Here is a 143,276-nt window from a genome sequence, read left to right on the forward strand (position 1 = left end):
ATGCTACATCGTCAACCATGCATGCAACTTCTTACAAACTACACTACGACTTCTACTTAAAATTAATAATTATGTTGCCTAAATTCGGTATTTGTTATCAGTAGAGTGATCATCTTCGTTTGTAATCAAGAAAACCATCATTACTACTCTTGCAATTGTGCCCATACCAAATCCTTAACATACTGCTCCCATCTATAGGCCAATTAGTTTGATATGTAATTTTTGTATTCGTTGCATTGTCTGGGACAATGTATTTCCATGTAACCCTCTACTTCTTCCAGGACCATTGTCTGGGACTATAAATTTCCGCAGACAATGCAATTTTTTTGTATTATCTAGCTATAAAATTTCCGCAGCAACGCGCGGGGTATCATCTAGTTCTATCCACGTTCCTAGCCAATTCATCAATCTTAGGCAATTTTTCTTCAAGCAAAGCATTGAAATTCTTTTGGGAAATCAAAAATTCTTTGACACTAGTCTCAAAATCAGAGGGCATATTATTAAAATTTCCATAAGAGTTGTTGTAGGAATTACCATAATTATTAGAGGAATTACTAGGAAACGGCCTAGGATTAAAGTTTCCTCTATACGCGTTGTTACCAAAATTGTTCCTACCAACAAAATTCACACTCATAGATTCCTTATTATTCTCAATCAAAGTAGGCAAAGGCATATCATTAGGATCAATAGGAGCACTCTTATTAGCAAACAATTTCATAAGATCATCCATCTTTCCACTCAAAACATTAATCTCTTCTATCGCATGAACCTTTTTACTAGTAGATCTTTCGGTGTGCCATTGAGAATAATTAACCATAATATTATCTAGGAGTTTAGTAGCTTATCCTAAAGTGATTTCCATAAAAGTGCCTCCCGCGGCCGAATCTAAAAAATTTCTAGAAGCAAAATTCAATCCGGCATAAATTTTTTGTATAATCATCCATAAATTCAAACCATGTGTAGGGCAATTACGTATCATTAATTTCATCCTCTCCCAAGATTGTGCAACATGCTCATGATCAAGTTGCTTAAAATTCATTATATCATTTCTAAGAGAGATGATCTTAGCAGGAGGAAAATACTTAGGGATAAAAGCATATTTTCACTTATTCCAAGAATCAATACTATTTTTAGGCAGAGACGAAAACCAAGTTTTAGCACGATCTCTAAGCGAAAACGGAAATAGCTTCAATTTAACAACATCATTATCCACATCTTTCTTCTTTTGCATATCACACAAATCAACAAAGTTGTTTAGATGGATAGCGGCATCTTCACTAGGAAGGCCAGAGAATTGATCTTTCATGAAAAGATTCAACAAAGCAGCATTAATTTCACAAGATTCAGCATCGGTAAGAGGAGCAACCGGAGTGTTAATAAAATCATTGTTGTTGGTATTGGAAAAGTCACACAATTTAGTATTGTCTTGAGCCATCGTGACAAACAATCCAACACACAAGCACACAAGAGGCAAGCGAAGAAAAGGCGAACGGAAAAGAGGGCGAATAAAACGGCAAGGGTGAAGTGGGGGAGAGGAAAACGAGAGGCAAACGGCAAATAATGTAATGCGAGGGATAAGAGTTGTGATGGGTACTAGGTATGTCTTGACTTAAATTGACTTGGCGTAGATCTCCCCGGCAACGGCGCTAGAAATCGCACGTTGGCGGGAGATCAAATCTTGACTTGACTTGGTGTAAGCCTCCCCGGCAACGGCGCCAGAAATCCTTCTTGCTACCTCTTGAGCTTGCGTTGGTTTTTCCCTTGAAGAGGAAAGGGTGATGCAGCAAAGTAGCGTAAGTATTTCCCTCAGTTTTTTCGAACCAAGGTATCAATCCAGTAGGAGACTACACACAAGTCGCCTCGTACCTGTTGGGGAATGTAGTAATTTCAAAAAAATTCCTACGCACACGCAAGATCATGGTGATGCATAGCCACGAGAGGGGAGAGTGTTGTCCACGTACCCTCGTAGACCGACAGCGGAAGCGTTATCACAACGCGGTTGATGTAGTCGTACGTCTTCACGATCCGACCGATCAAGTACCGAACGTACGGCACCTCCGAGTTCTACACACGTTCAGCTCGATGACGTCCCTCGAACTCCGATCCAGCCGAGTGTTGAGGGAGAGTTTCGTCAGCACGACGGCGTGGTGACGATGATGATGTTCCACCGACGCAGGGCTTCGCCTAAGCTCCGCAACGGTATTATCGAGGTGTAATATGGTGGAGGGGGGCACCGCACACGGCTAAGAGATCTCAAAGATCAATTGTTGTGTCTCTGGGGTGCCCCCCCTGCCCCTGTATATAAAGGAGCAAGGGGGAGGCAGCCGGCCAAGGGGAGAGGCGCGCCATAGGGGGAGTCCTACTCCCACCGGGAGTAGGACTCCTCCTTTCCTTGTGGGAGTAGGAGAAGGGAAGGGGGAAGGAGAAAGAAGGAAGGGTGCGCCCCCCTTCCCTGGTCCAATTCGGACTAGACCATGGGGAGGGGTGCGGCCACCTTTTGAGGCCTTTCTCTCCTTTCCCGTATGGCCCATTAAGGCCCAATACGAATTCCCGTAACTCCCCGGTACTCTGAAAAATACCCGAATCACTCGGAACCTTTCCGAAGTCCGAATATAGTCGTCCAATATATCGATCTTTACATCTCGACCATTTCGAGACTCCTCGTCATATCCTCGATCTTATACGGGACTCCGAACTTCTTCGGTACATCAAAACTCAATAAAACTGTCATCGTAACGTTAAGCGTGCGGACCCTACGGGTTCGAGAACTATGTAGACATGACCGAGACACGTCTCCGGTCAATAACCAATAGCGGGACCTGGATGCCCATATTGGCTCCCACATATTCTACGAAGATCTTTATCGGTCAGACCGCATAACAACATACGTTGTTCCCTTTGTCACTGGTATGTTACTTGCCCGAGATTTGATCGTCGGTATCTCGATACCTAGTTCAATCTCGTTACCAGCAAGTCTCTTTACTCGTTCCGTAACACATCATCCCGCAACTAACTCATTAGTCACAATGCTTGCAAGGCTTATAGTGATGTGCATTACCGAGTGGGCCCAGAGATACCTCTCCGACAATTGGAGTGACAAATCCTAATCTCGAAATACGCCAACCCAACAAGTACCTTTGGAGACACCTGTAGAGCACCTTTATAATCACCCATTTACGTTGTGACGTTTGGTAGCACACAAAGTGTTCCTCCGGTAAACGGGAGTTGCATAGTCTCATAGTCATAGGAACATGTATAAGTCATGAAGAAAGCAATAGCAACATACTAAACGATCGAGTGCTAAGCTAACGGAATGGGTCAAGTCAATCACGTCATTCTCCTAATGAGGTGATCTCGTTATTCAAATGACAACTTATGTCTATGGCTAGGAAACATAACCATCTTTGATTAACGAGCTAGTCAAGTAGAGGCATACTAGTGACACTCTGTTTGTCTATATATTCACACATGTATTATGTTTCCGGTTAATACAATTCTAGCATGAATAATAAACATTTATCATGATACAAGGAAATAAATAATACTTTATTATTGCCTCTAGGGCATATTTCCTTCAGTATCTACACAAACAAATAAGAACCTTGCAACCAACGCGATAAAGGGGTTGTCAATCCCTTCACGTCCACTTGCAAAAGCGAGATCTGAAAGAGATAATAAGATAAATATTTTTGGTATTTTTATGATATAGATTGAAAGTAAAGATTGCAAAGTAAAAATAGATTGGAAACTTATATGACGGAAAATAGACCCGGGGGCCATAGGTTTCACTAGTGGCTTCTCTCAAAATAGCATAAGTATTACGGTGGGTGAATAAATTACTGTCGAGCAATTGATAGAAAAGTGCATAATTATGAGAATATCTAGGCATGATCATGTATATAGGCATCACATCCGCGATAAGTAGACCGAAACGATTCTGCATCTACTACTATTACTCCACACATCGACCGCTATCCAGCATGCATCTAGAGTATTAAGTTCATAAGAACAGAGTAACACATTAGGCAAGATGACATGATGTAGAGGAATAAACTCAAGCAATATGATATAAACCCCATCTTTTTATCTTCGATGGCAACAATACAATATGTGCCTTGCTGCCCCTGCTGTCACTGGAAAAGGACACCGCAAGATTGAACCCAAAGCTAAGCACATCTCCCATTGCAAGAAAGATCAATCTGAAGGAAATATGCCCTAGAGGCAATAATAAAGTTATTATTTATTTCTTTATATCATGATAAATGTTTATTATTCATGCTAGAATTGTATTAACCGAAAACATAATACATGTGTGAATACATAGACAAACAGAGTGTCACTAGTATGCCTCTACTTGACTAGCTCGTTAATTAAAGATGGTTATGTTTCCTAACCATAGACATGAGTTGTCATTTGATTAACGGGATCACATCATTAGGAGAATGATGTGATTGACTTGACCCATTCCGTTAGCTTAGCACTTGATTGTTTAGTATGTTGCTATTGCTTTCATCATGACTTATACATGTTCCTATCACTATGAGATTATGCAACTCCCGTTTACCGGAGGAACACTTTGTGTGTTACCAAACGTCACAACGTAAATGGGTGATTATAAAGGTGCTCTACAGGTGTCTCCGAAGGTACTTGTTGGGTTGGCGTATTTCGATATTAGGATTTGTCACTCCGAATTGTCGGAGAGGTATCTCTAGGCCCACTCGGTAATGCACATCACTTAAGCCTTGCAAGCATTGCAACTAATGAGTTAGTTGCGGGATGATGTATTACGAAACGAGTAAAGAGACTTGCCGGTAACGAGATTGAACTAGGTATTGAGATACCGACGATCGAATCTCGGGCAAGTAACATACCGATGACAAAGGGAACAACGTATGTTGTTATGCGGTCTGACCGATAAAGATCTTCGTAGAATATGTGGGAGCCAATATGAGCATCCAGGTTCCGCTATTGGTTATTGACCGGAGACATGTCTCGGTCATGTCTACATAGTTCTCGAACCCGTAGGGTCCGCACGCTTAAAGTTCGATGACGATTTGTATTATGAGTTATGTGATTTGATGTACCGAAGGTAGTTCGGAGTCCCGGATGAGATCAGGGACATGACGAGGAGTCTCGAAATGGTCGAGACGTAAAGATCGATATATTGGACGACTATATTCGGACATCGGAAAGGTTCCGAGTGATTCGGGTATTTTCGGAGTATCGGGGAGTTACGGGAATTCACCGAGAGAAGTATTGGGCCTTATTGGGCCATACGGGAATAGAGGAGAGAGGCCAAAAGGAAGGAGGCGCGCGCCCCCCCTCTGGTCCGAATTGGACAAGGGGTGCAGCCCCCTTTTCCTTCTCCCTCTCCCCCTCTTTCCTTCTCTCCTACTCCGGAAAGGAAAGGGGAATCCTACTAGGACTTGGGAGTCCTAATAGGACTCCCCACACTTGGCGCGCCCCCTCTAGGGCCGGCCTCTCCCTTGCTCCTTTATATACGGGGGCGGGGGGCACCCCATAAAAACAACAATTGATCGTTTGATCTTTTAGCCGTGTGCGGTGCCCCCCTCCACCATAGTCCACCTCGATAATACTGTAGCGGTGCTTAGGCGAAGCCCTGCGTCGGTAGAACATCATCATCGTCACCACGCCGTCGTGCTGACGAAACTCTCCCTCAACACTCGGCTGGATCGGAGTTCGAGGGACGTCATCGGGTTGAACGTGTGCTGAACTCGGAGGTGCCGTGCGTTCGGTACTTGATCGGTCGGATCATGAAGACGTACGACTACATCAACCACGTTGTGCTAACGCTTCCGCTTTCGGTCTACGAGGGTACGTGGACAACACTCTCCCCTCTCGTTTCTATGCATCACCATGATCTTGCGTGTGCGTAGGAATTTTTTTGAAATTACTATGTTCCCCAACAGTGGCATCCGAGCCAGGTTTTATGCGTTGATGTTATATGCACGAGTAGAACACAAGTGAGTTGTGGGCGATACAAGTCATACTACTTACCAGCATGTCATACTTTGGTTCGGCGGTATTGTTGGATGAAGCGGCCCGAACCGACGTTATGCGTACGCTTACGCGAGACTGGTTTTACCGTCGTGCTTTGCACACAAGTGACTAGCGGGTGTCAGTCTCTCCAACTTCAGTTGAACCGAGTGTGGCTACGCCCGGTCCTTGTGAAGGTTAAAACAACACTAACTTGACGAACTATCGTTGTAGTTTTGATGCGTAGGTAAGAACGGTTCTTGCTCAGCCCGTAGCAGCCACGTAAAACTTGCAACGACAAAGTACAGGACGTCTAACTTATTTTTGCAGGGCATGTTGTGATGTGATATGGTCAAGACGTGATGAGATATAAGTTGTTGTATAAGATGATCGTGTTTTGTTGAAGTTATCGGCAACTGGCAGAAGCCTTATGGTTGTCTCTTTATTGCATAAGATGCAAGCGCCAAATAATTGCTTTACTTTATCGCTATGCGATAGCAATAGTTGCAAGAGCAATAGTTGGCGAGACGACCATGTGACGACACATTGATATAGATCAAGATGATGGAGATCATGGTGTCATGCCGGTGACGATGGAAATCATGACGATGCTTTGAAGATGGAGATCAAAGGCACAAGATGATGATGGCCATATCATGTCACATATTTTGATTGCATGTGATGTTTATCTTTTATACATCTTATTTTGCTTAGTTCGACGGTAGCTTTATAAGATGATCTCTCACTAATTATCAAGGTACAAGTGTTCTCCCTGAGTATGCACCGTTGCGAAAGTTCTTCGTGCTGAGACACCACGTGATGATCGGGTGTGATAGGCTCTACATTCAAATACAACGGGTGCAAAACAGTTGCACACACGGAATACTCAGGTTAAACTTGACGAGCCTAGCATATAACAGATATGGCCTCGGAACACTGAGACCGAAAGGTCGAGCGTGAATCATATAGTAGATATGATCAACATAGTGATGTTCACCATTGAAACTACTCCATCTCACGTGATGATCGGACATGGTTTAGTTGATTTGGATCACGTAATCACTTAGATGATTAGAGGGATGTCTATCTAAGTGGGAGTTCTTAAGTAATATGATTAATTGAACTTGAATTTATCATGAACTTAGTACCTGATAGTATCTTGCTTGTCTATGTTAATTGTAGATAAATGGCCCGTGCTGTTGTTCCGTTGAATTTTAATGCGTTCCTTGAGAAAGCAAAGTTGAAAGATGATGGTAGCAATTACACGGGCTGGGTCCGTAACTTGAGGATTATCCTCATTGCTGCACAGAAGAATTACGTCCTGGAAGCACCGCTAGGTGCCAGGCCTCCTGCAAGAGCAACACCAGAAGTTATGAACGTCTGGCAGAGCAAAACTGATGACTACTCGATAGTTCAGTGTGCCATGCTTTACGGCTTAGAACCGGGTCTTCAACGACGTTTTGAACGTCATGGAGCATATGAGATGTTCCAGGAGTTGAAGTTAATATTTCAAGCAAATGCCCGGATTGAGAGATATGAAGTCTCCAATAAGTTCTACAGCTGCAAGATGGAAGAGAATAGTTCTGTCAGTGAGCATCTACTCAAAATGTCTGGGTATAATAATCACTTGATTCAACTGGGAGTTAATCTTCCGGATGATAGCGTCATTGACAGAATTCTTCAATCACTGCCACCAAGCTACAAGAGCTTCGTGATGAACTATAACATGCAAGGGATGGATAAGACAATTCCCGAGCTCTTCGCAATGCTAAAGGCAGCGGAGGTAGAAATCAAAAAGGAGCATCAAGTGTTGATGGTCAGTAAAACCACTAGTTTCAAGAAAAAGGGCAAAGGGAAGAAGAAGGGGAACTTCAAGAAGAACAACAAGCAAGTTGCTGTTCAAGAGAAGAAATCCAAGTCTGGACCTAAGCCTGAAACTGAGTGCTTCTACTGCAAGCAGACTGGTCACTGGAAGCGGAACTGCCCCAAGTATTTGGCGGATAAGAAGGATGGCAAGGTTAACAAAGGTATATGTGATATACATGTTATTGATGTGTACCTTACTAATGCTCGCAGTAGCACCTGGGTATTTGATACTGGTTCTGTTGCTAATATTTGCAACTCGAAACAGGGGCTACGGATTAAGTGAAGATTGGCTAAGGACGAGGTGACGATGCGCGTGGGAAATGGTTCCAAAGTCGATGTGATCGCCGTCGGCACGCTACCTCTACATCTACCATCGGGATTAGTATTAGACCTAAATAATTGTTATTTGGTGCCAGCGTTGAGCATGAACATTATATCTGGATCTTGTTTGATGCGAGACGGTTATTCATTTAAATCAGAGAATAATGGTTGTTCTATTTATATGAATAATATCTTTTATGGTCATGCACCCTTGAAGAGTGGTCTATTTTTATTGAATCTCGATAGTAGTGACACACATATTCATAATGTCGAAGCCAAAAGATGCAGAGTTGATAATGACAGTGCAACTTATTTGTGGCACTGCCGTTTAGGTCATATCGGTGTAAAGCGCATGAAGAAACTCCATACTGATGGACTATTGGAATCACTTGATTATGAATCACTTGGTACTTGCGAACCGTGCCTCATGGGCAAGATGACTAAAACACCGTTCTCCGAAACTATGGAGAGAGCAACAGATTTATTGGAAATCATACATACAGATGTATGTGGTCCGATGAATATTGAGGCTCGTGGCGGATATCGTTATTTTCTCACCTTCACAGATGATTTGAGCAGATATGGGTATATCTACTTAATGAAACATAAGTCTGAAACATTTGAAAAGTTCAAAGAATTTCAGAGTGACGTTGAAAATCATCGTAACAAGAAAATAAAGTTTCTACGATCAGATCGTGGAGGAGAATATTTGAGTTACGAGTTTGGCCTACATTTGAAACAATGCGGAATAGTTTCGCAACTCACGCCACCCGGAACACCACAGCGTAATGGTGTGTCCGAACGTCGTAATCGTACTTTACTAGATATGGTGTGATCTATGATGTCTCTTACTGATTTACCGCTATCGTTTTGGGGTTATGCTTTAGAGACGGCTGCATTCACTCTAAATAGGACACCATTGAAATCTGTTGAGACGACGCCTTATGAACTATGGTTTGGCAAGAAACCAAAGTTGTCGTATCTTAAAGTTTGGAGTTGCGATGCTTATGTGAAGAAACTTCAACCTGATAAGCTCGAACCAAAATCGGAGAAATGTGTCTTCATAGGATACCCAAAGTAGACTGTTGGGTACACCTTCTATCACAGATCCGAAGGCAAGATATTCGTTGCTAAGAATGGATCCTTTCTAGAGAAGGAGTTTCTCTCGAAAGAAGTGAGTGGGAGGAAAGTAGAACTTGATGAGGTAATTGTACCTGCTCCCTTATTGGAAAGTAGATCATCACAGAAATCAGTTTCTACGACACCTACACCAATTAGTGAGGAAGTTAATGATAATGATCATGAAACTTCAGATCAAGTTATTACTGAACCTTGTAGGTCAACTAGATCAAGATCCGCACCAGAGTGGTACGGTAATCCTGTTCTGGAGGTTATGTTACTAGACCATGACGAACCTACGAACTATGAAGAAGCGATGGTGAGCCCAGATTCCGCAAAATGGCTTGAAGCCATGATATCCGAGATGGGATCCATGTATGAGAACAAAGTATGGACTTTGGTTGACTTGCCCGATGGTCGGCAAGCCATTGAAAATAAATGGATCTTCAAGAAGAAGACTGACGCTGATGGTAATGTTACTGTCTATAAAGCTCGACTTGTTGCGAAAGGTTTTCGACAAGTTCAAGGGATTGACTACGATGAGACCTTCTCACCCGTAGCGATGCTTAAGTCTGTCCGAATCATGTTAGCAATTGCCCCATTTTATGATTATGAAATTTGGCAAATGGATGTCAAAACTGCATTCCTGAATGGATTTCTGGAAGAAGAGTTGTATATGATGCAACCGGAAGGTTTTGTCGATCCAAAGGGAGCTAACAAAGTGTGCAAGCTCCAGCGATCCATTTATGGACTGGTGCAAGCCTCTCGGAGTTGGAATAAACGCTTTGATAGTGTGATCAAAGCATTTGGTTTTATACAGACTTTTGGAGAAGCCTGTATTTACAAGAAAGTGAGTGGGAGCTCAGTAGCATTTCTGATATTATATGTGGATGACATATTGCTGATTGGAAATGATATAGAATTTCTGGATAGCATAAAGGGATACTTGAATAAGAGTTTTTCAATGAAAGACCTCGGTGAAGCTGCATATATATTAGGCATTAAGATCTATAGAGATAGATCAAGATGCTTAATTGGACTTTCACAAAGCACATACCTTGACAAAGTTTTGAAGAAGTTCAAAATGGATCAAGCAAAGAAAGGGTTCTTGCCTGTACTACAAGGTGTGAGATTGAGTAAGACTCAATGCCCGACCACTGCAGAAGATAGAGAGAAGATGAAAGATGTTCCCTATGCTTCAGCCATAGGCTCTATCATGTATGCAATGCTGTGTACCAGACCTGATGTGTGCCTTGCTATAAGTTTAGCAGGGAGGTACCAAAGTAATCCAGGAGTGGATCACTGGACAGCGGTCAAGAACATCCTGAAATACCTGAAAAGGACTAAGGATATGTTTCTCGTTTATGGAGGTGACAAAGAGCTCATCGTAAGTGGTTACGTTGATGCAAGCTTTGACACTGATCCGGACGATTCTAAATCGCAAACCGGATACGTATTTACATTGAACGGTGGAGCTGTCAGTTGGTGCAGTTCTAAGCAAAGTGTCGTGGCGGGATCTACGTGTGAAGCGGAGTACATAGCTGCTTCGGAAGCAGCAAATGAAGGAGTCTGGATGAAGGAGTTCATATCCGATCTAGGTGTCATACCTAGTGCATCGGGACCAATGAAAATCTTTTGTGACAATACTGGTGCAATTGCCTTAGCAAAGGAATCCAGATTTCACAAGAGAACCAAGCACATCAAAAGACGCTTCAATTCCATCAGGGATTTAGTCCAGGTGGGAGACATAGAAATTTGCAAGATACATACGGATCTGAATGTTGCAGACCCGTTGACTAGGCCTCTTCCACGAGCAAAACATGATCAGCATCAAGACTCCATGGGTGTAAGAATCATTATTGTGTAATATAGATTATTGACTCTAGTGCAAGTGGGAGACTGAAGGAAATATGCCCTAGAGGCAATAATAAAGTATTATTTATTTCCTTATATCATGATAAATGTTTATTATTCATGCTAGAATTGTATTAACCGGAAACATAATACATGTGTGAATACATGGACAAACAGTGTGTCACTAGTATGCCTCTACTTGACTAGCTCGTTAATCAAAGATGGTTATGTTTCCTAGCCATAGACATGAGTTGTCATTTGATTAACGGGATCACCTCATTAGGAGAATGACGTGATTGACTTGACCCATTCCGTTAGCTTAGCACTCGATCGTTTAGTATGTTGCTATTGCTTTCTTCATGACTTATACATGTTCCTATGACTATGAGATTATGCAACTCCCGTTTACCGGAGGAACACTTTGTGTGCTACCAAACGTCACAACGTAACTGAGTGATTATAAACGTGCTCTACAGGTGCTTCCAAAGGTACTTGTTGGGTTGGCGTATTTCGAGATTAGGATTTGTCACTCCGATTGTCGGAGAGGTATCTCTGGGCCCACTCGGTAATGCACATCACTATAAGCCTTGCAAGCATTGTGACTAATGAGTTAGTTGCGGGATGATGTATTACGGAACGAGTAAAGAGACTTGCCGGTAACGAGATTGAACTAGGTATCGAGATACCGACGATCGAATCTCGGGCAAGTAACATACCGATGACAAAGGGAACAACGTATGTTGTTATGCGGTATGACCGATAAAGATCTTCGTAGAATATGTAGGAACCAATATGAGCATCCAGGTTCCGCTATTGGTTATTGACCGGAGAGGTGTCTCGGTCATGTCTACATAGTTCTCGAACCCGTAGGGTCCGCACGCTTAACGTTACGATGACAGTTATATTATGAGTTTATATGTTTTGATGTACCGAAGGTTGTTCGGAGTCCCGGATGTGATCACGGACATGACGAGGAGTCTCGAAATGGTCGAGACATAAAGATTGATATATTGGACGACTATATTCGGACACCGGAAGTGTTCCGGAGAAGTTTCGGATAAAACCGGAGTGCCGGAGGGGTTACCGGAACCCCCCGGGGAAGTATTGGGCCTTAGTGGGCCTGAGGGGAGAGAGAGGGCAGCAGCCCAGGAGGTGGCGTGCCCCCTCCCATGGGGAGTCCGAATTGGACTAGGGGAGGGGGGCGCAGCCCCTCTTTCCCTCTCCCTCTCCCTCTCTTTCCTTCCCCCTTCTCTCTTCCTAGTTGGACTAGAGGAGGGGAGTCCTACTCCTACTAGGAGGAGGACTCCCCCCCTCTTTGGCGCGCCCCAAGGGCCGGCCGGCCTCCCCCCTTGCTCCTTTATATACGGGGGCAGGGGGGCACCTCTGGATACAATTGATCTACGATCTTTTAGCCGTGTGCGGTGCCCCCCTCCACCATATTACACCTCGATAATATCGTTGCGGAGCTTAGGCGAAGCCCTGCGTCGGTAGAACATCATCATCGTCACCACGCCGTCGTCCTGACGAAACTCTCCCTCAACACTCGGCTGGATCGGAGTTCGAGGGACGTCATCGAGCTGAACGTGTGCTGAACTCGGAGGTGCCGTGCGTCCGGTACTTGATCGGTCGGATCGTGAAGACGTACGACTACATCAACCGCGTTGTGATAACGCTTCCGCTTTCGGTCTACGAGGGTACGTGGACAACACTCTCCCCTCTCGTTGCTATGCATCACCATGATCTTGCGTGTGCGTAGGAAATTTTTTGAAATTACTACGTTCCCCAACAATAGGATCAAGAACTCACATATATTCATGAAAACATAATAGGTTCAGATCTGAAATCATGGCACTCGGGCCCTAGTGACAAGCATTAAGCATAGCAAAGTCATAGCAACATCAATCTCAGAACATAGTGGATACTAGGGATCAAACCCTAACAAAACTAACTCGATTACATGATAAATCTCATCCAACCCATCACCGTCCAGCAAGCCTACGATGGAATTACTCACGCACGGCAGTGAGCATCATGAAATTGGTGATGGAGGAAGGTTGATGATGACGATGGCGACGGTTTCCCCTACCTGGAGCCCCGAACGGACTACAGACCAGCCCTCCCGAGAGAGATTAGGGCTTGGCAGCGGCTCCGTATCATAAAACGTGATGAATCCTTCTCTCTGATTTTTTCCCCGAACGTGAATATATAGAGTTGGAGTTGAGGTCGGTGGAGCCTCAGGGGGCCCACGAGGCAGGGGGGCACGCCCCAGGGGGGTGGGCGCGCCCTCCACCCTCGTGGATAGGGTGTGGGCCCCCTGGTGTTGATTCTTTTGCCAGTATTTTTATATATTCCAAAAATATTCTCCGTGAAGTTTCAGGTCATTCCGAGAATTTTTGTTTCTGCACAAAAATAACACCATGGCAATTCTGCTGAAAACAGCGTCAGACCGGGTTAGTTCCATTCAAGTCATGCAAGTTAGAGTCTAAAACAAGGGAAAAAGTGTTTGAAAAAGTAGATACGATGGAGGCATATCAATCTCCACAACTTAATTGGAGGCTCCCAACGATACCACGAAGCTTCACCACAATGGAATATGGCTTCGCGGTGACCTCAACTGTCTAGGGTGCTCAAACACCCAAGAGTAACAAGATCCGCAAGGGATTAGAGGCGGGAATCAAATTTCTCTTGGTGGAAGTGTAGATCGGGGCCTTCTCAACCAATCCCTAGAGAATCAACAAGTTTGATTGGTTAGGGAGAGAGATCGGGCGAAAATGGAGTTTAGAGCAACAATGGAGCTTAGGGATGGAAGAGGTAATCAACTCGGAGAAGAAGACTCCCCTTATATAGTGATAGGACAAATCCAACCGTTATCCACTTACTCAGCCAGCGACGAGCGGTACTACCGCACCAGACAAGCGGTACTACCGTGGGGCTCTACGGTACTACCGCTGGCGCGGCAGGAGCTAGACTAGCCCTGTTGCATTGAGGCAGAGAGTGGTAGAACTGCCGGAGCGGTACTACTGCTCGCCCTTGCGGTACTACCGCAAGGCAGGGTTTGTCTAGGCTGGGAAGGCACGGACATATAAAAATACATCCGTGGCTACTTCCGCTGAGTTTTGATCTGTGCAAAAATCCGACGCGGTACTACCGCAAACCTGGAGCGATACTACCGCGTAGGGCGCGGATGTAAAAATTTACATCCACCCCTACTTCCGCTCGAGCTGTTGTGCCTGGCCTGAGGCCACGGTACTACCGCGCCCTGGGAGCGGTACTACAACAAGGGACTGCGGTACTACCGCATGCCCCAGCACAACCAACACTAACACTAGGAGTCCTTCATTTTGCAGAGACACGAATAAACGGAGGATGCTCCAAAGAGCCAAAGAAAAGGTGGTGCAAAAGGAACAGACATGTACGTGATGATTCTACCCAAACCTTTCCAAAGCGGACCCCCTCTTAATAGTACGACTTTCCTACGACTCAAATCCACCGGAAAGAAATGTAGGGAAAACTCCGTCTTCACTAGACTCCGAGGGGCAACGAATCGTCTTGTGCCTAAACATGAGATATCTGAAATGCTCAATGCACACGTCCGCAAATGCATTGTCATCAATCACCAAAACAACTATCAAACTACTGTGCTACTAAACACTTTGTTGCAGAGAAACAACTTTTTAGGTGTGGTTGAATTGACAACTCAACTGCTAAGGCTTATAAATATTCTTTGGCTCTCCTTGTGTCAAATCAATAAATTGGGGTGAAATAATACCCTCGAAGACTGTCGCGATCCGTTATACTTGTGGTTATCACTAACCAACGGCAAACTCGCATGTCGCAATTGGCATAGAAGCAAGAAGTGCATCTTTTTAATCATGATGAGGCAATCAAGCACATCTTCTTTCAGTGCAAGTTTATGCATTCTAAGTGGTTAGTCATTCAAATAGTGCCTATTTCATTTCCGCACACAGGTGTTGCCAATATATATGGTCGCTCGGTTGACGGAATATCAAATAGATTTAGCACACTATAAGGATGGGAGTGTTTGTCTTAGTATGGTCGCTTTGACTAAGTAGAGATGATATACCATTTTCACCATTGCAGGTTATTTTTTGTTGTACGCATCAGCTTCATACGTGGTCTATGTTACATCGAACGAAGTACTGGCCGTTGTTCAAGGTTGTGTGTGTGCGGTTGGAGTGGATGGCGAGAGAGATCTTACCCAACATGGGTGACAACATAAATTTTCAGATCGGTCTCCTTCTTCGACATAGGCTGAGTGTTGGTCTCATACGACTTCACCGTTGCAATATGTTATTTTCATTATTCTGCTCAGACTTGTTATGATTGGATGTGTGTGTCTTGGCTATGAGTATACAAAGACTGATGGTCATTCTTAATGTTCTATATCCGTTTGATGCTATATTTTGAGTAAATATAGTGTCCATCATAGAAAACAAAAGTTGTTTCTGCTGCTGCCTATGCCTCAGTGCGCCGTGCGTGGCCCCCGGCCACGGTGATATGATCGGTCGTCCCTTGCTTGCCGAAATCCGCTTTTTACCATGCTTATATTATTAAAATGCTTGCTTCAACTCCATGCGACCCTTGGCACCACGCTCAGCTCAGAGGACAAATTTCGTGTTTTGACCCTTTTTTTAAACCTATTCGACATCTGGCCCTCGTTTGAATTTTTTTTTTTTTTAGATCTGACCTTTTGCTATCGCCAGGGTCCATGACGGTAGGGTATAACAGCCTACCGCCAAGGTCCCTGGTGGTAGGGTTGCATGCCTTACCGCAAAACCCTCCTAAGTATTGAACACAGTGTCGTAGGTTTGTACAGGCTATCGCCCGTCTGTTTGACGGTAGGGATGTTTCCTACCACCAAGGTCCCTGGCGGTAAACTGTTACACCTTACCGTCATGGACCTTGGCGGTAGCAAAAGGGTTAGATCTTGAATTTTTTTTAAACTAGAGTCAGATCTCGAATAGGTTTTAGAAAAAGATCAAAACACGAAAATTTGCCCAGCTCGGACGACCCCGTCCCTGCAAACGAGGCGCGCGGGCACTCCGCGCACGCTCGTTCTTCTTCCTTCTCCACGCCCTCCGGCCCGGCCGGAGCCCACCGGGCAAAACGCCAAACCCAAACGCGCACCACCCAAACAAAAACGGGATCCCACTGACGGTTGACCTGCCGGTCTCGACACCATGACACGGCCCCCATGCACGGCGATGAGGTGGCGTCCACGCACACGGTCGCTCAGCACCATCGTCACCGCTCACCACCCCCACCCTGCGCAGTGCTCCCTCCAATGATTCCCGTGGCGTCCCCGTTCGTCAAAAGGAAACGGAAAGTATTGCAGCTGTGACAGGGAGGCCTTGCCCCGGCTCCCGGCGTCCTCTGTTCACACAGGCACGTCCCAAGCATGGTCACAGGAGATACGTACTATCGCCTTGTTTTTAATTAGGAGCTGAGATAAGATAATGCGTCGGGTGCCCTGATTGCAGATTGCCCCCCTTGGTCGCGCCGATTTGCGTGCGTGCCGACGTGTGGAAAAGCTTTTTCCGCGTGGTTTCAAGTGGAAGGGACACTTTGTAGTAGTTTTAACATCATCATGGATGTGTGGATGGATTGGTTTCACATAGTAAAAGTGTGCATGGTTAGGTCATACAGCTGGATCATCTGTGTAAAAACGATCTGTTGGAGATTATTTAGAGAGCAATGGAAAAGAGCAAAAGACTCCAGGGCATCATGGCGATAGAACGCCTCGCGTAGAATGTGAGGATGGCGAACAAGAAATTTTTGTTATTTATCTTTTTTTGTAAGTAGTCAACATGTTGTATAATCAGTAATGAAACAAACAGAGCTCCCGCTAGCCTCCGGAAAAAATGAGCAAAAAGTGTGAACAGCATTTTTTTAACTGGTCTATAATCCCCTTTCCTGTATATTCACAACTGAATACAATGGAACGGGAGAGAAAGAGCGACTTCGACATCATCAGCATCAGGAAACTCAATGTATGCATCCGCAATCGAAGAGCTGGTTCAACATCATCATCACCATCAGTAAACCACTGTATGCACCCGCGATCGGATCACATAGCATGGCGCTCTATTAACACCATTGCACCAGCTCAGCAAAAGTGTGTATCATTTGCCGCCCAACGTTAAAATAACCTTAAACTCCACTCAGGAACAGAGAAAGGGGTTTCGAATGTGACAGCTCTTGCAGGGCCAAGCATTGGATTTGGCAGACCTAAAAGGACCAACACGAAACATTGGCAGGAACCCTTTGAAAAAACATCCGGTAGGCATCAACGTCCCCTCCCTCTCCTCCCCCACACCTGCGACGCTTCTCCGGGCATCCTGATGAGTGATGGCCCCCTATTCTCCTAAGCAAGCTGTACAAATATGCCCTGTACACATTTGCGCCAGCAGCAAACCAGTAGCACCAACGAATCTCGCAAGCCACGGCTGCCTCGGTGGCTAACTATACAAGTACGACTCCCCAGGACCCCAACGACCCAATAGCTAGCAAACAAGAAACGAACACCCCATACGATTCCCACGGCTCTAGGCAGAGGAAGACCGGGAAGAAGAAGAAGAACACATGGTGGAATCGCCGTACCGTCTTCGGCATCGCCGGCTGATGGACACCGCGCCCGCAACGGCGAGCGGTGATCCAGGTACGTACGTACATCCAGTTCTTGCTTTGATTATTTGGGGAGATAATATGGCAGTGCTCTTCTGCCGAGGAAGGTGATTGAAGTTTTGGGGTTGTGTGTGCTGTTGCGCCAGGACATGGCGGCTCCAATGGGATGCCGATCATGGTCTCCATCCTGGTGGTGGTCATCATCTGCACCCTCTTCTACTGCGTCTACTGCTGGAGATGGAGGAAGCGCAACGGTGAGCCCTCTCTCTAGCTGTGCAATTTTACTAGTTGGGCGTGATGTTGGTAGTACTAGCACTAGAACTGACTAGCTAAGCGAACTTTTTGGTTCTGCGTTTTGCAGCTGTGAAGAGGGCTCATCTAGAGAGGCTGAGGCCACTCTCCAACTCGGACCTGCCGGTGATGGACCTGTCCACCATCGCCGCCGCCACCAACGGTTTCTCCAAGGAGAACAAGCTCGGCGAAGGCGGCTTCGGGCCCGTCTACAGGGTACAAGCCCTACCAAATCCTAGCTATGTTCTGAGATGATACGTGCTGTTTGCCGGTGAGATCGCGTTGACGGAACTAGCTCGGCCGTCATTTATGTCGCGAAACTGGTTTTCAGGGCGTGCTGGACGGCGGCGCGGAGATCGCGGTGAAGCGGCTGTCGGCGCGGTCGCGGCAGGGCGCGGCGGAGTTCCGGAACGAGGTGGAGCTGATCGCCAAGCTGCAGCACCGGAACCTGGTGAGGCTGCTGGGGTGCTGCGTGGACAAGGACGAGAAGATGCTCGTCTACGAGTACCTCCCCAACCGGAGCCTCGACGCCTTCCTCTTCGGTTCGTCGCTTCCCTTTCCTCTTCTCTTTCTTGGTGCAAGCAACCCTCGTGTCCAATTATTTACTCGAGCGTGTATGTATAACACGCCAATGTCATTTGGTATGGGGTAGAGATTAGGTGTGGAGATTGATTGGGTTTGATTTGGTGACACATGGGGCATAGCATATGCACATGACTGAGCCAAATTAGTACAGCTCTTGGGTCGGGTTCTGCAGTCTCCATTGTTTACTGAATTTGAGTCAATTAGGTCCAATGAGGCTATCAGATCGGTGCAAAGATAGGTCAATGGAACCCTGACTAAGTAGCATGGGAATTCGTGCAGTGACCATGTGCTCCATGCGTGCAACCTTGCTCGATCGGAATTCGAAATTAGAACGGCTGTAATTTTCAAATCAAAAAATGAACCCCGTTAAAATCAACATTAATTATTAGTAACTCGGTTTGAATTTTGTGCAATTCATCAGGTACGAGAAAGACGGCGCACTTGGACTGGAAGATGAGGCAGAGCATCGTGGTGGGGATCGCGCGCGGGCTGCTGTACCTCCACGAGGACTCGTGCCTCAAGATCGTGCACAGGGACCTCAAGGCCAGCAACGTGCTCCTCGACAACAAGATGAACCCCAAGATCTCCGACTTCGGCATGGCCATGATCTTCGAGGACGAGGAGATCGAGGTTATCAACACCGGCCACGTCGTCGGAACATAGTAAGTGCGCAGTGCAGCACTCCATATCCAATATATGTTCTTCAGGCCGTGTGAATGTAGTGATCTTTGTAGGTGCTGACCTGAAATTGCTTGGAAATTGAAAATGCAGCGGGTACATGGCGCCGGAGTACGCGATGGGGGGCGTCTTCTCGGTGAAGTCGGACGTGTACAGCTTCGGGGTGCTGGTGCTGGAGATCCTCAGCGGCCAGCGCAACGGCGCAATGTACCTCCAGGAGCACCAGCACACGCTCATCCAAGACGTACGTAATTGCATGGCTCTCCATGAAAATCGCTCACGAAATGCAGAGTTTTCTCCTTCTCGTCTGAACATTTTTTTGATGGTGCGTGCGTGCAGGCATGGAGGATGTGGAGCGAGGACAAGGCGGCGGAGTTCATGGACGCGTCGCTGGCCGGGTCGTACGCCAAGGAGGAGGCGTGGCGGTGCTACCACGCGGGCCTGCTGTGCGTGCAGGAGAGCCCGGAGCTCCGGCCGACCATGTCCAGCGTGGTGCTGATGCTCATCGGCGACCAGGCGCAGCTGCCGGCGCCCGAGCAGCCGCCGCTGTTCGCGAGCCCGAAGAAGGCCCCGGCGTCGGACCAGTCCTCGCTGGCGGTGAGGTCCGATACGACGTCCAAGACGCACTCCGTCAACGACGTGTCCATCACCATGATCCAGCCACGATAGGACCTCTCCTCCCTTCTTCTTTCTGTATGTAATCGTGCGGGAGTTCTTGATAAGATTCGTGGTGATGGGCGAGATGTCCATGCACAATGATAGGGATGAGATTGGAAGAAGAACAAAAGGATGTACGACAGCATCGTCCAAAGAAATCCATGGGGATTCTGTGAGCCTGGCGAGGTTGAATTTTTTGTTCTCATTCTTTCAGCAAGAGCAACTGGGCGCCCTGTAAATATCTCATTGCTGTTTCGGTAGCATCTTGCGAGCTGTGACTGCACGGAAAAAGCAAAGGAAAATGAAAAGATAACGGGCTTTTGCGTCTGAATTTTCGCGCACCGTGACATGGACAGCATGGGGATGCTTTGAACTTGCTATGAAAAAATGAAGGAAATGATTCCACCGTGATGTCGTGGAGATAAAATCGATCTTTTTGGTAAGGGACTGGTGCCGCTGAAAGGAACGGGCGCCTGAAAAAATACGACCCGGGGGGTGAAAAGCAGAGAGGCGAGCAGCATCCGGCCGGTGCCGGCCTGGGCTTGATCTCCCACGAGGTCAAAGAAATTTCGCAAGCGTCCAAGCACGCGCATCCATCATCATCAGAGGCCACTAGACTTGTAGAGTACTGGACTAGTAGAAGACGTGTTACTACTCTGCTTTGTGTTGAGCTAACTGACATCTAATTAACGACCTCATGACGCCATGGATTCGCGTCGACGGCACAAGCCACCTACTAACTCCAACTAGCCGTCTATCCAGTACCCGCACGCGAACAAAACATATGCTAAAAAGATCGCGAGATATCAAGATCATAATGATCACTAGTAGTTTTTGTTCTTTTTTTTAAAGAAGATCACTAGTAGTATTATCTTTCAACTTTAACCAGGCGGCTGACAGCGACCCCAGTCGTGAGTGCCCTCGTTTGCTCTGACTTCCAAGGCCGTTTGGACACTTGTCTGAATGTCTCGCTGATGATGAGAAGCTTCGATCCATCGCTTGGCCTGTTGCTGGCTGTCCGGTTGGCTCCATGCAATGGACTCCCGATATTTCTCTGCGGTGACTGAACCAGATGGAACTCCGGAAATGACAGCATTCTGATCTCCGGGACTTGCATCACATTTAAAACCCGATCATGCAGCCAACGAGGATCGGAGGATCGAACGGGCGAAAAGCGGCGCGAGAAGAACAGTTGGGCTGCCCAGCCGGGCGGGAGTGAATTGCAAAAAACCACCACATTTGAAGTTGAAGCACCGATTTGCCACCACATTTCTAGCGCGTCCTCAAAATCCACCTCTTTTGTTGTTAATTTTCTTAATAAAATCAAATGACCGTTTTGCGGCAGCTAACCCGATTTCTGACATGGTTGTCCCACCGGTCAAGTGCCACGTCGGTCAACGCAGACAGCGAGTGTGTTGACAAAATCAATTGCAACCACTCACTACCACAAACACAAACCCTAGTTGGATAATACTAACATGAGGAACAACACATCCATAGAACCTCCTTCCAGTGTCCTTTCCTTCAAATGCAACATATTTCATGCATGGGGCCAAGTGCAGTCTACATTTGATGCTTGCATCTGCAGCTTTACCGCAGAAGGATGCATCTATAGTGGTGTCAGGGTCCACCTGCATTGTAGCACACTAATTAACCGCAAAACAAAGAGCAACTACTCCAAAGATGGTCTCAAATCGAAGAACACTTGAACCCTAACCTTAACCCTAGATGCAAAGCAAAGCACTTACCCACTGCTCCATGTCCATGCCGACCAGCTCCTCCTCCTCGCTGCTCTCCTCTCCATCCTTCCACGACAGCATCTTCTACTGCGGCGAGGGAACCGTGCCTCCGGCGGCGGCGAAGAGCTCCGGCGACAACAAGAGGGGACGGAGCAAGAGCTGTGAGAGTGAGCAGAGCGAGTGGTGGGAGAGTGCGGCTCTGTTATGTACGCGCGACCTAACGGCCGTCAACCCACTCGTCGTCTGCTTTGACGGACATGGCACCTGACCGGTGGGCCAGCCATGTCAGAAATCGGGTTAGCTGTTGCAAAACGGTCATTTGTGTTTATCGAGAAAATTTACAAGCAAAGTGGTGGATTTTTGGAAGGCGCTAGGAATGTGATGGCAAATCCAATCACAAACTTTAAATGTGATGTTTTTTTTGCAATTCACTCGTCGGCCGGCCGGCCGTGCGCGCACCACCGTACCATGCGTCCGGATAATTATGCGTGGCCTAGCTTGAGACCTATCGGGTTGCGTGGGTGGGACGATGAGTGTGCCGCGATTGACGGCGGCTGCTGCTACCTACTACGGGGTAGGCCGCATGCTCATTTTTCTTTCTCTATTCTTACGTGGCTCCGACGATTTTGCTTTCCCTTCCAGAAGGCGAGTATCCCGGCGTCGGCGCTTTTGCACCGCGCGCACGAGGCCGGGGAACGGCTTCTTTCGTATCCGCGGTCTGCAGAGTGAGTGCAACAGACCGCAGTGGCACCACGGTAATCCGGCGTCTGTCTACGGCGATGCTGCTAGGCCTTTTCTTAAGCAAAGTGGGCCGTTCGTATACAGCAAGGGAGGCTGAGGCTCGTCCCGTGCCATTTGGGGCAGAAAGCAGCCCATGACTTCGGCCTAGCACAGTGTTCAGTTTTTTGGTCTGAAATCCCAAATCTACATTCGGTGCCATAAATTTCTGCCAGCAAGTAAGAGCATATGTGACGGATATTGGGGCGCTCGCGTCCGCCATGTCGGACATGACAGCTCGACCCCATCGTAAATTGCACCAAATTCATTAAATTGATCTACGGATCCATTTGATCTCTCCTCTTTTCTTCCTCCTTCTCCACGTCCGTCTCGCCACTCTAACGCTGCGCGCGCCCTGCAGCCGTTCCTAGCCTTTGTGCCGGCACCTCCAGCAGAGCAGTCTTGGAGAACTAGTTTAATTCCCGGAAGATCAAGATGCAGCTCAGCTTATGAAATTTCTGCAGATGCATCAGAATCTTCGAAATCATCAGATACACGCGTAGCTACTCAATGATCTTGTGGAGCATATATGGATCCACAATGCAAACCAAAGAGCTAATGTTTGAGTTGTGCACTTAAACAAATTTTATGTAACAAGACCTATGTATTTTCGAAACCAACATTTGTTATTTACGTGTGACATTGGCGTGTAGGATCGACATGCATGTATTTAAGAGTCCGGATTTGAGATATGTGGATGCTGGGTACAAGATATGAGGGGCCGGCTAGCGTTGTATGTTGACGCGCCCGCGGACATATAGGGGGGGGGGGGGATTTGCCAAGTCCGACTGTAGATGTTCTAAGCGTCGTCCATGTTGGTGGTGCAAAATAAGAAATGAGCCCATAATTCATTGCCTAAGCTGGGAAAAGATGAGTGGATCGCTAGAAAGTTAGACAGATTTCGTGGAAGCTTAAGCCAGATTAGTATCATCACAAGATTACTAACATGACAAATCATATATGACAGACTAGGAACATCTAACACACATACACGCACATAAACCAATGGCAGGTTAAGACATACAAGGTCATCAGAAATTCCGGTGCTGCAGTGTCTTGAGCCATGCTAGTGAGAAGGTGGTCATTCGCCTAGAGGATGTTGTTGAACCTGAGCAAGTAGTCGCGCCGAGGCACTCCCCAGAAACATTTTTGCCCATCACCCGGTGCAGGTTTTGATGTGATGGGGTTTTGGAAACCTGCTCTCTTCTGGAGGGTTGTGCATGCAGTTGCCGAAAAGTGGTCGCCAAAGAAGCAACTCATCATAGAGGAACTCGGTAGATGTGTATGTAAAACATTCTTTGTATTCTGGTGTGTGCAGTCTCTGTCCTCTGTATCTCCTCTACATAGAGGAGACACATGGAGGGGGCGACAAGATGCAAGTGACACGTGGTGGAAGAACATTTTGAAAGTACAAAATATGTACACAAAGAGCTCAAGCTTCGGCACTTATACCCAGATCTAGGCAGGGCACTACCATGCAAAAAAATCTAGTTATTTCAGCAAGGCGCATAACATTAGCCACACTCGAACTCGATTCACGAAACACGACACGTGCGCCCTGTGTGGCGTGAAGCGAGTGAGTACGCGTGTGCATTATTGCTATCTTTTCTTATACTACAAGGAGTAGTATAGCATCCCGCCGTTCATATTGCTCTCTATACTTTTCTCCCACAAGTTAGCAAAGCTTGCGTATTATTCCATTGATAGGAGAAGAAAGAGTGAGTATAGGGTATGGAACAACGCATGACACGAACGCAAGAATGCATGACATGGCGCCGGAGCAGAGAGACATGGGGTGCTCAGTCCAAACATAAAAAACACGGCAAAACTCCCCTAGCCCCGAGAAGCAGCTCAAACTAGACGAAAACAACCAACTAATCCAAATCCATCGCCTGGGACGCCGCGAGCGAACAAGACAATGCCTTCATGAAGGGGAATGATGTCAAAGATGCAGTTGTCACCCGTCCCGAGTATCCGGACCTAGAGTTTCCCCTGATACTCGAAGAGGGTCAAAGATGAAGACCATGGCAGCGCCTCTAAGAAGGTGACGGCACCCGCGGGTGTCACCACTGCCAGCACTGGCAAGCCGAGCAGGAATTTCACCCTGGCCTTGTCTAAGCAATCCCAAGCCGCCAGGGTAGACCTCGGAGAGGAGGGAGTCGAGTCACAGGCTGAAACTGCCGACGCAGGGAGGGGAGCAACACCCGTCGCCGAAAGGGCGAGCTATAGATGCGACAACAGCGTGAACGAGGCGCAGAGGTGAGCAGGGGCGGCCGCTCTGGCGAAGGGGATGCGGCAACGAAGGGGATGCAACGGTGGCCGGTAACACGGGTGAGCCAGGATCCGGAGAGGACGTAGATCCAGGTCGCCGGTGCACCGACAAACCCAAAAAGCTGGAAGGGGACGCTGCTCCAGGAGCACGTCGGGTCCAGAGCCACGCCGACGTGACACGGCGGTCTCTCTATTAGGATGAGTGTTTTGGGTCGGACCAGTTTCTCGGACGCATACAAGACGGCGGTCCGGACCTTGATTTACATTCGAAAAGGGGAACGAATATAAATCCATGTTGAATGACAAAATACATCTGGACACCCCTGTCTAAATATTTGCGGGCAAGTTAAGGGTTTGGAGACGTTGGAACGACTTAAACTAGAGCGACCCTCGGAGGGAATCTCCACGACGCGAAGGACGAAGGGGGGACGTCGCGTCGAGAGGAAAGCACGAGTAAACATTTCACCCCGCTTTCATACGGCTGGTGCTCGCGCCCGTGACCCGTGGTCGCAGGCGAGGCGCGACGTGCAAAATTAAAACCGGAGCGTGCCGCCCCCGTCGGCCGTTGCCATGCTTTCAAGACGACGGCCTCGCCCGATGTCCCGCCCACGCGCGCCAGGTGAGAGGCATCTAAACGTCGTACACACTTGCTGTCAGCCCAGCCGCGCCGCTGTTTAGCCTCTACAGCGGCGGCACTGCAAGTGCGCTTCTGTTTACTGCTACCACTGAAGCTTCGGGCTTTAGAGGCTCCACGCTCTGCGCGTGTGTTTCCTCCATTTATCTTGTTGGAAAAAGGGCGCCGCCCGATTTCATTAGGCTGGTCATAGTGGGGAGTAACTTAGACTAGTAACATGCATATGTTATTAGTCTATGTTACTACATCTATAATGCATAGTATCATAGATTAGTATTATAGGTGGTCTCATTTATTGCCATGCATAACACATATTAGCACCACATTTATTATGTTACGGTATCTATCTATGTTACTATAACCATCTATCTCTTCTTTAATTGCCTGTCACATAAGCATGTTTGCAAGTCCCAAATACATGATACTACATATGTTATCTTCATTATGGCCAACCTTAACCAAAGAAGAGAGCTGCAAGAGCCAAAGTATAATGGAAGCCCAGAAAAAAAAATACTACTCCTACGTACCAGCTTAACATCAACCATGCAGCCGCGGCCTAGGGGCGGAAATCCGTTGGTGCTCCCAGGAGCGCGCCCAAAAATATTGTTTAAAATGTCAGAAAATTATATATGTTCTTTTTCAAATTCAAATGATACATATATATATTTGTAGGCAAAAAGATTAAACATTTTGGCATGTAAAAAAAAGCAAAGAAACTAGGGGTTTAATCTTTTTACAAGACATCCGCCGCTGTGTGAGTAATTATCATGCGGCGGATGTCTTGTAAAACTCTATTTCCCTCTTATTTAATAGACCATGTCATTCTTTTTCTCAAGGAATCACTCTTTCTTTTGCTCAAGGCGTCTTTGTGTCATTCTTTTTCTCAAGGCGTCATTGTTGAAGAAGCTTTCAAGTTTAGTTCTTGTGGCGCCAAAGGTAGTGGTTGGTGTTGTTGCATGTTGTGTGCTGCCGTTATTTTCGATATGGCTTCAACACGACTTTTCCTTACAAGAACCACGACGGGCTTACACGAGGCTGAATTTATATTAATAAAGGGAGAGATAACAACGTTCGGGAGTTACATAGGGGAGAATAAAATGAAGATGACAAAGGGTCAAGTCTCCAACAAAGAGTAGGTGATAGCCTAAACTATGGCAGATAAATGACGCAAACATAAAAGGGCATGCTTGAAAGCGTTTTTGCAGCAATACACCAAACAATCCTTGGCCGATCGATGGAGAGTGGCTTATAGATTCTCATTGTGACTTCATGAAGATCATGGTATTTCTCTGCTTCCAAATAGACTAAAGAATGACAATAATGTTCTTTTAGTTATTTGTCTGTGTGCATCCTTGATGCCTTTTGGGGGGAATATGTGAGTTTTATTCCATGATAATTTAACCTATAAACCCTGGAGAACCTCTACGCAGGACCGAGCCATCCACGTCGCCCTATAAACTCTCGTGCCACCGCCTGTTAATTCTGTGCCCCGCCGAGGGCATATTTGTCATTTCGCATACGGGCGTATAAAAGGCAGCCGCTCCGGTGGAGATAACCTACCCTTCTGCCCATCCCGCACTCGCGCCGCGCCCGTCTCCTCTCTCTCCCGACCGCGCCCGCCTCCCTGCCCCGCCGCCGTCGTCTCCTCCACCCGGCCAGCCGCCGCCGCACCTCCTCCACCCGACCAACCGCCGCCACTCGCGCCCGTCTCCTCCGGCCAGCCTCCGCCCGCAAATCGTGCTAGCGAGACGAGCAGAGACCCCGCCTCCCCCCCCCCCCCGCCTCCTCTCCTGCCGCCGCCACCTCCTCCCCGCGACCCCGCCTCCTCCCCTGCCGCCGCCGCCTCCTGGGCCTCGCCCTCCCGGCTCCCCGCGACTCCCGCCTCCTCCCCTGCCGCCGCCTCCAGCCCAATCCCCTCACAGGCGGCGCCCCGACCTCCTCTTTCCCTCAACTCCCCCGACGCCGCCACTTGTGCTTGGCAGAAGGAGTGGCTGCGGTGATGTCAGATGTGTGAGGAGGACGAGGAGGAGGCCGTGGTCATGGCGGCGCGATGGATATCGTGTTCAGGCGGCACGGTTGGTCGAGGCGGAAGTGCCAGCGCGCGGGGTCGCAGTCGAGCTGGTCGTGAGGAGAGGGAGGAGAGGGATGGGAAGAGTGGGAGGCGCAAGGACAGCGGCGCTCGCCATCTCATTCCCCATCTCTTCTCGTTGCACGTCCCCCGTGAGTTCCTCTTTCTAATCCCCTTCCTCTCCACAAGTTATCGTTTTATTTTCTGAAATATGTATGTTCGCTCATTGGGCGGCCATGGATGCTAGAGATGGTGTCTGACGATCTAGATGGTTTAACCTTTTCTATTGGCAGGATAGGTCTGCCTATATGTTCCTGCTGTTTCCATCCACTCTCCTCTTACTGAGATGGTGGGTGTGGGATGGGTGCCTTCCAGCATTGACAGTTCAGGTGTACCAGGTATTTGTTGAGTACTTTCACATACCCTGAGTATATTTCCTCTTCTCATCACTTCATTGTCCGATAGAATTGATCAAAAGACTATGTTTCCACATTGCAGGCTTGGTTATTATTCCTCTACACAAGTTTTGCTTTGTAGGAGAATGTGTTGCTTGTAAATGGAAGAGATATCCGTCCTTGGTAAGGATCAAAACTTTCATCACTTGATATATAAAATTGTAGACTGCAACATTCACGCAATTCTTTTTTTGAAACTTGTCCAGTCAAGTGTGCTCAAATTTTAATAAATGTCTTTATTTGGCTCTCAAATCTGGCATCGACGCATCTGTTTGTTTTGTTCCGGCAAGGCCATGTTTAGTTTGTTCTCTAGCTCTGGCAAAATCAATTTCTTCTCCAAAGCATGCCCATCTGATCATAATGTGCTGCTATATTCTCAAGTGGATATACCATCACTATTTAGCAATGCTAATGGCTCTTGTTAGCCTTACTTGGGAGATAAAGGGATAGCCTGATTGCTCGAGTAAGCAGGTATATGATATTTTTATAGAAGTTGGTATGTTGCTTTGCTGTTAATCCCAAATTTTAAAGACTATAAACTCACAGTCTGGCATTTTTACAGAGTGGGGTACAACTTTTCTTGCGTTGGGCAATCATGCAAGGAATTGCAATGCATCTACATAATAGGTACCAGCGTCAAAGATTACGCACCCAAATTGCTCTGGGAAAGGTGAGGCCTTCCTTTGATTTAACAAGTTCAGGTTGCTTTTCATCCTGTGAAGATTTGTCCTTCCCTGACATTCTTCAGTTTCCGGTGTTTATAGTTGTTGAGGAAAATTTTGTTACTCACTTTTTCAGGTATGATCTTTTGATAGTAGATTTCATTTAGGGTTATACCATAATCAATTTGTTGAAGGACAGAAATAACCTATATTTCCACAGAGATTGTGTGGTAGCTTAAATTGAACCATTGTTTTCTGTTTTCGTTCACTCATGCAATATTACAATTTTTTCGATGTGTCGTATTGACCAATGTGGAAAATCTGTGACTTTGCAATGCCGTATGATTCTTCTCTTGCCTTGTGGTTACTTCTTTGCCGAGTAGGCAGTTAAGTCGCCGAAAGAAATTCTTGGTGAGCTTTCCCACCACTTGTTTGTTGTAATGTCTTGCTCAAAGTAGAATTCCTTACTAATTTGTAGATTTCCCTCAAATGATTAAATGATTCTCCCCTAACATAAATGTGCCGACAAAAAATGTTCTTTTCCACTTCACTACTTTGTAGATGTTGAGGTATGGCCTTGGAAGGTAGGGAGAGGCTTAAAAGATGTAACGACAATTGAGCTGTCCGTTTAGTGAATTCGGTACTGCTGTTCCATGGAATGTCCAGTGGGATGTTTGAATTTTATGGTTATTTTTTTGCCATGTTGAATAGCCGATGCAGTGCATCGGTATTTTCCATCTACTAAAATTTTGCTTTATCGTTATGCATGCTTGTTGATGTTCTGCTCGATTTTGTGTTTGGATTATAAATGTGACGTTTCTAAGCTGTTAAGGTAAAGTTGCCTTGATTTAAGTTTGTGTCCAGAATACATGGTTGCTTTACTGAAGATGCATCACATATGCTACATATTACTGTGTCCAGTACAGTTTTCCTGTAGCAAAGCTTGTTAGGCAATTCCAAAAATGACTTCCAATACAGGATTTATTTTGTCTTTTCTTGAGGTCAGTGCATATTGCACACTTCTATGTAGTGTCTCCGAGAAAGGTGTGGAAACATGCATTGACCATTTTCTGGACATAATATTCCTGTCAGATGCTTCATATACAGAATATGCTTCATGCTGAGATGATTTTTCATACAGGTGCACGCTTAAAAATTCAGAGTTGTTACATGCTTGAACCATCCAGGGCATCGAAGTTCAGTCAAACCATCAAGGTACCAAAATGAATCTTCTGTTGGAAATATGCCCTAGAGGCAATAATAAATGGTTATTATTATATTTCTTTGTTCATGATAATTGTCTATTGTTCATGCTATAATTGTGTTATCCGGAAATCGTAATACATGTGTGAATACATAGACCACAACGTGTCCCTAGTAAGCCTCTAATTGACTAGCTCGTTGATCAACAGATAGTCATGGTTTCCTGACTATGGACATTGGATGTCATTGATAATGGGATCACATCATTAGGAGAATGATGTGATGGACAAGACCCAATCCTAAGCATAGCATAAAAGATCGTGTAGTTCGTTTGCTAGAGCTTTTCCAATGTCAAGTATCTTTTCCTTAGACCATGAGATCGTGTAACTCCCGGATACCGTAGGAGTGCTTGGGTGTGCCAAACGTCACAACGTAACTGGGTGACTATAAAGGTACACTACGGGTATCTCTGAAAGTGTCTGTTGGGTTGACACGGATCGAGACTGGAATTTGTCACTCCGTATGGCGGAGAGGTATCTCTGGGCCCACTCGGTAATGCATCATCATAATGAGCTCAATGTGACTAAGGAGTTAGCCACGGGATCATGCATTACGGTACGAGTAAAGAGACTTGCCGGTAACGAGATTGAACAAGGTATTGGGATACCGACGATCGAATCTCGGGCAAGTAACATACCGATTGACAAAGGGAATTGTATACGGGATTGATTGAATCCTCGACATCGTGGTTCATCCGATGAGATCATCGTGGAACATGTGGGAGCCAACATGGGTATCCAGATCCCACTGTTGGTTATTGACCGGAGAGGTGTCTCGGTCATGTCTGCATGTCCCCCGAACCCGTAGGGTCTACACACTTAAGGTTCGGTGATGCTAGGGTTGTAGAGATATGAGTATGCGGAAACCTGAAAGTTGTTCGGAGTCCCGGATGAGATCCCAGACGTCACGAGGAGTTCCGGAATGGTCCGGAGGTGAAGAATTATATATGGGAAGTCCAGTTTCGGCCACCGGGAAAGTTTCGGGGGTTATCGGTATTGTACCGGGACCACCGGAAGGGTCCCGGGGGTCCACCGGGTGGGGCCACCTATCCCGGAGGGCCCCATGGGCTGAAGTGGGAAGGGAACCAGCCCTTAGTGGGCTGGGGCGCCCCCCCTTGGGCCTCCCCCTGCGCCTAGGGTTAGAAACCCTAGGGGTGGGGGGCGCCCCACTTGGCTTGGGGGGAAGCCACCACCCCTTCCCCCTTGCCCCCCCCATGTAGATGGGTTCTAGGCCGGCGCCCCCCTCCCAGGGGGCCTATATATAGTGGGGGGAAGGGAGGGCAGCAACAGAACAGCCCCTGGCGCCTCCCTCTCCCCCTGCAACACCTCTCCCTCTCGCAGAAGCTTGGCGAAGCCCTGCCGAGATCCCGCTACTTCCACCACCACGCCGTCGTGCTGCAGGATCTCCATCAACTTCTCCTTCCCCCTTGCTGGATCAAGAAGGAGGAGACGTCACTGCTCCGTACGTGTGTTGAACGTGGAGGTGCCGTCCGTTCGGCACTCGGTCATCGGTGATTTGGATCACGACGAGTACGACTCCATCAACCCCGTTCATTGGAACGCTTCCGCTCGCGATCTACAAGGGTATGTAGATGCACTCCTTTCCCCTCGTTGCTAGTATACTCCATAGATGGATCTTGGTGATGCGTAGGAAATTTTAAAATTCTGCTACGATCCCCAACAGTGGCATCATGAGCCAGGCCTATGCGTAGTTACTATGCACGAGTAGAACACAAAGCAGTTGTGGGCGTAGATGTTGCCAATTATTCTTGCCGCTACTAGTCTTATCTTGTTTCGGCGGTATTGTGGGATCAAGCGGCCCGGACCGACCTTACACGTACGCTTACGTGAGACAGGTTCCACCGACTGACATGCACTAGTTGCATAAGGTGGCTAGCGGGTGTCTGTCTCTCCCACTTTAGTCGGAACGGATTCGATGAAAAGGGTCCTTATGAAGGGTAAATAGAAATTGGCATATCACGTTGTGGTTTTACGTAGGTAAAAAACGTTCTTGCTAGAAACCTATACAAGCCACGTAAAAACTTGCAACAACAATTAGAGGACGTCTAACTTGTTTTTGCAGCATGTGCTATGTGATGTGATATGGCCAGAAGATGTGATGAATGATATATGTGATGTATGAGATTGATCATATTCTTGTAATAGGAATCACGACTTGCATGTCGATGAGTATGACAACCGGCAGGAGCCATAGGAGTTGTCTTTATTATTTTGCATGACCCGCGTGTCATTGAATAACGCCATGTAAATTACTTTACTTTATTGCTAAACGCGTTAGCCATAGAAGTAGAAGTAATCGTTGGCGTGACAGCTTCATGAAGACACAATGATGGAGATCATGATGATGGAGATCATGGTGTCATGCCGGTGACGAAGATGATCATGGTGCCCCGAAGATGGAGATCAAAGGAGCAAGATGATATTGGCCATATCATGTCACTATTTGATTGCATGTGATGTTTATCATGTTTTGCATCTTATTTGCTTAGAACGACGGTAGTAAGATGATCCCTTATAATAATTTCAAGAAAGTGTTCCCCCTAACTGTGCACCGTTGCGAAGGTTCGTTGTTTCGAAGCACCACGTGATGATCGGGTGTGATAGATTCTAACGTTCGCATACAACGGGTGTTGACGAGCCTAGCATGTACAGACATGGCCTCGGAACACACGCAATACACTTAGGTTGACTTGACGAGCCTAGCATGTACAGACATGGCCTTGGAACACGGAAGACCGAAAGGTCAAGCATGAGTCGTATAGAAGATACGATCAACATGGAGATGTTCACCGATCTTGACTAGTCCGTCTCACGTGATGATCGGACACGGCCTAGTTAACTCGGATCATGTTTCACTTAGATGACTAGAGGGATGTCTGTCTGAGTGGGAGTTCATTGAATAATTTGATTATATGAACTTAATTATCATGAACTTAGTCTAAAATCTTTACAATATGTCTTGTAGATCAAATGGCCCACGTTGTCCTCAACTTCAACGCGTTCCTAGAGAAAACCAAGCTGAAAGATGATGGCAGCAACTATACGGACTAGGTCCGGAACCTGAGGATCATCCTCATAGCTGCCAAGAAAGATTATGTCCTAGAAGCACCGCTAGGTGAAGCACCAATCCCAGAGAACCAAGACGTTATGAACGCTTGGCAATCACGTGCTGATGATTACTCCCTCGTTCAGTGCGGCATGCTTTACAGCTTAGAACCGGGTCTCCAAAAGCGTTTTGAGAAACATGGAGCATACGAGATGTTCGAGGAGCTGAAACTGGTTTTTCAAGCTCATGCCCGGGTCGAGAGATATGATGTCTCCGACAAGTTCTTCAGCTGTAAAATGGAGGAGAACAGTTCTGTTAGTGAGCACATACTCAGAATGTGTGGGTTGCATAACCGCTTGTCTCAGCTGGGAGTCAATCTCCCGGATGACGCGGTCATTGACAGAATCCTCCAGTCGCTTCCACCAAGCTACAAGAGCTTTGTGATGAACTTCAATATGCAGGGGATGGAAAAGACCATTCCTGAGGTATATTCAATGCTGAAATCAGCTGAGGTGGAGATCAGAAAAGAACATCAAGTGTTGATGGTGAATAAAACCACTAAGTTCAAGAAGGGCAAGGGTAAGAAGAACTTCAAGAAGGACGGCAAGGGAGTTGCCGCGCCCGGTAAGCCAGTTGCCGGGAAGAAGTCAAAGAATGGACCAAAGCCTGAGACTGAGTGCTTTTATTGCAAGGGAAGTTGTCACTGGAAGCGGAACTGCCCCAAATATTTAGCGGACAAGAAGGCCGGCAACACCAAAGGTATATGTGATATACATGTAATTGATGTGTACCTTACCAGTACTCGTAGTAGCTCCTGGGTATTTGATACCGGTGCGGTTGCTCATATTTGTAACTCAAAACAGGAGCTGCGGAATAAACGGAGACTGGCGAAGGACGAGGTGACGATGCGCGTCGGGAATGGTTCCAAGGTCGATGTGATCGCCGTCGGCACGCTACCTCTACATTTACCTACGGGGTTAGTTTTAAACCTTAATAATTGTTGTTTAGTGCCAGCTTTGAGCATGAACATTGTATCTGGATCTCGTTTAATTCGAGATGGCTACTCATTTAAATCCGAGAATAATGGTTGTTCTATTTATATGAGAGATATGTTTTATGGTCATGCCCCGCTGGTCAATGGTTTATTCTTGATAAATCTCGAACGTGATGTAACACATATTCATAGTGTTAATACCAAAAGATGTAAAGTTGATAACGATAGTCCCACATACTTGTGGCACTGCCGCCTTGGTCACATTGGTGTCAAACGCATGAAGAAGCTCCATGCAAATGGACTTTTGGAGTCTCTTGATTACGAATCATTTGACACGTGTGAACCATGCCTCATGGGTAAGATGACCAAGACTCCGTTCTCCGGAACAATGGAGCGAGCAACCAACTTATTGGAAATCATACATACCGATGTGTGCGGTCCAATGAGTGTTGAGGCTCGCGGAGGATATCGTTATGTTCTCACTCTCACTGATGACTTAAGTAGATATGGGTATGTCTACCTAATGAAATACAAGTCTGAAACCTTTGAAAAGTTCAAGGAATTTCAGAGTGAGGTTGAGAATCAACGTGACGGGAAAATAAAGTTCTTACGATCAGATCGTGGTGGAGAATATTTAAGTCACGAATTTGGTACGCACTTAAAGAAATGTGGAATCGTTTCACAACTCACGCCGCCTGGAACACCTCAACGAAACGGTGTGTCCGAACGTCGTAATCGCACTCTATTGGATATGATGCGATCTATGATGTCTCTTACCGATCTACCGCTCTCATTTTGGGGCTATGCTTTAGAGACTGCCGCATTCACTTTAAATAGGGCACCGTCGAAATCCGTTGAGACGACACCGTATGAATTATGGTTTGGGAAGAAACCTAAGCTGTCGTTTCTAAAAGTTTGGGGATGCGATGCTTATGTCAAGAAACTTCAACCTGAAAAGCTCGAACCCAAGTCGGAAAAATGTGTCTTCATAGGATACCCTAAGGAAACCATTGGGTATACCTTCTACCTCAGATCCGAAGGCAAGATCTTTGTTGCCAAAAATGGGTCCTTTCTGGAGAAAGAGTTTCTCTCGAAAGAATTGAGTGGGAGGAAAGTGGAACTTGATGAGGAGATAGTCACTCCTTCCGAACCAGAAAGTAGCGCAACGCGGGAAGATGTTCCTGTGGTGCCTACACCGACCGGGGAGGAAGTTAATGATGATGATCATGAAGCTTCAGATCAAGTTACTGCTGAACTTCGTAGGTCCACAAGGACACGTTCCGCACCAGAGTGGTACGGCAACCCTGTCCTGGAAATCATGTTGTTAGACAACGGTGAACCTTCGAACTATGAAGAAGCGATGGCGGGCCCGGATTCCGATAAATGGCTAGAAGCCATGAAATCCGAGATAGGATCCATGTATGAAAACGAAGTATGGACTTTGACGGACTTGCCCGATGATCGGCGAGCCATAGAAAATAAATGGATCTTTAAGAAGAAGACAGACGTGGATGGTAATGTGACCATCTATAAGGCTCGACTTGTCGCTAAGGGTTATCGACAAGTTCAAGGGGTTGACTACGATGAGACTTTCTCACCCGTAGCGAAGCTGAAGTCCGTCCGAATCATGCTAGCAATTGCCGCATTCTATGATTATGAGATATGGCAAATGGACGTCAAAACGGCATTCCTTAACGGCTTCCTTAAGGAAGAATTGTATATGATGCAGCCGGAAGGTTTTGTTGATCCTAAGAATGCTAACAAAGTATGCAAGCTCCAGCGCTCAATCTATGGGCTGGTGCAAGCATCTCGGAGTTGGAACATTCGCTTTGATGAGATGATCAAAGCGTTTGGGTTTACACAGACTTATGGAGAAGCCTGTGTTTACAAGAAAGTGAGTGGGAGCTCTGTAGCATTTCTCATATTATATGTGGATGACATACTATTGATGGGAAATGATATAGAATTCTTGGAAAGTATAAAGGCCTATTTGAATAAGTGTTTTTCAATGAAGGACCTTGGAGAAGCTGCTTATATATTAGGCATCAAAATCTATAGAGATAGATCAAGACGCCTCATTGGTCTTTCACAGAGTACGTACCTTGACAAGATATTGAAGAAGTTCAATATGGATCAGCCCAAGAAGGGGTTCTTGACTGTATTGCAAGGTGTGCAATTGAGCATGGCTCAATGCCCGACCACGGCAGAAGATATAGAAAAGATGAGTGTCATCCCCTATGCCTCGGCCATAGGGTCTATTATGTATGCCATGCTGTGTACCAGACCTGATGTAAACCTTGCCGTAAGTTTGGTAGGAAGGCACCAAAGTAATCCCGGCATGGAACACTGGACAGCGGTCAAGAATATCCTGAAGTACCTGAAGAGGACTAAGGATATGTTTCTCGTATATGGAGGTGACGAAGAGCTCGTCGTAAAGGGTTACGTCGACGCTAGCTTCGACACAGATCTGGATGACTCGAAGTCACAAACCGGATACGTGTATATTTTGAATGGAGGGGCAGTAAGCTGGTGCAGTTGCAAGCAAAGCGTCGTGGCGGGATCTACATGTGAAGCGGAGTACATGGCAGCCTCAGAGGCAGCACAGGAAGCAATCTGGATAAAGGAGTTCATCACCGACCTAGGGGTGATTCCCAATGCGTCGGGCCCGATGACTCTCTTCTGTGACAACACTGGAGCTATTGCCCTTGCCAAGGAGCCCAGGTTTCACAGGAAGACCAGGCATATCAAGCGTCGCTTCAACTCCATTCATGAAAGTGTTCAAAATGGAGACATAGATATTTGTAAAGTACATACGGACCTGAATGTAGCAGATCCGTTGACTAAATCTCTCCCTAGAGCAAAACATGATCAACACCAGAACGCTATGGGTGTTCGGTTCATCACAATGTAACTAGATTATTGACTCTAGTGCAAGTGGGAGACTGTTGGAAATATGCCCTAGAGGCAATAATAAATGGTTATTATTATATTTCTTTGTTCATGATAATTGTCTATTGTTCATGCTATAATTGTGTTATCCGGAAATCGTAATACATGTGTGAATACATAGACCACAACGTGTCCCTAGTAAGCCTCTAGTTGACTAGCTCGTTGATCAACAGATAGTCATGGTTTCCTGACTATGGACATTGGATGTCATTGATAACGGGATCACATCATTAGGAGAATGATGTGATGGACAAGACCCAATCCTAAGCATAGCATAAAAGATCGTGTAGTTCGTTTGCTAGAGCTTTTCCAATGTCAAGTATCTTTTCCTTAGACCATGAGATCGTGTAACTCCCGGATACCATAGGAGTGCTTTGGGTGTGCCAAACGTCACAACGTAACTGGGTGACTATAAAGGTACACTACGGGTATCTCTGAAAGTGTCTGTTGGGTTGACACGGATCGAGACTGGGATTTGTCACTCCGTATGGCGGAGAGGTATCTCTGGGCCCACTCGGTAATGCATCATCATAATGAGCTCAATGTGACTAAGGAGTTAGCCACGGGATCATGCATTACAGTACGAGTAAAGAGACTTGCCGGTAACGAGATTGAACAAGGTATTGGGATACCGACGATCGAATCTCGGGCAAGTAACATACCGATTGACAAAGGGAATTGTATACGGGATTGATTGAATCCTCGACATCGTGGTTCATCCGATGAGATCATCGTGGAACATGTGGGAGCCAACATGGGTATCCAGATCCTGCTGTTGGTTATTGACCGGAGAGGTGTCTCAGTCATGTCTGCATGTCTCCCGAACCCGTAGGGTCTACACACTTAAGGTTCGGTGACGCTAGGGTTGTAGAGTATGAGTATGCGGAAACCCGAAAGTTGTTCGGAGTCCCGGATGAGATCCCGGACGTCACGAGGAGTTCCGGAATGGTCCGGAGGTGAAGAATTATATATGGGAAGTCCAGTTTCGGCCGCCAGGAAAGTTTTCGGGGGTTATCGGTATTGTACCGGGACCACCGGAAGGGTCCCGGGGGTCCACCGGGTGGGGCCACCTATCCCGGAGGGCCCCATGGGCTGAAGTGGGAAGGGAACCAGCCCTTAGTGGGCTGGGGCGCCCCCCCTTGGGCCTAGGGTTAGAAACCCTAGGGGTGGGGGCGCCCCACTTGGCTTGGGGGGGAAGCCACCACCCCTTCCCCCTTGGCCGCCCCCCCCATGTAGATGGGTTCTAGGCCGGCACCCCCCTCCCAGGGGGCCTATATATAGTGGGGGGAAGGGAGGGCAGCAACAGAACAGCCCCTGGCGCCTCCCTCTCCCCCTGCAACACCTCTCCCTCTCGCAGAAGCTTGGCGAAGCCCTGCCGAGATCCCGCTACTTCCACCACCACGCTGTCGTGCTGCAGGATCTCCATCAACTTCTCCTTCCCCCTTGCTGGATCAAGAAGGAGGAGACGTCGCTGCTCCGTACGTGTGTTGAACGCGGAGGTGCCGTCCGTTCGGCACTCGGTCATCGGTGATTTGGATCACGGCGAGTACGACTCCATCAACCCCGTTCATTGGAACGCTTCCGCTCGCGATCTACAAGGGTATGTAGATGCACTCCTTTCCCCTCGTTGCTAGTATACTCCATAGATGGATCTTGGTGATGCGTAGGAAATTTTAAAATTCTGCTACGATCCCCAACATCTTCAGCTATCATTTTTGTTATTCCTAAACCTGTAGTTACGGAGATCCATGAGTTTCATAGAACATATAAACACTGGTGGGCAACCCGCCGTTCTGGGGGCCTTCCCGCGCGCACGATCGCTGGCCGTTCGATCAGCTTCTTCGATCGTTTTCACCCTTGATTTTTACTATTCACTTCTATATTTTGTTACAACTTTGACTGCTTTACCGGGTGGCTGCCATTGGGCCCATAAAATCATTGGTCCACGCGGCAGCGGAGTGCTTGTCAACTCGGTCTGTGACAAGCAGCAGCAGCAGCAGCAGCATCATGGTCTACCCCCTTCCACCCTCTCTCAATTTCCTCTCTTCGCTTCCCTGACCACGTCTCATCTCTGTTGGGTCAAGGTTGGGTTGGAGCTACAGCGGCCAGCCACCAGGACGACGCTGTCAGCCAAAGAAAGCTCCTTCCCCACCGTTGACAGCCAAAACCGCTCTTGTGCTCATCAAGGTCCCTTTCACCTCTCTAACCTCTGTGTTAAGTCCGTCTGGTTCTAGGCCGATTAAGGTTTTTTGTTTTGTTTTTGCTTCCACTCTGTTTGATTTGAGCGTGGTGGTCAGATCCTCTTCGGATGTCCAGTTGAGACACCTACCCATTTCTTCTCTTTTTTCTCTTGAGAGGAGAGGAGAGGATGCTAACTAGCGAAGTACTATACTACTACATTTCAAACCATAATAAGGTCCTTCGGTAAAAACAAAATAAGATTTGCAGCGTCGCAGTAGCAAAATTCCAGCATCCACTAGCCACACAAAAAAGTATGTGTCCAGTGATAATATAACGAGAGAGGAATTCAAGGATTAGTTTATTATTAACCTATGTAGTGTATGCACTGGTAGTTGATGGAGTTTCAAGCAACAAGCATGGAGCACCTTCTTCTTTCTATCATGTCAATTACCTGATAATTTGGTAATTCTCTTTGTAATGTCATTCATATACCTGATAAAGCCAATTTCTTTGGGGCTCTTTGTCATTCATATGTTCAGTGATGCAATATGAATTATTATGTAGAGGTTACTCCAGTCCTCACTATTCTTCTATTTGTCTCGGTTTAGTGTTTTACTTTTTTTATCAGCGGCATAATAGATAACCATATCTACATTTGTCTCTGTTTTCTGTCAGGTTAGTCAATGTATAGGACTGCGCTTTTGTGTGTCATTTTCTTCAAGCTGTCATTCAAGAGAAGAGAGGAGCGAGGCCTTGATCCAGACTCAGGAGGAGGAGGAGACGAGGAGCAACACCTATTTTTATTGTCCGTCAAGCCCCATTATACTTTGCGGTTCCAGCCACCTGATCACTAACCTGAATGAGTAAGTAGACCATTATATATGATGGTCTTGCTTCCTTTTGTGATCATGTATCTATGTTAGATCCGGTGAGAAAAGGCGGCTTCCAAGCAAAGGATGCGGCAGTGTTGGCCACGTTTGGTTTTCATAAGCTAATAATGTATCCCTTCCTGTGTACTTCCTTTGTGTACCACATTGTAACTAAGCATCTATGTACCAGCAGTAAAGACTTGGGTGTCTGAATATTCTCACAATAGTTGTCTCCCTCTCGCCCTTTGCGCCATTGGCGCAACGAGTCATCTAGTAGAGTTAAAATCAAGAGGCACTGTAGCTCCTCAATACAAGGTGGACCTCTGTAGCCACGCAACAGTGCTACACTCAGCTCGGCTGAACATGCCACACGATCTGCAACTCGATTATGTAGTCCATGAATAACTAGCTCTTAGCATCTTATTAATTGATATCATCTAAAGTCCCAAACCACATAAATCAGTTCATCTAAACAAAGAAGCATGACTGACATTGTTTGACAAAACAAAAAGAACCACCTCACTGTAAAATGCTCAAATAAGCCGTGGACAAAAGAAGCTTTGCGAAAGGCTGCAGTTGGTTTCCCCTCACATCACCTACAAGAAGGCCATTATAAAGAGCCATCCCATCATGCATCCTCTGGCGCCAAAAACAGCAAAGTTGCACAAAGTGTCGCCTCATCATACCACCCACATAGCCCCTCCTATCTCCGATCGATCGATCGCTCAGTGATCACTGGCCACGCTCTCACTCGGCCACTGCAGCTGCCACTCTCTCAAGCCAACCAAGGAAGCCACCACGCGCGTGAACCTGCGCACGCCCACCGCGAGAGTGAGAGATGCATCCGCTTCGCCGCTCTCTCCTCCTCCTCTACGGGGCGGTCGCCGCCGGCGTCTTGCTGTTCTCGCCGGCCTACTGCGCTGCGTCGACATTGCCGGATCCGGCGCCGCTCGACCCGGCGGGCCTGTTCATGCCCTCGGCCACGCCGGCGCAGCCCGGCTCCGCCACGATCCCGGCGTTCCCGGAGCAGTCGGACGCCGTGTCGGGTGCCTCCTCCACGTGCCCGCTCGACCCCTTCCCGCGGCTCCTCCCGGCCGTGCTGTCCTCCTGCGACGCTGACGGCGCGCTGCCCTCGAGGTTGCGGTGCTGCCCCGCGCTGGCCGCGTGGCTGTTCGCCGCCTACGCGCCCACCGCGCTCGCGGCGAGGCCGGCGCGGCCGGCGTCGGCGGCGCCCGTGGACATGCCGGTGCCGCCGGACGACTCGGAGGCGTGCGCGGGCGCCGCTGACCGCGCGCTGCGGTCCGAGGGGGCGGCGCTGCCGCGCCCGCCGGGCGCCAACGGGACGTGCGACGTGGCCTTCTGCTACTGCGGGGTGAGGCTGAGGCGGCTCACGTGCGGGGCCCAGCCGACGGGTGCCGGACAGTGGGTCCCGGCGGACGCGGCGGCGAGGAGGCTGAAGAGGGACTGCGCGCGGGCCGGCGTCCCCGGCTGCTCCAAGTGCCTCCGTGCTCTTTCCACGGTGAGATCAAATGTAGCAATGCCTGCAACAAGCCCCGTAAAAATAACCATTTTAATTGTCAATTACTGCTTCTGTCGGCAACATTTATCAATGGATTCACTAGTTAGCTCTCAGCTCGCAATCTTGATCTGTGAAATCTGCAAATGCACGCAGCGGCAGTGCTGAAGTGAAGCTTAGAGCACACTCCCTGAGAACTTGAGTAGTATTTCATCACATGCTATTGTGTACACAGACACGGCGGCCACTAGGCATGATTGCGGTACGGTCAGATAAGATTTTAGACAAGGCGTTAAATGGAAGCCATGGTACTCATTCATGGACACCAACTACACAATCTGGCCCCATCTTTGCTGGTCTAGGGTTCGGTGTGCGCGCCATTATTGGCCGCGAGTGGCACCGCACGAAATGATCAGATCTCAAGTCCGGGCCTGTCGCGTAGGGCGGGCCTGGAGAATGATTCGAGCAGAACATGCCTGCACTCCCTTTCCACTGCGTCTGGGCCCGAAAATTTCAATCGGTCGTCCTTTCAGCGCTAAGACGGAATCATTAGTTCTCTGGACAACGTAGGAGAGCAGAGTGAGCTCTTAAGCAAGCAATGCACATCTTGCATTTCACGTGTGCAAGAAAGTTACACGACGACTGATGAGAGTACGTCTTGAATGTTGCAGATAAAGGCTGGATCCGGCGGCGGCGTAACGGCGGTGGCCGCGTCGGGGAAGCTGCAGGCGGCCGCGTCGAGCGAGCGGGACTGCCAGCTCATGGGCCTCATGTGGCTGCTGCAGCGCAACGCCACGCGGTACGGCGCGGCGGCCACGGCCGTGATCCGGGCGCTGATGGCCGCGGACGAGGCGTCCGCCGTGGGCGTCGCGGCGGTGGCGGGGCCGGCCGCCTGCTCGCTCCCCGTGGACGACATGCCGTTCGCGGCCGAGTACGGAAGGCTCAGCGGGGCCGGCGGCCGGCCACCTGCCCTCCGCCGCCTCCACCTGGTTCTGCTCGCCGTATTCAGCGTGGCCTGCTCGCTGTAGCACCGCGCGCTCGTGATCGAGTTTTAATTTGTTATACGGTTGTCCACTTGTATGACACGGTGCGTTACGTGTGAGATAGTGGTGCACGGCAGATTCCATGGTTCATTAATACTATGAACTCTGAACACTTTTGCAGTGATCGCGATTCAGCTGATTAGGAGCAAGAATCGGACCAGGTTGTCCAAAACTCAGAAAGAAAATGGCGTCGCGCAATGAAAATGCATTTCTATAGCTCGATTTGGGACCAACCAAACATGTTGTGCTCTCCTTAGTCCTTACCCCTTTCTTTAGAACAGCCCTTCTTGGCATTTCATTCATTACTCGGCGGCATCAAATCAGATCGTACAGGGTCAACAACAAAAAAAGGAATCACTCAATCTGTTTCTTTTTTATCTGCATATAAAATTTGTCTAAAGTCGAACTTTATAAAATTTGACAAATTTTATAAGAAAAAATATCAACATTAATAATACGAAATCAATTTCAATAGATACATCATAAAATAATTGTTCATGTGTTATAGATGTGGATATTTTTAAGATAAAATTGGTCAAACCTTGCTTAATTTGACTTCAAATGAGTTTGATATGCGGAGTAAAAAAACGAAGGGAGTACATCACAACAGTTTTAGCCGTTCCCTTATAATTTAAATTTTAGAGCATCTCTAACTGATCCCCTATAATTTAGAGGAGGATACGGCTGAATATCTTTTAGAGCAGCATAAGTGACGTTTCTAATTGATCCCCAATAATTAATTCTCTAATTTTTCTTTGTCAAATCTTGTTCTAGTGTACAAACTACATTTCAACTACATATTTACACACATATTAAATCCAAGCATGATAATTAACGTACAATTCACGAATATTATGAATTCAAAATTTATAAACTGAATTATTCAAATTCAAACACACGAAAGGGTTCAAATGAAGTAAAGATCATGATAAAATCACAACTGTGAAGTGTTATGGAGATGCCAGGGATGCTCAACGAGATCATGTTGGTGTTGGGTATGAACCTCTCGGTTCTCTTGTTACCTTTCGGGCGCGTGATTGTCGTTTGTCTTGACAAATGTGGCCCATGGAGGGGTAGTAACCCATCGTGTACTCACGGCCATTCACAACATGGTTGCAAGGATGAGCATCTTCGGCAACAAGCCTAGCGAACGACGACGACGGGATCAATGCGGCGACGATGGAGATGGAGCTCGATTCCAACGATGGTAGCGGCCGGCTCATAGTGGGGCGACATGGGTGGTAGAGGCAATGGGGTGTCAGACGAGGAGCTAGGTAATCAATGGAAGCAATGCCGACGACGACATTGTGTGGGGTGAGGACGGCAAGGGCGCAGGGAAGAGGAACAACTTTTACTTTGCGGGTGGGTGCCTCGGTATATTTAAAGGGGGTGGCCGAGAAGGATACATTTTCCTCCACCAACGGCGATAGGGGTTTGGCTGGGTATCGGTTAGAGGAGGTCAACTTATGGATAGTGTGGCTCGGATATATTCAAATCATGGTTGGATGCTAATGATGCGATTAAAATCAAGTCTACTCGTATAGGGACCTCATCAATACAGAATAGTTTCATAGAAAACATAATTGGAAGATTAAGATCCCAATTACAATTAAGTTTGTACATTAAGGGGAGGTGATTCTTACTAAGGATAATCTGACAAAAAGAAACTAGCAAGGTTGTAAAAAATGTTGTTTTTGTTATCAGAATGAAACAATGCAACATCCTTTTATCTCATATCCATCCGCTGCCTTGATACGGCGCACGGTTCGTGTAGCGTACAACCTGACAGTGCCAACAAGTATTGCAAATTTGTTTAAAAATTGGTTGGTTGGTATTCACCCCAAAGCTTAGGGGACAGATCCACGTGAGAGTTTACGTCTTACTATGGATAAGTTTGGAATTACTGAAATGACTATGTTTCCAAGAGATCACACTATCCAAAAGGTTATTCACATGGTCACGCGTCGATCGTACGCGGTCATTACTTCAGCATGTGAACGTTCATGAGCATATGCAGTGAGGGTGCAACTATCGTGAGAAGGTTTGCGCATGCTTTATTGAACAAGTTTCAATGACGCGTCCCTAGTAGATTGTGTGCTTGACTCATGTAATCCTTTGTTGATCGGTTGTGATCATACCTTTTAAAGGTCTCTTTGATTCAAAGGATTTTCATAGTATCTTTGAATGATTAGAATCCTTAGGAATTTTTCTTACGTTTGTCGTTTGATTTGTAGGATTGAATCTTGTAGGAATTTTTCCTAAGGATTCATTTGTACTACATTTCACACGAATTGTAACATCCACACTCCAATCTTTTGAAAGAAATCCTGTGTTTTTTTCATGACACAATCAAACAAACTCAAATTCTATTGGGATCCAATGGACATGCCATTCCAATCGTACATTTTTCCTATTCCTGTGTTTTTGCAATCCTATGAATCAAAGAGGCCCTAAATTTTATTGCTACTGAGATATTTTTAAAGATTTTGCCCTTACATAAATTATAGTTGCATGCACCAATGATGATGTAGAAGCCGGAGTTATCTCTTTGGCTGTCCTCCACCTGCTACTAGCCACGTCGTCGTTAGGACGCCTCGGATGCTACAATTCCTTCATGTAAAGAATCGGCTAACGCGATCAGAATTTAAGACAACTAAAAGATTACAGAAGTGAAATACTTCTATGTCATGCTACACGTCGGTCGGATGATAATCCTAAACGATCTACTGCCCGAGCAGCCGTTCGATGGAGGCGTAGACAGTTGTCGATCCTTCGAAGTGAGCATATGAGCTTTGCATAAGTTTCTTGTTGCCTCAACGCCTTGCAACATGAGCCTTGTTGTAATACCTTGAATATTTTTTTTATTTTTTTTTTCCGTGAGCCGCCGAGCCTTTACAACAAGCCTCATGTTGCCATCGGCTCTTTGCAATACGAGCATTATTGCAATCCTCAGAAAGTTTTTTTGGTGGGGCTGCTGAGCCTTTGAAACAAGTCTCGTGTTCACTCAACGATGTACAACATGAGCATTGTTGCAATTCCGCCTAACAGTTTATTTGTTTTCTTTTGTGTGTGACAATTCTCCAATCATCAGCTATTTGAAACATGGCTCATGTTGCGCTCAGAGATTTGCAACATGAGCCATGTTACGCTCAGTTAGAAGTGTTTTCTCAACGTAGCCGATGTGCTCGCGCGTTTTGCAACAAGGCCCACGTTGCAAATAAAAGTAGAGATAGGGTTGTTGTGCGCCTTGTCTTCATCGGTCTCATTGGTCTACAACATAGTTCATGTTACGCTTGGTCCGCCACATCGTCCGCGCACCACGTTCCTCTGGTCCCAATGCAACATGGCCCTTGTTGCAAGAGGCACGAGCGCAACACGAGATTAAACTTGTTTTTATCTCTACGGAAAGCTGCTCCAAGAGTCAACCAAATGACACCTTAAGCCGTGTGCGCGTCTAGCTAGGAGTCTGCCCGTACCCGTATGAAAACTATATACTCACGGGCTTTTACAGAGGTTTTACGGGGCTTTTCTAACAAAAATATGGGTGCCCTCACCATATTACTCCCTCCGTTCCAAAATAGATGACCCAGCAAAGTTGAGTCATCTATTTCAGAACGGAGGGAGTACTATCCAAAAAAAATACAGCAATGCTACATCTACGGGGGTTTTACAGGAGTTTTACGGGCTAGGCTGAGGTGGGGTATGCTGATTGGTTGTTAAGATGAAGCGGGCCCCACCCTGAAAATCGGGGAGGGGGGAGAGATTAGTGAGGGGAGAAGGTTAGGGGCTCATTCGGTTTGGAGGAAATCAAAATGTAGGAATTAGGAGTAGTATAGGAATTTGATAGGATGGCACTTGCCATCTTAAGGAATTGACTTGCCTCGTTACTACGCGTAAAATGAGCTCTGAGTGGATGTGTAGTTTCCTCCAAAAACACAGGAAATGAGTAGTATTCCTACGAAATTCCTGTACGCATTTTCTACAAACCGAATGCATATATAGAAAATGTAGAGAATGATTTGGTGCATCGATAATTGATTGATCGTGCACTAGGCACATATATATAGGTACAAGGGGTGTGACCGGTATCTTGTCTCCTAAAATACACGTACATACAGAGGGAGACAGATACTACAGGTACTGCATACAGAACCCAGACCTACGTGCATGTACACATGTTCAACACCCCCCCGCAGTCAAAGCGTCACCGGTGACGCAAAGACTGGACCGAAAACCCTCGAAAGTCAAGGTGGGTAGTCCCTTCGTCATCACATCGGCGAACTGCTGATCGGTGGGCACATGTAGAACACGAACACGACCAAGGGCGACGTGCTCCTGGACGAAGTGGATGTAGAGCTCGATGTGCTTCGTCCGTCGGTGATGGACAGGGTTGGCAGCGAGGTACACCGCGGAGACGTTATCACAGTAGACGAGCGTCGCCTTGGTGACCTCACATAGCAACTCCTGGAGTAGCTGTCGTAGCCAGGAACACTCCGCGACGGCGTTGGCCACGGCCCGATACTCGGCCTCGGCGCTCGATCGTGAGACCGTGGGTTGACGTTTAGACGACCACGAAATCAGAGAGGGCCCGAGGTAGACGCAGTAGCCGGAAGTAGAGCGTCGAGTGTCGGGACACCCAGCCCAGTCGGCGTCGGAGTAGGCGACAAGGCTGGTGTCGGGCGAGGCCGTCAGGGTGAGACCCATGGCTGTGGTGCCACGTATGTACCGAAGTATACGTTTCACGAGAGCCCAATGGGTGTCACGAGGAGCATGCATGTGAAGGCACACCTGCTGGACAGCATACTGAATGTCCGGACGCGTCAGTGTGAGGTACTGAAGCGCACCGACGATGGAGCGGTAGCGTCGGATGCCGGAGAGCCCTCGACGGCGGACACCTTAGCCTTCGTATCGACAGGCGTGGAAGCAGGCTTGCAATTAAGCATGCCCCCGCGCTCCAGAAGCTCGTAGGCGTACTTCTGCTGGTGCAGAAAGAAGCCAGCAGCCCGGCGCACTACCTCGATGCCGAGGAAGTAGTGGAGAGCCCCCAAGTCCTTGAGGGCGAACTCGGTGCCGAGGCGAGCTGTGATCTGCTGAAGAAGCGCTGGCGAGGACGCAGTTAGGATGATGTCGTCGACATACAGGAGGAGGTACGCGGTGGCGTGGCCCTGGTGGTAGACAAACAGGGAGGCATCGGACCGTGTGGACCGGAACCCCTGTTGCTGGAGGAAGGCCGCGATCCGCTGGTACCAGGCCCGAGGTGCCTGCTTCAACCCGTAGAGAGAACGGGAGAGCAAGCACACGTGGTCCGGATAGTCGGTGTCGACGAAACCAGTCGGCTGCTGACAGAACACCTGCTCGTCGAGATGGCCATGCAAGAAAGCATTAGACACATCGAGCTGGTGGACAGGCCAAGCGCGAGAAACAGCAAGCTGGAGAACGGCGCGAATCGTGCCCGGTTTAACAACCGTGGCGAAGGTGTCGGTGAAGTCCACGCCGGCGCGCTGGCGAAAACCGCGCACCACCCAACGCGCCTTGTAGCGCTCGAGAGAACCGTCGGGACGAGTCTTGTGGCGGAAGACCCACTTGCCAGTGATGACATTGGCACGGGGTGGCCGCGGGACAAGCTGCCACGTACGGTTGCGCTGCAGGGCGTCAAACTCCTCACGCATCGCAGCTAGCCAGTTCGGATCCCGAAGGGCTGCGCAAGCGGAGGTGGGGAGCGGTGACGGCGTCGAGGTAGAAGCCGCGCATGCGTACTCGTCCGACGGGTAGCGCGTGCTGGGACGTAGGGTCCCAGTCCGAGCCCGAGTGACCACACCGGTGAGGGGTGCAGCCGTGGCGACGGGAGCCGCCAAGGGAGCCGCGGCGGGGCCGGCCGAGGGGGCCACGGCGACGGGGGCCGCAGCGTCGGGGGCCGCGGTAGGGGCCGCAACGCCAGGGGCCGCCGGCGCGGGGAGCGCGGGCAGAGCCGGACCCGGGGCGCGGCTGGGCGGTCCGCCAAAGGTGGAGGCAGGGGCGAACCGCGCCGCAGGAGACTCCGAAGGTGACGGTACCTGCTGAAACGGGAACACAAGCTCATCAAAGTACACATGCGGCGAAGTGAAAACGCGGTGGGAGACTGGATCATAGCACCGGTAACCTTTGGTGTTGGGAGGATAGCCAAGGAAGATGCAAGGAAGGGACCGGGGCGCGAGTTTGTGAGGAGCAGTGGATGCGGTGCTAGGATAACAGAGACACCCGAAAATGCGAAGACCATCATAAGATGGAACCGCACCGAAGAGGAGCTGGTGAGGGGTGTAGTTCCAGCGGGAACGACAAGGGCGAATGTTAATGAGGAGGTTGGCGGTCGCGAGCGCGTCCGGCCAGAACCGAGTGGGCACGTAGGAGTGGAAGAGCAACGTGCGGACACAGTCGTTAAGCATGCGAAGGACGCGCTCGGCGCGACCATTCTGCTGAGACGTGTAGGGGCAGGTGAGGCGAAAGATGGTGCCGTGGGACGCAAGTAAATTGCGGACGGCGACGTTGTCAAACTCCTTGCCGTTGTCAGTTTGCAAGGCGAGAATAGGACGACCGAACTGTGTGGTGACATAGGAATAAAAAGCGGTGAGTGTGGCAAGAGTGTCGGACTTGCGACGGAGAGGGAAGGTCCACACATAATGAGTAAAATCATCCAATATCACCAGATAATATAAATAGCCCGTGTTGCTAGCAACCGGGGACGTCCAAACATCACTATGCAACAACTGAAACGGAAAGGTGGAAATGTTTGTAGACTCGCTAAAGGGAAGACGAACGTGCTTGCCAAGACGGCAAGCCTCGCAAGAGTGATCGTCGACTTTATTACATGAGAAAGAAAAACTTTGAAGAATCTGACGCATAGCGGTGGAGTTGGGATGACCGAGACGGGCATGCCAAAGATCGACACTGGCGGCGAAGGCGGCTGGGCGACGGGTGGTGGTGGCGCCGGAGGGATGCACTGGATAAAGCTCGTCCGGGCTATCACATCGGTGGAGCACCATCCGTGTACGGGCGTCCTTCACAGAAAAACCGATATCGTCAAGTTCAACAGTTAAAGGATTCTCACGAGTAAGGCGACGAACGGAAACAAGATTAGTGACTAAGTCAGGAGACACAAGAACATTAGACATATGCACAGGAGTAGAAGTAGAAGGAAAAGACATATGACCGACGTGAGTAATGGGTAGGGAGGAACCGTTACCAACGGTGATACGGGTGGGAGTATGAACGGGAGTGGCAGATGTGAGGTTACCGGGATGAGCAGTCATGTGAGCAGTGGCGCCCGAGTCCATGTACCAGTCACCACCGCCACCATAGGAGCTCGGTGACGGGGCGGAGTGCAGTGCGGCGAGCAAGGCCGGGTCCCACGGCGGCGGCGCCTGAGGAGGGTAGAACCCTCCGTAGGCCGGCGCGGGAGCAGCCCCGAAGGCCGGAGCAGCGGCGGCGCCGTAGGAGGGCGCGGTCCCATAGGCCGGCGCGGCGGCGGCGCCATAGGCCGGCGCGGACCCGTAGGCGGGCGTCGGCGGGGGCGCGGTACCATAGCCGCTGTAGGGAGCGGCGTGCGACGCGGCGAAGAGGGCCTGGTGACCCGCCGGGCGGGGCCCAAGGATGCCCGGAGCTGGAGCCCGAGGGACCGGCATGGAGTAGGCGTGGACGACGCCGGTCCACGGGTTGGTGCCGTACGTCCATGGGGGAGTCACCTGCTGCGGCTGACGCCCCCCCCCCCCCCCCCCCGCGCCTGTTGCTGCTTGCGGCCGCCCCCGCGGCGGTTGCCGCGGCGCCCGCCACCCGGCTGTTGGGGGGCAGCGGGAAGGGCGGGAGGCGCGGGCGGGAGGGGGAAGTACCCCGGAGGCGCTGGTGGCGGCGGCTGCTGGCGCGGCGCGGGTGGGGCGGTCGGTGGAGGGGCGCCGCGGGAGGTGCCGGCGGCGAGGGCGTGGTGCTGCACACGCTTCTTGACCCCCTTCATCCGGCGCTCCTCCAACCTCAAGTACGCCACAAACTTGGGGAAGGAGGGCTCCGGCATCAAGGTGAGGTTAGAGGCGGCGTTGCCGAAGTCCTCGTTGAGGCCAGCGGTGAGCGTGCTGAGGAGGAGGTCGTCGTCCACCTTGGCTCCAATGTCACGGAGCTCGTCCGCCAACGTCTTCAGGCGGCGGCAGTAGTCATCAATAGACTGTTCATCCTGGTGACAATCAAAAAATTCCTGCTGCAAAAAAAACGCGGCGCTGAAGCTGGTTGTCGGTGAAGAGGTCGTTCAGCTTGACCCACAGGGCGCGGGCGTCGTCGCCGGCACTCACGACCGTGTGGAACAAGTCCTTGGAGATGGTGGTGAAGAACCACCGGATGATCGTGGCGTCGATCGCGGTCCACTCGGCGTCGGCCACCATGGTGCGGGGGAGTCCACGGTGCCATCCACGTGATCCACGAGATTGTTCTCGCGGAAGAGCAGCGTAAAGTACGTCTTCCACACGAAGTATGTGGAGTTGGAGGCGTCGAGGGTCACGGGTACGCGTGCATGGACGTTGATGTCGCGGATCTCGGCAGGGTCGACGGCGAAGGGGTTGGAGTAGGTGGAGGCGTTGGAAGACATGGCGATGAGATCGTGGGGAGGGAGGCGGCGGCGCGGCTAAGGAGAGGCGGCGCGGCGGCGGGAGGCAGGCGGCGCGGCGGGAAGGGGCGGCGCAGCGTGGAGGCGCGTGGTGGGGAGGTGGCGCGCGCGGGGAGGAGGGGTGGTGGCGGCGGCGGCGGGAAGTCGCGGCGGCGGCGGCGGCTAGGGTTAGCGGAAGCTGGAAGATCGACTTGCGATAGATACCATGTAGAGAATGATTTGATGCATCAATAATTGATTGATCGTGCACTAGGCACATATATATAGGTACAAGGGGTGCGACCGGTATCTTGTCTCCTAAGATACATGTACATACAAAGGGAGACAGATACTACAGGTACTGCATACAGAACCCAGACCTACGTACATGTACATGTTCAACAGAAAAATTTTCTCCGAAATCTTTGTTCTTATGTTTTTTCTACGAAAATCCTCCAAACCGAATGAGGCCTAGCTTGTAAAAGTTTCCCGTACGTCTAGCATTTGTGACAAAAAAAATGCCAGCTAAATCACTCTGTTGATCCCGTAAGAAAATCATCCGTGTGTGTAGCATACTAGCATTGCTCCTACCCGTAGCACGTTCAGTTTGTGCCCGGGTAATTTGTTTGGAGTCTACCCCGAGGCCGAGTCATGTACTCCTAAGTCCTAAGACTCCTAACTAGCTACTCAACGTCGAGTACGGTATAAACGAGAGCAGAGAAGAGGGCAGTACAGGCCTACAGGAAGCACCTCGAGAACGATCAGATTGTGCTCTCCCTCTGTTTCTGGTTCCCTCGTTTGCCAATCCTACATCGTCAACTCTTCGTTGTTCGGAACCCTCATGGCGGCGGTGCGCTGGGACGAACTCCCGGATGACATCGTCCGGCATATCGACGCCCTCCTCCCTTGCCCGCTCGGCCGCGTCTACATGGGCGCCTGCTGCAAGTCGTGGCACAGAGCGACCACCACGCCCGCTCCCGCTGCCTCGCCTCCGCGGCTCCTCCCCTGCCTTCTACTCCCGCTCGCCGGAGGGCCGTCCGTCGCCTGCATCCTGACCGGCGGCGCCCAGCACGGCCTCGGCCTTCCGGAGGACGCGCGCCGCGCCCGTTTCTTCGGCTCCTATGACGGCATGTGGGCGTTCCTCGCCCTCAGCAGCAAAGAGGGGCACGTGCTGCTCAACGTCCGCACCGGCGAGCGCATCCCGCTGCCCGACATCGACTTCGGGCGGGTCTCGACTAGATGCCGCGCGGTCCGCGACGACGACGGAGTCGTCCAGTCGTACCGATGGTTGTTGTTCCGGGGCCCTCGCCGTTCCGTCATGATGCTCGCCGCGACCCTCTCGTCCGCGCCGGCCGTCGACGGAAAGTGCATCGCCGGCGCCATCCTCAACGTGCACGGACCCAAAGGCGTTGACAAATGGCGGTACGTCTGCTTCTGGCGCCTCGGCTCGCAGATCGCCATCCAGTCACCAGAGGAGTGCTCCGAATTAGTTGGGTGGTCGGCGCAGGACATCGCCTACTTCGACGGCCGCTTCTTCGTGCTGACCAAGGGCGAGAACCTCCGGGCCTACACTGTGCTCGACGAACCCGATCCATTGATAGGAGGGGATCTTGGCACTCGCTGCGCCTTCTACTACACTGGCCGCGGCGACACGGCGGCCTACGCAGAACCCCGCGCCGGATACCTCGTCGAGTCACGCGGCGAGCTCCTCATGGTGGCCAAGGAGTGGATGCCCGACGACGGAGCCACCACCTGCGTTCGGCTCTTTGCGCTTACTCCGGTCGCAGACCCCGATCCAGAGTTGTCTCTCGCTTGGACTGCGATCGGAAGCCTCGATGGCCGGCTGCTGGTCGTCGGCCCTGGCTGCTCGAGGGCGTACGAGTGCGCCGACTTCCCGTCCGGCTGTGTCGAGGAGGGCGTATATTTCCTCGACGACCGCACGTACTACAACGAGACCTACTACGAGCCATTCTTCCCCATGCAGAGTAACCCCGGCGAGTTTGCCTGCGCCGACAATGGAAGGTGCTGCCTGCTGCCCGCTCGTCCCGAACACTGCTTCCCCATGAAGCCGGGAGAAGGCTCCTTCTCAGCTTACTCGCCGCCGGTCTGGCTCCTACCTTGATGAACGACACGCCACAAGGCTTCAATCGTGTTTTTTTCTTTGGACAAAAGGGGAGGTTATATCTTTATTTATTAATAATAACTAGGGGGTGGCTTGCGCATTTGCGTGGCTAAATTTTACTACTTTGGTTATTGTTGTCTTTGTAAAAAAGTAATTTTTTTCCAGGGAATAACATCTGACTATAGCTGCATTCACGCTAAGGCAAATGGCACAACTGTTTGCGGCGATGATGGCTTTAGCTTTTTTTTTTTACGAGAAATTTATTGATCTATTGATCAACTGTCAAGGCAGTACAAAGAACACTAGAGATAAAAATTACATTCAGGTTCCTAGACCTCCAAGCGACGACTACAATCACTAGAGCGAGTCGAAGGCGCGCCGCCGTCATTGCCCCTCCATCATCGGAGCGGGGCAAACCTTGTTGTAGTAGACAGTCGTGAAATCGTCGTGCTAAGGTCCAAGAGGACCAGCGCACCAGAACAACAATTGCCGCCGATGAAGAGAAGCGTAGACCGGAAAGATGTAACCCGAAGACACACGAACACATACGAACGAAGACCGGATCCAAGTGGATCCATCGAAGACAAACGCCGACCGAAGAGACCCGTCAGAGACAAATCTCCACACACCCTTCGATAATGCTACGCGCATCACTAGTACTAGACATAGGCGGGAAGAACCTTATTCCAACATCAGAAAGTTGTTGTTGTCTTATTTTCCTAAACAAAACACAAACTCTAGATGGACATGAAAAAGCACCTGAAAATAATGTAGGAGCCCTCCCGTCGACAAGAGCCGAGATCCACGCTTCCGTGGCTTGATACCATGGAAGACAAAGCGATCCACGGCTGCACCAGCGGGAGGTCTCGGTTCCTGGTCACTCTCGCGCGAGCGCACTGAGGCGACAGCCTGAAGACTAGAAGTGCCATAAAATATGCAACACCGAAACAAAATCCTGTCCGTCACAATATATAGCAAATCAAAGGGAAAACAATAATAAGGGGATTCAAAGCAAGCAGCACCGAAACAAATCAATGCATCATCACCTGATTAGACTAATCAAGCCGTAAGTCCTTCCAGGTAAGTATGAGAATTAGCTATACATATGCCGCTGGTGCTGAGCTCACCCAATCCTTATTGCTTGCACAAATAGTCACCCATTACACAAAGGACACAACACAACACAAATACTCCATAGTTTGCCTTAGGATGACAAACAATTAACAAGAAACCATAATGAAGACCCCCTTTTTGCGAAAAACAGTGAAGACCCTGCGGTTGTTTAAGAATAAAGAGAGACTAGGGCCTCATCAACGAGACAATGATGCAATGGAACCCATATGGGTAAATGTGCGGCTTCATCTTGCTGATGGACCGAATGTAGACACTCCAGCAGCATTTGTTCGTGGTGCTCCCATTGACACCACTGCCCTCACGAGCTTCCTCCAATGCCAGGCTCTCCCTCAATTGCACAACCACGGCGGCCATTGTTGACCTTCGAACAGCAACATCCGATGTGCACGCCATCGTGGTGTCAATCACTTTCCACATGGAACTCACATCATAGGCATCATTGAGACGGGCATCGGCGATTGAGCTGATGTTACCAGATGCAATCTTTTGTTTCACACGATGAATAATGTGGCCATGGCTCAGCAGTATTGGACCCTCGCCGGTGGCTATCTCCACTAGAACTACACCGTGAAGGAAATATGCCCTAGAGGCAATAATAAAGTTGTTATTTATATTTCCTTATATCATGGTAAATGTTTATTATTCATGCTAGAATTATATTAATCGGAAACTTAGTATATGTGTGAATACATAGACAAACAGAGTGTCACTAGTATGCCTCTACTTGACTAGCTCGTTAATCAAAGATGGTTAAGTTTCCTAGCCATGGACAAAGAGTTGTCATTTGATGAACGAGATCACATCCTTAGAGAATGATGTGATTGACTTGACCCATCCGTCAGCTTAGCACTTTGATCATTTAGTTTACTGCTATTGCTTTCTCCATAACTTATACATGTTCCTATGACTATGAGATTATGCAACTCTCCCGAATACCGGAGGAACACTTAGTGTGCTATCAAACGTCACAACGTAACTGGGTGACTATAAAGATGCTCTACAGGTGTCTCCGATGGTGTTTGTTGAGTTGGCATAGATCGAGATTAGGATTTGTCACTTCGTGTATCGGAGAGGTATCTCTGGGCCCTCTCGGTAATGCACATCACTATAAGCCTTGCAAGCAATGTGACTAATGAGTTAGTTACGGGATGTTGCATTACGGGACGAGTAAAGAGACTTGCCGGTAACGAGATTGAACTAGGTACTGAGATACCGACGATCAAATCTCGGGCAAGTAACATACCGATGACAAAGGAACAACGTATGTTGTTATGCGGTTTGACCGATAAAGATCTTCATAGAATATGTAGGAACCAATATGAGCATCCAGGTTCCGCTATTGGTTATTGACCGGAGACGAGTCTCGGTCATGTCTACATAGTTCTCGAACCCGTAGGGTCCGCACGCTTAACGTTCGGTGACGATCGGTATTATGAGTTTATGTGTTTTGATGTACCGAAGTAGTTCGGAGTCCCGGATATGATCACGAACATGACGAGGAGTCCCGAAATGGTTGAAACATAAAGATCAATGTATTGGAAGGCTATGTTTGGACGTCGGAATGGTTCCGGATGAGTTCGGGCGTTTACCGGAGTACTGAGGGGCTACCGGAACCCCCCGGGGAGTATATGGGCCTTATTGGGCCTTAGTGGAAGAGAGGAGGGAAAGGCCAAGGTGGAGGGCGCGCCCCCCTAGCCCAATCCGAATTGGGTGGGGGGTCGGACCCCCTTCCTTCCCTCTCTCTCCCCTTCCTTCTCTCCTACTCCAACAAGGGAAAGGGGGAATCCTACTCCCACCGAGAGCAGGACTCCCCCCTTGGGCGCGCCATAGAGGGCCGGCCCTCCCCCTCCTCCACTCCTTTATATATGGGGGAGGGGGCACCCCATAGACACACAAGTTGATTGTTTAGCCGTATGCGGTGCCCCCCTCCACAGATTTCCACCTCGGTCATATCTTTGTAGTGCTTAGGCGAAGCCCTGCGTCGGTAATTTCATCATCACCGTCATCACGCCGTCGTGCTGACGAAGCTCTCCCTCGACACTCAGCTGGATCTAGAGTTCGTGGGACGTCACCGAGCTGAACGTGTGCAGATCGCGGAGGTGCTGTACCTTCGGTGCTAGGATCGGTCGGATCGTGAAGACGTATGACTACATCAACCGCATTGTCATAACGCTTCCGCTTACGGTCTACGAGGGTACGTGGACAATACTCTCCCCCCTCGTTGCTATGCATCACCTAAATGGATCTTATGTGTGCGTAGGAAAATTTTAAAATTACTGCGTTCCCCAACACACCGAAGCTGTAAACATCGCTGCTCTCGGTGAGCCCGCTAGTGTGGTAGTATCTAGGAAACAACAGGTATGCATCGCTTCAGTTATCTCAAAGACTACATTAGGAGATTAAGATGAAATTGTGTTGTATACGGCCAATTTACCATTTCTCTTTCAGCTTCACCGCAAAGCTAACTAGTTATGCAAGAAAATAAAAGACAAGCAGACTATGTAAACATAGGTGCACATGAAACCGTGATTTGTTGCGGGATTTTTTTAAACATCTACGTATAGAATCACGAAGGAGTGCATATGGACATGTCTCGATTGACATCCTTATGGGGGAAAGACATATGATTTACTTTACTCAATTGAGTTGTACAAAGAAGAGGTACCAAAATGTTGTTCAATGGATAAAGGGACATACTCTGGGTTGATGTAACCTGTGGTCCCAACTGCAATGGTTGATATGTGAGTCTGTTTTTTTAGAAATGGAGGAGGACCCCGGCCTCTGCATCCGAATGATGCATGCAGCCACTTTATTAATTATTCACACAAGACCTTACAAAGTCATACAACAGTAAGACTAAAGCCACCGTCTAGGCAACATCTGTCGCTACTCCTATCCAGTTGATGTAGGGATGCTGATAGTCTGGGCCTAATACTAAACAGACCTTGCAGCCAAACCTAACATCTAAGACCTGATGTCCCAACCAGGACGCCTGCCGGGTACGGGGCACCCACCAGTCCGGCACACTCCTCAACCAGGACGCCTACCGGGTATGAGGCCGCCGCAGCCACCTGCCACCAATCCATCTTCAATGTTGTACTGTTGCATCTACCTTGCCCGGTCTAGCTGCCGTTGACGCCACCACGACGCCAGACAACGCCATCATCCTGCGCTCGTTCATCATCAAACGCCCACCGGCGAGACCCCTATGCTCCATGGCGTTGAGACCCGCCGTTGTCGACGTGCCAAATGCCACGCCGCTCCTCCGACGCGAAACACCACCTGCTGCCACTGGTCCCATCCCATCCGCCTGCAGCTCCTCAAACCGAGCACCCAAATGCCCCGGGCAGCGCCTTCAAGAAGGATACGACACACGCAGTGCCGCCGCCGCCCAATATAAGGAGATTTAGGGTTTTCACCCGGGCATGGGGTCGGGGTGAAGAGCAGGGACCTCGACGGCGCCTGCAAGTAGGAGAACGGCGACCCTGGTCATCGCCACCGTCGGGATGAACGAGTCATCCAAAGTTTCCTTCGGTCTGATGTCACCTCTACCAGCCCCCACGAACACACCGAGGCCGACGACTGCGATCGTAAGCCACCAAGTGCAGCGGGAGAGAGCCTGCAGCTCGGAGGAGATCCAACGGCGACTCACCGGCCACGCGGTCAAGACGTTGTCCATCCACCCCCCGCGAATGTGGCCAGCCGAGGGCGCCGTCGCCCTGGTCCAGGTTCCTCCACGAAGGCCGGAGTGGCGAGATCCGCCGTGAGCGACGAGATCCGGCACCGCGCGGCCGACGCCATCGCCCAAGCCCGCTGTCGACCGATCCCGCCGCCGCCGGGAGCCCGCACGCTGTCGGGAGTCCCACACCCATGGATCTGGGCACCCATGCACCGCCATGAGTCCGCCGCCTCCGGGATCCGCCACACCGTCGGGAGGGCCGCACCCCGCGGATCAGGATGCCCGCGCCGCCGCATATCCGGGAACGGGAGGAGAGACCCTCCGCCGTCGCCGTCACACGCACGGGCTTTGCCTGGCGCCGACCATCGGCAACGGCGGAGGGGGAGAAGGGCACTGGAGGGACTAGGCGGCGGCGGCGGAGCCCTCCCGAGTTGCCCGCGGGGAGGCGACGCGAGAGGGACGAGGGGGAGGGCCTTGTTGTGTTCATTTTTAATGGGGAAGAATTTCACTTCCCCAGTCTCTGCACCATTTTAGTATGAGTACCAAGATAAATATGGTCCTCAAAATTCTTTAATGAGTATCAAGATATTTTTTGATGAGTGGTTTCATCACACACTAAACTTGATTCTCAATAAATGGGGGAAACCCCTGTGCATCACCTGTCAATTCTAGAAATTGAACTCGGGTCGTTAGGCTGCACAACCGCATGCCCGACCACTGAGCCAAGGCTGTGTGTCACTGAAATAGGTTTTGCAAAGTCCAAAATCAGCTATTTTCGCTTGCAGATTTTGACCCAAGAGGACATTTCTTGTCTTCACATCTCGATGACTTATTGGCAGGCTACAACCCTTGTGCAGGCTACAACCCTCCATGACTTTCTCTTTGTCAGATAGCCTCTAGAAATATGCATGCACTCCATAAGGCAGAAACGTAGATAGGCAAAAATTACTTTAGATAGCAAAATATCTGAAAGCACTCGAGATAATGTCTCAAACAGTGCACAAAATTTGTATGCAAATTGAGACAACTACACCGTTTTTCTCTCTTAATCACGTAATCAATAGTTATGTTTGCAATGGACAAACCTCTCAGATGATCATAAAGAATGCCTTGAGACATGTACTCATAAACCAGTGCCAAACGATCTTTCTCCCAGCAGTAACCAACCAGAGATACTAGATTCCTGTGATGCACCTTTGTCAAGCTCTGAACCTAGGTAACGAGAGAGAGAGAGCATGACGATAATCTCTTAATTTTTCAGGAAACCCATTGTCAATTATGAGGAAAAATCATAATGAAAAATTATAATTTTTTTAGTAACCTCACTGCCAATGCCATTGGTTGAGTTCATTTTACAAACTACATTTACTTTTTCTTAATCAGGGGGACTGGATGTAGTGACATATACACAATTGGAAGGTTACATTTTAATGCCTTTTAGGTGATTGAAATTTGGTACCTCAGCTAAGAACTCGTCGAGTCCATGTGAAGAGGACTCGGAACACATCTTGACAACAACCTCCGTATTGTCTTCTGAACGACCATAGTATACAAGCCCAAAACCTTCTTGTTGAATGAACCTTTCGAACTTATTTGTAAACTTCTCCAACTCCTTGTATGTGAATCAGCGATTCTCATTATTTTGAAGGTGCTCCCTGCAACCTTTCCTACTAACTGGAGCACTCACAAGTTCTGCCTCTCTAGCAGGATTACGAGTAGAAACTGGTGGCGCAAATGGCAGATATAACATAAATACTAAATATGGTAAACCATGATAATCCACATTGATACATGTGATAGAAGATAATACCATAAGGGCACACTCACCATTAGCCGTTTTTCTGCCTCCATACCAAATATGAAATGACAAGTACAACCATTACCAGTGCAGAAACCACTACTGAAATAGATATGATAGATGTTCCATTTCTCGATGAAGACGAACTAATTGTTTGGTTAAACTTGTCTTGATCACATTCATACCTGAAATTACTTACTACAATCAACTCAGAGTATTTAGCGTGGAAAAAAATCTTGAATTTGGTACATCTCGCATGTGTAAGACCACAGAAAAAAAACACCACATTTGACATTTAGACTCGTATTAATAGAAAAAAAAGTCAACGGGAAAACTCTAACCTGAAAATGTGAGATCCTGCATTATTTTTACAGAGGGAATCTGGAAGTGAGCCATTTAGACGGTTGCCTAACAAATTTCTGCACAAAGTAACAAGCAACTCAGACATTTAGTAATTTTTTCTTGCTTAGTAATAATTATAACCAAACTGTCCACTAAAATACTCCCTCCGTCCGGAATTAGTTGACGTTCAAACGGTGAGCGTCAACTAATTTCGGGCAGAGTGAGTAATGTTTTGTGAAGGATAACTTGGCAGAGAGGCAGGCACTGACCCACTTAAAAAGTTCTATTGCAACTAAAACTTCTATATAGAATAGTGATCCTGTTAATTGATACTTACAAATATTCGAGTGACGTGAGCAATGCAAATTTATTAGATACCACGCCATGCAAAACTGCTATTGGAGAGATTTCTGCACGGAAATTAGCATTCAACATAAGGAAATGGCTACATATTTGAATAGAACGCCACGACCCAAGAATTAACTAGTCATGCTAAAAGAGCTCCCCGACTCCTCCTAACGTGTGGTTTAATGATCCACCGATATCATACCTCTTTCGGTTATGACGTAATATACTCTCCATTCCATTCTAGATTCATCCTAAGTCGAACTTCTTCAAATTTAACAGAGCTTATAATTTTTCTACTAATAGCTACAAAAGTAAGTATAAACGCTTACACAATTTTTCCAATACTTGGTCAAATTTAAATAAGTTTTACTTAGGACAAAGCTAGAACTTCAACTAGTTTAAAAATGAGGAAGTATTTTTTGTTGAACTGGCCAATAAAGAGGTGTTTTTTTGCGGGAATAAAGAGGTGTGTTAGTGTAAAACAAGGCAACATTTACCATCTTTTCCTGGATAGCATGATTTACCCTCTTTGGGTGAGAGAGAGAGCGTGAAATTACTTTTTTTAGGGGTAGAAAGATCAAAATTATTGGAGCAAATTCTACGTACGAAGCAGCCGCGTGGTGCAAGTTGGGCTGACATTACCATGACTAAAATGGCTTCTCCTGCCCTGGTTATGGGCCAGGTCAAACCAGCCCAAGTTACGTCCACGCATCAGAATGGCCATCTCCTCACGGCTCGCTCACGCCTCCCCCCTCTCTTCTTCGGCTCTTCCCTCTCCACTCGTTCCCCTCCCCACCGCCCACAGCCCCACGTCCCTGCCTGACGCCGACGCCGCACGCCGCTATTGCCCGGGGGCCCAACCGCTCCGTCCGCCCGCACGAACGCCTCTTCCCGCCGCCGCACGGCGCGCGCGTCCCGGCGACTCCTGGGAATCCACTGCCCTCCTCCGCCGCTCCAGTTCCTCGATTCTAAACCCCTAGCACAGTGAGCACCACCAGCGGAGCACCGGATACTCCGGCGGCTTCCCATTCTTCGCGCAGCTGCGCATCCCTCTCCGGTCCTCCCCCGCCGCACTAGCACGCTCCGGGTCTTTCACCCCCGCCCCGTTCGCTCTCTGAAGCTTAATGGTATTCCTCCTGGCGCTTGACGAACTGGGCGCTGCGGGGGTCACGAAGGGTGTCTGCTGGCCGGCCGGCGGCCGCCCCAATGATCGCCCCCTCCTCTGCGCAATCATGGCTTAAGGTATTCCGATTCGGACACTTCGCTTGTTAGCTTAGTTACTGAAGCTGAACCCCTACATTGCCTGAAGTGAGGTCGCTCCATTTCAGGGTGGCAGCGAGAGTCATCTCGCTAGGGCGATCTCCTTAGAGTTTCGGTGGGGGCGCTCCAAAATGATGTGCTCCAGAATGAGGTATTGTTTTGTGCATATCTATCTTTTTCTGCCACTTTTGTGTCAGCACTTACTTATGGTGGGGAAATTAACTGAATTTGTTTCGGTTGCAGGTTTAGGAACGCTCTTGGTTCTAGGCTCTTCCGGTGGTGTTCACGTGATAAACACACGTCCGTGCGGAAGCTGTTGGAGGTGGATGGGATATCAGAGAGATCAAAGCTCCTCAACAAAGTATGCGAGTTGCCGCCAATTGGTTGCTGTAACTTGTTGGTTTTAACCTAAGATTTTGCCATGCATCAGTATTAAGTCCGGTTTTGTCTATTTCATCTTTTTACACATTCTAGTCCTATTATAACTGCTATACTTTTCCAAGTTCTCTAACCAATATTTGCATATTCCTAGTTTTGATGCCATGTGTAGCTTTTGATAATCAAAATTGTTTCCTTTTGTGCATGGAATATGTTAACTAGAGACCAGATACACATATTATGAATTAGAAAAGGATACATTCTTTGTTTGCCATGCTTTGATATTATATTATGACTTACTATCATTGTGGCTTTCCTTAAGCTCATCGATGAATCTATCCAGTGGTCCCTGATTTTTTTCCCCATTTGCGTAATTGTCTGTTTAATGCTGCCTTTCACCAATTTATACACAAAATTGATATCATCCATTTTTTATCGACAAATAAATGGTGAGCATACTCTGAAATATGTATCTATGGTCGCAGGTGCCTGTTTTGATGGGCTATAGTAACACACAATATTTAATGGAGCAAGAAAGAGTCCGCAAAGAATCTTCCACGGAGTTGATCAGTGTCTTGAAAGAAATTGATTTTGCAGAAATTTCGGCTAAGTTCCCATGCATAAAAATCGGTGACTCATCACCAATTGAACTATATGATGATTCTGCTGGTATGGAGTGCAAAGAAACCATGCTTTCTGGAAACCTCACGAATTTCATCCTAGAATCTGGTGGAAATTTGGAGACAAATCGTGAATTTGTTGACAAGTGCCACCCATCAGGTCCATCTCCAGCAAACGTAAATGATCTTTCAATCAGTGAAGAGAGTTCTCTCATCACTCAGCATATTTCTGGTGAACCAGCAGTTGATGGGGAAGTTTTCCCCGAGTCATTAGCTGATGCTACAACTGCTGATGGTAATGTCTTGGACAAAAGTAAAAGGTGTTTGCCTGGAGAACCGGCAGTTGTTACAGAAGCTTGTCCAGAGTCATTAGCTGATGCTACAAGTCCTGATAATAATATCTTGGACAAAGATATAAGGTCCTTGCCTGGAACAACTAGTAAGCAATATCGTAAGCTAGAGGACGGTGGTTTCCATACGGTAACAACAGAAGAGCCACTTCACTTTTGTGTTATCTTCAAAATTTTATGAAATTCTTCACATTTGATTTGTTTCTCGTTATAGATCCGCAAATTGCTGCAGCATTTCCCCAGGACCTATGCAGATCTACAAAATCCTCAAGGTCTAATAGAAGATGGGCAGTACATCATGTTCTTTGGAACTGTTATATCTTCCAAGTAATTCTATATTTACATATGAGAGGTTTCTTGGCATTTTCTTTGGCACCAAAGCCACATGTTAACTGTGCTTCAGTTCAGGCTCATTGACATGTGGCATGCACCGCTGTCCTGGCTTCACTTTAGAATAGCTGTCTTCATGCCCTTTGTATCATTAGTACTGTACAGCATATATTCATCAACGTTTGATGATTAAGCCTTTATTGTTTTGGAACAAAGTAGTAGAACTGTGACACTATGGCAGCTTTGTTTCTCTTGGATGTAGCCCTTCATAGTTATAGGCATAACATGGTTTATGACGTGATAGAGCCATACAATTCATGTGCATGTCGAATAAAGCTTAGAGAAATAATTGGTATTGAATTTGTCAGATCTCTTAGACTTGGGCTGCGCTAGGCATTTGTGTCATCTTGATTGAGCCATTTTGGCATATCTTGTGGTCTATGTGCATTTGGTAATTGGCGGGAAGCGGCATAATATTTGCTTCTTGGCTAACAGTAAAGCATAAGAGGTATATAAGATTGTGTTGTAAGTGTAGGGCATTTATTTCGCTATACTGGATGTAGTTACAAAATAGGGCACTAACTTTTGTCAAACTATTTTTAACAACAGCTTATAAGGTAAGTTCAGCACAATACAAGTCAGCAAGTGCAAACTGACCCAGTGGTCCATAGTCCGTACAATGGAGAAATTTAGATGAAGACCTAGAATCAGTACACTATTTCTGAAGTCTGTACGGCAAATAGGTAGAATGAGTTTATAAAAATTAAAAATTGAACTCGTAAACTCGAGCATGAGCAAAGAACATTGAATTCGTAAACTTTTATGTTGCATTTCCTTTAATCATCTGGGCACGACCTTGCCAACACAAGTTGATAAATCAACTAGGCACACCGCCAGCTCTTTAGATTTATTTTCAATTCCTTAAAATTGGTCTAGCAATTCTCTTTCACTATCACCGATTGAAATATTTTCAGACATTTTAGCAAGCTTAATTTGTAGTGCCACTCTAAGGCAGAGAAGCTGTGTTACATCATGTTTGTTAAAAATGTCGCCTGTGACCTTGGTCTTGCTAAGGTAGCAGTGTTTAGTCTATTACGGTACAGGAACTTACTACATGAATATGTTTGTGTGTGCTGTGTGGAGGAAGCAAATTCATATCTAGGTGTGTGGGCCAAATGGATGCTATATAAAAAAAAGTATTTTGTAGATGTTGATTGCTGAGAATGTAAAAAGGCAATCAATTAGGTAACATAAAAATGAAAAACAGTACTCCCTCCGATCCATAATAAGTGTCGCATCTTTGAACTAAGGTTGAACTAACCTTAGTTCAAAACTGCGACACTTATTTTGGATCGGAGGGAGTATTTCATATTATCGGAAATACCTGCTGCTTCTATACGTTGACATATATTTGGATAATTATGTCATGCTGATTTAATTGGCTGTAGAATTTCTTATCTGGCTACCGTTTTCCTTCATGTAGAAAGCAGCATGTATTTTAGATTTTTTTCCATCCTTGGTAATATTTTTTATCTCTCTCTCTCAGGGGAGTCAGGATTAGAAGTACTTTAGGTTTCGTTGAGGTTGTTGTTGGTTGTTCAATAGTTGAGCCCAAGTTAAGCTCTTCAGATGTGAGTTGTAACTCTGGAGCAGAGCAAAAACAGAGGATTCATTTGCACCTCAAGAAGTTTTTCAGTGGCCAACGTTTCTCTTCTCAATATTTTCTTAACTGTATATCATCAAAACACAAAGAGGGGGATATTGTTTATGTCAGTGGTAAGGTTGGTGAGCGAAAACATTTCTCTGTTACATTCCACTTGATGATCCTTTCTGCTGGTGCTTCCTGTACACTGATGCATGTCTGCAGCATGGTACTCCCTCTGTAACTAAATATAAGACGGTTGAACTGCAAAAACGTCTTATATTTAGTTACAGAGGTAGTTTTTTTTTTGAACCGCTGTTTGATAATGTTATGGTATGATTGCAGTTCTAATAATGGTGTCTCTTGTGTGTGTCAAGTACCATGGTTAATGTCCTGTATATGATTTATACCTTTGCACTGGTTCTGAACGTGCAGGTCAAGAAGGTACTTTCTAGTGGGCATTATGATTTGAAGGAGTACACTATTGACAAGCTCGAAGAAGAGGAGCAACAAAGTACCCTGCTTGATAGGAAACCATATCCTATATATCCATCAAAAGCGGGACTGGAAGCACGTTTGCTGGGACAGTCCATCTCTAGGTCAGTACAAGCTTTGTGTTTTCTTTTGGTTTCTAAATGGTTGTTGAGATCTAACTGATGCCCCTCTTAAGTCCACAGTTAATGTGATTATATTTCTCATCAAATGTGCGCCAAACTATTTGTTCATATCACCAAAGCATAATTCAGTCAACTGAAATGAAATGTGAAATAATGTGTTGGAATGTTGATTGTGTTTGTCATGTAGAACTGGGTTTTTGGCCACCACATTAAGTATGAGGAGGAGACAGCGGCTTGATCCTCAAGTTTGGAACTTTGGATCCATACCAATCTCTTTAGTTTATTTCCAAGTTTGTTAGTGTAGTGCTTAGCCATCCTTCGGATTTGCTTTAAACTTTCCTTTTCTCAAACCCTCTATGTAAAAGTGGATACATTGTAACCAACTTCTGTCGATCAAATAAATCCTGAAAGATATTAGACTCCGCGCCCTGGGCCAAAGCGGGCGCATCAGGGCTTAGTGACACCATACCACAAACCTGGGATGTACATTAATTCACTGTTTTTGTTCACCAGTTGTTCCTCTTAGGAGGGTTGTAACTCAAACTCTACCTTTTCAATGAAAAGAAACGCAAATGTCTCTTTACGTTTTCTTGAAAGAAAAGCACACATGACAGTGTTCTTGAAGTTAAATAGTTGATTCTGGATTAAAATGGAAAGAGCTAAATATATGGAGGTGCATAACTTACGTTATGTTGATACTTTAAGGGGTGACTGCAAAACATAAACAGCGAGCCACCTTGACCTGTGTGGAATGCATGTAGTTACTCATTATTTCCTTCTGGCTATATAAGAGTTTCAAATGTTTACAGGGCCTTGAAGATGCTGACTCCAGACATTGATCCTATCCCTCCTGAGGTTCTCACTGAGTTCAACTTGGCAAATCTGTTTGATGTAAGGAGCAATGCCACTAATTATACTTCACATAATGGGGTTACTTCTATGCAGTACTCCACAACTGTATGGACATACATGTCATGTTGGGTCGCTCTCTTAAGTGATGCAAGACATGCCCTTTTTTTTATCAGTTTTGGAGCTTTCAGTTGTGGAACATTGAGCAACTTCTGTATTCCAACCAATAACTGTTATAGCTGTATTTATCTATTCAAACTTCTATTATATTGTGTGCCTTGTCATCTGTCTGCCCTCATAATACTTTCCCCATTTATCAATACCATTTTTGGTCGATGTTAGGCTTACATGGGGATTCACAAACCTAAGAATCGAGATGAAGCTGATTTTGCTCGCCGAAGGCTTATATTCGATGATTTCTTTTATCTCCAGGTATCATTGTATATTCAGTAAACTGCCTTGCTCAGACGACTTAGTTTTTTAGTGCTACTTATGAATTTGGATAATGTCATCTTCTTTTGCTAAAGAAAAATAGTTATTTTTTTCAGTATTTCCCCTTCATCAAACCTCAATGTAATAATCAAGATTGTAATCTAATTATGGTGCCATCTCTGCAAGATCTCCTTATACCTATCTAGAAATTTGAGTACAATTTGTATGCTTGTTCAGTTAGCAACTTGCTAGAGGAAGCTTAATATGTTTGGTTTGATTATGTTGATTTGAAAACGCATGAATGTTAATATTTGTGTGATTGTAAAGTTTGAGGGAGTCTTTTGTCACTTTCAGTTCATTATTGTTGTTCATGATACATTGGTTTTCATAACTGTGCAAATGTACATGTGCCAGACTGCCAGTAACAAAACCATTTCTTATTGTTTCAGTTGGGGAGACTATTTCAAATGCTTGAAGCAGTTGGTACACGGGTTGAGAAGGAAGAATTGCTATATAAGTGTGAAAATCATGAGTTAAATGCTGTTGGTGTTGATCAGTGGTCTCCTCTGGCCAATAAATTGTTGAAGGCTCTTCCTTATTCACTTACTGCTAGTCAACTAAATGCTGTTAAAGAGATTATATGGGATCTCAGAAGACCAGTTCCTATGAACAGGCTCTTGCAAGTAATTATTTGCATTCTTCTTGGTTTGTTAACTAAATTTTTTGTTCTTGTTTCTGGACTAATTTATTCCTCCAACTGTTTGAAAATATAGGGCATGCTTGTGCGTAGAGCAAGAAAACACAATAACTAACGTACCCCCAATTATTATATCTTTAGTGCTTTATTCAAAGCATGCATGTAGGGAATACAAAGTAAAAACTGGACATTTATTAGGTATATAGATGAAACTGCACACTTACTTTGCATTGGAATATGGAACATTCCTCATGTCCGTGAACAAGAAATATGCCCAAGTTTTCAAACAGTGTAGTGAGTTGCTTGATAGAACTGGTTAACTGCATCATATTTTTCTTCTCCGTCTTGTTTGTGTTTGAGAGTTTATTTCTAGTAGTTGGCCATAAACGTTTCAACTAGTGTTTTATCCCATTCATTCCCACCTTGCCTTTTTATGTTTATTAAATGACCAGTATACATTACACATCCTTCTGTTTCAAATTCCAAACGTGATACTACAAAACGCCTGTATTTATTTGTGTACGAGCTCTCTGTTTTATCAATCAGAGATCTATATAAGAGTTTTTTTGTACGCTAACTACAAATGTGCTACTCAAACATATTGAAGCTTGTATGAATATTTCCACAAAGTCGTTGTTTTTGTAACAGGGGGATGTTGGTTGTGGTAAAACTATAGTTGCTTTCCTAGCATGTATGGAGGTTGTTAACTCAGGATTTCAGGTACACTCTTCAGATTTGACATCCTTCTGTACTGTTATTACAACATGCCAAAGGATTTTTTATCAATAATACCCACACATGCTAAATCCAAATGGGACATATAAGAAAAAAAAAATTATCATCGTGCTCATGGTTCTTTCTTTATTCAGGAGAGATTTCTCTGGTGTATTAACCTTATAATTTCTTTTTGTAGGCTGCTTTCATGGTTCCAACTGAGATACTTGCTGTACAGCATTATGAACACCTAACTTCATTGCTGGAGAAGTTAGATGGAGATGAATGCAAACCAAATATTGCCTTGCTAACTGGTTCAACTTCCACCAGAGAGTCAAGGATAATTCGGAATGCAAGCCACTATCCCTAGTCCCAACACTTTTCAAGTTTTGACACTGCATATTTTTCATATCTTTACATGTGTTATACATGACAGGGTCTCAAGACTGGAGAAATATCAATGGTCATTGGAACACACACCTTAATAGCTGATAAAACTGACTTTTCAGCTTTACGTATCTCTGTTATAGATGAGCAGCAACGTTTTGGTGTTATCCAACGAGGAAGGTTCAATAATAAGGTAATATGCTGACCACTTTTATTCACTCAATTATTAACCATACATGTAGTTTCTGCGTGTTACTTCATTCCTGTACTGAGATGCAATTTCTGCAATTTGGTCATGGACTTGAAAGGAATCATACTTATCATGAAATTTGCTTGTTGATACATTCATGCCGTTTTTGCATGCATTGTTCCGTGGTAAATAATGTAAAAAAAAGCATGGAAAAGATAATCAGCACTTTCCTACTGAATTTGCTCCTGTTGCTCATTTTTCTGCATGCACATGCACTAACTAGCATATTGATACGTAGAACAATATAAGGTGCTCCCACCCCCCTGCAAATGCTCATTTTCCCAATAGAACATACTGTTTCATGTTGCTGACCTTCTGCATAATTTCTTGCAATGACTATGATATCCTTTTATGTGTTAGTATGTCAATTGTCAAATAATATCAGATTTTGATTTACATCTCAAATACTGATATGGGAGACTAATCCTGCCTTCCAGAATTTGCCTGGAACTTGGCCATTTGAACAGAAACGAACAACAGTTTGTGCTTGAAATCATTGCATCAACATATATCATATATGCCTTCTGTCTGTTGCCTTTGTTGCATCCTATGGTCAATTTTGTTGTGTATGCACAATTTTTTTGTATTTGAACTCACTACATGATTGTGGTCCTTGTGCCTTGTGGATGCACATCTACTGTATGCTCTCGTTTGTCCAAGGAAATTTTTGCTGATTACCACCTCGGTTCGAAAACAGGCGTCATCCTAGAATACATGCAGTCAATTTTCTCAGATTTTCGCCACTAATATATGTACAAGCAATAAAAGATTAACTTCATTACGTGAAAATCATTTTAGTAAACCTATCATCAAAAGTGCTTGCATATCATTATGTTGTTAACGTTTCATAACACCAAATTAGAAATGCAAGTGTAACAAGAGAACAAAGGTAGTTGTTGCCTTTCCCTAGAAAAGAAGGTAGTAGTTACCTTTAAGATCCAAATTTCGTTTGTTAATTTCTGCCATCCTATTTTCGCTTCAAGTTTAACAAGATTTGCTTTTTTGTTGCTAAGCCATCTTACTGCAACTCGTTACAGCTGTATACTTCGTCTTCAAAGCTGAGTGATGAAAATACAAGCGCAGATGTGGCTTCTGATTCTGAAACATTTATGGCTCCCCATGTTCTTGCTATGTCAGCTACCCCAATTCCAAGAACACTGGCTCTTGCTTTATATGGGGATATGTCTCTTACTCAGGTACTTATTACAGATGCATTGAGTTCTAGTACTCCCTCCGTCCCATAATATAAGAGCGTTTTTAACACTAGTGTAGTGTAAAAAACGCTCTTATATTATGGGACGGAGGGAGTAATTGTTAGTCATCCAGAACCTTTGTACTTCACCAAATTTATTTGGAAACACATAGTTTTAAAAGTGTTTCTTGCATTACTGTTCTCATTTCTCACCGGTATTTGGAATGTTTACAATCAAAACCCACTTCTCTTATAGATTACAGATTTGCCTCCAGGAAGGCAACCCATAGAAACTCTTGCTCTTGAAGGAAATGACGCTGGGTTTGAAACTGTTTTCCAGGTGATGACGTAATTTGCTGTTGGATATAGAGTTCTTTTTTGTTCTCTCTTTGTTGGCACTGCTCAGTCTTTTCTTATATTCTTTTGGTCTGCGTCGTGCAGATGATGAGGGATGAGCTTATGGATGGGGGCAAAGTGTATCTCGTTTATCCTATCATAGAAGAATCAGAGCACCTACCACAACTTCATGCTGCGAAAGCCGATTTTGATTCAATAAAACAGAAGTTTGAAGGTTATCCATGTGGATTGTTGCATGGTCGCATGAAGGGCAACGAGAAGGATGAAGCTCTGGGCAGTTTTAGATCCGGGGAAACGCGTATTCTCCTGGCAACGCAAGTTATTGAGATCGGAGTGGATGTTCCTGATGCTTCTATGATGATTGTCATGAATGCCGAGAGGTTCGGAATGTCTCAGCTGCACCAGTTACGAGGGCGGGTCGGTCGCGGGGGAAAGAAATCCAGATGTGTGTTCCTGTCCTCCACCTCCAGCACATTGCCAAGGTTGAAGGTGCTTGAAAATTCATCCGATGGGTTCCACCTAGCTAACGCCGACCTGGTGATGCGTGGCCCTGGCGATCTACTTGGCAAGAAACAGTCGGGGCATCTTCCGGAGTTTCCAATAGCCAGACTGGAGATTGATGGGAGTATTCTGCAAGAAGCCCATCTTGCTGCGCTGGTATGTTGTCCCCCTTCCGGCAAATCTTCATTTCCTCTCTTCCTTGACCTGCATTAACTTGTTTGCTTCAAACCTCCAATGCAGAAAGTTTTGGGAACGAGCAACGACCTATCGTTGTTTCCACGCCTGAAAGTGGAGCTCAGCATGAGGCAGCCGCTATGCCTTCTTGGAGATTGACCGACCTCTCCTGTTCGTGGAACCGACAATGCCATGCGGCCCTGCGATGACGGCATGTGCCGTATAACGGTATAAGGCATCCTAGTGTGCATTGTATTGAAACTAGTTGTGGTGGCAAAGCTGGCATGGCCATATGTTGTTGGGTGTAGCAACGCTCTAAACCTGTTGAAAGCTGCGTATATTGTGCGATCAAGACATGGTTAATGGCGAGATGGTACTTCTAATTTAGGCTAATTTATGTTTGCAGAGAAATTGTGAAATGCCATCTCTTTTGGAGGATGCGTTTCTCTCTTTTATTTGAGGGAAAGGAATAGCAGGAGAGCTTAAAAACCATTGCAGCCATGGTCTGAAAGAAAAAACATTGCAGCCAGATCACCTGATGATCAGTAGATACAGCTTATTGGTTGCTGACTTAGACATATAATGACTTGCCAATTTGTCTCAAATTTCCTTAGGAGAACCTTCCTCCATGACATGATACATGACTTGATCTGCAAGACAAAGCCGTATGGTGGTGGTCGCTTGCACTTGCATATCCTCCCACGCATCGTCGTCAACCTTGGTTGGCTTCGTCTCCTGCAAACCCTTCGAGATTTCATGTTGCGCCAGAAGATCCTTGACTCTTGTTTGCCATAGACCATAGTTACCTGTGCCATCGAATTTCTTCACATGAAACTTGGTGAGCCTCGGCGCCATGTAGAGCCGCGATCTAACTGACTTGTCGCCATCGGTATTACCGTCCTTGTTTTCCTTTGCGATTTCCTCACGAAAAAGATATCGACCCAAATTCTTCGTTTGAAGCCATGTCCTTGTTTTCCTTTGCGATTTCCTCACGAAAAAGATCATTGATCCAAATTCTTCGTTTGAAGCCATGCCGCAGTACGCGATCTACCAAGAACCTTGAACCTGCATTGGACCCTATCTATCCTTCCTCCTTCAGAAATCACCGTGGCTATCAAGCTAGCTCTCGTCGAAACTAGACAGCTCCACCTTTTTCCTGAACCTGCAAATTGATTTTTGTGCCTGCTCGTCTTGTTGTCCCTAGCCTTTCATTACCGTGGGTAGACCTGGCCCTTTTTCCCCTTGCCTGACACGGAAAACAAGAAGGGACTAGCCATGATGGTGATTGCTTGATCCTCGGTAGATCAACTACACACCTCGGATTATTCTAACAGATACATGCCGCATTTCACCCGTTACGATTCCAAAATGAGGAGGCAGCTACAAAGAAGGATGGAGTCGAGCTGCACTTCTGCCTTTCTCTGTTTTTTGAACTTTCACTTGGACCTTACTTTGCTTTACTCTTCTCTACTACTTGAAATACATTGATTTCAAGTAAACGAGAACACAATTCAATAGGATCAGTAATGAATAGTTAGTTTTCCCTGCACGGGACACAGTAACCAAAATGGAAAACACAATTCAGTATGGTCCACCTTTTTAACCGCACTAGGTCCTTCTTGAGATGGCCATCCTAGGAGCTTTTGAAACACAACCCCACAAGGTCCGGCAGCACCTCCCGGCGCTCCTGAGAAGACGACGACGCCGACGGCAGCCATACGGGCCAGCCTCCTGCTGGCGCCGAAGCGTGCGGCAACGCCGCCAGAGCGCCTTGCGCGACGGACCCGGTCCCCGCCACCCCTCATCCCGTGTCGCAGCTGTAGGCGGCGCCTCCCTATGGATTTGAGCGATGTGCCCCGGTAGAAAAGCGCGGGGAGTTCGCCGAGACGGTGAGGCCTAAGCCTGAGACCACTGGCTAGGGATAGGAAGACACCAACGGCGGGCTAACCTAACCGAAGGCCATGGAAGCCGAGAGAGGGGGGAGAGGGAGAAAATGTGGATGCAGGGACCAGAGTGGTCATCGGCGGGCATGTGGGGAGTAGGCGCCGGGGCCAGAGTGGCCATCGGCAGCAGCGGAGAGAGAGGTGGGCTCAGGGGAGGTGAGCGTTTGCTTTAGGAAGTATCTCTAATCTTTTAAGAGTATACTAAATGAATATTTTAATATGAACTATATAGAGACTGAAATGAGCAAATAAATGCACTAAGAAGCCGTCTGCCCGTTTTGTGGCCGGTTAAGATATGGACCTCTTCCCGTTGTTTTTCATTCCGAGCAAAAATCAAGTATTGACATGTAACATACATCTATAAAATAAATACATGTGTGCAAACTTACAGTCATTCCAAGCGGGCTCTAAAATATGTTTACATACATTTGAATCAGAAAAAAAAAGAACATTTTATATCTGTGAACGGAGAAAGTAACAAACACCGCACCACTCGATTTTCCAAAAGCGCACCATCTCCGTTCTTACAAACGTTGACCGTTGACAGTCCGTACACAGTGACGTGTCGCTGCTGTCATCACTACTGGCCAGCAGCAACGGTGAGACTGTTTGCGTTGCGTTGCGTTGTCCGCGCACGAAGCATGTCACGACCTCACTGTTAAGAATAGAATAGTCGCTTATTAATTAAGCTAATTAGGATTAAGTTAATTGTTAGTTCCCAAGCAACTATGTACTTCCTTGACTTTCAAAGCAACTATGTATTTTCTTGACTCTCAAGTAACTATGTGTTCACTTGACTGCCAAGCATCATGTGTACTTCCGCCTGGATATAAATACCTCATCACTTCTATCATCAATAAAGACTAATGGATTATCTTTCATTCATCTCTCTTGTTCTTTACCTTTCACTCAAAACACGTTATCATGCACTTTGCTCTCCATTAGAGAGATAGGCTAAGACAGAGAAGAACAAAGGCCAATTATCTCTGGCAACGGAGGCAGTGGCACCGGACTTGCACACCCAGCGGCGGAGCAACAGCGGCCCACGGTGTCGGTCTCCGTCGCACGGCAGCGTCCTCGGCACGAACTACGGCGGCGATGCAGCCTTCAGCATGGCGTGCTTGCCCTCACGGCAACCGAGGCGAACAAGACAACCCCGGCGTGCCCTCTGCCATGCCGCGGCTCTCAGTCGGCACGCAGCCTGGTCCTGGCAATCGGCCGGCTCTAGCACACCATCCATGGAAAAGACGAACATGCATCTACGATGCATGCATACAAGAAATCCATCGAGAGAGAGCCAACTTGATTGTCTATTTATGATTAGCATCACTGATTCATTGACCGATTGTATTTTCCCTGAATCAGCAAGCATTCCAAATAGAGAAAAAAGAGAACGGTGATGTGTAATCCCATCAGCGGCAACCGCTTCAACAATGGCGAGAAGAACGCGACTTTTAGGATCGAAGCGGCGCTCTTTGTGCACGACGCAGTGGCGCCCTCCAATGGAACCTTCTGCATACGGCTCCCCACCGGTCCGGTGACTCCCAGCGCGCGACGGCTCCCGACCCTGCGCGGCTTCGCCCTCCCGAGCGCTCGTAGCGCTGCTACCGGCCGTCGGCTGCAGGACGCAGCACCGAACGCTCAAAGCAATTCCGCGTCTGATAAAAAGAGAAATAAATCAAGAATTTACTCATCTTATCATCCCGTAATCAATCAATTGATCATTTTCTATGTACATGTATGCACTCATGCGAATTGCTTTGTACCAGAAAAAGGCACGCTTCTTCCGAGAGGCGAGAACGACATCACTCCGAACAGAAAATCTGCAAACATAGAGATCAAGGCAAGATGAGAGGAAGTGTTGAGACAAGAAGATGAAAATTAATATCCAAAACTGCATCTTCTCTGCGCGAGGCAGAGGCCAATCCAAACTCTGCAGCCCGATGCGGCCGGCGCTGCCTCCAGATGCGGCGATCTCAGCCATCCGGCGTGGTCCTCAGAGCCAGCACGAACGCGGCCTCAAGCGCCCGAGGCCATCCGGCTAAGCGCTCTTCGGCGGTCGCGGCCACAATGCCCTCCAGCAACGCGACGTCCACGGCCTTCGGCCCGGCGGCGGTTCGCACCTCCCGGCGTCCAGCACGCCATGGCGTCCTTCTCAAAGCGACGGGAGAAATTGGGGAATCTTATCCCTCTGGCCATTTTTCAACCATAGGTTATTTCCAAATGGCATAAAAATATAATTACGCACTATTTTACATCTCGTAAAATATCATTTGAAGCCTCGTGTCTTCATATATTACATAAAAATGTAAATTATTAAGTTTTGCATGGGATATTCCCTTTTGCTCCTACGTGCATATGCACCATTGTCGAAATACACATTTCGAAAAGTGGAAAAATTCGGAACAAAAATCCCGCGTGTATATCCGGACATTTTATGTCCGTTCACAAGGTTTCGGTGAAAAACGACGTTTTTGTGGCTTGTGTAAAAAAGACAATTTCTGATGCTTCATTCTAACTATTCACAAGGCATTTCTTTATTTTTTTACACAAGCCATAAAAAACGTCGTTTTTCACCGAAACCTTGTGAACGGACATAAAATGTCCGGATATACACGCGGGATTTTTGTTCCGAATTTTTCAACTTTTCAAAATATGTGTTTTCAACAATGGGTGCATATGCACCTAGGAGAAAAAAGCCGCGTCCGTTTTGCATCTATATGTATTACCACAGTAATACTGATGCAAAAGAATGTTTTGCGTACATTTATTCCTTCAGAATTTAAGACATTATATATGTCTTTGCATCAAACATTTCCTAAGGCATACATTAGGAGAACAACTATAATTTTTGCAACTGACTTTTTGTTCTTGCAAATCAAATTATAATTCAAACATGAATTATGAAGTGCCGTATTCAATATGACTACCCGTATTTATTTGTGAATCACAAGGTAATAGTGCCATCTACTGCACAATTTGCAGATTATCCACTAATACTGTGAGGTCTACGTCTTACTACTTTTACAAGATGATTACCTTCAACGTGCTCTTCCAAATATTAATATTAGATGTGACTACCTCAAGATATCATAAGGTCATACTGGCATCTACTGCAAAATTTTGCATAGTATCCACTATTATTACAAGGTCTACATCATGTCACTCTGACATATGATTACCTTCAAAATGATTTCATATATTTAGCATAACATAAGGTAATAGAACTATGAACATCTACTGACAGAAGTCAGACTATGTTTTGTATTACTGCGAGATCTACACCATATTGGTGATTATCTTCAAAATGTTATCCTATAAATTGAGGTCTACACACATGGTTATAAATCATTAGCTATTCTAAAATTTGCTCCTGTGAGGAAATTGGTGTTGTTGTTCACTAAAATTATTTACTCTCATAGTAAATATTATTCATGTGCAATCACTATATGCCAAAATGGTATTGTGTGCTAATATCAACTATTTAAGCCTCATTTTGCTTGAATATGTCAAAGGAAACTACATACATATTTGCATATAATCGTGATTAATTTCTATTACATTGGTAAAATACATGGCAGTGAAGCCTATGTCACTATTTATAATTATAGTGTTGTCCATCCATCAAGATGGATCCCATAATTATGGCAACGATTGAGTGTCTCAACACTCACTACTAGGAAAAGGGCTATAGATGGAATGGCCACTAATGGCGCACCAGACATGTGGTGCGCCACTATTATATAGCAGTGGCACACCACGGGCTGGTGCGCCATTAGTGTGAAAGACACTAATGGCGCACCAGACACACGGTGTGCCATTACTAACATTTTTTTCCAAACATACTAATGGCGCACCAGGGCACAGTGCGCCACTACTATATTTTTTTATTTTTTTGCAAAACTACTAATGGCGCTCCGGGGAACAGTGCGCCATTACTAGTTTAATCTAGTAATGGCGCACTGTTCCTTGGTGCGCCATTAGTGTATATTTCATGGACACTTGATCTCGATCCCCCTCCATCTCGATCGCTATCCCACCTCGCCAGATCCGGCCCCCCTCGCCGTCGAGCACCCCCGCACCCTCTACCCCGCTCCACCGGCCGCCGCCGCCGACCCCCCGCACTCTCCCCCGCTCCACCGCCGCCGACGACCCACCGCACCCTCCCCTACTCCACCGCCGCCGCCGACCCCCCGCACCCTCCCCCGCTACACCGCCGCTGACGACCCACCGCACCCTCCCCTGCTCCACCGCCGCCGACGACCCACCGCACCCTCCCCTGCTCCACCGCCGCCGACGACCCACCGCACCCTCCCCGGCCCGCTCCACCGCCGCCGACGACCCCCTGCACCCTTCCCCGCACCCTCCCCGGCCCGCTCCACCGTCACAAAAAATTATTACTGTTTTTATAAAAAATTATTACTGTTTCATATTCATATTCATTTTCTAAAAATTTATTAGATGCAACAAAAAATAATAAAAAAAATTACTTATGGCGCACCTCTGGCTGGTGCGCCATTGCTATATAAAAAAAGATTACTAATGGCGCACATCTGGCCGGTGCGCCATTGCTATATAAAAAAACATTCTAATGGCGCACCGCTTCGGGGTGCGCCATTAGTAAGTTTCCCCCTAGCTAATTCCTCCCTCTCCCTCGCCAGATCCCCTTCGTCCCTCGCCAGTAACTCCCCGACCCCCGCCGGACTCCACCCCCGCCGCCCCCGCGCCCCCGCGCCCCCCACCACTGCAGCTCCCCCGCGCCGCCGCCCCCGCGCCCCCACCACCGCAGCTCCCCCGCGCCGCCGCCCAAGCGCCCCCGCGCCCCCACCACTGCAGCTCCCCCGCGCCGCCGCCCCCGCGCCGACCCGCGAAGCACGTGAGGACCGCCGCCGTCTTCCTCTTCGACTACGAGGACCCGGACGAGCTCGGACGCCCTCGAGCCATCCCTTCGACGCCGCCGCCGCCGCCGACCCCGACCCCGACCCCTCCGGCGACCGGCCGCGCCCGCCCAGGTACCTCTCCTCCTTCCTCCTTCCTCCCTCCCGAGGTTAAGTCAGTTTCCCCTCTCTACAACTTTGTCTGCCTCCAGAAAATTGAAAACCGAACACAAAATTCAGTGATAGTTTCAGACCCGGAGTCACAAATCATAAAATAGACTTTTTTGGAATTCGTTGATTGCATGAGAACTGAATTTATGTTAATTAGTCAGAAGTCATGGCATTATGCAAAGAAACTTTGCCGAAATTGGAGCAGCTCTCTTATGAAGTTCTGATGAAGAGCGGCCCTCTCCTCCTTCCTCCTTCCTCCTTCTTGTACATTTTTTGGGGTATTAAGGCATTTTAGAGTTAGTTTTATTTATGAGGCAGTACTTTATTTTAATATTTGAAAGGGCCTCTCACAAGACATGTATTGTCAAGCACATTGAAGGAACAATCTGTTTTGTGCAGTACAATATCCCAACTAAACACAAGCAGGACAGTGTTGTGGGAATACCAGTTCCATTGAGGATTTCCGACATCAGATTAGTTTAGCAGCCCCATTTTGATACCATTACTTTTCTTGGGGGGCAAATCTCCAGTGTGCTTTTTTCTTTTCCAAAGGAAAAGAAAATGTGGTGTATAACAAATGTATTATTTGGTGGAAATTGAGATATCATATTAATCATTGACAAATTGGCTTTGAACAAATAATCTTAAATCCATGCATACCTACACAATTCATCTATTTGCTCAAATTTCTCCAAATTTGCATTTTATTGTCTGTTTATGATTTGGAAATATTCTAATTCAAGTTTTGTTGCGTATAACAAAACACAGTCACCTCCAAAGAAAAGCATCAAGGACGGTACCACAAAAGGATTATCTGTAACGAGGTCGATAAGCTGGTAACTAAGTTCTGTTCTGTAAAATCTCTCGACTTTTTTTAGCGTTATAAGGGTCCATAAGCAGTGTTGTCATCAGGTCCAGACATAAGCTCCTATAGTAAGTAGCTTTTGGTTTTATCTTTGTAAGATAACTGGTTCTTGTAGTTTGCTGTTGGTTTCTCTTAATGCAAATCGGAGGGGTAAACCCTTCCTTGATAAAAATTAAAGTGTCTGGTTTGTCGATTGCAGAACTGAACTTCTCTTTGAGAATGTGTACTTTGTGCTCTTGACATTTGCGCTTAAAGTTCTGAGAAAATCCACATGGTCTTTCATTTCTGTTGCATTGTTTTATCTATATGGTCTTTCATTTCAGAGTTACACTTATATCATATTAATCATTGACAAATCCACATGCTTAATCAATCGAGTAGTAAGTTGTTTAGGCTTGGCCATTTCCACTCATTGTAGATAGATAGAGTTACACTTTTGTTACATTGCGTTATCTTTCTGTAGAGTAGTAATGCTCCACTTCCATTGGTACTACTTGTGATGCTGACAGCAAGTCTGTAATACTGAAATTTTGTCAACTTGTGATGCTGCTGCTGTACCCCGAGAGGCCCTTGAGTTTGCTGGAATGTCGATTAACTTCCGTTCCGGCAAATTCGGGTACTCCATATGTCCTATTTTCAGCAAAGGTCATGCTGAAATTTTCCATGAATTTTAGCATGACTTTGCTAAAAATAGGACATATGGGGTACTTGTGACTAATGCATGGGCCGGGGTCTTAGTACTTAATTAAGTAGGAACCACTCATCCTAACCATTTGCTCTCAAAATTACCACTTCACTTCTTACTACTGAAAATCTTAGACCATCTCCATTCACCAATTGCTCAAATCAGTTCGAAGGGCGTGTTTTCACCACACTGTGGATTATCTTATTGGACCCAACAGGGATGATGTAGTTTTGAATTATGAACATAGGAAATGTCGTCATCAGACGACGAAAGTCTCCCGGGGGAGTGCGACTGGTGCCACGACGGTCGAGGTCTGTGCGACAGGCCTCACCTGGACGATGATCGGCTCTTCAGCATTAAGCTTGAGGAGACCTTCGAAGTTGAAACGGTACGCAACGACGACAAGTGTTTTTTTCATAATTAAGCATGACTTCAACTATTTCAACGTGTAATTTCATCTTTTACAATTCGAGTATAGTTTATCCCATGCCATGCAAGACGCTATGTCTTGGAGAGGATGGATTTTGAAGATCATGAAAATTTTGAAACGAAGAAAATTCACCTAAGGACACATCATGATATGGATTTTGAAGTAAATCTGTATAATGCTGAGAGCGTAACCCATTTTGGTTGCAAAAATTGGGAAGCATTTTGCAAGATGTATGGTTTTGATGAGGGTATGCTTGTCACCATGGATCTTGGTGATCCTGACACCGACCATGCAATATGGACATTTGGGTCCTTGTTGATACGCCTCCAGTTCTACCGCTATGTGAGTTTCTCAAACATAGTTAATTATTAACTAATTTATATTGTTTATTTCAAAATAGTTGACAACTTATTTCCATTGACAGCTTATTTTGATTGTTCAAAAAATGTGCGGAACATGGTAGACAAAACCCACTACACCGATGGCTCCGAGTTAACTTATCAGAAGAAAAATCATCTGGTCGGATTTTGTACTGATCTTGAGAATTACAATATCTACAATCAAACTCCTCAACATTATGGTCAATACGTGCCACTAGTGCACGTGTTGAACTACGTTAACTACCATGGAGATACCCTGGTAAGAGTTTTTACTATTACGACATCCGTGCATCTTTTGCATACTTCTAAAACTAGTACATCATTGCTAACTATGAAGTTATTACTATGTTTTTCAACAGAGAATCCCTGAGGATTGTGTGCCTCATTTGATGTATCAGAATGGCAGTCTTCGTGTTTTCAACTTCCATACCGGATTTCTAGAAGAAGTGGAGACATGCTAATCAGAGAATGGAAAAAATGTATGGACAGTCGTAAGGAGGTTCTTGGAAGCAAAAGGAAGCGCCGCGCAAGAATTGGAGACAGGATGATCTCCATTCTCCATAATGGAGAGTCAAGGTCTATATTGTTTTATGCTATTTTACCTTAAATAGGGTATTTAGGTCCTGCCTAATACTGATGATCATGTGCTAAGAACAATTAAGTAGGGTTGGTTCGATGACTATCAGGATGATGATCGTATGACTTGTTATTAATAACGAGTAGAAGTTGTATGATGATGATTAGTAAGACTTGTTAGGACTAGTATTACTTTCGACAAACTCGCTACTCGCGGTCTCGAGACTTGTAATGTTCTATCTTTGTTCGTCTTTTGAATTCGGAGACTAATATGATGAATTGTATTCAGAGACTAATCTTCTATTGTATTCGATGAATCTGCTGTTGCTGTGTGGTGCTGTTTATATTCTGTCCAATAATATATTTTGTAATCGGTGCAAATATCAGAAACGAAAAAAAAATCCCTAATATACATACTAATGGCGCATCACCCCAACGTGCGCCATTAGTATGCCAAAGGATACTAATGGCGCATCACCCCGCAGTGCGCCGTTAGTATGGGAAAGCACATGGGTAAATATGGCCCCCTGGAGGCATACTAATGGCGCACCGTGGCCTATACTAATGGCGCACTGCCTGGTGCGCCATTAGTATACCAGATACTAATGGCGCATGGTACTAGTGGCGCACCAGTATGGCGCACTACTGGTGCACCACTAGTAGGCCTTTTCCTAGTAGTGACTTTTGCAATGCCCACATCACATTGTGGTTATACTTTCATACTGGCTAACCAATGCTAAACATGCAACATCTATGTTTTTGGCGGTGACTCTAAAGTTGCAACGTTCATATGCATTTTATGTGTCACCAACTTCACTTAGTTCTCAAACTAAGTACATAATGGATGAATTTTTATTCACCCTGAATATTTCCCTTAAGAGAATGAGCACATCGTGGGTGACCACCATTCAGTTTTCAAGACCTCAAGTCCATTGCACCTCACACTTCTGTCATTTAATCAACTTCAAGTTGAGATTCAATGATAAAATATTTTAATATGTAGATTCGGTTGAAAAGCCCTTAATACACTTTACATCCTCATATTGTACTACCATTTTCCATGGTAAAGAAACATAAATTTCTTAAAATCACCAGATTCACCCAACGGGTGCTATACCATTATTTGAAATATTTGCTAGTAATGAGAATACTATGCAAGTTAGTGTTCAAAAAATAGAACCATGAGGAATTCGAAGTAAGTGGAGGCTAATAGACAACCAAAGACAGAATTATCTCTTAATAGGAATTGATCATTTTCAAATGATCGAAAGACAACTCTCAAGTTTGTCAAATGTGTGGTTATATAAATATTGTACCTATGATTACCAAACCGTCAAACATATGGTCGAACCACACCACAATTTTTTTTTAAAGGCCAATAAGTTCGATGGGATAAAATTGAAAATTTGCAAATAACAACCAGATTTTGGTAAAGGATTGTTCTGAGAATCTTCATTAGAAGGAGGACCAAAATCTAGTGCGAAAAATGGAGGATGAACTCATTTGCACTCAAGAATATTGGAGACCTCAGGTAATCTCCTAATTATCCCAACATATTATTAGCCTATACTTGTACTACTACATGTAGTAAAATGTCAAATATCATATCCCTTGGATACAATATTCGATACATTTAAATGTATGTTTCAATTCATACTCAATATTGTTGCGTGCACAATGATTTTCTAAGTATTAATGAATTAAATATTAGGCTTGATAGCCTTAGCCATCCCGGTATGGGGATGATTAGAAAATTATTGACAATTCCATTGGTCACAACTTAACAAGTTGAAAAATATTCCCCATATCATCAAATTATATGTGCACCACATGTGCCATAGGGAAATTTTTGTTTTAAGGAACTCTCACCTTAAAATTCTAAATGAGCCACTTATTCTTCCTTGAACACATTCAAAAGATATATGTGGAATGTTGGACCATTATCTGGGGTAATTTAGACACTTCATGGTACTCATATACACATTCATAAAATGTTTTTAAGTGTGTCTCTTATCACACATAACCATGATCTTACCCAATAAATAGCTTAACTTATCAAAGTAGGAGCAAATTCTCCTAAACAAAGGATAAACCCAGTCGAATGGACAATGTCGTTGAACTCATTTCACGAGAATTTTCTGATTTCATTCAGTACTCTATGTACATAACCAGAATGGTTTAACTAATTTTTCTTATCAAAGATAGTCAAATAAATTACATGACCACTTTTAAAGAATTGTTTTACTAGCCTCTTGCTGGACAAATACGGCCTTACACACCGTAAGTATGATCTAAATCATACCAAATGCATATCATACTATTTTCCCCTTGTAGTAACTACGTGGAAATCAATAAAGTATCTCCCATCTGCGATAATTCGGTTACATACCGATATCACCACTGCAACGTACATCAATGGGCACTCACAGAAAATTAGGGATCTATGTGAGGAATAACAATTTATTCGTCAATCAAAATTATTCATAGCCCGTATGCTGATTGCATCAGCAATAAGGATATTCTCCGGCATTAGGGGGAGATAAGTACCACAAAGAATGCCGAGAAATAAATTAGGAATGTTATTGACATTCAATCCTTATATCCACGTACTCAAAGAATCTGAACTAGAAGTTTAGAGAATCATATATTTGCAACACATTGCAAATCTGCCACAGACATTTACTGATGACAAGGTGTCACTAAATTCTATATTCCTGTAGTAAATTGTCAGGAAGTGTGGAGGTACCTTGACAAACCACTCTTCTCCCCAAATGAGAGCAAGAGGGGGAGAAAATCTGACAACACGAGATATAACTTCTCATATGCTTCCGCGGAAACAGAGGAAATCAAAACCTTAACCAGTAAATGTAATTCAACATCAAGTTGAAAGACACCTCACTGGATGCTCATCATCCAAAGCCTGGCATAAATGTGCACAAATGTTTTGGTGCCGGGACATCGAAACGCCTTGACTCCATTTGTTATAGGAAATCACAAGGAGTTAAAAAGGAATAAATATATTATCCACAAACTTCAATGATTCCATCGGAATCATATAAACTAAAGACTACATTTGTCGACATATATTTCTTCTCAAATTGCTAAACCTTTTGGGCCCCGAACCAAAATCCATGGTAGAGTGCCTCTTGCACTCATATTGGTTCACATAAAAGGAAGCAAGTAATGAAGAATAGCACTTGCTCTACAAATGAGTAGTATTTACCGCAGTAATACCTACTGCTCATAAGTATCTTCCATATGGAATACTAAAAACTTCTCATTCATAGACAAAGTCAATGAGGTGGTGAGAAAGCGAGGCTTGTAGCAAAAGGGTTCACGCAGAGACCCGACATCGATTATGATGTAACATACCCTATTGGTATGAGTGGAATTATGTTTCGATACTAAATATCATTGGCAATAAAAATAATAATAATATCCATGCAGTTGATGGATGAAGTGGCTACATACTCATATGAGTCACTCATTTTGGAAATCTCTATTCAAGTCCCTGAAGGACTTATACTTCCGAATCCAAAAGAAAATCGCAACAAGTTTTGTGTAAAACTCCATAAGTCACTCTATGACTTGAAATTGTCAGAAATCATATGGTACTACTGACTAAACGATTTCCTTATTCAAAAGGATTACTCGGTTAAAGATGATTATTTACATGTTTAATAAAGGAATCCCAAATTTGATTCCCTTGCATCACCTCAGTGTATATTGATGATTTCGTCATCCATGTCTATACATAAACATACACAAAATCATCTCAAGATGGAAAATTTGGATTCAACCAAATTTAGCTTAAGCTTACAACTTGAGCATTCTCTCAAGAATACATATCAGTCTACATATATCCAAAACATATACGAGAAGTTCAATGTGGATATATCATGCTAATAAAAGACATGTAATATGGTCATACTACCCCTGATAGATTACAAATCCATTCTTACCTAGGGGTGATAATTAAGTGATATTAGGACCTAAAGTTCTACATCTCACTAACACTAAAGCACTCATATAATTGCAAACTACGCCAGGCTTGACACTATATTTGCTATCTTTGTTCTGAGTGCAACCCCAACAAAAGGTATATGGTCGATATAAGAAATATCAACTTATATATCAAGCTCACAATAAAGCTTGGACAATTCCATCAGGAAAATCAAAATATGATCATGATATGATGTAGTGATATTGGCTCTTTATTTGATCCCAACAATGCCATATCAATGACTGAATTCATTGGAATAGTCTTCTCATGAAAGTCATCTAAATAGACTTTAACGACTATTTCCATTCATCATTCTAACATAATTGCTGTATCTAAAAATATTGCAAAATATGCATGGCTTGGTAGAATGATTAACCACACTCAAAATCATGTGGTTGAGATTCATCAGAATCGCATAACTTGATTTTATTAAGATTCTACCACTTGTGTTACTCAATATGTACAGTTTATATGAAGAGCAACATCATAAAACACATTGCTCAAAAATCACTTATCCTCATGAATTATAGAAAGTGATGAAACAATTTGCAAACAAAATATTGGAAAATCCAATGGATTATTCATAATGGTATGATCATGTCAATGGAATTGGTCGGACACATCCTCCAGATTTGCAAAGTTCAGGGGGAGTAATCTCCCAAAGTATAACCTGTTAACAATCATCAGATTGCATATATTGTACTCTTTTTCCCTTCATGAGTTTTTCCCTAATGGTTTCTCATAAAAGGTTTTTAACAAGACAATATTGATACAAGTGTTCACATATGTCATGTCAGTTTCTCCTTATATTTTTCCCATTGGGTTTTAAAGGAGTTTTCAGTGACATATCAGATCACACTCTTTTCCTTATGAGTTTTCTCTCAAAGTTTCTCATAATGGTTTTTAATGAGGCAATATCTTCTCAAAGATCATATGTCATACTTTCTATTTTCCCTATCGAGGTTTTTAAAGAAAGTACTCGAGACATATTAATTGTTCTCTAAACTCACCAATGAGTTTTCTCCTTCTTCAAAGGTTTTTCTCATATGAGTTATCTAGAGACAATAATCATTATATGTTGCATCATTTTCTCCTTGTTATTTTTTCCACTCGGTTTTAAGGAGTTCTAGCAACATATCTGCACTATTCTCCTCACATTTTTCCCACAGGGTTTTTGGAGGAGACATTCAAGATTATTCAAAGAATTTGTCAACATGATGGATATACCTAAGAAGAGGCGTTGTACAAGGGGGAGTGTTAAGAATAGAATAGTTGCTTATTAATTAAGCTAATTGGGATTAAGTTAATTGTTAGATAGGTTGCTTGGTTCTCAAGCAACCATGTACTTCCTTGACTCTCAAAGCAACTATGTAATTCCTTGGCTCTCAAGTAACTATGTGTTTACTTGACTGCTAAGCATCATGTGTACTTCCGCCTGGGTATAAATACCTCACTACTATCATAAATAAAGACTAATGGATCATCTTTCGTTCATCTCTCTTATTCCTTACTTTTCACTCAAAACACTCACCTCTCACGCTTCCAACGCACCACGCCCACCACGGCGGGCCACGTGGACGCTTCTCCACGCGGCGCCTTCCCATTGGACGGGTGACTCAATCCCCTGCCGGTCCTGCCCCGTTCTACTTCCAAACCAATCTATCAACTAACCCCTCACACTTCCCATATTTCTCAAACCGCCCACCGGGCCAGAAACCAGTACACCAGCAAGGCCCTACCTCGGTACACCAAAACACTTCCAGGGCCTCGAACGCAAAACCTTCTAACAGGAGCAGAAGAAAAAGAAACGATTTTTGCAATCGGAAATATAGCTCGCTCGCACGCCCGCCCCTCCCTCCCCGTCGAGATCGCCTCCGGCTCCGTCCACACTCGCCAGCTCCAGATCTCCAAACCCTGACCCCCCCGCATGCCATCGCACTAGCCCGCCCCTCCCCCCATGGCGCCGCGTCTCCTGCTCCTCGCCCTCGTCGCGGCGGCCGTGGCCGTGCCGCCGGCGAGCGCCGCGGTGGCGAGCATCGACCTGGGCTCCGAGTGGCTCAAGGTGGCCGCCGTGCACCTCGCCCCGGGCCGCGCGCCGATCGCCGTCGCCATCAACGAGATGTCCAAGCGCAAGTCCCCCGCGCTCGCCGCGCTCGCCGACGGCAACCGCCTCGCCGGCGAGGAGGCGGCCGGCATCACCGCGCGCCACCCGGCCAAGGTCTTCTCCCGCATGCGCGACCTCCTCGCCAAGCCCTTCCCCTACGCGCGGGCCCTCGCCGACTCGCTCTTCCTCCCCTACGACCTCGTCCAGGACGCGCGCGGCGCCGCCGCGGTGCGCGCCGACGACGGCCAGGTCTACACCGTCGAGGAGATCGTCGCCATGGTGCTCCACTACGCCTCCGGGATCGCCGACGCCCACGTCGGCCTGCCCGTGCGGGACGCCGTCGTCGCCGTGCCGCCCTACTTCGGCCAGGCCGAGCGCCGGGCCCTCACGCAGGCGGCCCAGCTCGCCGGCTTCAACGTCCTCGCGCTCGTCAACGAGCACGCCGGCGCCGCGCTGCAGTACGGGATCGACAAGGACTTCTCCAACGAGTCGCGCCATGTCATCTTTTACGACATGGGCTCAGGCAGCACCTACGCCGCGCTCGTCTACTACTCGTCCTACAGCGCCAAGGAGTTCGGGAAGACGGTGTCTGTCAACCAGTTCCAGGTAATATTCTCACCTCTCCAGCTCCTTTAGCTGTTCAATTCTGCTTCAACTCATATGCCTGATTGTAAGATCTCTGAAGAAAAATGTGTTACTTCTGCTTTCACATGCCCAGCTGATAGTAGATCTGAAAAAACATGAATTTTAGCTGCTATCTCGAATAGATAGCTACAGAAGAATCTAGTGCTAATGCTTTTAGCCAATTCCTCTGCAGGTTAAGGATGTCAGATGGAACTCCAAACTTGGAGGCCTTGAAATGGAAATGCGTCTGGTAAACTATTTTGCCGATCAATTTAACAAGCAGCTTGGCAATGGGGATGACATCCGTCAGTCTCCTAAAGCAATGGCTAAGTTGAAGAAGCAGGTCAAGCGCACCAAAGAAATTCTGAGCGCAAATACTGCTGCTCCGATCTCAGTTGAATCTCTATATAATGATATCGATTTCAGGTGCGTCCTTCCATACATGCATAATCTTTGGATGAACGTTTGTATGAAACTTAAAGATGAACCAAACTGTACAAACAGGCTAACATGTCCCATCTTATGTCCTGCATCGATTCTGAACACACGAGCCTTTTACTTGTAAGCAAACGTAATTTGGAGTAGCATGGATGATAGGCCCTGTTATTTCATATTTGTCAAATGGTCTGACCTTTGATAGATCAAGTTGATTTCTTTGTCTCCTTTAAAGTGCGTAGATGCAGTATCAATTGAATAAAGGGTCTGTCTAGGGCACATCTAAATGTGCCCTAGTTATTGCACATCTAAGTGACTCAATCAAATGTAAAAAGAAAAAGAAATAGAAAAAAGAAAAATAATCGCACGTCTCTCCGTGTAAAATCAATGACATAGGACTTAGATGTGCAATATTTAAGGCACATCTAAATGTGCTTTAGCAAAACCGTTTAATAAAATTTGTTTTGGTACTGCTTTTGCATATCTCTTGTGGATAGTTTCTACTACATTTTAGTTCTGCATCCGTTTTCATTGCATATTCATGATTATGTGGAACTTGCAAGATTATACCGGCTTCTTAACTTGTCATTGTTGGTATTTTCTGTAGGCCCATTGGCCATCGATGTCCTTATTCCTTACTGCTTTGTTCTGTAATTATTGATCTTTTACCCCAGCTCCTGCTTTCATCTTTCCCTTAGTTTTTCTCAGATCATGATTAGGATTTTTTTTCAAGGTTTTACATGTTGACCGACATGCTGTTTATTACAGGAGCACCATAACACGTGAAAAATTTGAAGAGCTCTGTGCAGATTTATGGGAGCAGGCTCTGACTCCAATCAAAGATGTGCTCACGCATTCAGGCATGAAAATTGGTGACATATATGCTGTAGAGCTAATTGGAGGAGCTACCAGGGTACCAAAACTGCAGGTGATTATTACTCCCTCATTCAAGACTTAATACTTGACTTGCCATTGAGGGGCTGTAATGGAATGCAGGACTGTTGCATTGTTGAATTTCTGAAACTTTCTGTGTATGCTCATATAAACTAAACTGATTTTAGAACCTGGGTGCATGCAATGGCCTGCTTCTTATTTCACCTTTAATCTCGTAAGAAGGTTTCATCGTGAACGGAATTCAGTATTTGCCATGGAGTTTATAAACTGCTGTTAGTCATACAGAGGACTTCATTTACTTATCGACTAGAGTTACATGCCTTATTTATCTGTAACATTTATTATTATTTTGAATCTCAGTGTTTTTATTATTTGTCACATTTTGACTCACTTGGCGCATTTGTATTCCTCTGTTCCAGTCTAAGCTGCAGGAATTCCTGGGACGGAGTGAGCTAGATAAGCACCTTGATGCTGATGAAGCAATTGTTCTTGGTGCCTCACTGCATGCTGCTAATCTAAGTGATGGGATTAAGTTGAACCGCAAATTGGGGATGATTGACGGTTCTACTTATGGTTTCGTGTTTGAAATAGATGGTCCAGATTATGTCAAAGATGAAAGTACTGATCAAGTACTGGTTCCAAGGATGAAAAAGATGCCAATAAAGGTTAAACAGTATTAGTCAAGCTCTTACTTTACTTGTCGACAAACTTTGCCTGTTGCTTGAAAAAATATATCTGAACAAGATTTTTATTTGTCTGTTGTCTACAGTTGTTCAGGTCCATTAGACATACTAAGGACTTTGATGTCTCTCTCAGCTATGACAAAGCTTCTGAATTGCCCCCAGGTGTTTCATCGCACAAGTTTGCAGAGTATGCCATATCAGGCCTGACAGAAACCAGTGAAAAGTAAGCACAATGTTGATGTTATTTTGGTGCTCATAGTCTCAACTCTCAAGTGTCAACTCTCAACCCTGCTCATAGTCAACTTAACAGCCTGAAAGGACCTTTATGTGAACCAATATTTATTGTGAATAGTCTGTCTGTGAAGTTGTAATGCATATATGGTCATGTCAATATAATTCCAACTAACAAAGGGCTCTAGCGCCTTGAAAATCAAGTGGTACTGCCATTCTGTTGTAGTACTTGTATTCACCTCATGTTTTGGTTCAGGGCATCAATTTAAGTATTTAACAATGTACATTTTTCAATCAGGTATGGAAGCCGCAATTTATCTGCACCCATCAAAGCAAATCTACATTTTTCTTTGAGTAGAAGTGGAATTATTTCTCTTGATAGGGCAGAAGCAGTGATTGAGATAACTGAATGGGTTGAAGTTCCAAAGAAGAACGTAACACTAGAGACTAATACCACCGATGAGACTTTGTCTGCTGAATCAGGAACAACTGATAGTAAGGAGAATTCTAGCTCAGGAAGTGATGCTGATAATTCGAGCACTACCAATGATGAGAGCAATGTGCAAGATACTATTACAGAGAAGGTGCTGAAGAAAAGAACCTTCAGGGTTCCATTGAAGGTAAACCATACTTGGTAAATTTATGCTAATATTGACATGAGATAGAACATATGACATAGATTAACTTATGTGTCTTACTTTTTAATATAGGTCACTGAAAAAACAGCTGGTCCTGCATCAACCCTTTCAAAGGAACTGTATTCTGAGGCAAAAAGTAGGTTAGATGTACTTAATAAGAAGGATGCTGAGCGGAGGAGAACTGCTGAACTGAAAAATAACCTTGAGTCTTACATATACTCTATGAAGGAAAAGGTACCTTTTCTTTGCAAAGTTTTTAGCTTGTTGTGATGTGAACATTGCCAGTACGTGGCATACTATACTGTACATTACTTTTTATGTGACACACCTTATTTATTTTTGATTGCTTAATTGCTGCCATTTGACACATCACAGTTGGAGGAAAGCACAGATATGTTGGCCGTCTCAACTGAACAGGAGAGGGAATCTTTTACAGCGAAACTCAGTGAGGTCAGTCAAATAATGGATCTTCCTTGGGGATAACTTGTCTGGGATATCTCTCATGCTGAAGTTGTTGACAAATGCAGGTGCAGGATTGGCTCTATATGGATGGTGAAGAGGCTCAAGCAAACGAATTTCAAGAGCGCCTTGATCAGCTTAAGGCCATGGGCGACCCAATTCTTTTCAGGTAATTAATTTTGTCAACTTAAGTCCATATCATTCAGTTACTAATATTGTTTATTTTTTTGTTATACAGAATGAGTGAGTTAAAAGCCCGACCAGCAGCTTGCGGAAGTGCTCGATTGTATCTTACTGAGCTACAAAAGGTATCCCCAAGATGAGCAAATGACTTCTCTATCTACAATAATTTATTCTTGACACAATGTACTTGAATAGTTTCATTTCATATAAGAACCAATATGATTGACGTGCTTGCTCCTGAAATAATGCTTGGATTAAGAAAGAGCATATACTTGTTCCATTTGAGCAAAAAAACATTTATCTGCAAAGATCAAGCATTGTATTACCAACACAACTTTTTGGCATGGTTCATCCTCCACCTGCCACTGCCACAAAAAAAAAAGTCATCTTGAACAATCACCGTCATTCTTCATGTTCATGGGTTCTTGAAGCTGTCAATTGTGGTAAATATTCAAAAGAGATCATGTCAGTGCAATCTTGGACCGTTTCTTACATTTCAAATTTGCAAAGTCGATTACCTGATAATAATCAGACTTTTGTAGGCACAAAAAACCTGAAGTTTGGACATTCCTGAATTCCAAACAAGCTAACACAGTACATTTTACTCCCTCCGTCCCATAATGTAAGAGTTTATTGGCACTAGTGTAGTTTCAAAAAACGTCTTACATTATGAGACGGAGGGAGTAGTTTACTGCATTATAGAACTGCCAAGTCTTAAAAATTATAGATGGTTTGCATTCTTATTTATTCTTTTTTTTACCCTGCAGATTGTTAAGAACTGGGATACAAGCAAACCATGGCTTCCAAAAAAGAGAGTAGATGAGGTCGTAAGTGAAGCAGATAAACTGAAAACTTGGTTGGAGGAGAAGGAAGCCCTACAGAAGAGGTAAGCCTTTTTAATGAAAAACCATCCTCGAGTTCTATTTACGTTTCAAGTAGCTAACTCCAGGCGACTATTGCAGCACCCCTGTCCACAGCTCGCCTGCTTTCACATCTGAAGAGGTCTACCAGAAAGTTTTAGCCCTACAAAATAAGGTCAGAATTTTATACTTGGATCCTAGCACACCAGGCTCAACTTTGATCCAACTTCTCAACACAACATGAACTCAATTGATGTGCAGGTCTCTAGCGTCAATAGGATCCCAAAACCGAAACCCAAGGTTGAGAAGAAACCCGCAAAGGAGGAAGCTAACAAGGAGAAGACGGACTCTTCAGAATCTGCATCCAGCGAGTCTGAATCCACGGAGAAGCCGTCGGAATCAGATGCCCCTGAGAAGAATAACGATTCGGAACCAGAATCCCATGACGAGTTGTGATTATTAGAATCGGCTTTTGAACACCCCTGAGAGATACTACTCAAAATATACTCCGAGAAGATAGCTTGTCACCACCACAGTTTTGTTTGGCGGCCGAAAAGACAGAGAGGTTTGTGTAGGAATTCACGGCAGGCTAGATGCTATACGAGCGAGAAGAATTTGATATTGATCGCTGTATAGCAATATTGTGGTCTCTAGGGCATATGCTGTCGAGATAGCGGCTCGAAAGGCTTAGTTGTCAGGACTGAGAAGACTTTGTAGCTGCATTGTTGTACTGAAACTCATTTATATTTTGATAACAGCTACTATAGAGATTTTATGCCTGGTAGGGGTTTCAATGTATCTGTTTGCTCTTTTATACTGTCTATCACGCAGTGCTGTTTAACTTGCAGTTAAAGCAATAAAGAGCGGATGTTTTGCTGAAAGACTAGAGTGCATCCTGCTGCAGGTTAACACAACGGTGAAAGCGAAATTCAATCTACACGACTGGTTTGAAAGTAATACTCCCTCCGTTCCTAAATATAAGTCTTTTTAGACATCTTAAATGGACTACAACATACAAATGTATGTAGACATATTTTAAAGTGTAGATTCACTTATTTTGCTTCGTATGTAGTCATTTGTTGGAATCTCTAAAAAGACTTATACAGGATTTGGGGAACGGAGGGAGTAGAATTTTAAAATTTCTGGATATCTTTGCACGAGGATGACATCGTCTTTTTGATCTGTACGTTGATATGAGTCGCGCTCTGTAGCGTTTGGGTTGAAACATTGTTTTACTTGGTTTTCACCCGAATATTTCTCTCCTAAAGATAATGGCCCTCTTACTACTGCTGGCATCCGTGTCAGTTTGTTGAGGCTTTGCTTGTGATGGGAACCGCAAGATACACAGGTACGCTTACCGGCAAGAAGATGCTGGAAACAGCATTTTAGTATAGCCCAAGGTTTTGCTTGTTTGAGCTGGTTCCCAGCCAATAGGATGTGTTTTGGGAGGGCTTGATAACAAAAGGGAACATTGTTTTGGGAGAGCCCAATAACAAAGTGCTATGCCATTTCTCGAAATGGAGGCATAAGATTTGCCTCATCTATTAAATAAGGAGAAGTAAGAGTTTTACAAATCAACATTCAAGGCATGACAATTACTCACATGTTACAATATGCCCTAGCTTTTTAGCCCGCGCAATAATCCAAAGCTTTGCCTCCTCGATGATGGTTTCCAGAAGGACTAGTGGCGGTACACTTTTGAGGGAGTCTTCAAGATGGCAAGCATCGATGTCCATGTCCACCAGACCCAGTTTGTTCCTGACCGCTCTCCAGAGCCTCGGAGTGTAGCGACACCTATAGAAAAGATGAGCTCCAGTTTCTTGCTCCCTTTTACAGGGTGTGCAAAGGCCGCAATTTATGCCAAAGCGGAGTTGAGTGACCAAAAACTACCACAATTCATGAAACCATGTCTACAAACTACCACTTTATGATTTTGTCCCAAAAACTATCACTTTTTTGCTAATCTGTGACTAAAAACTACCATGTGTGTAAATCAACCGATTCATCCATTTTAAACGCGTTTATGATAGACCTGGCCTGCATGTAAGTGCTGCCCGCCGGCGCAGGGAGTGCGCGGAGGAGCTGCTGCTCGCCGGCGGGGGGGAGGGGGGGTGTGTGCCTGCTGCTCGCTGGCTCAGGGAGTGCGCGGAGGAGCTGCTGCTCGTCGGCGCAGGGGGTGCGCGGCGGAGCTGCTGCTGCTCGCCGGCGCGGGGAAGGGGGGGGGGTGTGCCTGCTGCTCGCCGGCACAGGGAGTGCGCGGAGGAGCTGCTGCTCGCCGGCACAGGGGGTGCGCGGCGGAGCTGCTGCTTCTCGCCAGTGCAGGGGAGGGAGCGGGGCGTTGACTTACGATGCCATGTCAGCACTTACATGCGGGTCAGGTCTATTATAAACGCGTTTAAAATGGATGAATCGGTTGATTTACATACATGGTAGTTATTAGTCACAGATTAGCAAAAAAAGGTAGTTTTCGGGACAAAATCGTAAAGTGGTAGTTTGTAGGCACGGTTTCATGAATTGTGGTAGTTTTTGGTTAAATACTCCGGCTGAGGTTATGTGAGGATCATAGTACAGGGCAACACTCACATAGAGGGGGGCAAACTCCAAAAGACACCACATGAGAGCTCTGATAATGGCAATGCCGAAACCACCGGCAAAGACCACACAGTCATTATGAAGGAGCTACGCCACTGCCAACCCCGCAGCGTGCAAACAGGGACGTGGAAGATTCTAATTCGTTGAGCTTGCACGAAGGACGGGCAGATTCTCCACCGAAAGGGTGATTATTGCCGAAGGGAGTGAGGAGAACAAGCGATGAAGAAATGAGGCATGGTCTTAGAGAGTGCTAGTGATGAAATCATCTCCACAGGAAGGGTGGCGCCCATATCTAACGTGGAGTGTAAACGAAGGGCACTGCACAGCAACGACAACAACAGCAACACGAGCACCACATGACGGAAAGGTGAAGATTCCGGAGGAAGCTCACAAGTCACAAGAATGCCGATTTGCAGAGGAGTTCACCGGAACGGGACGAAGAGTCGAGCATGGATGCCGGGACCACATAACGAGCACGAAGGGGGAGCATGGATGCCGGAGGGTGCACATTTGTTGTGATCTTGTTGTGTTTGCTTGTTATTTGAGACCCGTCAGCATCAAAGACAGGGAGAGAAACAGAGGCGAGGAAGACAACAAGCGCCGTCAAAACCATACTCCCCCAGGGGCCAGGGCCAGGAGCGCTTGACCAGCTCTCCCTCCCGTTCTCCAAAAGTTGACCGTTATCTCACTAACTCCCTAGGACCAGTCAAACACCTCGACTTGCTACCGCTGCCACAGCCACGGCCACTAGCACGTGCCAACCTCGTCTCAACTCCCACTACCACCACATGCCCTGACGCCCTGACCTGGTCCATCTTACTCCCTGCCAGCATGTCACTCTCTCCTCACTCGTGCCTCGCAACCCTTCCCCAGAATACTTCTCACCCCCAGAATCTCAGCGCCGTCTCGTATATAAACATTGCCGAACGGCTAGCATCACACACACGACCCTGAGGCTAGAGCGATCAAGAACCGAGCCAGCCGCACGAGGAGATCGAGAAAACCGACCAAAGGCGCCACCGCCACTGCCCGCGCTCGATCGATCACCCATGGACAACAAGAATGGCGTCAAGGTCACCTACATCGAGACGCAGTTCGTCACCTCCGACGCCGCGGGCTTCAAGTCCCTCGTGCAGCGCCTCACCGGCAACTCACCCGCCGCCGCGCCCGCGCCCGCGCCACAGCTCCACAGGCCGCGGCCCCGCCACGCCGACGGGTGGAGCGCTGCCACTGCTGGACCGTCAAGCTATCGCATGCCCGCCACGGCAGGCCCGGCCAGCGCAGCGGCGAATGACGCGCGGACGGCGGCGGCCGCTGCCCACGCCGGCGCCGCGCAGCCGTGCCTGGATGAGCTGCACGGCCTCTGCAATTACACGGAGCTTTTCACCGTCGTCGGCGCGAGCGAACGGCAGCGTGACGGCAGTTACAGTGGTTTCCCCTATTGAAGTGCAAGTGTAAATACTAAATACACAGAGTCTGGGTGTTAAAGTTCAGCCTTTGCAGCCATAGACAGCAGCATTTGTAAGAGACTTGACAGCGCAAACATTTGTGTATGTAAAGTTGTAATCATTGTGGGAGTTCACAAGATATATGTATTCAACGTCCGGGGCCTGTTTGTACTCGTGAATTCGATCTTGCATGCGTGCTAGAGGAGAGGAGAGGAGAGGAGGCACGAGATATATTCGACATTTGCCTGGGAGCGTTTTCTTTTTCTAAGACAGCCAGGTGATTGATCCTTTTAACCGAGTTTTGCGGCTCTCTAATTTGGACCGGTAACAGAAAGGCAATGCATGAAATATGCATGATTCGCTTGGTACTCATACTCTCTTATTGCACTGCTAATTTCTGCCCATCTCTATAAAACTACAGCATCGCAAACCAAAGCTGCGCTCTTAAGCAAGTTCTGTTACACTTGGATTAAGAACCAACTATATATTTTCAGTTGGTCGAAGGCATACCGTGAAAGATGTCTTAGAGAACAAGGAAATTCAGGGGGGAAATCACACACAAGAAACATATATTTCCTACGCATAATATTTGTAGTGCTGGACAGGGGCATTTTTATTCCATATACTATGATGGAAACATTCTTTCTGTTTTGTGCAGTGCAACACCGGCAAATGGTCCTATGCAACATTGAATTCAATGAGAAGTACATGCTTGCAGCAGCAGCTGCGACACATACAAAACTGGCTCAATCTCTTCACCAAGTACAACACACAGAGACACATACTCTACCCAGTACATACACGGATACACCAGTGTCTAGAGTTCTCAAACTATACACATATCGGTAAGCCGGCCCCTGCCATGCGGTGCGACATCGCCTTCCTTTCCTTTTGCAGAAAAGAAGGATCTCGAGTACGAGTACCATTCACGCCAGGTGATGCGAGAAGTAGGTGCAGAGCATCACCTCCTCTTCTTTTACTTTCACTTCTTTCCTGTTGAGGTAAGGGGGTTGTCAAATTCCTGAATTCTGCAGTTGCTTAAACCCATCCGAAAGCATGAAAAAAGAGAAGATTGCAGTTCCACGATGACCTAGCTGTACAAAAAAAATTCCTATGTTTTCCGAGAAAACAAGAGCTACAAGCACTGATATGTGAGACATTAATCCCCTTGTTGTTCTTGTGCAAATTATGCACCAAGGCGTTAGCCATATTTCATACCTGGGCATCATTCTCCGGACCAACTGCAGCGTCAGACTGAACTCTTAAGTGTTCAGTGCTGTTTTCTAAGTTCTGCATCCCTGAATGACTAGCAGTTCTTGCAGCCTTGCGGCACCTGATCAAATTTCTCTAGATGGGCTCTAGACGAAGATTGGATACTGCAAAAATTCTGAAGCATGGGTACTGCTTCGTAATGGGTTGGTGAGGGTCTATGGCTATGGCTATAGAAGCTCTCCCCATATTTTTCATGCTTGGTTAGTTTCGATTCATGGTGTCTTCGTTTATGAAATAAGTATCTCCGTTCTACTGAGCAAAATTGATCTACCATTCAAGCAACAAGCCTACAACAGAACGCCTCTTGAAACACAAAATGAGTTCACAGAACGGAAACAAGCAAACAAAATATAGACATGTACTGCAAGAAGCATACCATGGTGGGTGGATGTGAATAATGTTTCCTTCTACAAGATCCACATTGTCACATATTTTGGGACTGAAGATAATGGTCCTCTTACTACTGCTGTCATCCATGTCACAATCTGTCAACGGAAGCTGCAAGAAACACAAATACACTGATAACACCACACTGGCACGAGACGCGTAGCATAAGGTTTGGTTTCTTAGAACTTACCCCCAGTAAAGGATATGTTTTGTGAGGGCATAACAACATTAAAAGATAGTTCTAAGGGTAGCACTGCATTTTTATCTTAAATGTCTGAACACTACATGGTTGGGCAATTAAAAAAGAGTGGCCAAACGCCACGCGGAAAACTATCCAACATGCATGACTTGCACAACACATATTCTACAATTACCATTTAATAGCAAGCATGTATTTTTCATGCGCAACAATTATTACTTTTCTTGGAAAATAGTATAAAAACAATATGTTAATTTGCTGCAAGCAATAAGTAAACGAAAGAACAGAGCTCTTGAAAGATAAAGATGAAACACAGACGTTACTCTTTTCTTTCAACAGGCAGAGGCAGACTGTTAGTTTTCCTTCCAAGGACCTTGACAAAATTTGAACAGTAACTCCATTTGAATCACCTGGCAATAGGAAGAGTCACTGCATCATCAATATATGAATACACAATTACACATTGATGAAGGTTATTACACTAACTGCTTCAACTAGCAAGTCTAGCATAACTATACAAAGTTCACGACAGCAAAACTAAGAGGACTACCTAAATAATCTCGCGCTTTGTTATACTGCCTCGAGAACTCGGCATGCCTATCTTTCTCCATCTGCATAATCTGTTGCATCCTTCCATAATAACCAGCTCTGCACGAGGAAATAAAATATTTAGAATAGCATAACATTCGGTGTTATTTCAACGCGCATTTGGTAAGGAATTGTCAGGGTTACTATACCCGGTTGATCTCATGGGGAGTGCAGTACCCTCCATATCTGTTGCAGTGAAAGCTTCTTGGAATAGGTCAGACATAGTTTTTCGGTTTCCCTTCACATCTTTGTTCACCATAGTCAAGTTGTTTCGAACAGTATCCTGTTGCAGGAATGAAGTATCATGACGAACAGTACAACTGAACAACTACCAATAACAGCAGTTATATCAACAACATACTTCCGCTTCATCCTCACTAGACGTTTCACCAATAGCATGCTCCGAGTGCTCTTCACTGTCAAGATCCCTCTGACCTAGAAGTGCTAGTATTTTCTTCCCTGAAGTCGGAACTTTTGGCTTCCCTTCCTTAGCTTCGGTTTGTTGATGAATCTGCATTGAAATGTTCAGAGACTAGCTAGCTGTTGTCTAAGAACTCCAAACAATGAAGCAGCACCAAGAAATACTCACCGAAAATGATGTTCTAACAGATGAGGCACTTCTATCCTGTAGATCTTCAAGAAGTTCAGCAACTGAAATGTTTGCATTCTTGGTTGGATGGGCAAAATCTGGGGGCAATTCTTCAGTTTCAGTTTCTTCATCGATATTTTCGAACTGCTCAGCCATCATAGTTTCTATAGCTTTAGCTGGTCGCATTCCTGAGGAAACTTCTTGTTCCCCAGCATACAAGTTTTCACTCTTTACGCCTGACAGAATAGAATTGAATCCACGTATTGAAAATTTGAGCTTATTTTCACATTTGCTCCCTGCATCAGTACCAAAAAAAGGAGAATGATTCATATATGATACACGCCCGAAAAAGTTATGCAAGAAAACATTTACATGCCAAAGTCCTGCACTGCTTCAAGAAATATCAGAATCTACATAATATGTATTACAGGAGATGCAGTTGCAGTGATATACTTTTGCTTGTTCCAGCAGATAGGAGCGAGACACTACGAGCATGAGGATCTTTATGCACATGGGCTAGCTCATCAGCCTCTTCGTGAACTTCATCCCAGATGGTTGATTCATTGTGGCCCGCCATTCTGGTATCCTTCTCTCTCTTATTTGAAGTAGCACAGGCCAGCGAGAGCCTTGTTGGTTGGACATCCTGTTGATATACAATAAAAGAAAAGCCACATGTTCAATAAGCATTTCATATGCTGCTACATGCCGATATTTTCAAGCGATGTCAGATAAATTTGCATAAAAAGGCACAATGAGCTGCAACAATGTTTATGAGATTTTCAAGCGATGTCAGATAAATTTGTACAGTTTGCGCATCTAGTAGAGTGGTTCAGGGTCCAGACACAATACTATGAAATTCAGAACAGTTTCGTTGCACATGAGCTGCAACAATGTTTACGACATTTATTGGCCAAGCAAATAAAGAACATATGAAATACCAAAGCCTATGTAGCTCAGCGTCAGGAGAGGCAGCACCTCATCAGATATCGGATCCTCGAGAGAATCAGAGACGCGGTCGGGGTGCTGGTGAGACTGAGGTGATGCGCAGTCGTACTCATCAAATCTTTCCATGGCAAATGCCCTGAATCAACTGCACACATAGGTGTTGTCAGGCAGCTAGCGAAGTTACAGCACAATTGGTGAAAAGAGTGAAATGCCCTGCCTGCTGCTGGCGTGTGGCAGTGCCTGCTGGGGCGCCGGAGTGCCGGATGCCCGACGTGACGTTCAGTCTGCAAGTTGCGCCGCCGCGCCCTCCACCCGCTCGCTCGCGGCGCCGCCCCCCGCGATTCAGCTGGCGGGCCGCGTGGCCGTGGCCTCGGCGAATCGAGAGGGCGCGCCCTCGCCTCGCGCTGCGCGTAGCTCGTGAAGCCTTGCTCCTCAGCTCGCTGGCCGACCTGACCGCCCTGCTCGTCGGCGGAGAGGCGCCGCGGCCGCCCGCTCGACCTGCCGAGCAGCAGGCCTCCAAGGTCAGGGTTCTGCTTCTGGGCCTTGCACCTGGGAGCACAATAGGCCAAATGGGCCTTTGGCTCGGCCTTGTGCGAGAGGAATGGGCCCACGGTTTCTGAATTAATCGCTGCGTATCTTTTTATTTTGAATTCCATCGCTGCATATCTTTGGTACACACAGACACAGGGCCGGGGAATTCTCGAAATCACTAACAATTTTGTTAAAGCACATCTAGATATATCCTAAATATTGCACACCCAAGTCCTCTACCATTGATTTTACGTAAAGATTCGTGCAAGCATTTTCATTACCCTTTTTTTTGTTCTTTCTAGTTTGATACTACTCCCTCCGTCCCGTGATGTAAGATGTTTTTTTTTGTTGATAGCATGTAAGATGTTTTTTTGACTCTTACATTACGGGACGAAGGGAGTAGTTAATTAGATGTGCAATAACTAAAGCACATCTAAATATGCCCTAAACAGATCTAATCACTAACTAAGGAGCACTCTTTGCAAAGGTCACTCCCACTTTCAAAGGTTGCGACAATATGGAAGTTTTTTTTCCTTTTTCTAGATCCGTTTATTCAAAAAGTTTTATCTGTTAAACCGTGCGTCCAAATCTCGAACCATTTTCATCATTGTATTCCTCGTGTCGAGATCGTCAAAATTAGATCCCATATTGATAGATTTTGATTAACTTTTTTTCTTAAAAAAAACATACGAAAAAAACAAACCAGGCGCACGCTTTTTTCCTTTCCGAAAAGAGGCACGATTGTGCCTCTCGCGGAATCAAACTAATGCTTCTACCTATCACCCTCCGGGTGAGTTTGAGAGACAATACTTGGGAGGACCTCATTGAGGGAGTCCTGGACTAACGGTTCTGTCCAGAGCCGCCACACGTCTTGTCTGGACTAAGCGGTCCCCAATATCCGTCACGGAGGTTCGGCAGCTCTGGTCCTCGATCCAATTATCGGCGGATTCCATCTCACACGAGTCCTCATGGACGGCGGCAGTAGCCTCAATTTGCTCCATCAAGACACTGTCCGCAAAATGGGCATTGACCCTTCAAAGATCAAGCTCACCACAACTACCTTCAAGGGAGTAATACCCGGCGTAGAAGCCCGCTGTACAGGCTCAATCTCACTGGAAGTCTGTTGGGAATCGTAGCATAATTTAAAAATTTTCTACGCTCACCAAGATGCATCTATGGAGTCTACTAGCAACGAAGGGAAGGGAGTGCATCTACATACCCTTGTAGATCGCGAGCGGAAGCGTTCCAATGAACGTGGATGACGGAGTCGTACTCGCCGTGATCCAAATCACCGATGACCGAGTGCCGAACGGACGGCACCTCCGCGTTCAACACACGTACGGTGCAGCGACGTCTCCTCCTTCTTGATCCAGCAAGGGGGAAGGAGAGGTTGATGGAGATCCAGCAGCACGACGGCGTGGTGGTGGATGTAGCGGTTCTCCGGCAGAGCTGCGCCGAGCTTCTGCGAGAGAGAGAGAGGTGTTGCAGGGGAGGAGGGAGGCGCCCAAGGCTGTGTGTTGCTGCCCTCCCTCCCCCCTTTATATAGGCCCCCTGGGGGGGGCGCCGGCCCAGGGAGATGGGATCTCCAAGGGGGGGCGGCGGCCAAAGGGGGGAAGGGGTGCCTTGCCCCCCAAGGCAAGAGGGAAGCTCTCCCCCCTAGGGTTCCCAACCCTAGGCGCATGGGGGGAGGCCCAAGGGGGGCGCCCCAGCCCACTAAGGGCTGGTTCCCTTCCATTTTCAGCCCACGGGGCCCTCCGGGACAGGTGGCCCCACCCGGTGGACCCCCGGGACCCTTCCGGTGGTCCCGGTACAATACCGGTAACCCCCGAAACTTTCCCGGTGGCCGAAACTGGACTTCCTATATATAATTCTTCACCTCCGGACCATTCCGGAACCTCTCGTGACGTCCGGGATCTCATCCGGGACTCCGAACAACTTTCGGGTTTCCGCATACATATATCTCTACAACCCTAGCGTCACCGAACCTTAAGTGTGTAGACCCTACGGGTTCGGGAGACATGCAAACATGACCGAGACGCCTCTCCGGTCAATAACCAACAGCGGGATCTGGATACCCATGTTGGCTCCCACATGTTCCATGATGATCTCATCGGATGAACCTCGGTGTCGAGGATTCAATCAATCCGTATGCAATTCCCTTTGTCAATCGGTATGTTACTTGCCCGAGATTCGATCGTCGGTATCCCAATACCTTGTTCAATCTCGTTACCGGCAAGTCTCTTTACTCGTACCGCAATGCATGATCCCATGACTAACGCCTTAGTCACATTGAGCTCATTATGATGATGCATTACCGAGTGGGCCCAGAGATACCTCTCCGTCACACGGAGTGACAAATCCCAGTCTCGATCCGTGCCAACCCAACAGACACTTTCGGAGATACCCGTAGTGCACCTTTATAGTCACCCAGTTACGTTGTGACGTTTGGCACACCCAAAGCACTCCTACGGTATCCGGGAGTTGCACGATCTCATGGTCTAAGGAAAAGATACTTGACATTGGAAAAGCTCTAGCAAACGAAACTACACGATCTTTTATGCTATGCTTAGGATTGGGTCTTGTCCGTCACATCATTCTCCTAATGATGTGATCCCGTTATCAATGACATCCAATGTCCATAGTCAGGAAACCATGACTATCTGTTGATCAACGAGCTAGTCAACTAGAGGCTTACTAGGGACATATTGTGGTCTATGTATTCACACATGTATTACGATTTCTGGACAATACAATTATAGCATGAACAATAGACTATTATCATGAACAAAGAAATATAATAATAACCATTTATTATTGCCTCTAGGGCATATTTCCAACAGTCTCCCACTTGCACTAGAGTCAATAATCTAGTTACATGGTGATGAATCGAACACCCATTGCGTCCTGGTGTTGATCATGTTTTGCCCTAGGGAGAGGTTTAGTCAACGGATCTGCTACATTCAGGTCCGTATGTACTTTACAAATATCTATGTCTCCATTTTGAACACTTTCACGAATGGAGTTGAAGCGACGCTTGATATGCCTGGTCTTCCTGTGAAACCTGGGCTCCTTCGCAAGGGCAATAGCTCCAGTGTTGTCACAGAAGAGAGTCATCGGGCCCGACGCATTGGGAATCACCCCTAGGTCGGTAATGAACTCCTTCATCCAGACTGCTTCCTGTGCTGCCTCCGAGGCTGCCATGTACTCCGCTTCACATGTAGATCCCGCCACGACGCTTTGCTTGCAACTGCACCAGCTTACTGCTCCTCCATTCAATATATACACGTATCCGGTCTATGACTTCGAGTCATCCAGATCTGTGTCGAAGCTAGCGTCGACGTAACCCTTTACGACGAGCTCTTCGTCACCTCCATAAACGAGAAACATATCCTTAGTCCTCTTCAGGTACTTCAGGATATTCTTGACCGCTGTCCAGTGTTCCTTGCCGGGATTACTTTGGTACCTTCCTACCAAACTTATGGCAAGGTTTACATCAGGTCTGGTACACAGCATGGCATACATAATAGACCCTATGGCCGAGGCATAGGGGATGACACTCATCTTTTCTCTATCTTCTGCCGTGGTCGGGCATTGAGCCGTGCTCAACTGCACACCTTGCAATACAGGCGAGAACCCCTTCTTGGACTGATCCATATTGAACTTCTTCAATATCTTGTCAAGGTATGTACTCTGTGAAAGACCAATGAGGCGTCTTGATCTATCTCTATAGATCTTGATGCCTAATATATAAGCAGCTTCTCCAAGGTCCTTCATTGAAAAACACTTATTCAAATAGGCCTTTATACTCCAAGAATTCTATATCATTTCCCATCAACAGTATGTCATCCACATATAATATGAGAAATGCTACAGAGCTCCCACTCACTTTCTTGTAAACACAGGCTTCTCCATAAGTCTGTGTAAACCCAAACGCTTTGATCATCTCATCAAAGCGAATGTTCCAACTCCGAGATGCTTGCACCAGCCCATAGATTGAGCGCTGGAGCTTGCATACTTTGTTAGCATTCTTAGGATCGACAAAACCTTCCGGCTGCATCATATACAACTCTTCCTTAAGGAAGCCGTTAAGGAATGCCGTTTTGACGTCCATCTGCCATATCTCATAATCATAGTATGCGGCAATTGCTAACATGATTCAGACGGACTTCAGCTTCGCTACGGGTGAGAAAGTCTCATCGTAGTCAACCCCTTGAACTTGTCGATAACCCTTAGCGACAAGTCGAGCTTTGTAGATGGTCACATTACCATCTGCGTCCGTCTTCTTCTTAAAGATCCATTTGTTTTCTATGGCTCGCCGCTCATCGGGCAAGTCAGTCAAAGTCCATACTTTGTTTTCATACATGGATTCTATCTCGGATTTCATGGCTTCTAGCCATTTGTCGGAATCCGGGCCCACCATCGCTTCTTCATAGTTCGAAGGTTCACCGTTGTCTAACAACATGATTTCCAGGACAGGGTTGCCGTATCACTCTGGTGCGGAACGTGTCCTTGTGGACCTACGAAGTTCAGTAACTTGATCCGAAGCTTCATGATCATCATCATTAACTTCCCCCCCAGTCGGTGTAGGCACCACAGGAACATTTTCCCGCGCTGCGCTACTTTCCGGTTCGGACGGGGTGACTATCACCTCATCAAGTTCCAGTTTCCTCCCACTCAATTCTTTCGAGAGAAACTCCTTCTCCAGAAAGGACCCGTTCTTGGCAACGAAGATCTTGCCTTCGGATCTGAGGTAGAAGGTATACCCAATAGTTTCCTTAGGGTATCCTATGAAGACGCATTTTTCCGATTTGGGTTCGAGCTTTTCAGGTTGAAGTTTCTTGACATAAGCATCGCATCCCCAAACTTTTAGAAACGATAGCTTAGGTTTCTTCCCAAAACCATAATTCATACGGTGTCGTCTCAACGGATTTCGACGGAGCCCTATTTAAAGTGAATGCGGCAGCCTCTAAAGCATAGCCCCAAAATGAGAGCGGTAAATCGGTAAGAGACATCATAGATCGCACCATATCCAATAGAGTGCGATTACGACATTCGGACACACCATTTCTCTGAGGTGTTCCAAGCGGCGTGAGTTGTGAAACTATTCCACATTGCCTTAAGTGTGTACCAAATTCGTGACTTAAATATTCTCCACCACGATCTGATCGTAAGAATTTTATTTTTCTGTCACGTTGATTCTCAACTTCACTCTGAAATTCCTTGAACTTTTCAAAGGTTTCAGACTTGTGTTTCATCAGGTAGACATACCCATATCTACTTAAATCATCAGTGAGAGTGAGAACATAACGATATCCTCCGCGAGCCTCGACACTCATTGGACCGCACACATCGGTATGTATGATTTCCAATAAGTTGGTTGCTCGCTCCATTGTTCCAGAGAACGGAGTCTTGGTCATCTTACCCATGAGGCATGGTTCGCATGTGTCAAATGATTCGTAATCAAGAGACTCCAAAAGTCCATCTGCATGGAGCTTCTTCATGCGCTTGACACCAATGTGACCAAGGCGGCAGTGCCACAAGTATGTGGGACTATCGTTATCAACTTTACATCTTTTGGTATTCACACTATGAACATGTGTAACATCACGTTCGAGATTCATCAAAAATAAACCATTGACCAGCGGGGCATGACCATAAAACATATCTCTCAAATAAATAGAACAACCATTATTCTCGGATTTAAATGAGTAGCCATCTCGAATTAAACGAGATCCAGATACAATGTTCATGCTCAAAGCTGGCACTAAATAACAATTATTGAGGTTTAAAACTAATCCCGTAGGTAGATGCAGAGGTAGCGTGCCGACGGCGATCACATCGACCTTGGAACCATTCCCGACGCGCATCATCACCTCATCCTTCGCCAGTCTCCGTTTATTCCGTAGTTCCTGTTTTGAGTTACAAATATGAGCAACCGCACCGGTATCAAATACCCAGGAGCTACTACGAGTACTGGTAAGGTACACATCAATTACATGTATATCACATATACCTTTGGCGTTGCCGTCCTTCTTGTCCGCTAAGTATTTGGGGCAGTTCCACTTCCAGTGACCACTTCCCTTGCAATAAAAGCACTCAGTCTCGGGCTTGGGTCCATGCTTTGACTTCTTCCCAGTAACTGGTTTACCGGGCGCGGCAACTCCCTTGCCGTCCTTCTTGAAGTTCTTCTTACCCTTGCCCTTCTTGAACTTAGTGGTTTTATTCACCATCAACACTTGATGTTCTTTTCTGATCTCCCCTTCCGCTGATTTCAGCATTGAATATACCTCGGGAATGGTCTTTTCCATCCCCTGCATATTGTAGTTCATCACAAAGCTCTTGTAGCTTGGTGGAAGCGACTGGAGGATTCTGTCAATGACCGCGTCATCCGGGAGATTAACTCCCAGCTGAGACAAGTGGTTGTGCAACCCAGACATTCTGAGTATGTGCTCACTAACAGAACTGTTCTCCTCCATTTTACAGCTGAAGAACTTGTCGGAGACATCATATCTCTCGACCCGGGCATGAGCTTGAAAAACCAGTTTCAGCTCCTCGAACATCTCATATGCTCCATGTTTCTCAAAACGCTTTTGGAGACCCGGTTCTAGGCTGTAAAGCATGCCGCACTGAACGAGGGAGTAATCATCAGCACGTGATTGCCAAGCGTTCATAACGTCTTGGTTCTGTGGGATTGGTGCATCACCTAGCGGTGCTTCTAAGACATAATCTTTCTTGGCTACTATGAGGATGAGCCTCAGGTTCCGGACCCAGTCCGTATAGTTGCTGCCATCATCTTTCAGCTTGGTTTTCTCTAGGAACGCGTTGAAATTGAGGACAACGTTGGCCATTTGATCTACAAGACATAGTGTAAAGATTTTAGACTAAGTTCATGATAATTGAGTTCATCTAATCAAATTATTTAATGAACTCCCACTCAGATAGACATCCCTCTCATCATCTAAGTGAAACATGATCCGAGCTTAACTAGGCCGTGTCCGATCATCACGTGAGACGGACTAGTCAAGATCGGTGAACATCTCCATGTTGATCGTATCTTCTATACGACTCATGCTCGACCTTTCGGTCCTCCGTGTTCCGAGGCCATGTATGTACATGCTAGGCTCGTCAAGTCAACCTAAGTGTATTGCGTGTGTTCCGAGGCCATGTCTGTACATGCTAGGCTCGTCAACACCCGTTGTATTCGAACGTTAGAATCTATCACACCCGATCATCACGTGGTGCTTCGAAACAACGAACCTTCGCAACGGTGCACAGTTAGGGTGAACACTTTCTTGAAATTATTATAAGGGATCATCTTACTTACTACCGTCGTTCTAAGCAAATAAGATGCAAAAACATGATAAACATCACATGCAATCAAATAGTGACATGATATGGCCAATATCATTATGCTCCTTTGATCTCCATCTTCGGGGCACCATGATCATCTTCGTCACTGGCATGACACCATGATCTCCATCATCATGATCTCCATCATTGTGTCTTCATGAAGTCGTCACACCAACGATTACTTCTACTTCTATGGCTAACGTGTTTAGCAATAAAGTAAAGTAATTTACATGGCGTTATTCAATGACACGCAGGTCATGCAAAATAATAAAGACAACTCCTATGGCTCCTGCCGGTTGTCATACTCATCGACATGCAAGTCGTGATTCCTATTACAAGAATATGATCAATCTCATACATCACATATATCATTCATCACATCTTCTGGCCATATCACATCACATAGCACTTGCTGCAAAAACAAGTTAGACATCCTCTAATTGTTGTTGCAAGTTTTTACGTGGTTTGCAGGTTTCTAGCAAGAACGTTCTCTTACCTACGTATGACCACAACGTGATTTGCCAATTTCTATTTACCCTTCATAAGGACCCTTTTCATCGAATCCGTTCCGACTAAAGTAGGAGAGACAGACACCTGCTAGCCACCTTATGCAACTAGTGCATGTCAGTCGGTGGAACCAGTCTCACGTAAGCGTACGTGTAAGGTCGGTCCGGGCCGCTTCATCCTACAATGCCGCCGAAACAAGAAACGACTAGTAGCGGCAAGAAGAATTGGCAAACTCAACGCCCACAACTGCTTTGTGTTCTACTCGTGCATAGTAACTACGCATAGGCCTGGCTCATGATGCCACTGTTGGGAATCGTAGCATAATTTAAAATTTTTCTACGCTCACAAAGATGCATCTATGGAGTCTACTAGCAACGAAGGGAAGGGAGTGCATCTACATACCCTTGTAGATCGCGAGCGGAAGCGTTCCAATGAACGTGGATGACGGAGTCGTACTCGCCGTGATCCAAATCATCGATGACCGAGTGCCGAACGAACGGCACCTCCGCGTTCAACACACATATGGTGCAGCGACGTCTCCTCCTTCTTGATCCAGCAAGGGGGAAGGAGAGGTTGATGGAGATCCAGCAGCACGACGGCGTGGTGGTGGATGTAGCGGTTCTCCGGCAGAGCTGCGCCGAGCTTCTGCGAGAGAGAGAGAGGTGTTGCAGGGGAGGAGGGAGGCGCCCAAGGCTGTGTGTTGCTGCCCTCCCTCCCCCCTTTATATAGGCCCCCTCGGGGGGGCGCCGGCCCAGGGAGATGGGATCTCCAAGGGGGGGCGGCGGCCAAAGGGGGAAGGGGTGCCTTGCCCCCCAAGGCAAGGGGGAGGCTCCCCCTAGGGATCCCAACCCTAGGCGCATGGGGGGAGGCCCAAGGGGGGCGCCCCAGCCCACTAAGGGCTGGTTCCCTTCCATTTTCAGCCCACGGGGCCCTCCGGGACAGGTGGCCCCACCCGGTGGACCCCCGGGACCCTTCCGGTGGTCCCGGTACAATACCGGTAACCCCCGAAACTTTCCCGGTGGCCGAAACTGGACTTCCTATATATAATTCTTCACCTCCGGACCATTCCGGAACCTCTCGTGACGTCCGGGATCTCATCCGGGACTCCGAATAACTTTCGGGTTTCCGCATACATATATCTCTACAACCCTAGCGTCACCGAACCTTAAGTGTGTAGACCCTACGGGTTCGGGAGACATGCAGACATGACCGAGACGCCTCTCCGGTCAATAACCAACAGCGGGATCTGGATACCCATGTTGGCTCCCACATGTTCCACGATGATCTCATCGGATGAACCACGGTGTCGAGGATTCAATCAATCCGTATGCAATTCCCTTTGTCAATCGGTATGTTACTTGCCCGAGATTCGATCGTCGGTATCCCAATACCTTGTTCAATCTCGTTACCGGCAAGTCTCTTTACTCGTACCGCAATGCATGATCCCATGACTAACGCCTTAGTCACATTGAGCTCATTATGATGATGCATTACCGAGTGGGCCCAGAGATACCTCTCCGTCACACGGAGTGACAAATCCCAGTCTTGATCCGTGCCAACCCAACAGACACTTTCGGAGATACCCGTAGTGCACCTTTATAGTCACCCAGTTACGTTGTGACGTTTGGCACACCCAAAGCACTCCTACGGTATCCGGGAGTTGCACGATCTCATGGTCTAAGGAAAAGATACTTGACATTGGAAAAGCTCTAGCAAACAAAACTACACGATCTTTTATGCTATGCTTAGGATTGGGTCTTGTCCATCACATCATTCTCCTAATGATGTGATCCCGTTATCAATGACATCCAATGTCCATAGTCAGGAAACCATGACTATCTGTTGATCAACGAGCTAGTCAACTAGAGGCTTACTAGGGACATATTGTGGTCTATGTATTCACACATGTATTACGATTTCTGGACAATACAATTATAGCATGAACAATAGACTATTATCATGAACAAAGAAATATAATAATAACCATTTATTATTGCCTCTAGGGCATATTTCCAACAAATTCATCTTCGGTTCACCGGAAAACTTCCGACGCGAAGACTTGATCTTCGATATTGTCCCATTCCGCATTGGCTACCACGCACTGCTTGGGCGTACTGCTTTTGCTCGTTTCAATGCGGTCCCAAACTACGCCCATCTAAAGCTCAAGATGTTGATACGTCTCCAACGTATCTATAATTTTTGATTGTTTCATGCTATTATATATTCTGTTTTGGATGTTTAATGGGCTTTATTATACACTTTTATATTATTTTTGGGACTAACCTACTAACCCAAGGCCCAGTGCAAATTGCTGTTTTTTTGCCTATTTCAGTGTTTTGCAGAAAAGGAATGAAACCTTTGGGAACGTGATTTTTGGAACAAACGTAATCCAGAGGACTTGGAGTGGACATCAAGAAACAACCGAGGAGGCCAAGAGGCAGGGAGGCGCGCCTGCCCCCACCCTCGTGGGCCCCTCGTGGCTCCACCGACCTACTTCTTCCTCCTATATATACCTACGTACCCCGAAACCATCCATGAGCACCACGAAACCCTATTTCCACCGCCGCAACCTTCTGTACCTGTGAGATCCCATCTTGGGGCCTTTTCCGACGCTCCGCCGGAGGGGGCATCGATCACGGAGGGCTTCTACATCAACACCATAGCCTCTCCGATGATGTTAGTAGTTTACCACAGACCTTCGGGTCCATAGTTATTAGCTAGATGGCTTCTTCTCTCTCTTTGGATCTCAATACAAAGTTCTCCTCGATCTTCTTGGAGATCTATTCGATGTAACTCTTTTTGCGGTGTGTTTGTCGAGATCCGATGAATTGTGGGTTTATGATCAAGATTATCTATGAACAATATTTGAATCTTCTCTGAATTCTTTTATGTATGATTGGTTATCTTTGCAAGTCTCTTCGAATTATCAGTTTGGTTTGGCCTACTAGATTGATCTTTCTTGCAATGGGAGAAGTGCTTAGCTTTGGGTTCAATCTTGTGGTGTCCTTTCCCAGTGACAGCAGGGGCAGCAAGGCACGTATTGTATTGTTTCCATCGAGGATAAAAAGATGGGGTTTATATCATATTGCTTGAGTTTATCCCTCTACATCATGTCATCTTACCTAGTGCGTTACTCTGTTCTTATGAACTTAATACTCTAGATGCATGCTGGATATCGGTCGATGTGTGGAGTAAGAGTAGTAGATGTAGGCAGGAGTCGGTCTACTTGTTACGGACGTGATGCCTATATACATGATCATGCCTAGATATTCTCATAATTATGCACTTTTCTATCAATTGCTCGACAGTAATTTGTTCACCCGCCGCAATACTTATGCTATCTTGAGAGAAGCCACTAGTGAAACCTATGACCCCTGGGTCTATTTTCCATCATATTTATCTCCCGTCAACTAGCTATTTCTGTCGCCGTTTATTTTGCAATCTTTACTTTTAATCTTTATCATAAAAATACCAAAAATATTATCTTATCATCTCTATCAGATCTCACTTTTGCAAGTGGCCGTGAAGGGATTGACAACCCCTTTATCGCGTTGGTTGCAAGGTTCTTATTTGTTTGTGTAGGTACGAGGGACTTGCGTGTGGCCTCCTACTGGATTGATACCTTGGTTCTCAAAAACTGAGAGAAATACTTATGCTACTTTGCTGCATCACCCTTTCCTCTTTAAGGGAAAACCAACGCATGCTCAAGAGGTAGCAAGAAGGATTTCTGGCGCCGTTGCCGGGGAGTCTACGCACAAGTCAAGACATACCAAGCACCCATCACAAACTCTTATCCCTCGCATTACATTATTTGCCATTTGCCTCTCGTTTTCCTCTCCCCCACTTCACCCTTTCCGTTTTATTCGCCCTCTCTTTCCGTTTGCCTCTTTTTCGCTTGCTTCTTGTTTGCTTGTGTGTTGGATTGCTTGCTTGTCACGATGGCTCAAGATAATACTAAATTGTGTGACTTTGCCAATACCAACAACAATGATTTCCTTAGCACTCCGATTGCTCCTCTTACCGATGCTGAATCTTGTGAAATTAATGCTGCTTTGCTGAATCTTGTCATGAAAGATCAATTCGTCGGCCTTCCTAGTAAAGATACCGCTACCCATCTAAATAGCTTTGTTGATTTGTGTGATATGCAAAAGAAGAAAGATGTGGACAATGATATTGTTAAACTGAAGCTATTTCCGTTTTCGCTTAGAGATCGTGCTAAAACTTGGTTTTCGTCTTTGCCTAAAAATAGTATTGATTCTTGGAATAAGTGCAAAGATGCTTTTATCTCTAAGTATTTTCCTCCCGCTAAGATCATCTCTCTTAGAAACGGTATTATGAATTTTAAGCAACTTGATCATGAACATGTTGCACAAGCTTGGGAGAGGATGAAACTAATGATACGTAATTGCCCTACACATGGTTTGAATTTATGGATGATTATACAAAAAATTTATGCCGGATTGAATTTTGCTTCTAGAAATCTTTTAGACTCAGCCGCGGGAGGCACTTTTATGGAAATCACTTTAGGAGAAGCTACTAAACTCCTAGATAATATTATGGTTAATTATTCTCAATGGCACACTGAAAGATCTACTAGTAAAAGGGTGCATGCAATTGAAGAGATTAATGTTTTGAGTGGAAAGATGGATGAACTTATGAAATTGTTTGCTAATAAGAGTGTTTCTTCTGATTCCAATGATATGCCTTTGTCTACTTTGATTGAGAATAATAATGAATCTATGGATGTGAATTTTGTTGGTAGGAACAATTTTGGTAACAACGCTTACACATGAAATTTTAATCCTAGGCCGTATCCTAGTAATTCCTCTAATAATTATGGTAATTCCTACAACAAATCTTATGGAAATTTTAATAAGATGCCCTCTGATTTTGAGACTAGTGTCAAAGAATTTATGATTTTTCAAAAGAATTTCAATGCTTTGCTTGAAGAAAAATTGCCCAAGATTGATGAGTTGGCTAGGAACGTGGATAGAATTTCTCTTGATGTTGATTCTTTGAAACTTAGATCTATTCCACCTAAGCATGATATCAATGAGTCTCTCAAAGCTATGAGAATTTCCATTGATGAGTGCAAAGAAAGAACCGCTAGGATGCGTGCTAAAAAAGATTGCTTTGTGAAAGCGTGTTCTTCTAGTTTTCATGATAATAAAGATGAAGATCTAAAAGTGATTGATGTGTCCCCTATTAATGTTGGGGAACGTAGCAGAAATTCAAAATTTTCCTACGTGTCACCAAGATCAATCTAGGAGATGCTAGCAACGAGAGGGGAGGAGTGCATCTAGATACCCTTGTAGATCGCGAGCGGAAGCGTTCAAGAAAACGGGGTTGATGGAGTCGTACTCGTCGTGATCCAAATCACCGATGAACCTAGCGCCGAATGGACGGCACCTCCGCGTTCAACACACGTACGGAGCGGGGACGTCTCCTCCTTGATCCAGCAAAGGGGGAGGAGAAGTTGATGGAGATCCAGCAGCACGACGGCGTGGTGGTGGAAGTAGCGGGATCCCGGCAGGGCTTCGCCAAGCGCAAGCGGGGAGGAAGAGCTGTCACGGGAGGGAGGGAGGTGCCAGGGCTTGGGGTGCTGCTCCCATGCGCCTCCCCACTATATATAGGGGTGGAGGGGGCTGGTTTCTTTCCCTCCAAGTCCATTGGGGCGTTGGCAAAGGTGGGGGAAAGAAATCCCATCATTTCCCTTCCCCACCGATTGTTATCCCCCTTTTTTAGGGATCTTGATCTTATCCCTTCGGGATATGATCTTATTCCTTCTAAGGTGGGATCTTGGTGCGCCTTGACCAGGGGTGTGGGGCCTTTCCCCCACTACCCACGTTCATGTGGGTCCCCCCATGCAGGTGGGCCCCACTTCAGAACCTTCTAGAACCTTCCCGGTACAATACCGAAAAATCCCGAACATTTTCCGGTGGCCAAAATAGGACTTCCCATATATAAATCTTTACCTCCGGACCATTCCGGAACTCCTCGTGACGTCTGGGATCTCATCCGGGACTCCGAACGACTTTCGGATTTCCGCATACTAATATCTCTACAACCCTAGCGTCACCGAACCTTAAGTGTGTAGACACTACGGGTTCGGGAGACATGCAGACATGACCGAGACGACTCTCTGGTCAATAACCAACAGCGGGATCTGGATACCCATGTTGGCTCCCACATGTTCCACGATGATCTCATCGGATGAACCACGATGTCGAGGATTCAATCAATCCCGTATACAATTCCCTTTGTCAATCGGTACGTTACTTGCCCGAGATTCGATCGTCGGTATCCCAATACCTTGTTCAATCTCGTTACCGGAAAGTCACTTTACTCGTACCGTAATGCATGATCCCGTGACCAAACACTTGGTCACATTGAGCTCATTATGATGATGCATTACCGAGTGGGCCCAGAGATACCTCTCCGTCATACGAAGTGACAAATCCCAGTCTCGATTCGTGCCAACCCAACAGACACTTTCGGAGATACCTGTAGTGCACCTTTATAGCCACCCAGTTACGTTGTGACGTTTGGTACACCCAAAGCATTCCTACGGTATCCGGGAGTTGCACAATCTCATGGTCTAAGGAAATGATACTTGACATTAGAAAAGCTCTAGCAAACGAACTACACGATCTTGTGCTATGCTTAGGATTGGGTCTTGTCCATCACATCATTCTCCTAATGATGTGATCCCGTTATCAATGACATCCAATGTCCATGGTCAGGAAACCATAACCATCTATTGATCAACGAGCTAGTCAACTAGAGGCTTACTAGGGACATGTTGTGGTCTATGTATTCACACATGTATTACGGTTTCCAGTTAATACAATTATAGCATGAACAACAGACAATTATCATGAACAAGGAAATACAATAATAACCATTTTATTATTGCCTCTAGGGCATATTTCTAACAGTCTCCCACTTGCAGTTCACATCACCATGTGATTAACACTCAAAGTTCACTAGAGTCAATAATCTAGTCCACATCACCATGTGATTAACACTCAATGAGTTCTAGGGTTTGATCATGTTATGCTTACGAGAGAGGTTTTAGTCAACGGGTCTGCAACATTCAGATCCGTGTGTGCTTTACAAATCTCTATGTCATCTTGTAGATGTAGCTACCACGCGCTACTTGGAGCTATTCCAAATAACTGCTCTACTATACGAATCCGGTTTACTACTCAGAGCCATCCGGATTAGTGTCAAAGTTTGCATCGACGTAACCCTTTACGACGAACTGTTTTACCACCTCCATAATCGAGAAAATTCCTTAGTCCACTAGATACTAAGGATAAGTTCGACCGCTGTCATGTGATCCATTCCCGGATCACTATTGTACCCCTTGACTAACTCATGGCAAGGTACACTTCAGGTGCGGTACACAGCATAGCATACTATAGAGCCTACGTCTAAAGCATAGGGGACGACCTTCGTCCTTTCTCTCTCTTCTGCCGTGGTCAGGTCTTGAGTCTTACTCAATACTCACTCCTTGTAACACAGCCAAGAACTTCTTCTTTGCTGATCTATTTTGAACTCCTTCAAAATCTTGTCACGGTATGTATTCATTTGAAAGTACTATTAAGCGTTTTCGATCTATCCTTATAGATCTTGATGCTCAATGTTCAAGTAGCTTAATCCAGGTTTTCCGTTGAAAAACACTTTTCAAATAACCCTGTATGCTTTCCAGAAATTATACATCATTTCTGATCAACAATATGTCAACAACATATACTCATCAGAAATTCTATCGTGCTGCCACTCACTTCTTTGGAAATACAAGTTTCTCATGAACTTTGTATAAACCCAAAATCTTTGATCATCTCATCAAAGCGTTCATTCCAACTCCGAGATGCTTACTCCAATCCTTAGAAGGATTGCTGGAGCTTTGCATACTTGTTAGCATCTTTCAGGATTGACAAAACCTTCTGGTTGTATCACATACAACCTTTCCTCAAGAAAATCGTCGGGGAAACAATGTTTTGACATCCTATCTGCAAGATTTCATAAATAATCCAGTAACTGCTAATATAATTCTAACAGACTCTTAGCACCGCTACGAGTGAGAAAGTCTCATCGCAGTCAACTCCTTGAACTTGCCGGAAAACATCTTAACGACAAGTCGAGCTTTCTTAATGGTGACACTTACCATCATTGTCTGTCTTCCCTTTAAAATCCATCTGTACCCAACAGCCTTACGACCATCAAGTAGTTCTTACAAAGTCTACACTTTGTTTTATACATGGATCCTCTCTCAGATTTTATGGCCTCGAGCCATTCGTCGGAATCCGGGCCCACCATCGTTTCTCCATAGCTCGTAGGTTCATTGTTGTCTAACAACACGACTTCCAAGACAGGATTACGTACCACTCTGAAGTAGCATGCATCCTTGTCGTCCTACGAGGTTTGGTAGTGACTTGATCCGAAGTTTCATGATCACTATCATAAGCTTCCACTTCAATTGGTGTAGGTGCCACAGGAACAACTTCCTGTGCCCAGCTACACACTAGTTGAAGTCATGGTTCAATAACCTCATCAAGTCTCCACCATCCTCCCACTCAATTCTTTCGAGAGAAACTTTTCCTCGAGAAAGGACCCGTTTCTAGAAACAATCACTTTTGCTTCCAGATCTGAAATAGGAGGTATACCCAACTGTTTTGGGTATTCTATGAAGATGCATTTATCCGCTTTGGGTTCGAGCTTATCAGCCTGAAACTTTTTCACATAAGCGTCGCAGCCCCAAACTTTTAAGAAACGACAGCTTAGGTTTCTCTAAACCATAGTTCATACGGTGTCGTCTCAACGGAATTGCGTGGTGCCCTATTTAAAGTGAATGCGGTTGTCTCTAATGCCTAACCCATAAACGATAGTTGTAATTCGATAAGAGACATCATGGTATGCATCATATCCAATAGGGTGCAGTTATGATGTTCGGACACACCATCACAATATGGTGTTCCAGGCGGTATTAGTCGTGAAACAATTTCCACAATTTCTTAATTGTGTGCCAAACTCGTAACACAGATATTCATCTCTATGATCACATCACAGACATTTTATCCTCTTGTCACGACGATCTTCAACTTCACTCTGAAATTACTTGAACCTTTCAATAATTCAGACTTGTGTTTCATCAAGTAAATATTCTCAGCATCTACTCAAATCATCTGTGAAGTAAGAACATAACGATATCCACTGCGTGCCTCAGCACTCATTGGACTGCACACATCAAATGTATTACTTCCAACAAGTTGCTCTCTTGTTCCATTTTACTGAAAACGAGGCCTTTCAGTCATCTTGCCCATGTGGTATGATTTGCATGTCTCAAGTGATTCAAAATCAAGTGAGTCCAAATGATCCATCTGTATGGACTTTCTTCATGCATATATACTAATAGACATGGTTCGCATGTCTCAATCTTTTCAAAAACGAGTGAGTCCAAAGATCCATCAACATGGAGCTTCTTCATGCGTTTTATACCAATATGACTCAAATGGCAGTGCCACAAGTATGTGGTACTATCATTACTATTTTATATCTTTTGGCATGAACATGTGTATCACTACGATCGAGATTCAATGAACCATTCATTTTAGGTGCAAGACCATTGAAGGTATTACTCAAATAAGGAGAGTAACCATTATTCTCCTTAAATGAATTACCGCATTGCGATAAACATAATCCAATCATGTCTATGCTCAACGCAAACACCAAATAACGATTATTTAGGTTTAACACCAATCTCGATGGTAGAGGGAGCATGCGATGCTTGATCACATCAACCTTGGAAACACTTCCAACACATATCGTCATCTCACCTTTAGCCAGTCTCCGTTTATTCCGTAGCTTTTTATTTGAGTTACCAACACTTAGCAACCGAACCGGTATCTAATACCCTGGTGCTACTAGGAGTACTAGTAAAGTACACATTCATATAATGTATATCCAATATACTTCTGTCGACCTTGCCTGCCTTCTCATCTACCAAGTATCTAGGGTAGTTCTGCTTCAGTGACCGTTCCCCTCATTACAGAAGCACTTAGTCTCTGGTTTGGGTTCAACCTTGGGTTTGTTCGCTGGAGCAGCAATTGATTTGCCGTTTCATGAAGTATCCCTTCTTTCCCTTGCCCTTCTTGAAACTAGTGGTTTTACTAACCATCAACAATTGATGCTCCTACTTGATTTCTACTTTCGTGGTGTCAAACATCGCGAATAGCTCAAGGATCATCATGTCTATCCCTGATTTATTATAGTTCATCACGAAGCTCTAATAGCTTGGTGGCAGTGACTATGGAGAACCATCACTATCTCATCTGGAAGATTAACTCCCACTCGATTCAAGCGATTGTAGTACTCAGACAATCTAAGCACATGCTCAACGGTTGAGCTTTTCTCCCTTAGTTTGCAGGCTTAAGAAACTTGTTAGAGGTCTCATACCTCTTGACGTGGGCACGAGCCTAAAATCCCAATTTCAGCTCTTGGAACATCTCATATGTTTCGTGACGTTTCAAAATGTCTTCGGTGCCTCAATTCTAAACCGTTCAACATTATGCACTGAACTATCACGTAGTCATCAAAACGTGTATGTTAGATGTTCCCAACATCCACAAACGACGCTCGAGGTTCAGCACACCGAGCGGTGCATTAAGGACATAAGCCTTCTGTGCAGCAATGAGGACAATCCTCTGTTTACGGACCCAGTCCGCATAATTGCTACTATCAACTTTCAACTAAATTTTCTCTAGGAACATATCTTAGTAGAACTAAAGCGTAAGCTACGACATTATTTGCAAAGACCTTTTAACTATGTTCATGATAATTAAGTTCATCTAATCAAATTATTTAATGAACTCCCACTCAGATAGACATCCCTCTAGTCATATAAGTGATACATGATCCGAGTCAACTAGGCCATGTCCGATCATCACGTGAGACGGACTAGTCATCATCGGTGAACATCTCAATGTTGACCGCATCTACTATACGACTCATGTTCGACCTTTCGGTCTCTTGTGTTCCGAGGCCATGTCTGTACATGCTAGGCTCGTCAAGTCAACCTAAGTGTTCTGCTTGTGTTCCTAGGCCATGTCTGTACATGCTAGGCTCGTCAACACCCGTTGTATGCGAACGTTAGAATCTATCACACCCGATCATCACGTGGTGCTTCGAAACAACGAACCTTCGCAATGGTGCACAGTTAGGGGGAACACATCTCTTGAAATTTTAGTGAGGGATCATCTTATTTATGCTACCGTCGTTCTAAGCAAATAAGATGTAAACATGACAAACATCACATGCAAATCATAAAGTGACATGATATGGCTAATATCATCTTGCGCCTTTTGATCTCCATCTTCGAGGCGCGGCATGATCACCTTCGTCACCGGCATGACACCATGATCTCCATCATCGTGTCTTCATGAAGTTGTCTCGCCAACTATTACTTCTACTACTATGGCTAACGGTTAGCAATAAAGTAAAGTAATTACATGGCGTTTTTCATTGACACGCAGGTCATACAATAAATTAAGACAACTCCTATGGCTCCTGCCGGTTGTCATACTCATCGACATGCAAGTCGTGATTCCTATTACAAGAACATGATCAATCTCATACATCACATCCTTTTGGCCATATCACATCACATAGCATACCCTGCAAAAACAAGTTAGACATCCTCTAATTGTTGTTGCATGTTTTACGTGGCTGCTATGGGTTTCTAGCAAGAACGTTTCTTACCTACGCAAAAGCCACAACGGTGATATGCCAATTGCTATTTACCCTTCATAAGGACCCTTTTCATCGAATCCGATCCGACTAATGTGGGAGAGACAGACACCCGCTAGCCACCTTATGCATCAAGTGCATGTCAGTCGGTGGAACCTGTCTCACGTAAGAGTACGTGTAAGGTCGGTGTGACGCCCCCGATTTGACCGTACACTAATCATGCACGCAAATGTGTACGATCAAGATCAGGGACTCATGGGAAGATATCACAACACAACTCTAAAACATAAATAAGTCATACAAGCATCATAATACAAGCCAGGGGCCTCGAGGGCTCGAATACAAGTGCTCGATCACAGACGAGTCAGTGGAAGCAACAATATCTGAGTACAGACATAAGTTAAACAAGTTTGCCTTAAGAAGGCTAGCACAAACTGGGATACAGATCGAACGAGGCGCAGGCCTCCTGCCTGGGATCCTCCTAACTACTCCTGGTCGTCGTCAGCGGGCTGCACGTAGTAGTAGGCACCTCCAGTGTCGTAGGAGTCGTCGTCGACGGTGGCGTCTGGCTCCTGGACTCCAGCATCTGGTTGCGACAACCAGGTAGAAAGGAAAGGGGGAAAAGAGGGAGAGAAGCAACCGTGAGTACTCATCCAAAGTACTCGCAAGCAAGGAGCTACACTACATATGCATGGGTATATGTGTAAAGGGCCATATCAGTGGACTGAACTGCAGAATGCCAGAATAAGAGGGGGATAGCTAGTCCTGTCGAAGACTACGCTTCTGGCCATCTCCATCTTGCAGCATGTAGCAGAGAGTAGATTGAAGTCCTCCAAGTAGCATCGCATAGCATAATCCTACTCGGCGATCCCCTCCTCGTCGCCCTGTTAGAGAGCGATCACCGGGTTGTATCTGGCAATTGGAAGGGTGCGTTTTATTAAGTATCCGGTTCTAGTTGTTATAAGGTCAAGGCACAACTCTGGGTCGTCCTTTTACCGAGGGACACGGCTATTCGAATAGATAAACTTCCCTGCAGGGGTGCACCACATAACCCAACACGCTCGATCCCATTTGGCCGGACACACTTTTCTGGGTCATGCCCGGCCTCGTAAGATCAACACGTCGCAGCCCCACCTAGGCACACCAGAGAGGTCAGCACGCCGGTCTAAATCCTATGGCGCAGGGGTCTGGGCCCATCGCCCATTGCACACTTGCACGTTGCGAACGCGGCCGGAAGCAGACCTAGCCTAGTGGCGTTACAGTCCAATCCGGCGCGCGCCACTCAGTCGCTGACGTCACGAAGGCTTCGGCTGATACCACGACGTCGAGTGCCCATAACTGTTCCCGCGTAGCTGGTTAGTGCGTATAGACCAAATGGCCAGACTCAGATCAAATACCAAGAACTCGTTAAGCGTGTTATGTCGAAGTAACCGCGGACGCCGTCCAGGGCCAGGCCCACCTCTCACCTAGGTGGTCTCAACCTGCCCTGTCGCTCCGCCACAAAGATCCACTTGCGGGTACTCCTACGAGCCGACCCGACTTTAGTCACCACAGGTGCCATGTATATAGTATATAAATATATACCCGTGATCACCGCCCAAGTGATCACGGCCCGATAGTATAGCACAGCAGACGGACAAGAATGTAGGGCCACTGATGGAAAACTAGCATCCTATACTAAGCATGTAGGATTACAGGTAAAGGTAACAACAGTAGAAGCAAGGACAGGCTATGCATCAGGATAGGATAAACGGAAAGCAGTAACATGCTACACTACTCTAATGCAAGCAGTATAGAGAAGAATAGGCAATATCTGGTGATCAAGGGGGGGGGGGGCTTGCCTGGTTGCTCTGGCAAGTAGGAGGGGTCGTCAACTCCGTAGTCGAACTGGGCAGCAGCAGCGTCGATCTCGTAGTCTACCGGAGAGAAGAGGGGGGGGGGAGAAATAGTAAATACAATGCAAACATAAGCATGACGATGCGTGACATGACAAAGCGGTGCTAGGTGTGCCCTAGCGCGGCAGTAGGTGGTACCGGCGAAGGGGGGAACATCCGGGAAAGTATTCCCGATGTTTCGCGTTTTTCGACAGACGAACCGGAGGGGGAAAGTTGCCTGTTTGCTATGCTAGGGATGTGTGGTGGACGAACGGGCTGCGTATCCGGATTCGTCTCGTCGTTCTGAGCAACTTTCATGTACAAAGTATTTTCATCTGAGCAACGGTTTATTTTATATTGATTTTAAAAGAATTTATTAATTTCTGGAATTTATTTAATTATTTAATATATACATTATCTGAAACAGTGTTGCGATGACATCAGCATGACATCATGCTGACGTCAGCAGCCATCTGACACGTGGGTCCCACATGTCATAGACTGATTAGGGTAATTAGGGTTAACTAATTAATTAACTATTAATTAAACTAATTAATTAAATTAGATTAATCTAAACAGGGTTAATTAACTAATTAATTAATTATTTTATTTGTATTTTATTTTTAGTTCCTTTATTTATATATTATTATTCTTTTTAATTCCTTTTTTCTTTTTCTTTTTTTATTACGTTCTGGGTGCGGGGGCACACCTGTCTGTGGCCCATAGGGGGTTCGGGCCCAGGGGCAGTGGCTCAGGGGCGCGGGGCCCCACCTGGCAGTGGCCCAGGGGCCACAGGCGGGCGCGGGCGCGGCGCGCGTGTGCGGCGCGGGCGCGGGCGCACGAGCGTGGGCGTGGGTGACGGGCGCCCGTAGCCTGCCCGGGGCAGGGCGGGGCCGTGGCCATGGCGGGGGGTTGCCGCAGCGGGGCACGAGGGCCACGGCGGGCGGAGGCGGGGCGAGCGGCAAGCGCCGAGCGGGGCGGAGGAAGTGGCCGAGCGCGGCCATGGCGGGCGCGCGTGGTCGCAGGGGTAGCCGGGGGAGGGGGGTGCGCCGCCCGCAGCGACGGCACCGCGTGGTGAGCGCGGACGGGACGAGGGAGCAGCGGGACGGTGCGGCGACGAGCGTGGTTGTGGCCGCGCCGGCGCGCGCGTGCACGACTGCGCGAGGAGCTGACGCGGGCAGGGGGGAGAGAGTAAGAGAGGCCGGGGCCTCACCGGCGGTCGTGGGGACAAGGCAGTGGGGCGCGAGGGAGAGACGGGGACGACGGCGTCGGTGGTGAAGCAGGCCGGCAGGGGAGCGCTCCGGCGACGGCGTCCAGGCGCGTGGCGCGGCTTGATCCGTCGGCTTCGGGGTCGGTGACGAGGCAAGGCGCCGGCGTCAAGGAGTGGGGCGGCGCGGTCGCCGGGGAGAGGTGGCGGGGTCGGGACGAGGCCGACGGAGGGGCGCGGGGCGTCGGGGTCGTCAGGGCGGCGTCGCCCCGATTGGATCGGGGGAGTGGGGGGGGGGGGAAGAGAGAGCGAGAGGGGGTGGGGGAGTGGGGGGTGGATCGGGCTAGGGTTTGCTGGGGGTGGATAAGGGGAGAGTGGGGGTGGGCCGGCCGGCTGGGCCTTTGCCCAGTTGGGCTGGCCAGCTGGGCCACAGTTGGCCCAGTGGGTGGGGGGGCTTCTCTTTTCTTTTCTTCTGTTTTCTGTTTTGCATTTCTTTTATTTATTTCTCTTTTCTGTTTTATTTTATTTTAAATTATCTAGGCATTTTATAAAAATGTGTTTATTACACCATATTTACTTATCCAAAATATGGCACCTCCCGAACATTTTGTTTTAAATTTTGAAAAACTTTTATTGTTGACATTAATTGAATTTAAATTATGAAACGGTTTTGAATCATCGCACGGTTAACAATAGTAACCAAAGTGACGTGGCATGATTAGCGTGGGATTACTGTAGCATGATTATCCGGGCATTACAGTCGGTCCGGGCCGCTTCATCCCACAATGTCGCCGAATCAAGATAAGACTAGTAACGGTAAGCAAATTGAACAAATCGTCGCCCACAACTACTTTGTGTTCTACTCGTGCATAGAATCTACGCATAAACCTGGCTCATGATGCCACTGTTGGGGAACGTAGCAGAAATTCAAAATTTTCCTATGTGTCACCAAGATCAATCTAGGAGATGCTAGCAACGAGAGGGGAGGAGTGCATCTACATACCCTTGTAGATCGCGAGCGGAAGCGTTCAAGACAACGGGGTTGATGGAGTCGTACTCGTCGTGATCCAAATCACCGATGAACCTAGTGCCGAACGGACGGCACCTCCGCGTTCAACACACGTACGGAGCGGGGACGTCTCCTCCTTCTTGATCCAGCAAAGGGGGAGGAGAAGTTGATGGAGATCCAGCAGCACGACGGCGTGGTGGTGGAAGTAGCGGGATCCCGGCAGGGCTTCGCCAAGCGCAAGCGGGGAGGAAGAGGTGTCACGGGAGGGAGGGAGGCGCCAGGGCTTGGGGTGCTGCTCCCATGCACCTCCCCACTATATATAGGGGTGGAGGGGGCTGGTTTCTTGCCCTCCAAGTCCATTGGGGCGTTGGCAAAGGTGGGGGAAAGAAATCCCATCATTTTCCTTCCCCACCGATTGTTATCCCCCTTTTTTAGGGATCTTGATCTTATCCCTTCGGGATATGATCTTATTCCTTCTAAGGTGGGATCTTGGTGCGCCTTGACCAGGGGTGTGGGGCCTTGCCCCCACTACCCACGTTCATGTGGGTCCCCCCATGCAGGTGGGCCCCACTTCGGAACCTTCTAGAACCTTCCCGGTACAATACCGAAAAATCCCGAACATTTTCCGGTGGCCAAAATAGGACTTCCTATATATAAATCTTTACCTCCGGACCATTCCGGAACTCCTCGTGACGTCCGGGATCTCATCCGGGACTCCGAACGACTTTCGGATTTCTGCATACTAATATCTCTACAACCCTAGTGTCACCGAACCTTAAGTGTGTAGACCCTACGGGTTCGGGAGACATGCAGACATGACCGAGACGACTCTCCGGTCAATAACCAACAGCGGGATCTGGATACCCATGTTGGCTCCCACATGTTCCACGATGATCTCATCGGATGAACCACGATGTCGAGGATTCAATCAATCCCGTATACAATTCCCTTTGTCAATCGGTACGTTACTTGCCCGAGATTTGATCGTCGGTATCCCAATACCTTGTTCAATCTCGTTACCGGCAAGTCACTTTACTCGTACCGTAATGCATGATCCCGTGACCAAACACTTGGTCACATTGAGCTCATTATGATGATGCATTACCGAGTGGGCCCAGAGATACCTCTCCGTCATACGAAGTGACAAATCCCAGTCTCGATTCGTGCCAACCCAACAGACACTTTCGGAGATACCTGTAGTGCACCTTTATAGCCACCCAGTTACGTTGTGACGTTTGGTACACCCAAAGTATTCCTACGGTATCCGGGAGTTGCACAATCTCATGGTCTAAGGAAATGATACTTGACATTAGAAAAGCTCTAGCAAACGAACTACACGATCTTGTGCTATGCTTAGGATTGGGTCTTGTCCATCACATCATTCTCCTAATGATGTGATCCCATTATCAATGACATCCAATGTCCATGGTCAGGAAACCATAACCATCTATTGATCAACGAGCTAGTCAACTAGAGGCTTACTAGGGACATGTTGTGGTCTATGTATTCACACATGTATTATGGTTTCCAGTTAATACAATTATAGCATGAACAACAGACAATTATCATGAACAAGGAAATACAATAATAACCATTTTATTATTGCCTCTAGGGCATATTTCCAACAATTAAATCTTTGTTTTGCAATATGAATCTTGATAATGATGGGACTAGAGATGAGTCAACTTTAGTTAAAAGGCGTCCCAATGATTCGGAGTTTTTAGATCTTGATGCAAAATTTGGTAAAAGTGGGATGGAAGAGGTCAAAACTTTAGATAGCAATGAACCCACTATCTTGGATTTCAAGGAATTTAATAATGATAATTGTTCTTTAATAGATTGTATATCCTTGTTGCAATCCGTGCTAAATTCTCCGCATGCTTATAGTCAAAATAAGGCTTTTACTAAACATATCGTTGATGCTTTAATACAATCCTATGAAGAAAAGCTTGAATTGGAAGTTTCTATCACTAGAAAACTTTATGATGAGTGGGAAACTAATATTAAAATTAAAATTAAAGATCATGAATGCTATGCTTTGTGTGATTTGGGTGCTAGTGTTTCCACGATCCCAAAAACTTTGTGTGATTTGCTAGGTTTCCGTGAATTTGATGATTGTTCTTTAAACTCGCACCTTGCGGATTCCACCATTAAGAAACCTATGGGAAGAATTAATGATGTTCTTATTGTTGCAAATAGGAACTATGTGCCTGTATATTTCATTGTCCTTGACATAGATTGCAATCCTTCATGTCCTATTATTCTTGATAGACCTTTCCTTAGAACGATTGGTGCAATTATTGATATGAAAGAAGGGAATATCAGATTCCAATTTCCGTTAAGGAAAGGCATGGAACACTTTCCTAGAAAGAAAATTATATTACCTTATGAATCTATTATGAGTGCTACTTATGGATTGCATGCCAAAGATGGCAACACCTAGATCTATCCTTGCCTTTATGGATTGCTAGGGGCGTTAAACGATAGCGCTTGTTGGGAGGCAACCCAATTTTATTTTTGTTTCTTGCTTTTTGGTTCTGTTTAGTAATAAATAATACATCTAGCCTCTGTTTAGATGTGGTTTTATGTTTTAATTAGTGTTTGTGCCAAGTAGAACCTTTGGGAAGACTTGGGTGAAGTCTTTTTGGCTTCACCCTGCGCCTGGACAGCAGGGTTGTTGCGGGTGTTAACCATCCTAGGAGAAACAAAGCAACGGTTTAGACGAGGATGGCTAAATCTTGATAGGGAAATGCGGAATGTAATGGATAACACGGAATGCAGAGATGACCATCAGTATGACATGGTAACATGGCAACATACATATACCAACGGTCATACACGCCATACATAGTTTAGTACAAGCCCAGGCCAAGGTACAACTATGATGAAGGACGATACATCTCATCAGAGGCATTCCAAGCTCCTATACATTATTTTTCTACACCTCCGGAACGTGATACACACCAAGTCGTATCCCACAAGACACGCAGGACTGTGGAGATTACAACTATTACAATACTAGTAGAGCTACTACCAACTCAGACGTCTCCGTAGTAATCCTCATAGAAGTCACCACCATGTCCTGGAAGCTGAACATGATCATCTGGAAACAGTCGGTCCTGTGGAGCTTGCGGTCCATAGGGACTCGGGTGTGGCCTTGGTCCAACAAACGGTGGCAGACGAGGTCCACGAGGAGGGGTGATGCCTCCTACATCACGCCATTCCATACATTCTGGCAGGCCAGATCGCACGGGGTATATGTCCCTCATGTCCATGAACCCAGCTTGCACGGCAGGTGCAAACCGTGTCAGTGTGGCCCAGTGATCAGCACGAGCATTAAAGAGCTCCATCCGCAAGGCACGATTCTCATGGTCCTTGTCCTCAAGCATCTCGGTGGTGGTACGGAGTAGTGAGCCCTCATGGGTAGAATCACAGTAAGTGGCCTGATAGTACCCCTATGCCCCAGGGAGTGCTGCTGGCATATAGCAGAAATCGGTGTTCTGAAGCAAGGCAGTTCTGGCTCGCATGATAGTCATCATTGAGTAAGCTGCGTCCTGCACAGACATCTCGATAGTAACCCCAAGTCCATAAGAGCAATGGAGGGGTTCAGTGGCTCCAGGATAAGATGGATAGATCCTGACTGTGCAAAGATATTGACTTTGATTAAAGTCTCGGAACTGCTCCTCGACGGTATACTCGGGATACCAACGATAGCCTGTCTCAACCATCACTCGGACCAACATGGCCGTGTGACCAGGTACGCCGATGCACCGAGTCAGACGAACCACTTGGTTCTGGAAACGGGTGGCCATCTGAAAGCACGAAATAATGCAAGGCATTAGTATTTCTAGGAGAATTTGGACAGCATAACGGTTGTAAATGCTCGGAAAAAGGATTTGAGACATTCGCAACAGTTTGCAATACCACTCAACAACATCATGTCAAGGTTCTGGTTCAACCGACAACATACTAGGGTAATAGAAACTGAACCGAAGCATGGAACCAACAATCCTATAAGTTACTACGGATTAGTAACACGTGAACCTGATAGAGAGGAGAGAGCCTAGTCCTTAACCCGCGTAGAATGAGAAGAGTATGACTCAGATCAGAGGGCATGAGGTAAAGGAGTAAAAGCACCTTACGTTCCCTCCCACAATCAATTCCCCTACATATAACTAAAGCATTTCTAGACTCGACATCGACCAGTTTGGCTTATCGCACCTACAGGCAGTCCGGCTCTGATGCCAATGCTGTCAGGACCCCGATTCCAAGTCACACCGGTCTAGCCTGTAACACCTCATATAACATTGCGGCCTCACGCGCGGTACTCCCACGGTGTCGCCTTACCATGGCCCGGGGACCGTTTGCGCCTTTTGGCTCACGTATATGATAATGTCGCTAGCATCCATATGACAGAGAACCCGGGCCGACATGGCTAGTCGTGAACCCAAAGCGGCACTAACGTATGGGGACAGGCATACATGAATCAACATCGAACGTGTCGGTCAGCAGCGTGTGAATCCGGGCTGTAGCACTGGGCTAACAGGACTCCGGGAACCCGGGCTGTAGCAGGCTAGGCAGGACTCCGGATGTCACCGCGTGACATTTCCCCGAAGGGACAGACACAGGAACGATATGACTCACATGCCGGCCAGTCAAGTGTCCAGAGCGGTAGTGCTGGGCTAGCAGGACTCCGGTGAACCGGGCTGTAGCGGACTACTATGGCTCAAGGAGGCACTAGACTACATTTCCCCATAAGAGAGGCTGCTAAAGATAACAACTAGATTGTCGGATCCCACACATACCAAGCATTTCAAACATACACACAATATGCTCGATATGTGCAAATACAACATGGCATCACAACAAAACTCTATAACTCAAGTACTTTATTTAAAGGGCTCCGGAGAGCCTTACATAACTTGTTCATACAGATAGGGGTCACATGACCCGACACTCAAGTCATACAATCATACAAGCACATGCGGAAGCAAACTGTCTGGGTACAGACTCTAGAAAGAAAGAAGGCTTGACGAAGCCTGTCTATCTATATAGGCCCTTCACAAGCCTAGATCACCACCTGGGTGGCGCGTCACTCGTCGTCGTCGAGTTCTACGTAGAACCCGTTAGAAGGGGCGGTGTTGTCGTCTGAAAACAGTAATTAAAGCAACATGAGTACAAAGGTACTCAGCAAGTCTTACAACAGATCCTATTATACATGCTCATTCTCAAGAAGGTAGAGGGGTTATTGCAGCAAGCCAGCTTTGACTCTTGGCTAAGCTATCCTACGATACACCACTTGTGAAATAGTTTTCGCACACGAGTCCACTAATCACCATCTCAATACTCCACCGTGGATCCTCCCTCGTCATCCAACGAGAGGGCCATCCGCGGTACTCACACTTATCTTGAGGCTTTTAGTAGTATCCATTTACTTGTCTATGAACTGCATAAGCGACCAAGTAGTCCTTTACCGCGGACGCGGCTATTCGAATAGTTTCATACCCTGCAGGGGTGTACTTCGTCACACACGCTCTCACCACTTATCGTCGCTACACGACGTGTACTCGGCAACCTTCAAGCGGAAGCCCAACGTGGGTGTCGGCCACAGCCTACCTAAACACTCGAGTCTCTAGTCCAGGTTTATCGCCTATTCAGGTTCCATCCGCAGGGAGTCCGGCCGGGGTTTCCACTTACGGCCCCGAACGATGTGTGCAGGGTTCCCGGTCACCAAACGGGCGACTCGGTACACCGGGCCACGAGCCTACCGCATCACAGCCCACCCCTTGGTCAGCGCTGTCCACGGCCTCCAGCTTACTACAAACACCAGAAACTACGTGCAACTCCTGGACAGAGGACAAGGGTGAATAAGAAGCCGAGGGGGTCCATTGGTTTCGGGCCCAATGTGTGGTAGTAGCTGAATCTTAAATCACGCATACAGATCTCAGTTCTTAGGGACGGTCTCAATGAAACAACCCACCATGTACTCCTACATGGCCTCCCATCGATACCTTTACCAAATCGTATTCAACACTTTACTCTCCTTACCGACACACACACTTTCACTCCAGTTCATCACCCTGATGAGCCAGACCTGACACAACTCTAAGCATAGCAAGCATAGCATTGTAGGAACACAACATGGCTCAATCAACTCCTACACATGCTAGTGGGTTTCATCTAGTTACTGTGGCAATGACAGGTCATGCAAAGGAAAGTGGGTTCAACTACCGCAACACACAGCAGTTTGAATCGCGTTGTCTTAATGCAGTAAACGAGAGCAGAAGCGAGAAGATGGGTTTGTATCGAAATGATCAATGGGTTGCTTGCCTGACGGAGTGGTGGTGGGATACTGCCCTTCAGTTGGATACTCGTGAATATCCTCGGAGGCAGGACCTACCACGATGAGCATACCGAAGCACAATCAACACCAAGCAAGTGCAACAATATGATGCATGCATGAGACATGGCAAGATGGATGTGTTGGACTAATGCAACTAAGACCAGATGGGTTTGGACTAATTTGAATCAAAGATTCAAATTCCAAGTTCATAAATGGCCCATATTAATGCTTTATCTTGTTCTGTATAAAACAGTAGGTTAACTTGCTTAATCATGCATGAAACCAGTACAGATGGATAGAATGGATTTTTCTGATCATTTTTCATATATAAATCTTTTCATTCTGAGCTATAGATTATTTTCTATGATTTTTTGAAGTTTGTGATAATTTCTGGAATTTCCAATATAAGAATAATTCCAGTAAAAGCTTTACTGCGTCAGCCTGACGTCAGTGTGACGTCAGCAGGTCAACGGGGTCGTCCAGGTCAATCCTGACGTGTGGGTCCCCTGTGTCAGTGTCACTGTTAGGTAATTAGTTAATTAGGATTAGTTTTAACTCTAACTCAGATTAGTTAGCAGGCGGGCCCCACTCGTCAGTGACCCTGGGGGGGTTAAACCGTGGTCAAACCACGTTGACTCGCCGGCGTTTAGCCGCCGGCGACGTCCAGACGCGGCGGTGGAGTGCGGGATCCCCCTCCGGCGACCAAAAGGACGGCGGAGAGTACCTACGTGTAGCTGGGGGCGAGCCGCGTCGACTGGTGGTGGTAGTGGAGCTCGGGGTCACCGGAATCGACGCCGGCGACGAGCCGTGCGGCTGCCGGGGTACGGGCGTAGTCGGAACCGTAGCTAGAGAGCGCGGCGAGGAACGTGCGAGGGTGCTACGGGTTCCTGGCATTGCGGTGGAGCTAATGGCTACGGTGGTGCGGCCGTTGGATGGCCGGAGCCTCGTCGGCGACGAGCTCGTGCGGCGGCGCGTTCGGGTGAGCTTCGTGCGGTGGCTACAGAGCTCGGGAGAGAGAGAGGAGAGGATGGAAAGGTGGCCATGCTCACGGCGGTTGCGACGGAGCAGACGGCGGGGTCGGAGACGAGCTGTAGCAGTGGCGACGGCGGAGGGGATCTCCGACGGTGAGCGGCGAAGGCGAGGTCGGTGACGGAGCTTCGGGGCAAACGAGCGCTCGGGGCTCGGCTTGCTCGAAGCAGTGGGCGACGGCGGTGCTGTAGGACACGTTAGTACGGCGCGAGGTCGACGGTGGGCGCGGCTACTCCGGTGAAGTGGCTGCGGCGGCGTCGGCCATGGTGGGGAGAAGGCGAGGGAGAGGCGATGGGGGAGAATGGCAATGTCCAGGGGCTCGGGGCGCGTCGAGAGAGGTCGGCCAGCTCATCCGCGGCGGGGGCGGCAAGCTGCTGGCGCCGTGGCGAGCTCACGCTCGCCGGCGTCAGCTCTCTGCCTGCTCTGGCGAGAGCAGGCAGCTGACTGGCGCGGGCCAGCACAGTGCTGGGCCGCCAGGTGGGCTGCCAGGTAAGTTTTCTGCCTTCTGTTCTTTTCTCTTTATTTATTTATTTCTGTAGTGTGTTTTGAAATAGTAAAAATACTATTTCATTTGGAAAAATCCTGGAAATATTCTGAGGCACCTTTGAGATTATTCCCAACAGCCTAAAAATACTTCCAAGATTATTTGGGCATTTGAAAATATTTATAGCATTTAAAATGCCCAAATGCAAATACTTATGGCTTGTGCAAAAATCCAAGATGGCCTCCAAAAATATGAAACCATTTTTGGCAGAGGTTTTAACCAAGACCAAAGGTGGTGAACATTTATGGAGGGCATTTCAGGTTCATTGGAAAATTTTTAGTAAACCCTAGTTGTTCCAGGGGGGGGGTGCTGGGGGTTTCTGGCATCCCCATTTCAGGTTTCTGTGAAATGTAGACATGATGCAACACTCTAATGCATGAACTAACTAGGATGTGACAACTCACCCCCACTCAAAAGAATCTCGTCCCGAGATTTAGGATCCGTTGGGAAGAAGGTGGGGTACTCAAGTCGAAGACGATCCTCCCTTTCCCAAGTAGCTTCTTCCTCGGAATGGTGTGACCATTGAACTTTGAGAAACTTGATGTTTCGGCGTCGAGTGGTACGCTCGGCTTGATCAAGGATTCGAACGGGATACTCCCGATATGTGAGATTATCTTGGAGATCAAGCGTTTCGTGGTCCACTCCACGGATAGGATCCGAGAAGCAACGCCTGAGTTGGGAAACATGGAAGACGTCATGAACCTTGGAAAGATGCGGAGGTAGTTCCAATTGGTAGGCAACTTCTCCTCGCTTGGCAAGGATGCGAAAGGGTCCAATGTAGCGAGGGGCCAATTTGCCTTTGATACCGAATCGATGGGTTCCCTTTAAAGGAGTCACCCGAAGGTAAGCTTTCTCGTCAACCTCAAAAGTCATAGCCTTATGTTTGCGATCATAATGGCTCTTCTGGCGAGATTGGGCTGTTTTCAATTTCTCACGAATAATGCGAACCTGCTCTTCTGCTTCCTGGATCATATCCGGGCCAAAGAGTTGTCTTTCCCCGGTTTCCGACCAGTTAAGGGGCGTTCGACATTTTCGTCCATAGAGAACCTCGAAAGGGGCTTTGCCCAAGCTAGCTTGGTAACTATTGTTATAAGCGAACTCGGCGAATGGGAGGCATTTCTCCCAATCCATGCCGAAAGAGATGACAGAAGCTCGGAGCATATCCTCCAGAATTTGATTAACTCGTTCTACCTGACCACTTGATTGAGGGTGAAAGGCGGTGCTAAAAGAGAGGCGAGTTCCCATAGCATTTTGGAAACTTTCCCAAAATCGAGAGGTGAAGAGACTTCCACGGTCTGAGTTAATTTCCAATGGAACACCATGCAGAGACACTATTCGGGAGATGTACAAGTCTGCTAGCTGGCTAGCGGTTATACTCTCACGAACAGGTATGAAGTGGGCTACTTTGGAAAGACGATCGACAACAACGAAGATAGCATTGTTTCCCCTCTTGGTCCTGGGGAACCCAGTAATGAAATCCATACCGATTTTATCCCATTTCCATTCAGGAATAGTCAGAGGCTGAAGGGTGCCAGCAGGTCGTTGATGCTCTGCTTTAACATGTCGGCAGACGTCGCAATTAGCAATGTATTGAGCAATTTCTCTCTTCATCCTAGTCCACCAAAACCTCTGGCGTAGGTCTTGATACATTTTAGTACTACCGGGATGAATGGTGAGAGGAGATTCATGAGCTTCCTTAAGGATCAATCGTCTCAGGTTGCGTACCTTGGGAACCACTAGACGGTCTCCAAAGAACACGACACCTTGGTCATCAATGGAGAAACAATCCGCAACTCCTTTCTTGATGTTTCTCTTAATACGGGAGATTCCCGGATCTACCTTCTGAGCTTTGATGATCTGATCCGTAAGGGTAGGTTTCGCCACCAGGGTGGATAGAAATCCTTGAGGAACAATGTGAAGGTTAAGCTTGCAGAATTCCTCGTGGAGAAGTGGTTGGCTTTGTTGTAACATCAAGTTGTTACAATAGGATTTACGGCTTAACGCATCAGCCATGACATTGGCTTTGCCCGGGGTGTAAGTAATTCCTAAGTCGTAGTCTGAGATCAACTCGACCCAACGTCTTTGCCTGAGATTCAAATCCGGTTGGGTGAAGATGTATTTCAGACTCTGGTGGTCTGTGAAAATCTCGCAACGATTACCGAGAAGGTAATGTCGCCATGTTTTGAGTGCATGGACTACGGCTGCAAGCTCTAGATCATGTGTGGGATAATTATCCTCATGTAGACGCAACTGTCGGGAAGCGTAGGCAATCACATGACGGTCTTGCATCAGTATGCAACCTAGTCCCTGTCGCGAGGCGTCGCAATAGATAACAAAGTCCTTAGAAAAATCTGGTGGTATGAGTACGGGGGCAGATGTCAGGCGTCTTTTCAGTTCTTGAAAGCTGAACTCGCACTGTGAGGTCCACTCAAACTTTTTATCTTTCTTGAGGAGTTCGGTTAGAGGTTTAGCAACCTTGGAGAAATTCTCGACGAAGCGGCGGCAGTAGCTCGCTAAGCCAAGGAAACTCCGGACTTGCTTAACCGTTTCAGGGGGAGTCCAGTCGAGGATGGCTTGAACTCGTTCGGGATTGACAGCAATACCCTTACCAGAGATCACGTGGCCTAGGTAGGTCACTTCTGGCAACCAAAATTCGCACTTGGAGAACTTGGCATAAAGGCGATGCTCTCGAAGTTTCGTTAGTACTAGCCCTAGATGCTCGGCATGTTCTGCCTCGTTCTTGGGTTAGATGAGTATATCATCGAGGTATACTACGACGAATTTATCCAAATACTCCATGAAGATTGAGTTCATTAACCGAGAGAAAGTGGCTGGAGCATTGGTTAACCCGAAGGACATGACTGTATACTCGTATTGGCCATAACGAGTAACAAAGGCCGTTTTAGGAATGTCCCCGATCTTGATTTTGATTTGATGGTAGCCCAACCTCAAATCCATTTTAGAAAAGACTGAGGATCCAGCGAGCTGATCATACAGGTCGTTGATCCTGGGAAGCGGATACTTGTTCTTGATTGTGACTAGGTTGACGGGTCGGTAATCTACAACCATCCGATCCGTACCATCCTTCTTCTTGACGAAGAGGACGGGGCAAGCCCACGGAGAAGAACTAGGACGGATGAAACCCTTTTTCAAGGACTCATCGAGTTGTTTCTTAAGCTCGGCTAGCTCTAGGGGTGCCATCTTATAGGGTCTTCTAGAGATTGGGACGGTTCCTGGAACAAGGTCTATCACGAACTCAACATCCCTGTCAGGTGGAATACCTGGCAGTTCTTCAGGGAAGACATCCGGAAAGTCACAGACTACCGGCACATCTTCGAGGTCTGGGAGAGGGTTGGCATTTAGTGAGTAGAGCTGACGCTTAGACACTCGGGTCAAAACATTGACTGTCTTGCCCGACGGATGGGTGAGTTGAACAGTTCTAGTAGAACAATCAATCTTAGCATAATGAGCTGACATCCAGTCCATACCCAAGATGATGTTTATGTCCGAGGACTTGAGAGCTATTAGTGATGCAAGGAAGACCAGTCTGTCAACAAGAATTTCATTTCCATGGCTTATCTTAGAGGTTTGCCATCTAGAACCAGGAGTTTGAATTTCCATGGAAGTAGGCATGTCACTAAATGTGGTGTTGTGCAATCGAGCATAGCTCTCAGAGATAAATGAATGAGAGGCTCCAGTATCGAAAAGAACAGTCGCCGGATGGCAATTAACAAGGAGCGTACCAAGGACGACGTTGGGATCCTCATGAGTTTCTTCAGCTGAAACATAGTTGACATGGCCACGTGCAGTGGTGGCTGGCTTGGCGTAGTAAGTCTTTCCTGCTGGCTTACCACGGCCAACGGACTGTCCAGGTTGATTGAGGTTGTTTCGGGGGCACTCGCGCAAATAGTGACCCGTTTCTCCACACTTGAAGCATGTCACAATATTGGGGCGTGGAGCAGCATTAACAGCGGGGCCACCATAAACCTTGGGCGGTGCATGCTGCTGGTTGGGGCGAGGCACCTCGAAGGATGGCCTCGGAGTGAACCTGGGTGGCAAAGCAGTATTCGGAATCCAGACCCGGCGCTTCTGGGATCCGGAGCCAGATGAGGAACCAAAGTCACGCGAGTGCTTGCGTGTAGCGTCATAGTCAGTCTGTCCTGTCTCGGCACTGATGGCCTTATTGACCAACTTCTGGAAAGAGGTGCACTCATGCAGACGGAGATCGCGGCGAAGCTCGGGGCTAAGTCCCTTGCGGAACCTTGCCTGCTTCTTGGCGTCGGTGGATACCTCTTCAGGAGCATAGCGTGCTAGATTTCCAAACTCACGGCTGTAAGCATCCACGGTCAGTCTGCCTTGGGTGAAGTTACAGAATTCTTCCCGCTTACGATCTATGAGACCCTCCGGAATGTGATGCTCACGGAAAGCCTCACTGAATTCAGCCCAAGTAGTGATTTGGCCAGCTGGGCGCATAGCCTCAAAGTTCTCCCACCAAAGGCTAGCAGGGCCTTCGACGTGATAGGCAGCATAGGTAACCTTATCAGCTTCGGCTACGTTGGCAGAACGTAGCTTATGGGTGATGCTGCGAAGCCAATCATCCGCATCAAGGGGCTCGACGGAGTGGTTGAACTTTGGTGGGTACAGCTTGATAAAGTCATTGATGGACACCAGGTCGTTCCTCTGGTGACGTGCAGTATTCTGCTCAATTCGCTCTAGCAAGCGGTTAGTCTCACGCTTGTTTCTTTCTGCCTCCAGCATAACTTCGGCCAGTGAAGGCGGTTGAGGCAAATCCTCCGCCCTGGCTGCATTGGCTTCACCCTGCGCCTGGACAGCAGGGTTGTTGCGGGTGTTAACCATCCTAGGAGAAACAAAGCAACGGTTTAGACGAGGATGGCTAAATCTTGATAGGGAAATGCGGAATGTAATGGATAACACGGAATGCAGAGATGACCATCAGTATGACATGGTAACATGGCAACATACATATACCAACGGTCATACACGCCATACATAGTTTAGTACAAGCCCAGGCCAAGGTACAACTACGATGAAGGACGATACATCTCATCAGAGGCATTCCAAGCTCCTATACATTATTTTTCTACACCTCCGGAACGTGATACACACCAAGTCGTATCCCACAAGACACGCAGGACTGTGGAGATTACAACTATTACAATACTAGTAGAGCTACTACCAACTCAGACGTCTCCGTAGTAATCCTCATAGAAGTCACCACCATGTCCTGGAAGCTGAACATGATCATCTGGAAACAGTCGGTCCTGTGGAGCTTGCGGTCCATAGGGACTCGGGTGTGGCCTTGGTCCAACAAACGGTGGCAGACGAGGTCCACGAGGAGGGGTGATGCCTCCTACATCACGCCATTCCATACATTCTGGCAGGCCAGATCGCACGGGGTATATGTCCCTCATGTCCATGAACCCAGCTTGCACGGCAGGTGCAAACCGTGTCAGTGTGGCCCAGTGATCAGCACGAGCATTAAAGAGCTCCATCCGCAAGGCACGATTCTCACGGTCCTTGTCCTCAAGCATCTCGGTGGTGGTACGGAGTAGTGAGCCCTCATGGGTAGAATCACAGTAAGTGGCCTGATAGTACCCCTGTGCCCCAGGGAGTGCTGCTGGCATATAGCAGAAATCGGTGTTCTGAAGCAAGGCAGTTCTGGCTCGCATGATAGTCATCATTGAGTAAGCTGCGTCCTGCACAGACATCTCGATAGTAACCCCAAGTCCATAAGAGCAATGGAGGGGTTCAGTGGCTCCAGGATAAGATGGATAGATCCTGACTGTGCAAAGATATTGACTTTGATTAAAGTCTCGGAACTGCTCCTCGACGGTATACTCGGGATACCAACGATAGCCTGTCTCAACCATCACTCGGACCAACATGGCCGTGTGACCAGGTACGCCGATGCACCGGGTCAGACGAACCACTTGGTTCTGGAAACGGGTGGCCATCTGAAAGCACGAAATAATGCAAGGCATTAGTATTTCTAGGAGAATTTGGACAGCATAACGGTTGTAAATGCTCGGAAAAAGGATTTGAGACATTCGCAACAGTTTGCAATACCACTCAACAACATCATGTCAAGGTTCTGGTTCAACCGACAACATACTAGGGTAATAGAAACTGAACCGAAGCATGGAACCAACAATCCTATAAGTTACTACGGATTAGTAACACGTGAACCTGATAGAGAGGAGAGAGCCTAGTCCTTAACCCGCGTAGAATGAGAAGAGTATGACTCAGATCAGAGGGCATGAGGTAAAGGAGTAAAAGCACCTTACGTTCCCTCCCACAATCAATTCCCCTACATATAACTAAAGCATTTCTAGACTCGACATCGACCAGTTTGGCTTATCGCACCTACAGGCAGTCCGGCTCTGATGCCAATGCTGTCAGGACCCCGATTCCAAGTCACACCGGTCTAGCCTGTAACACCTCATATAACATTGCGGCCTCACGCGCGGTACTCCCACGGTGTCGCCTTACCATGGCCCGGGGACCGTTTGCGCCTTTTGGCTCACGTATATGATAATGTCGCTAGCATCCATATGACAGAGAACCCGGGCCGACATGGCTAGTCGTGAACCCAAAGCGGCACTAACGTATGGGGACAGGCATACATGAATCAACATCGAACGTGTCGGTCAGCAGCGTGTGAATCCGGGCTGTAGCACTGGGCTAACAGGACTCCGGGAACCCGGGCTGTAGCAGGCTAGGCAGGACTCCGGATGTCACCGCGTGACATTTCCCCGAAGGGACAGACACAGGAACGATATGACTCACATGCCGGCCAGTCAAGTGTCCAGAGCGGTAGTGCTGGGCTAGCAGGACTCCGGTGAACCGGGCTGTAGCGGACTACTATGGCTCAAGGAGGCACTAGACTACATTTCCCCATAAGAGAGGCTGCTAAAGATAACAACTAGATTGTCGGATCCCACACATACCAAGCATTTCAAACATACACACAATATGCTCGATATGTGCAAATACAACATGGCATCACAACAAAACTCTATAACTCAAGTACTTTATTTAAAGGGCTCCGGAGAGCCTTACATAACTTGTTCATACAGATAGGGGTCACATGACCCGACACTCAAGTCATACAATCATACAAGCACATGCGGAAGCAAACTGTCTGGGTACAGACTCTAGAAAGAAAGAAGGCTTGACGAAGCCTGTCTATCTATATAGGCCCTTCACAAGCCTAGATCACCACCTGGGTGGCGCGTCACTCGTCGTCGTCGAGTTCTACGTAGAACCCGTTAGAAGGGGCGGTGTTGTCGTCTGAAAACAGTAATTAAAGCAACATGAGTACAAAGGTACTCAGCAAGTCTTACAACAGATCCTATTATACATGCTCATTCTCAAGAAGGTAGAGGGGTTATTGCAGCAAGCCAGCTTTGACTCTTGGCTAAGCTATCCTACGATACACCACTTGTGAAATAGTTTTCGCACACGAGTCCACTAATCACCATCTCAATACTCCACCGTGGATCCTCCCTCGTCATCCAACGAGAGGGCCATCCGCGGTACTCACACTTATCTTGAGGCTTTTAGTAGTATCCATTTACTTGTCTATGAACTGCATAAGCGACCAAGTAGTCCTTTACCGCGGACGCGGCTATTCGAATAGTTTCATACCCTGCAGGGGTGTACTTCGTCACACACGCTCTCACCACTTATCGTCGCTACACGACGTGTACTCGGCAACCTTCAAGCGGAAGCCCAACGTGGGTGTCGGCCACAGCCTACCTAAACACTCGAGTCTCTAGTCCAGGTTTATCGCCTATTCAGGTTCCATCCGCAGGGAGTCCGGCCGGGGTTTCCACTTACGGCCCCGAACGATGTGTGCAGGGTTCCCGGTCACCAAACGGGCGACTCGGTACACCGGGCCACGAGCCTACCGCATCACAGCCCACCCCTTGGTCAGCGCTGTCCACGGCCTCCAGCTTACTACAAACACCAGAAACTACGTGCAACTCCTGGACAGAGGACAAGGGTGAATAAGAAGCCGAGGGGGTCCATTGGTTTCGGGCCCAATGTGTGGTAGTAGCTGAATCTTAAATCACGCATACATATCTCAGTTCTTAGGGACGGTCTCAATGAAACAACCCACCATGTACTCCTACATGGCCTCCCATCGATACCTTTACCAAATCGTATTCAACACTTTACTCTCCTTACCGACACACACACTTTCACTCCAGTTCATCACCCTGATGAGCCAGACCTGACACAACTCTAAGCATAGCAAGCATAGCATTGTAGGAACACAACATGGCTCAATCAACTCCTACACATGCTAGTGGGTTTCATCTAGTTACTGTGGCAATGACAGGTCATGCAAAGGAAAGTGGGTTCAACTACCGCAACACACAGCAGTTTGAATCGCGTTGTCTTAATGCAGTAAACGAGAGCAGAAGCGAGAAGATGGGTTTGTATCGAAATGATCAATGGGTTGCTTGCCTGACGGAGTGGTGGTGGGATACTGCCCTTCAGTTGGATACTCGTGAATATCCTCGGAGGCAGGACCTACCACGATGAGCATACCGAAGCACAATCAACACCAAGCAAGTGCAACAATATGATGCATGCATGAGACATGGCAAGATGGATGTGTTGGACTAATGCAACTAAGACCAGATGGGTTTGGACTAATTTGAATCAAAGATTCAAATTCCAAGTTCATAAATGGCCCATATTAATGCTTTATCTTGTTCTGTATAAAACAGTAGGTTAACTTGCTTAATCATGCATGAAACCAGTACAGATGGATAGAATGGATTTTTCTGATCATTTTTCATATATAAATCTTTTCATTCTGAGCTATAGATTATTTTCTATGATTTTTTGAAGTTTGTGATAATTTCTGGAATTTCCAATATAAGAATAATTCCAGTAAAAGCTTTACTGCGTCAGCCTGACGTCAGTGTGACGTCAGCAGGTCAACGGGGTCGTCCAGGTCAATCCTGACGTGTGGGTCCCCTGTGTCAGTGTCACTGTTAGGTAATTAGTTAATTAGGATTAGTTTTAACTCTAACTCAGATTAGTTAGCAGGCGGGCCCCACTCGTCAGTGACCCTGGGGGGGTTAAACCGTGGTCAAACCACGTTGACTCGCCGGCGTTTAGCCGCCGGCGACGTCCAGACGCGGCGGTGGAGTGCGGGATCCCCCTCCGGCGACCAAAAGGACGGCGGAGAGTACCTACGTGTAGCTGGGGGCGAGCCGCGTCGACTGGTGGTGGTAGTGGAGCTCGGGGTCACCGGAATCGACGCCGGCGACGAGCCGTGCGGCTGCCGGGGTACGGGCGTAGTCGGAACCGTAGCTAGAGAGCGCGGCGAGGAACGTGCGAGGGTGCTACGGGTTCCTGGCATTGCGGTGGAGCTAATGGCTACGGTGGTGCGGCCGTTGGATGGCCGGAGCCTCGTCGGCGACGAGCTCGTGCGGCGGCGCGTTCGGGTGAGCTTCGTGCGGTGGCTACAGAGCTCGGGAGAGAGAGAGGAGAGGATGGAAAGGTGGCCATGCTCACGGCGGTTGCGACGGAGCAGACGGCGGGGTCGGAGACGAGCTGTAGCAGTGGCGACGGCGGAGGGGATCTCCGACGGTGAGCGGCGAAGGCGAGGTCGGTGACGGAGCTTCGGGGCAAACGAGCGCTCGGGGCTCGGCTTGCTCGAAGCAGTGGGCGACGGCGGTGCTGTAGGACACGTTAGTACGGCGCGAGGTCGACGGTGGGCGCGGCTACTCCGGTGAAGTGGCTGCGGCGGCGTCGGCCATGGTGGGGAGAAGGCGAGGGAGAGGCGATGGGGGAGAATGGCAATGTCCAGGGGCTCGGGGCGCGTCGAGAGATGTCGGCCAGCTCATCCGCGGCGGGGGCGGCAAGCTGCTGGCGCCGTGGCGAGCTCACGCTCGCCGGCGTCAGCTCTCTGCCTGCTCTGGCGAGAGCAGGCAGCTGACTGGCGCGGGCCAGCACAGTGCTGGGCCGCCAGGTGGGCTGCCAGGTAAGTTTTCTGCCTTCTGTTCTTTTCTCTTTATTTATTTATTTCTGTAGTGTGTTTTGAAATAGTAAAAATACTATTTCATTTGGAAAAATCCTGGAAATATTCTGAGGCACCTTTGAGATTATTCCCAACAGCCTAAAAATACTTCCAAGATTATTTGGGCATTTGAAAATATTTATAGCATTTAAAATGCCCAAATGCAAATACTTATGGCTTGTGCAAAAATCCAAGATGGCCTCCAAAAATATGAAACCATTTTTGGCAGAGGTTTTAACCAAGACCAAAGGTGGTGAACATTTATGGAGGGCATTTCAGGTTCATTGGAAAATTTTTAGTAAACCCTAGTTGTTCCAGGGGGGGGGTGCTGGGGGTTTCTGGCATCCCCATTTCAGGTTTCTGTGAAATGTAGACATGATGCAACACTCTAATGCATGAACTAACTAGGATGTGACAACTCACCCCCACTCAAAAGAATCTCGTCCCGAGATTTAGGATCCGTTGGGAAGAAGGTGGGGTACTCAAGTCGAAGACGATCCTCCCTTTCCCAAGTAGCTTCTTCCTCGGAATGGTGTGACCATTGAACTTTGAGAAACTTGATGTTTCGGCGTCGAGTGGTACGCTCGGCTTGATCAAGGATTCGAACGGGATACTCCCGATATGTGAGATTATCTTGGAGATCAAGCGTTTCGTGGTCCACTCCACGGATAGGATCCGAGAAGCAACGCCTGAGTTGGGAAACATGGAAGACGTCATGAACCTTGGAAAGATGCG

The 143,276-nt window shown here is 46.6% G+C and overlaps 7 protein-coding genes and 2 long non-coding RNA genes across 15 annotated transcripts; 6 read left to right on the forward strand and 3 right to left on the reverse strand.

Moving 5' to 3' along the window:
* Positions 1-17,501: 17,501 nt before the first annotated feature.
* LOC109732229 (cysteine-rich receptor-like protein kinase 44) lies at positions 17,502-20,273 on the forward strand. Its single transcript, XM_020291427.4, has 7 exons — positions 17,502-17,836; positions 17,949-18,056; positions 18,164-18,309; positions 18,425-18,635; positions 19,100-19,340; positions 19,450-19,600; positions 19,696-20,273. The coding sequence occupies exons 1-7, from the start codon at positions 17,761-17,763 to the stop codon at positions 20,023-20,025; spliced, it is 1,263 nt and encodes a 420-aa protein (XP_020147016.1). The 5' UTR covers positions 17,502-17,760; the 3' UTR covers positions 20,026-20,273.
* Positions 20,274-27,300: 7,027 nt separating this feature from the next.
* Positions 27,301-28,198, forward strand: LOC141026048 (uncharacterized). Its single transcript, XR_012187970.1, has 3 exons — positions 27,301-27,654; positions 27,796-27,900; positions 28,001-28,198. It is a non-coding gene; the product is annotated as an uncharacterized lncRNA (long non-coding RNA).
* Positions 28,199-28,330: 132 nt separating this feature from the next.
* LOC109732245 (uncharacterized GPI-anchored protein At4g28100) lies at positions 28,331-42,716 on the forward strand. 4 transcript variants are annotated; one of them, XM_040392706.3, is made up of 5 exons: positions 28,331-28,428; positions 28,520-28,755; positions 29,761-29,834; positions 39,753-41,460; positions 42,129-42,716. In XM_040392706.3, the coding sequence occupies exons 4-5, from the start codon at positions 40,780-40,782 to the stop codon at positions 42,483-42,485; spliced, it is 1,038 nt and encodes a 345-aa protein (XP_040248640.1). In that variant the 5' UTR covers positions 28,331-28,428; positions 28,520-28,755; positions 29,761-29,834; positions 39,753-40,779; the 3' UTR covers positions 42,486-42,716. The 4 variants fall into 4 exon arrangements, with proteins under 4 accessions (XP_040248640.1, XP_040248638.1, XP_040248641.1 ...); XM_040392704.3 differs by lacking the exon at positions 28,331-28,428 and having other exon boundaries at positions 28,517-28,627; positions 39,748-41,460; XM_040392707.3 differs by lacking the exon at positions 28,331-28,428 and having other exon boundaries at positions 28,517-28,627.
* A 9,227-nt stretch (positions 42,717-51,943) lies between these two features.
* Positions 51,944-54,081, forward strand: LOC109732325 (uncharacterized). Its single transcript, XM_020291509.2, has one exon. It carries the CDS (start codon positions 51,944-51,946, stop codon positions 53,222-53,224), a length of 1,281 nt encoding a protein of 426 aa, XP_020147098.1. The 3' UTR covers positions 53,225-54,081.
* An 8-nt stretch (positions 54,082-54,089) lies between these two features.
* Positions 54,090-60,575, reverse strand: LOC120966547 (probable LRR receptor-like serine/threonine-protein kinase At1g51820). The gene is made up of 7 exons (XM_045229987.1): positions 59,497-60,575; positions 59,066-59,249; positions 58,770-58,917; positions 57,056-57,109; positions 56,649-56,702; positions 56,214-56,215; positions 54,090-54,918 (listed from the first exon to the last, which is right to left on the reverse strand). Exons 1-7 carry the CDS (start codon positions 59,542-59,544, stop codon positions 54,524-54,526), a joined length of 885 nt encoding a protein of 294 aa, XP_045085922.1. The 5' UTR covers positions 59,545-60,575; the 3' UTR covers positions 54,090-54,523.
* A 691-nt stretch (positions 60,576-61,266) lies between these two features.
* LOC109732217 (ATP-dependent DNA helicase homolog RECG1, chloroplastic/mitochondrial) lies at positions 61,267-71,686 on the forward strand. 2 transcript variants are annotated; one of them, XM_020291417.4, is made up of 18 exons: positions 61,267-61,767; positions 61,854-61,936; positions 62,029-62,146; positions 62,649-63,263; positions 63,348-63,460; positions 65,010-65,244; positions 65,541-65,704; positions 66,532-66,613; positions 66,914-67,003; positions 67,453-67,686; positions 68,349-68,420; positions 68,614-68,766; positions 68,851-68,994; positions 70,089-70,247; positions 70,500-70,583; positions 70,685-71,257; positions 71,342-71,449; positions 71,495-71,686. In XM_020291417.4, the coding sequence occupies exons 1-17, from the start codon at positions 61,732-61,734 to the stop codon at positions 71,432-71,434; spliced, it is 3,048 nt and encodes a 1,015-aa protein (XP_020147006.1). In that variant the 5' UTR covers positions 61,267-61,731; the 3' UTR covers positions 71,435-71,449; positions 71,495-71,686. The 2 variants fall into 2 exon arrangements, with proteins under 2 accessions (XP_020147006.1, XP_020147002.1); XM_020291413.4 differs by having other exon boundaries at positions 71,342-71,686.
* A 2,826-nt stretch (positions 71,687-74,512) lies between these two features.
* On the reverse strand, positions 74,513-75,415 carry LOC120966548 (uncharacterized). The gene is made up of 2 exons (XR_005760428.3): positions 74,985-75,415; positions 74,513-74,876 (listed from the first exon to the last, which is right to left on the reverse strand). It is a non-coding gene; the product is annotated as an uncharacterized lncRNA (long non-coding RNA).
* An 11,535-nt stretch (positions 75,416-86,950) lies between these two features.
* LOC109732208 (heat shock 70 kDa protein 17) lies at positions 86,951-93,197 on the forward strand. Its single transcript, XM_020291405.4, has 13 exons — positions 86,951-87,915; positions 88,127-88,359; positions 89,137-89,296; positions 89,682-89,927; positions 90,032-90,168; positions 90,475-90,796; positions 90,887-91,048; positions 91,190-91,264; positions 91,342-91,442; positions 91,512-91,581; positions 92,224-92,342; positions 92,419-92,491; positions 92,578-93,197. Exons 1-13 carry the CDS (start codon positions 87,163-87,165, stop codon positions 92,770-92,772), a joined length of 2,646 nt encoding a protein of 881 aa, XP_020146994.1. The 5' UTR covers positions 86,951-87,162; the 3' UTR covers positions 92,773-93,197.
* Positions 93,198-96,944: 3,747 nt separating this feature from the next.
* LOC109732195 (uncharacterized) lies at positions 96,945-100,887 on the reverse strand. Of its 3 annotated transcripts, none has more exons than XR_002225324.4 (10): positions 100,554-100,854; positions 100,367-100,481; positions 99,845-100,034; positions 99,392-99,687; positions 99,164-99,313; positions 98,952-99,085; positions 98,765-98,862; positions 98,538-98,624; positions 98,005-98,126; positions 96,945-97,349 (listed from the first exon to the last, which is right to left on the reverse strand). XR_002225324.4 is itself a non-coding variant. In XM_020291391.4 (10 exons), the coding sequence occupies exons 2-10, from the start codon at positions 100,460-100,462 to the stop codon at positions 97,283-97,285; spliced, it is 1,245 nt and encodes a 414-aa protein (XP_020146980.1). In that variant the 5' UTR covers positions 100,463-100,481; positions 100,554-100,887; the 3' UTR covers positions 96,945-97,282. The 3 variants fall into 3 exon arrangements, 2 of the variants coding, with proteins under 2 accessions (XP_020146980.1, XP_040248643.1); XM_020291391.4 differs by having other exon boundaries at positions 98,533-98,624; positions 100,554-100,887; XM_040392709.3 differs by lacking the exon at positions 96,945-97,349 and having other exon boundaries at positions 98,004-98,126; positions 100,554-100,851.
* Between the last annotated feature and the right edge of the window lie 42,389 nt (positions 100,888-143,276).

The sequence above is a fragment of the Aegilops tauschii genome, chromosome 6 (assembly GCF_002575655.3).
Source record: "Aegilops tauschii subsp. strangulata cultivar AL8/78 chromosome 6, Aet v6.0, whole genome shotgun sequence".
Taxonomy (NCBI): domain Eukaryota; kingdom Viridiplantae; phylum Streptophyta; class Magnoliopsida; order Poales; family Poaceae; genus Aegilops; species Aegilops tauschii.

Coding starts and splice junctions, on each gene's coding strand:
- LOC109732229 (XM_020291427.4), top strand. CDS start 17,761: ATGGTGGAATCGCCGTACCGTCTTCGGCATCGCCGGCTGATGGACACC. Junction 18,310..18,424: donor GCTTCGGGCCCGTCTACAGG/GTACAAGCCCTA, acceptor ACTGGTTTTCAG/GGCGTGCTGGACGGCGGCGC. Junction 19,341..19,449: donor GGCCACGTCGTCGGAACATA/GTAAGTGCGCAG, acceptor TTGAAAATGCAG/CGGGTACATGGCGCCGGAGT.
- LOC109732245 (XM_040392706.3), top strand. CDS start 40,780: ATGCATCCGCTTCGCCGCTCTCTCCTCCTCCTCTACGGGGCGGTCGCC. Junction 41,461..42,128: donor GCCTCCGTGCTCTTTCCACG/GTGAGATCAAAT, acceptor TGAATGTTGCAG/ATAAAGGCTGGATCCGGCGG.
- LOC109732325 (XM_020291509.2), top strand. CDS start 51,944: ATGGCGGCGGTGCGCTGGGACGAACTCCCGGATGACATCGTCCGGCAT.
- LOC120966547 (XM_045229987.1), bottom strand. CDS start 59,544: ATGTGTTCCGAGTCCTCTTCACATGGACTCGACGAGTTCTTAGCTGAG. Junction 58,918..59,065: donor TAAGAGAGAAAAACGGTGTA/GTTGTCTCAATT, acceptor TATCTGACAAAG/AGAAAGTCATGGAGGGTTGT. Junction 57,110..58,769: donor AAAACCTATTTCAGTGACAC/ACAGCCTTGGCT, acceptor ATTTCTAAAAAA/ACAGACTCACATATCAACCA.
- LOC109732217 (XM_020291413.4), top strand. CDS start 61,732: ATGATCGCCCCCTCCTCTGCGCAATCATGGCTTAAG. Junction 66,614..66,913: donor ACTTGGCAAATCTGTTTGAT/GTAAGGAGCAAT, acceptor GGTCGATGTTAG/GCTTACATGGGGATTCACAA. Junction 67,687..68,348: donor CTATGAACAGGCTCTTGCAA/GTAATTATTTGC, acceptor TTTTTGTAACAG/GGGGATGTTGGTTGTGGTAA.
- LOC109732208 (XM_020291405.4), top strand. CDS start 87,163: ATGGCGCCGCGTCTCCTGCTCCTCGCCCTCGTCGCGGCGGCCGTGGCC. Junction 90,797..90,886: donor CCTTCAGGGTTCCATTGAAG/GTAAACCATACT, acceptor TTTTTAATATAG/GTCACTGAAAAAACAGCTGG. Junction 91,443..91,511: donor GGCGACCCAATTCTTTTCAG/GTAATTAATTTT, acceptor TTTGTTATACAG/AATGAGTGAGTTAAAAGCCC.
- LOC109732195 (XM_020291391.4), bottom strand. CDS start 100,462: ATGGAAAGATTTGATGAGTACGACTGCGCATCACCTCAGTCTCACCAG. Junction 100,035..100,366: donor AGGATCCGATATCTGATGAG/GTGCTGCCTCTC, acceptor GTATATCAACAG/GATGTCCAACCAACAAGGCT. Junction 97,350..98,004: donor ATTCACATCCACCCACCATG/GTATGCTTCTTG, acceptor TTACCTCAACAG/GAAAGAAGTGAAAGTAAAAG.